Source organism: Chionomys nivalis, chromosome 17 (genome assembly GCF_950005125.1).
Source record: "Chionomys nivalis chromosome 17, mChiNiv1.1, whole genome shotgun sequence".
Taxonomy (NCBI): Eukaryota; Metazoa; Chordata; class Mammalia; order Rodentia; family Cricetidae; genus Chionomys; species Chionomys nivalis.
The window spans coordinates 4,260,267-4,404,139 of record NC_080102.1 but is presented as its reverse complement, the minus strand read 5'-3'; the positions used below and the strand labels follow the sequence as shown (position 1 = coordinate 4,404,139).

The following is a 143,873-nucleotide window of genomic DNA, read 5'->3' as shown; positions in this document are numbered from 1 at the left end:
ACCAGCCAGAGGCATCTGGGGGATACGGACTTGGAAGGGCCTTGACGGGAGAGGTGTGGGGAACAAAAGAGGAAAAGGAGAGGGAGGGAACAGAGAGAGAACCTGGGAACCCAGAGACTAAGGAGAGCAAGAGATCTGCTTGGCCAAAATGGCTGGGTTATATAGGCCTCTGAAGCTGGGGGAAGGGAAGGCTCGCACAGCCAACACCCGCTTTGACTTGTTAAATAGGCACCTCAGTCCTTCGTCCTGAATTTGGGACCTAACATCCAGGTCACCCAGGGCTACCTGGTGAGAGCCCTGTCTGGAAAAAAAAACACAAAGCGGAACAAAACAAAAAGCCGTGGCGTGGATCTACCACAGCTTATTCAATTGTTCTTTATTGGAGAACATCTGGCTTATTCCAAAATCCGGGTTATTATGAGCAAAGCGCCTATGAATATTCATGACAATTTTTCATTAACATAGCTTTTCATTTCTCTGGGGTAAAACCCCAGTCGTGAAGCTGCTCCGCTCCTGTGGTATTTGCATATGGCAGACTGTCTTCCTGAGTGGCTGTGCGCTCTCTCTCTCTCTCTCTCTCTCTCTCTCTCTCTCTCTCATCAGCACATGAGCATGACTCAGTTCCTTGCTAGCATTCGGTGTGGGCACAGTTTTGTACTGGTCATTTTGGAAGGTGTGTAGTAATGTTTTACTGGGATTTTAATTAATTTACATTGCCCAAATAGATAAAGATACTGAATGTATTATGTGTAGCTAATTGCCATTCACTTTTTTTTTAATTGGCAAAATGTTGCCTTATTGGTTTTTCTTTTTTTCCCATTATTTTTTAAAGATTTGTTTTATTTTTAATTCTGTGTATGTAGGGGGAGGAGTGAGTACCTGTGAGTGTAGGTGCCCATGGAGGCCTGAGGTTTCAGATCCCCTGGAGATCTGGAGTTAGCAGTAAAGGAAGTTATGCTGGGAACCAAACCTGAGTCCTTTGGAAGAGCGCTAAGCACTTTAACCACTGAACCATCTCTCCAGCCTCCTTTCTTCTTTATTTTAACATGTGTGTATGTGCATGCGTGTGTTGTGTATGTGCATGTGTGTGTGTGCATGTGTGTGTATGCACCTGTTATGATGGACTATACATGTGCATTTTCATGTGTGTGTGTGCATGTGTGTGTATGCACCTGTTATGATGGACTATACACGTGCATTTTCATGTGTGTGTGTGCATGTGTGTGTATGCACCTGTTATGATGGACTATACATGCGCGTTTTTCATGTGTGTGTGTGTGTGCATGTGTGTGTGTGTGCATGTGTGTATGCACCTGTTATGATGGACTATACATGTGCATTTTCATGTGTTGTGTGTGCATGTGTGTGTATGCACCTGTTCTGACGGAGTATAACTTCAGAGGATAAGCTCAAATGCACTATTCCTTAAGTTGCTCGCATCAGAAATTTGATCATGGAAAGAGAATACGAAGCAAGACCCCCACCAACAATCCATTAACTTTACATCTATCTCATATAGTTATATCATAGTTATCTCATATAGTTATATCATAGTTATCTCATATAGTTATATCATAGTTATCGATCTCATATAGTTATATCATAGTTATCTATCATATAGTTATATCATAGTTATCGATCTCATATAGTTATATCATAGTTATCTATCTCATATAGTTATATCATAGTTATCTATCATATAGTTATATCATAGTTATCGATCTCACAGTTATATCATAGTTATCGATCTCATAGTTATATCATAGTTATCTATCTTATATAGTTATATCATAGTTATAGATCTCACAGTTATATCATAGTTATCTATCATATAGCTATATCATAGTTATCTATCATATAGTTATATCATAGTTATCTCATATAGTTATAGTTATCGATCTCACAGTTATATCATAGTTATCGATCTCATAGTTATATCATAGTTATCTATCTTATATAGTTATATCATAGTTATAGATCTCACATAGTTCTCTCATATAGTCATCTTATCAACACTTGCTTTCTGGAGTCCTCTGACTTGGAGGCTCCCTGCTGGGCCTCTAGACCACATCCTCTTTTTTGGGGACGTCCTCGTCCCTCTGTTCTCCTGATGTGGTCCCCTCCTAAGAAACTTCTGTGTTGTTCCATGCTCTGTGCTACTGTGTCGTCTCCTTCATGTCCTCAACAGTTCTCAGGAGTGTGTTAACTTCACAAAATGAACTGAGAAATATTCTATTTTCCAGAAGAGGTCGCGTAGGTGCCAGTTCTAATTTGGAAAATCTTTTAATTATAATTCAATTATCTTAGTTATAAAAATTACTTAAATTATCTATTTCATACTAGGCGTGCTAGGGTTTTTGGTTTTGATTTTGTCGACTTGATATAAGGGCCATTTGAGAAAATGCCTCCACCTACCTGGCTGGCTTGAAAGCAAACCTGTGAGGCCTTTTTTCAGTTGGTGATTGACATGGGAGGGGCCAGCCCACTGTGGGTGGTGCCACACGGGCATGTGGCCCTGGGCTGTATAAGACAAGGCGGAGCATGCCAATAAGCAGCGTTCCTCTAAGGTCTGCTTGAGTTCCTGCCCTGCTTCCCTCATTGATGGACTGTGATGGGGATGTGTAAGCCAAATAAACCCCTTTCTTCTCAAGTTGCTTTTGGTCATGGCAACAGACCTAAAATACCTCAGTAATAGAAACCAATCTAGGACCAGGCAAGAGCTCTTGGTTTCTGATTTTATAAAGTACCCATGACCAGGCATGGTGGTGTACGCCTTTAATCTCAGGCAAAGACAGGCGCATCTCTGTAAGTTTAAGACCAGTCTGGTCTACATAGTGAGTTCCAGGACAATCAGGGCTATGTAGAGAGACCCTGTCTCAAAACTAACGAACAAATAGCAAAAGCAGTACCTCAATTCCTCTAAATGTCAATGCTGAGCGCAATGCAGTTTGCACGAGTCGTTTATGGCCTATTTCATGGTGGGGGGCTTGCATACACGTATGCTGTACGTCTGATCTCTATCTTACAGCCTTTGTATTGCGTGTTTGAATGTACAGCTATAACCCTTGCTTCATGCCTAATATCTAATTTTTCTTGACTTATCAGTCTTCTACTTATCTGCCCATTGTGATGATCTTTTTGTAGAGATTTCTCTGTCTCATTATGGCTTCATTCATTATTATTTTCTCATTTATTTTAGTTCTTAATCTTTATTACTTTCTTTCTGGCTTTTTCTAGGTTAAGTGAGAGTCTTCCATGTTTGCAGTGCTGAGAGCTAAACCCAGAATCTCACGCTTGCTAGGCAGGCCCTGTACTGCTGAGTTAGAATGCCAGGCCTTTCTAATTTTGTTGTTTTGACTGAGAGGGATAGAAACAGGCCATTCTGTACCCTGTGTGGCTTCCACTGACACCACAGGGTATGGAGTAGCCTGCTTGCTGCTGGGCATAGGTGAAGTCTGACTCTGACACCACCCCCGTGGGCAAAAGTGTCTCGTTATGGTGGAGAGGGGGAACACATAGGCTGCCTGTGTGGTCTCTGCTGACTCTGTGAAGCAGCTCGTGCCCTCTGGCAGGGATGAATTCTGAGGTCCCTATACACCCTCTTTCACACCAGCCTGGCAGTGTTTCAGATTCACATTGTACACTCAGCCATTTGCTTCACACCCCAGTAAGGGCTGACATCCCAGCTCCCATCACCCCAGTAAGGGCTAACATCCCAGCTCCCATTTGGCCTCTCCTAGCAGTGGTGGGATGGGAGCCACAGCTTCTCCGTGGTGTTTGGCTACAGCTAGAACCAATTTCATCTGAAAGTGTTCTGTTCTTGTTCGACTGCCTCTTTTCAGGTCCTTGGCTGGGGAGAGCAGGCTTTTGTGGGAGCCTTTTTTTCTTTTCTTGGCCTGTTTGGCATTTCCAAGTTGCTGGCTTGCTCCCTTCCAAATCCAAGATATATCAGGCAAAGAGAAAGCACCAGGAACTCGCTGCCTTGCTGTTCCTTGGCTCACCATGTCCGTAGGTGACCTGTCTCCTCTCTGTTGCTGAGAGTGTTTTATGTTTCTGGTTCTGTGGTTGTTGGTTTTTGCTGTGCTAGGGGGCCAGCGCTGGGGCCTCAAGCTACCCTCCTGTTCCATTTTGTGCATTCTTAGGTTTTATTTGTATTTAGTAGGGACAACACTGGCAGTTATTGATCACCTGGTCATTTGTTCCGTGCGCACACGTGTACATGTGCAGGAATGCCAGAAGATGGTTTTTCTGGAGTTAATTCTCTTTCCGCCCATTTGGCGGCACGGTCTCCTGTCGTTCCTACTGAGGCTCTGTGCATGCAAGCTTCCAGCTGGTTCTCCTGTCTCTGCCTCAAACTCCAATAGAAATGCTAAGATGTGAGATCTTTTCTTCTCTTTTTAAGTGGGTTCCAGAGTTTGAGCTTGGGCTATCTCATCAGGGCTGCATAGCAAGTTTGTTCACCCTCTGAGCCATCTCACCAACCCATCCTTCCTATTGCCTGCTCTTCCATCCTTGACATACGGTTTTCATGACACAGTTCAGAGATACAGCATGCCTGTCTTGTATAGTGACAATGCCTAAATAGAACGCCCCTTCCCAGTAGCCCAAACTAAGTCTCAGGGCCAGAGCATGTTACAAGGAAGGCCAAGAAAGCTAATGTTTATTTTGAGTGGCCATATGACCATGTAACAGTTTGTTCTACTGTTGCAGTAGAAGGGGACGGTAAAGGACGGCAGACAACCCCCGTGGTAGAGAAAATGTACATGTGCCGACCCTGGGCTTAGACCCTAGAGCTCTCCTCTGGATAACAGTAGCTCTTTCGCCAAGCCAGTCATGGTGGCACATACCCAGCACTCGGGAGGCTGAGTCAGGAGGAGCAGTTCAAGGCCAGCCTTGGTTACAGGGCTACATAGGGAGTTTGACGTCATCCACCAGACTGGCAATCCTTTAGATGCTCCAAATAAGCCGTGAGCACCTATTCAACTCAATTCAGATTTCAAAGCCATTCACTCTACCGTGGACTTTGGCGGGGTGGGGGATACAGAATAAATAACACGGCAAAGAGATTGCAAGTCCAGGCACATAGTGCACCCCGGCAGAGAAAAGGGAAAGGCAAAAACAGAGCTTTGAATGCAGGAACCAGGTTAAAACGAAATGAAACAAAAGCTTTTAACTGTTGACTGCTCAAATGTAGTTTGATTGTGGCCAAGGACGATGAGGTCCAGTGAAGCCCACGACACTGGCTGGCTCCAAGGACCACAGAACACTGGGTCCCTCATGTAGTAAGCTGGGTGGCACTGCCTTCCTGCCACGCACGCAGAAGCTGGGCTGGAGGCAAGAAGCCGGCAACTGCAAATGCTTCCGACTCCAGCTGAGGAGAGGCTCCTCTCCTTCTCTGGACCAGGACGCACAGGGAGTCACGACATCCCGAAGACGGCGTCACACTTGATGTTGTAGATCCTGCATTTAAGAGAAGCATTGACAGCTGGCACTTTGAGCCTGTGTCTATGCAAGGGGAATGACTGGCAAGCCCTTCCTGGGTACCTGTGTTCTCTCTTGCTTGTGAACCGGGAGGCTACATTTAATTGTCGTTTTACAGGTGAAGCCATGTGGGGGCTGTCTCCTGTTCACAGACTATATTGCTGTCCAAAAGGACAACGCGTGACTTTGGACCTCTCTAAACCCACCCACGGAATTGTGAGCAACCTGCTCATACGAGCTGCTCTCACTCAAATTGTGGTGTTCGACAGACACGAACAGCATGTGGCTGTCTCCTGCATTCCAGAAGATGCTAAGATCACAGAATAGAAGGAGTATTAAAGTTTAGGTCATTGGAAACAAGAAAAGACAGCGTCTGGGCTGGGCTGCGGGTACAGACAGCTAAGGGAGGAGGAGACATAAAACTAAATCTTACCATCCAGTCTCAGGGGCTAGAAGGTAAAGAGGCCATGGTCTCAGATGAAGTCTTCTGATAGGCGAGTTGGTTTTTCTGTGCCAAGCCATAGATGAATCCTACCGACGCAGCCCTTCACTGAAGAGTCCTCCCCACTGTAAGCATCGTACCTCAAAGTTCGGGTCCCGGAAGATATGTGGGTAGCAATACCTTAATACATGGAAGGCTGTTTTGCATAATAAATATTCTTTTCAGTAGATGAATCAAGGGAGTCACTTTCCATTGAACTTGCTTCAATGTATCCAAGTGGGAAGCCTTTAGCAGGTGCTTGTGTAACGCATATGCCTTACAAATACTTTCTGAACGTCTCTGAGCATCACGCTTTGCCAAACATACTCCGTGAATGAACAGAGTGGGACCTCTCAGATGTCTTAAGGTGTCATTTAAAAGGATCTTCAATGCTAACATGGAAAAGAGCAAAGGAACTGAAGATCATTAAAAAACAAAGCAAAACAATAAACAAGCAAATAAATTAAAAAAAAAACTAGGCTAAGGTTTTTCAGTCATTGATTGACTGTCATGAGCAAGGGTTCAAAACTCCAGATGCGGGTGAGGACTGGCAGTGGGAGAACGTGATGGTCAAGACTCGGTGAGTGCTGCCACCCAAAGATTTCAAAAGCTCCAGCTAGATGTTTGCTGAGAGCCCGAAAGCTGTACGGTTAATGTCTAGTCACATCAGAACCATTTCTTTAGCTGAGGACTAGGCCAAGAATCTAGCGAAGGCAGTGGGCTTCCCTTCCGGACGTGCACGCATGCACGCACGCACTCGCACACACACACCCCTTTCCATATTCCTCATTTTACTGCCTTGGAGATGGATTTTGTTATCTAAGAATTATAAAACATAATCAGTCTCTTTCTCCCTCGTCCCCCGGTCACATCTCTCCGACATAGCTTTGGTTTTGAGGCCCAAACTGGCCGCTAACTCATGGGTTCACACAGCTATCTCCATCTCTGGAAGATCTAGGATTCCAGACCCAAGCCACCATGCCTGGTAAACTCATGCTTTTCTAATTGATCTGATTTTTTTTCAAAGCAAGCAGAATTTAATGACCACTTCTTGAAGACTAAGTAAATAAAAATTTTAACTTAAAATAAATAAATGTTGTGCAGAAACACAATGGAACACAGAGTAAAGTTTAAGTCCACCCAGAAATAATTTCAATGGAACCAAGGCAAAATGGTACACACTTTATATATAATCTCAGCATTTGGGAGACAGGCAGGAGAATTCCGAGTTTGAGATTACCATCAATAGACAGTGAGATTCTGTCTTCAAATAAGTAAGTAAATAAGCAGGACAAAGAGTCTCATCGGTAGACAATTGATTCTGACTTGTGCGTCACTAAGGCTGTGTCAACACATGAAATCAGCGTTTCTTTGGCCAGCTGAGGATGGGCTTGGACCTTGACGGTTCTTCAAGTTGAGTTTGAGTTGCTTCACTGTTCCCAAGTCAGTGAGGTCATCCCTGGCAAGATCCCCCTTTGTCAAGGGAGAATCATTTCCTCTGCAGGCTGTGAAGCAGAAGTAATACATAAAAGGACTCTCGGGGTGGCTACAGTTTTGAACTGCAGAGACATCCAGAAAGTGGCACTCAGTCCCAGCCAGTCATGTTTGCTTCAGCAAGGGAGCCCTGGGGATCTCACACTTGTAGGAGGCTGCTTGTTCATTTCCCTGGCCGTCCAGACTCCTGAAATAACCACACAGAAACTGTATTAATTAAATTATTGCTTGACCCATTAGCTCTAGCTTCTTATTGGCTAAGTCTTAATCCTAAACTAGCCCATCTCTATTAATCTGTGTATCACCACGAGGCTGTGGCTTACCAGGTAAAGTTTGGGCATCTGTCTGGGGAGGGTTACATGGCTTCTCCTAGACTCTGCCTTTTTTCTCCCAGCATTCAGTTTAGTGCCCCCCCCAGCTATGTTCTTCCTTGCTAGAGGCCAAAGCAATTTCTTTATTCATTAACCAATAAAAGCAACACACAGACAGAAGGACCTCCCACACCACTCACCCCTCCACGTCAGTCCTCTAAGTAGGAAAATTTGGCTGGTAAGGAGTTCTGCCTCCTCCAGCAGAACCATGGTCGTGACTCGAAGACCTTGAACAAAGACGGACCCAAGCTACCTGTCTCAGCACTGAGCACGCTCCTCCTATGGGAACAGAGGTAACTTTTCTTTTTTAGTCCACAGCTTGTCTGTCTCAGTCGGCTAGGTTGACAGCATCCTGCTCCTGGGACCCAGGATGAAGCTCATGGGGACAGCATACACTGAGCACATGCTAAGAACATGCATGGGGTTAATCCTTAGCACTTCAACAGAGGAACGAATGCAACAGCAACAATAAACAGAAACAATCCTTGTTTCATGACGCCCCCTTGAAAAGACAGCTAGAATCCTTCCTCTGCCGTCCATACTGTCCTGCCTAAGCAAGTTTGCTTACAAAGGCTTTTCCACATTTTAATGAAGTTAGCCCATCTATATTCATTCATCTGTTTATTCATATTCTCTCTTTCTCTTTGTGCTGTCCATGAGTATATGTGGGGCCAATCCACCTGCTGTTCCCCACAGAGTCACTCGTCACTGTGAGCACCCTGGACAATGTGCCTGTCACCCTGGAGGGCCTTTCCTTTGGGGACACCCAGGGATTTCCATCTGTCACTCAGGGTTGCTGCCTATGAGAAGGGTTAGCTGGTTGCCTCAAACTGTCACGGAAATGGTTCGTAGGCTGATGGGATCTCAGTCTTCCCACTGCCTACAGTCCCTGGATCGTTGATCTGATCTGTTTCTATCTTTAGCATCTTAAGTTTTTACCGCTAAATCTGAACTGTTTGTTTCAGGAGTGATGTGGGTGACCTGACTGGACAATGTAGGGGAGAGGAAGTGGGCTGGCCCGTGCAGCAGGGCAATGACAGTTAGAACGCCTGCCATAAAATAACAGTGTCTGGAGTGATACTAATGTGTGCCTACTTCCAGGGCAGTTGGTGAGTGTGAGTGTGTGTGTGTAAATGTGTGTGTGTACATGCATACAGATAGAGGCCCGAAGTTGATGTTGGATATTTTTCTTAGTGCTTCTCCTTATTTTTTGAGATAGGGGCCCACCCACTGATCCTAGAGGTCACCCGCTCGGCTACTTTGGCTGGCCAGAGCCCCCCGAGACCTATCTTTCTCTGCCTCTCCAGCGCTGGGATTCTGTAGGCTGCACTGAGCTTTTAACATGGGTGCTGTGAGCCTGAGTTCAGGTCCCCATGCTTATACCACAAACTGAAACTCTATCTTCCTTTTTATTTGAAAGTTTAAATTTCTTCCCCAGCAAATACAAATATATAACATATTCACCATTGTCAATAGCTATAAGATTAGTTTTTGTAAGCCCGTGCTTGAAGAAAGAGATTTTTGTCATACAGTTGATGTTTTCTCCACATTTTAATGTATAACAGGAAGGTTATTTTCTTCTTGCCAATTATACAAAGGAGCCAAAAGATCTGGCATGACCAGAATACTCTTAACATTTCAAAAGAAAGCTGAGAAAAGAAAAGAGAAGTTGAAAATAATAGAAATGAAAAATAAGCAAGAAGGGCAAAATGGGAACTGGGAGAAAATCAAGACGATTTCACTCACAACTCCAGAGGTGGAGCTTTCAAGATAAGCACGCTGGCGCACACACCTGTAAGTCCATCTCAGGAGGCCGAGACAGCAGGATTGCCTGGAGTTTGAGCCAGCCTGGTCTACTCACATAAAGTAGAGGGAGAAAACTGGTGCCACAGAGTTGACCTCTGCCCTCCGTATGTGCACCACGATACCCTGCCCTCCGTATGTGCACCACGATACCCAACCCTCCATCCCATACACAGATCCTAATAATAATAATAAGTAGTTTATAATCCAAAAAAGAAAAAAGATAAAGAAAAACAGTTTTCTAGACTGAAGGTACATAGCTTGACTAAAAGTTAAATTCAAATATATGTTTATAAAAAAATTCCCATGTATTTTTTTTTTCCTTTTTTTCGAGACAGGGTTTCTCTGTGTAGCTCTGGCTGTCCTGAACTCCCTCTGTAGCCCAGGCTGGCCTCGAACTCAGAGATCCGCCTGCCTCTGCCTCCCGAGTGCAGGGATTAAAAGCGTGTGCCACCACCAGTTTTCCCATGTACTTTTAAGGAACCCTTGCCAAATTCTTCTCTGATTGGGAAATTGATTTTAAATAGCTTCTGAATCCCTTTGAAGAAAAAGAAAGCTGCGTATATTCTGTCCCATCGTGTAGCTGCGTTAGAACACTGGAGGGTTTGGGCATAGCAAAAGTTAGTACAGTTTGTTTGTTTTGACACAAGGTCTCATGTAACCCAGGCCGGCCTCAAACTCTCTATGTATCCAAAGATGACCTTTAGCTCTTGATCCTCCTGCCTCCAACCTCCCAAGTGCTGGTTTATGAGGTGTTGGGCTTCATGCCTGCTAAGGACTCCGCCCACTGAGCTACACTCTCTAGACCGACCAGGCTTTTGGACTATTTGAGTATTAAACGTTTTAGGGCAAGCTTTCATTTCGTTCCACAAAGTCTGCCAAATTCTGTCGAAAGTAAAGCGCACCATCTACACGTAAAACTAGACCCCGCTGACATAACTTCTTCCGTGACACCTATCACAAGTAGACAGCTGTGTACGGAAATTAAAGTTGCAGCCGTCATAGGAACTGAACACAAACTAGCCAAGGATTCTAATGCACCAGAAGCAAAAGCCCAGGGAAGCTCTGCTTTATGACTCATGCAAACGAAAACCCAAAAGTATAAGTGAATTCTCTGAGGGCAGATGATTTGGGGAGGTTACTGGAGTTGCTGAAGAACAGAAGCATCGGCAGTTTATTTCAGACGCCTTGTGATAGTCTGAAGTAGGGTGTGGTTGGGGGTCATTCTTCACTAATAGAAAACACAGGCAGGAACATCTTTGAAAAAACTTATTCTAACTATAAAATCAACTGAGTCAATTGGTCTATAGAGATGGAAATATTTGATAGCGCAGCCGCGGCAATTAGACAAGAATGAGATGTGGCGCATGAGGGGAGGAATTTGACTTTCAAAGCTTTACGACTACATGCGCATCAGCTGGAAAGTTTTTGGTAAGTATTGTGTTTTTGAGGAATTGTTCTAGGCAGTACGCCAGCACTCCGGCAGGGCATGGAAAGGCGGAGAGGAAGGTGGAACGTAGGAGAGGGGAGCAAGCTGCGAGGCTGGAGTCAGCTCGAGAGGATGGAGAGAATGGATCCTTCTAGAGTGGGCAGGTGGGGATGGGGTTTTCAAAACTTAAGTGGTTTAGACATTGAGATGTGGTGTGGTCCTGAAACTTTCATCAGATAGTTTAGCACAAAAAAAAATTTTTTTTTGACAGAAGTGATCTATGATCCAAATTCAGTTTGGAGTCTGCCTCTACAGTATCAGAATGGGGAGACGCAAATATTAGTTACTAAGCGCTACATAATCTGCATAAAGTCATTTATTTGCCTGTGCCTGAAGGAACCCAATACAGCAGGTACAGACGCCTCTGTGATGCAGTCAGGACATTGGGGCTACTGACAGTCACATCTGTGAGGAGCAAAATGTGTCTTGTGACAGATAAACACATCACTGGTGACAAACATGCCATAGATGATGTGGTAAGACCCATCGCTTCATTGTATAAGGGAGGGGACGCTCAGCAAGGCATGCTTTCAAAACCACATCAGTAAAGCAAGTTTTCTTGTCAAGCTTACCTTGTGTTCTTGGAACATAACAGCGCTGGTCATGTTGGTCAGTTCATCCCTAGGTCTAAACCCCAGGTTTCACTGTGATGCCCGAAGATCTTGTCACTGGCTATTTTGTTTTCTCTGTGTTGCTACTCACAGTAGCCGTGGGTTCTCTGAGTTCCCGGCCTTCAGATACATCAAAACGGCTGTGGAATTTCCCCACTATATATTTGGGCACTGAGTTCATGGAAAGTATGTCCAGGACCCCGGGGCACACAGGTGCTGCTCACAGCATCTGAAGTACAGATGATGGGGCTGGGGATGGGCCAAGGGGTGGAGCACTGCCCCAGCAAACCTGAGCACCCGCTTCAACTGATTCCCCAGGACAGAGCGACAAAAATCTCGCAGCACAGATGCTTCTGCCGTACAGTTGCCTTAAGAAGTCCAGTGTTTGCCTTATGAGTAGTTGAGATGGTCTACGTTTGGCATCCATTCTGTTAGAATCATCAGAAACACCATTCTGACGTGGAATGGACAGAGCGTAGTCTGTAGCTCACAGAACCCTGGCACTAAGTGTGCATGCAGCCAAGCAGCACAGGCAGCCTCAGCTGTGACAGACACTTACCCCGAGCGATCTGTGTCTCAGTGCCGGCTTCCTGCTGACCTGGAAGGCACAGGCAGCCTCAGCTGGGACAGACACTCACCCCGAGCGATCTGTGTTTCAGTGCCGGCTTCCTGCTGACCTGGAAGACCCTCTCCAGACACGTGGTCATCTGATGTTGAACGAGCTTTCCATTTTCACGGATGACGCCGCACACTGAATGGTGTGCTTGGGAAATTCCTTCTAGGTCTGCTCTGTTGGGCTTCCTTCTCTTCTGTCTGAGACCACCATCCATTAGCCTACTGCTTTAGGAGCAAGTTCAATTTCTAGTATTTTATTGATTGCCTTGAAGATATTTTTGGAGACAAGGTCTTGCTTAGCCCAGAATAACCTAGTATCCTCTATCTTCTTGCCTTGATCTCCCGAGTTCTGGATTAGGGGAGTACAACACAGATCTGTCCCATTTCCCTGTCTTAACACATCTCGGTGTTAGGACTGTTGAGTGACTTCTAGTTATTCTGCTTCTCAAGTCCGTACTTGCTCTGGGCTGTAACTTCATCTTCCAGACTTCCTGGGTGAATTATTACTGTTGTTGCCTTGTGTGCTCATTACTTGTTTGGAATCATCCAGGTGTTCATTGATTGGCTCATCATGTGTCTGCTCTTACCCAAGTCCTGTGTCTCCTGACAAGCCTCTCCCAGGAAGGGTCCCTGCTGGTGAGGTCCTGGCATGGCCTTGGGGACGCACCTCTACCACAGCAGGTTGGTTTCGTTGACAGCTGTTTTCTCTCGCACCTGGGGAAAAGCATCTCATCCGGTCCCGGCTTCTGTTGCTGCTTTCCCTGTCAGTCTAGGGTTTTGTAGCAAATCGTCCCTTTTTGCTCTTTGACACGTCAACACACGAACTTGATTTGATTTCTTCTGTTTGGTGCTCAGTGTGCATCCGGAATGGTCAACGGTAATCTCATTTTTTTTTTTTTTTTTGCAAGCTTTCCCCCAGGACAGCCCAGGGCTGAGAAATGTGAATATATGTTTACTTCTGTTGGGATCCTGTGACTGTCCTTGGTCAGGAAACACGCATTGTGTTAGCGTCTGAGTGTGAAGAGTTGCCAGTCACAGGCTAGACTAACACAGTGAGCTCCAAACTCGCGTGATGAGCTCATGGTGAGGAATTCCAGGTGCTAACAGTTTTAGGCAGCGCTGGGGATCCAGTCCAGGAGTTTGTGCTTGACAGGAAAGTTCTCTACCGCAGAGACACATCCCCAACCAGCCATGACAAAGGTTCTGTGAAGGAGGTGGGGCACTGGCAGATCAAACAAAAATCAAAGTGTCACACTAAAGTTCCAGATCACCAGACCAAGAAATAAATTGTTTTCTGACCTTCACAGAAATCAGGGAAAAGAAAGGTCACCAAATTTTCCACGCAGACACGTTTCAGTTGGCACGACAGTGAAGGTCCTTCTGCCCCCAAATGTAAACTCGTGTTATCTGGTTATTATTATGTTTTTAGATTATTGTCCTGTCTCCTTGCCCACACAAGCAATTAACTATGAAAAGACCAGTCTCCCCTTTGCTCTCTGTTCCTGATTCTTTTCCTTCTCTGTCTATAAAACCGAACCCCTTATTGCGTGTGGTGGCCCTTCCCACCTGCACTCAGAGATAGGCAGTCAAGTCTCTGTGAGTTCAAGGCCAGCCTGGTCTCCACAGGGAGTTCTAGGTCATCCAGGGCTACAAAGAGAAACCCTGTCTCAAATCAAAACAAAGCAAAACAAAAGAAAAAGAAAATGTTATACCCAGATCTCAGGGATCCCCAGAAGACCACCATGGAGACCAGAACGATTGGGGTGTCCCAGCCTAGAATGGAAGCAAACATGTACCAGGCCTTTGTGGGCTTTATTTGGCATTCTGGAATGGGGAACACACCTGTCTTGGTTACTGTTCAACTACTGTGAAGAGATACCAGTGGCCAAGGGAACTACTAAGTGAAAGCTTTTTCTTGGGGGCTTGCTTCTAGCTTCAGAGGTTAATCCATGGTCATTATGGTGGGGAGTGCGCCAGCAGGCAGGCCTGACACCGAAGCCCAACTGAGAGCTTCCGTCTGACCCATACGCTCAGGCGGCTAGCTAGCAAGACTAGGTCTTGTGTGGGTTTTGAAACCTCAAAGCCTATGTCTCAACCCCACCCCAATGACACATTTCCTTCAATAAAACCATGCCCTATTCTTTCCTAAACAGTCCACCAACTGGGAATCAAACCCTCAAATATATGAGCCTATGGGTGAGGGGCATTCTCATTCAAACTTCCTCAGCACCTTCCTACAGTAAGTGTTCCAGTGAGCTGAACGAGCAGGGGTCATTTGGGTTTTTTTTTATTATTATTATTGTTTTTTGAGAGAGGGTTTTTTGTGTGTGTGTGTGTGTAACAGTCCTGGCCATCCTGGAACTCACTTAGTAGGCCAGGCTGGTCTTGAACTCACAGAGACTTGACTGCCTATCTCTGAGTGCAGGTGGGAACTCAGAGATCTGCCTGCCTCTACCTCCTAAATGCTGGGATTAAAGGTGTGTACGCTACATCAGGCTTGTTTCTGTTCTTGACTGCAGAGGTGACTACTGGCTTCAAGTTCCTGCTACCATGACTTCCTCTAATTGTTGCGGGGAAGGCTGCTTGTTCATTCCGGCCACTGGGCAGCTCGGACCCGAAAAAAATCACACAGAAACCATATTATTTAAATCACTGCTTGGCCCATTAGCTCTAGCTTCTTATTTGCTAACTCTTACATCTTAATTTAACCCATATCCATTAATCTGTGCATCACCATGAGGTCGTGACCTACCAGCAAAGTTTCAGTGTGTCTGTTCCCAGCATCTGGTGGCAGTGTCACTCATGATGGCTGACATCTGTGTGCTCCAGGTTCACAGGCAAGACTAGGCAATGCTCCTTTCAGAGAGAGTATATGAAATCTACTTTCTAGTCTGTGGCAGCAGCACCAATTAAAGCAAATGGTGCTATTTGTGAACCTGTCGGTCTTGCTCTGAGGCAGCTCATTTCCCGTCCGTGACCCTTGTCACCCACTTCTGATCATAACGCATACGGTTAGCATATCTGCTCTTGTCATTTCCCAGCTAATTGTAAATACAATGTGCCCATTTTGGTATTTCCCGGAACCAGGAAAATCCTCAGTGGCTCTGGCCACAGTAATGAGTGTATAAAACATCTGTTGAATAAATTAATTACAAAGTGCACTGTGGCAGACTTTTCCTGGGGATGTGTGACATCACACACATCTATTCACCCCAGATCGGGAGCTCACCACAGAGCAAAGTACAGATACCACTGAAGTCCAACTTGGTGAACCAACCAGTTTTACTGGGGTTACTTACAGGAGTGTGGGCGACGGGGTTACTTACATGAGCAGAAATACTCAAAGACAGCTACATCAGCAAAGCCTATCCCTGCAAGGGTGACAGCTCACAAAAGCTGGGAACCTAAGGCAGATGGCACAGCTTACAGGCAGCCCAACCAGTCGCAAAGTGTCCTTTCCAAGTGATTTAGTTGGTCTAAACCTCTTCTAAGAAGCTCAACTGGTTTTTTGCTTCTTCTAGACAGCTGGTCTGATCTCAGAGTCTTCTTTGTAGCCTGGCTTATCTGAGGGGGACGCCCCCAGGATTGTTGTTTACTCTTGAGAGGGAAGAGCCTGGGGAATCTGGTCAGTTTCAGGGACTTCCAGAAGCTGTTTTGAGTTGGTAACCTGTTTTAAAGTCTTCCCAGAAGGATATCGTTATACCCAAATCCACAAAGTGTCGGCAAAAGCCAACAAGGAAACCGAGTCCCATATGTAAAAGCAAAGAGCCTTTATTTTAATCAAGTTTGCAAACTCGGTCTCTCCGCATGTCCAACGTATTGGAATAACCAGAGAGCCCCAAGCTCAATTACAATAGGGACTTATAGTAACAAAGGTGGGGGTGAGGGGATAGCTGAGGTTTTATGACCCCTGATTGGCTGACATTTGTCTAGGGTGTCCTGGTGAATGTGCATTGGCAGGTGATCCTATCTACAGCGCTGGGAATGCCAGGCATTTCCTTTGAATGGTCTGTTCTTGGGTCGGGGTCGGGTTATCTCAGGTACCGGGTCTCAGATACAATGTCTCAATCTTTACGAAACTGATACACAATACCAAGGTAAACAGTATGGCAATAACATGACGGAGAATTTTAAACGCTAAGATAATTAGCATTAACAATATCACCCGTAGGATCTGTTGAAAATCAAATAAACTGATACAGAAGATGTAATGTTACATGTTATTATTATACAGATATTATGTTTCTGGGATAAACATAAGGTTTGGAATCAGAAGATCCCTCTGACAGCTGGTGTGCTGTGTGCCCCTGAGAAGTTTCTCATCCACTCTCTGATATTGTTTCTTATCTGTAAAATGGAGGTATTGATTGTTATTTTTCTTACATGTATGGCTCTGGGAATGTTACAAAATGTCTTGCAGGTTTGTTGGTTGATTGGTCTCTTTTTTGTTTTTGTTTCTTTTCTTTCTTTCCTTATTTCTATCTTTCTTTCTTCTTGAGACAGGACCTCAAGTAACCCTTGCTGACCTCAAACACGCCATGTTGCCGAGGATGGCCTTGCACCCCTGTTCCTCTTGCCTCTACTTCCTGAGAACTGGGACTGTAGGCATGTGCCAACACACCTGACTTAAAATCTCTGATGCTGTGAAGTACAATTAAGGTGTTGATTTTTTCTTATTTGGGTGATGGACAGAAAAATCAATGGACAGGCCATTCACAAAGTACATACCATTCCAGGAGTGGTGATAACATGTTTTAAAATATACACCTTTCAGAAAGGGCATCAATACGCGGCCAGGTTATATAGTTCTTGAAGCTATAACCCATACAAAAATGCCAGGCTGGAATAGTCTAACCACAGAGGCCAGCAGAATAAAATCTATGGGAAACTGTATTGTAAATACCTGGAAACCACTCGCAGACAACTCTTCCCATGATTCCTAATGGGTAGTAAGCCCAGGAAATTTGCATTCTCCAGCAGATTTCATAGTAACTACGCAGGACTGGGAACTGGGAGCTAGCTTGAAGGCCCAATTGTTGTGTTTTCTGATTGTGTGGTCCCAGACAAGGCATTTATCATTGCTTAGCTGGAAAAGAGGACCGATCAGTCTTTCCGCAGGATGCTTAGGAGACAGAAACAAGTTTGTATATGTGATGTCGTTGTGTAGACTGCAGAGTACTGGACAAACACATGCGTTAGCTTTCTTCCCAGACACTGAGGGAGCTGTTAGCTCTTCCCAAGTAAACAGTAGAAGCAGAGAAAGAGGGAGAGCTCACACATTTACCTGGGATCCATGAACTAGAATAACTACCCTCTAGGTCATATAGGCATGGCTAGGCTGGGCGCAACCTACAACCCTCAAGGCCACGTCTGTGTCTAAAAAAACAGAGCTATGAGGTGTAATAATTTAAATAAAGTGGCACAGTTCCCTGAGGGGCGGCAGTGGGCCGTGAGGGGCAGCCGTGGCCTCTGTGGGTCCCAGGTAGGTAGGAGGTGGCTAGTAAGAGACCTTGGTGGGTCGGTGGAGCAGCTGGTCCTACAAGGTGCCACAGCAGGTGAGAGATGATAGACATCATACAGAGAAAGTGGGTATAGTTTATTTAGTGGGTTATGGAAGAAAAGGGAAGGGGGAGAGAAAGAGAAAGAGAGAGAGAAAGAAACAGAGAGGGAGAGAGAGAGGAGGAGGGGGATAAAAGAAGAGGCAGCAGCCACCTCTTCCAAAGAGAGACAGAGAGAGAGAGAGAGAGAGAGAGAGAGAGAGAGAGAGAGAGAGAGAGAGAGAGAGAGCTCTTAAAGGGACTGGGTACCCAGGTGACAGACCAGGCCAGCAGATCACATTCCCATCTCTTATAATAAAAGGTGGAAAGTTAGGTATAATGGGTTAAAGGAATATGGACGGCAGATTCTCAAGACTGCTTCCTGCTTATTTGTGGGTGTTGTCTTGGGGGGACCTGAGAAAGCTGGGTGCTGGTCACATCCTGGGATAGCTGTCCGGGTTTCTGGCGTGGAACTGTCCGGTGTCTCTTGGTCCTGGCAAGGTGTTGACAGAACAGAGGACAAAGTTAAGTTTAGGAAGAGAAAAAAAATTTCAGGACCAGGAAATTGAGAAGGGTGTATCTGACCTGTTTAAGGTGGATCCTTCAATTCGGCTTCTTGGAACTCACAAGAATTTTTTAGGTTTGTGAAAACATAAGTTTTAGACATATACATTGTATAAGCAATAGCATATTTACGTTAGAATGACAGTGAACAGATGGTTTTGCATGATGAAAAGTATCTTTAAGACTATGAAAGGTAGCCGGGCGGTGGTGGCGCACGCCTTTAATCCCAGCACTCGGGAGGCAGAGGCAGGCGGATCTCTGTGAGTTCGAGGCCAGCCTGGTCTACAAGAGCTAGTTCCAGGACAGGCACCAAAGCTACAGAGAAACCCTGTCTCGAAAAACCAAAAAAAAAAAAAAAAAAGACTATGAAAGGTAGCATGTGAGAGAAAGTTGATAATTTGTATTGGTCCTCATACTTTTATAACCTGCAGGTATACATTTTAATAACTTGAATTTGTATTTTACTGAAATTTGTTTGGTGAGGCTGTCCTTTTAAACCAACAAAACCTCTCAGCTATCAAACTGCACCAGAGATCTTTGAGGAGGATAAAATTTTACTTGAGTTACTGATTAAAAAACGACAGAGATCGGGAGGCAGAGGCAGGCGGATCTCTGTGAGTTCGAGACCAGCCTGGTCTACAAGAGCTAGTTCCAGGACAGGCTCCAAAACCACAGAGAAACCCTGTCTCGAAAAACCAAAAAACAAAAAAAAACAAAAAAAAAAAAACAAAAACAAAAACAAAAAAACCCAAAAAATGACAGAGAACTTACTTGGTTGGCACCTAGAGCCCCTCCTCAGGGTCCTCCTTGGTTGCTGAGGGTTGTATTTGCCTTTTGCTGTTTAGCACAGGGCCTGTCAGGTTTTAGAAGATCCTGTGGGTTAGAAATCTGTAGGAAGACAAGCTTCCTTGACCTCAGCAGCTAGGCTGTCGATTCCAACAATCCTGTCCACTGTCTGGAGATCTTCAGTTTAGATGAAAGGTGGTTTTGCCCAGTGGTCAGTGCTTGGCAGTTGAAGCAAATTGCAGATGGACATTGTTTTGTGCCCATTTGTCTTTTGTGTTCTTGGGAGGAAGTAGAGTGCTGTTGATAGGAGCCAACCTGTCTCTTTTTGTTATGAAAAGCTTTTAATAATTAAATGTTTAAATGACATATTCCCAGATCTCTGAGAAGTTGAGGGCTGTTTGTCAGGTATAACTACAGTATAGAATCTGCCTGGAAATCTGGGTTCAAGCTTGACTGTACTGACTCTCAACTTAACAGGTAAGATTTATAGTTGTTAAAGACAGAAAGAAGAAAAAAACCTGCTTCTAATAGAAGGTTAACAGTAGAACTGACAATAGTAGAGAACAGCTTAATATATTTTAAAGCTGGGTTGGATTACATATACAGTATTTTTTGTAAGAGACTTAAAAGTATATACCAGTTTAAAACATGAGAGTTATTGTTTTTGTAGTCTGAAATAAGATACAATGAACAGACAATTATAACATTTAACAGTAAATATACGTGCATTTACACCCAGTTGAATTTAAGTTTTATAACACATAGAGTTAAATGAAAAGTGAGCGAAAGGAAACTGGCTAGGGGCGGGACCTCATGTGGAGAGCCTACTGGCTCTCTTTGGCTAGGGACGGAACCTCTGGCTCTTCCCTTTGTTGAGCTCAAAGAAAATGGCAGCAGCCATGGTTGTCCATGTGGTGTGACTATTTAAATATAGCCATCTGCTGGTAAAAGTTAGAAATGTGGTTGGTTTTCATAGCTGAAAACGTGAGAATGGAGGAAGCAACTCAAACCCCAGAGCAACTAGCTGGACGTCTCCAGGCTAGTGTGAGGTTGACAATAAAGCAAAGCTGATTCCCGGCCTGTTTGCTCAGGAACCAGTCCTTACAACCCACGGACCACTTATGAGAGGTCCAAAAAGAAACAAAAACAACAAACAACACACACACACACACACAAATCCAAACAGTGCAAGGACCCCTCCGAGTAATCCATTCACATCTTTAGCTATGGGAAACAATGAGGCAGAAAAATATTTGAGGGGCCCTGGGCCCCAAAAAACGAATTCATGGCTCAGTGAGTGCAGAAAGGGCAGACATATGAGAGGCTCTAGGCCAAAAGGGGAGCAGTATCCGAGGGGTCTCAGGCCCTGAAAAGAAAGCACTGCTCAGTGAGTGCAGTGCTAAGGGAGAACAGAGGGAGCGCTGTGAGGGGAACGTCTCCTCCTGTCCGTCCATTCTTCCACTGGTTTTCCTTAGAGACATTGCTTCAGCTGAACCCTCCTCAAGACCATCTCTGTCTTTCTCAGGTTTGCTACAGCTCTCCTCTGAGACCACCTTTGATTTTTCATCTGGGGAGACAGAACCCAACCTTTGTCTAACCCTTCCGATAAAACCTAAGCACCTGAAACCCTTGTTTCTGTAGACTAAACCTGATCATATTATATGGCTCAATTACATATTCTGTATCCTACTACCTGGGACTCACTTGTTTGCACTTGATAGTGCTTTTCGTTATTAGAATTTCAATTACTGGGGCTGGAAAGGTGAGTCAGTGGTTAAGAACACCGACTGCTCTACCAGAGGACCCAGGTTCAATTCCCAGCGCCCACATGATAGCTCACAGCTGTCTCTAACTTCAGTTCCAGGAAACCAACACCCTTATCTTACCCAGACATACTTGCAGGCAAAACACCAATGATTATAAAATTAAAAAAAAAATTTAAAAAGGATTTAAATTACCAAACTTCCTTTCCTCCTCCTTCCTCCCTCTCCCCCTTCTTCTCTATCCGCACCAAACATTAAGTCCCTGAGAACAGGAGCGGTGTTGTTCCTTGTATCTCTAGCTTTTAGCACAGTGCCTGCTACATGGTGAGAGCTCAGCGTCTGTCTAAGCATTGGTCAGGCCTCTTCCGAGCTTGCTTTTTCGCCTCTAAAAGCCAGGTTGTGTATGGATGGCAACATGGCTCTGTGGGTTAAGTTGCTTGTTGTATACGCATGAGGTTCTGAGTTCAGAGCCCCAGTACCCAGGACAATACCAACTCTGGACCTGTGCTTCTGAAGCCTTCAAGTTGATCCTCTCCATTATTTTACTGACAGGAAGCTGGCTAACAGTAATCACTCCCTGGCGCACCAACACGGTCATTAACGGCCAGACTTCTTCACCTCGAAGCCATTGATCCACTTTCTAACACGAGGATCTGTTTTGCTGAACATCACAGAATCACGGGATCATGCAATATTTAACCTTTTGTGTCTGTTTCTTTCCATTATGTTTTCAAGGCTTACTTATGTTGTAGTAATTTCTAATGGCAGATAATATGTCACTGTGAGGATTGTCACTTTTATTTATTCAGTTCTCAGTTGACAGATATGTGGGTTACTTTTCTCTAATTGACCTTGGACACCCATGCTGAAGCTGTCTCCTGTCTCAGCCTCTTTGGGTAGCTGACACTGAAGGCATGAGCCCCTACGTCTGCTTTACTCTGTTCTGCACATTTATTAGGAGCCCTTGAGTGCGGTTTCCCACGTGGCTGTAGGTTTAGATACTCGGCTTTAGAACCTGAGGGATCCTATGGCAACTGCGCCTGTAGTTCTGAGCTGTCTAAGCTTTCAGATGGGAAACTAACCTCTCTTTCTCCCCGCCTCCCTCATTGCTTACCCCTCCCCTTTTTTTCTCCTCCCTCCACTCCACTCTTCTCTCTTTTCTTTGGTGTGAGATCTCAAACCAGGGCCTCCCACATGCCAGGCAGCTGCTCCACCACTGTGACTCAAACCCTGCCCTCTCGAGGTTAGTCATCCTGGGAGACAAAAATAGTATCTTGTTGGGGAGGTGGTTTGCATTAATTCATTGTCAATAGCATTGACCATCTTTCAGGAGCTTACTGGCCGTCTGAGAAGGGTCTACTCACACCCTCCGCCCATTTTCAAAGCCAGTGCATTATCCTTATTCTGTCCTGTACTGCACGGGTTTCAGCATGGGAGGTGTGGCTTCATTTGAGACGACTCGGTGCTCTCAGACTTTTATCCTAAAGTGAGTTTTAATTTTTCACCTTCAGAATATTTACACTGGGGGCCGGGGAGATGGTTCAGTTTGTAAACTACCTATCTGCCTCAGAAGCATGAGGATCTGAGTTCAACCCTCAGAATCCACACCAAAAGCTGAGCATGGCGGCATGCGTGTAATCCAAGTGTGGGGAGGCAGAGACGGGAGGGTCCCTGGGCCTCGCTGGCCAGCCACTTTTTTGTTTTTGTTTGTTTGTTTTCCGAGACAGGGTTTCTCTGTGGTTTTGGAGCCTGTCCTGGAACTAGCTCTTGTAGACCAGGCTGGTCTCAAACTCACAGAGATCCGCCTACCTCTGCCTCCCAAGTGCTGGGATTAAAGGCGTGCGCCACCACTGCCAGGCTGGCCAGCCACCTTAACCGGTGACCTCCAGGCTAGTGACTCGTCTCCAAGGAGATAGACGGCATTCCTGAGGATGACACTGGCATTGTCCTCTGCACCACACACAGATGGGTGTAAAAGGTATATTTATTTTTTCAGAGTTAGATATATAACTCGGTTGCTTGCCTGGCAGTGTGAGACTATAGATCTGAATCATTCCTGAAAGAATTTTATATATAACCTATATTTAATACTATAACTTTGTATAGATTTTGAGGCTTTAGACTTTAAAAAAGCTGTTAATGACACATCTTGCTTTTTTTCTCTGCCTCTTTTTTAATTGATCAAGTGTGCGTGCGTGTGTGCGTGTAGTGACTGTGAAGACCAGAAGGTGGTATTGGATCCTCCAGGAGCTGGAGTTACAGGTGGTCGGGAGCTGCCCCACGTGGGCGTTAGTAACAGATAATCTAATGAGCAATACAGGCTCCTGCCTGCCGAGCCATCTCTCCAGCCCTCTGGCTTCCTGTTATTTCACACTTTCTTACTCAACATTTTTCATAAACTTGAGCTCACTCTCAGGGTCTTTCTGCTTTGGGATTGTCTTTATTGTTGTGTTGAGGAAGCTCTTCGTATTTTCTGGGAAACAGGCCAGTAGTCTCTATCAGACGCATGGTTTGTAAATACTTTCTTCCATTCCAAGAGTTGCTGTTAGCTGGGCAGTGGGGGTGCACACCTTTAATCTCTGCAACGAGGCAGAGGCAGGAGGATCTCTGTGAGTTCAAGGTCAGCCTGGTCTACCAAGAGAGAGTGAGTTCCAAAACTGGAGAGAGAAACTGTCTCAAAAAAAAATAAAAACAAGTCATTGTTTGACTTTCTTTTCTTTTTTTTTTTTTTTTTTTTTGCTTTTTCGAGACAGGGTTTCTCTGTGGTTTTGGAGCCTGTCCTGGAACTAGCTCTTGTAGACCAGGCTGGCCTTGAACTCACAGGCCTGCCTCTGCCTCCCAAGTGCTGGGTTTAAAGGCGTGCGCCACCACCGCCCGGCATTGTTTGACTTTCTTGGTGGTATAACTCTCTGAAGCACAGTGTTAGGTTTGATGAAGTCAGCTTCACCTGTACAGCTAAGAAACCACTGTTTAATCCAAATCTATGAAGATTTATCCTTGTGATTCTCTTTGAAGAGTTTTAGCTGAAGTAGGGCACACACCTTCAACCCCAACACCCTGGGAGGCAGAGGCAGGCGGATCTCTACATTCAGGACAGCCGGTCTACAAAGGGAAACCCTGTCTCGAAAAACAAAACAACAGAATAAAAGCGTTTTAAAAGTCTAATTCTTACGCCGTGTCTCCAACCCACTCTGAGTTCATGTTTCCATACGCTGCGAGAAAGAGCAGAGCATGCCCAGTTCCTCATACTGGGTGCCAGGCGCTGAAGCCCCTGCCTGTTGGGGGTAGGGTATGGTGGGCCAAGTGAGGTCGGAGATTGCTGAATACTCTTTCCTTTGACTGTCCCATGTGCCATCTACTTTAGGGTCAGCTGAATCATTCCAGTTTGGGGCTTTTGCAAATAGGGGTACTGTGAATGTGCTTGTCTCTTTGGCATACACATCAGAGAGAAATTGTCAAATTAAGTCAAAACAAAACAGAACAAAAAACTGTTTTCCAAAGTTTTTATGTGACTTTAACTTTTGGTTTGTGAGTGCACACGTTTGTGTGTATGTGCAGGTGCTTGTGAATGTGCAGGTACACGCATGTGTGAATATGTCTGAGTGTGCAGGTGCACATGTGTATGCAGTTGCATGCGTGTGCACATGTTTGTGAGTGTGCGGGTACACACATGTGCATACGTGTATGTACATGTACACGTTTGTGAGTGTGCAGGTACACATGTATACATGTTTGTGCAGTTGCAAGTGTGTGTATGTGAGTTGCAGGTGCATACATGTGCGTACATGTACACGTTTGAGTGTGCAGGTGCACGCGTGTGTACATGTTTGTGCAGGTGCACAAGTGTCTTTTAACTTCTTCCCAAATGTGACTGGAGTCTGTCCACACGCTCACCGAGGCTTGGCATGGTCAGCGTCTTTGGCTCCAGCCGTCCTGGAGGAACTCCACTGTGCTTTCCTTTGCTTTTCCTTGAATGATGGGGTTCGGTTCCTCTGAAATGCTTGTATATTCGCCTATGTTTTGGAGACCTATGAGAGTCTATTAGGATCTTTTGCTCATCAAACTCCTTAGTTTCCCTCTGCTTTGTAATTTCTAGAAATTTAATAATATAACCCAGAGCATGAATCTTTGTGACAGTTATGTGCATTCTGAATTTCTTCTTTCATTCTCTGGGTTATTTTTAAAGGTCATAATGATATATTTTTGAATGGACAGAATGTCTTATTCATAAAGCTTTTATGTCCAATTAAAAACTTTTCCCATATTCTAAAGTCATGTAGATATCCATCTATTAATATATTATCAGTTTAGTAATTTTCTTACTTGCCTTTTACATTTAGATTTACAGTCTACCTATAATTTTGGTTTTTTTACATATGCAGGGGTTATCTATTAAAAATGATACCAAGAGGCAGGCATTACTGTGCATGCCTATAACCCCAGCATTTGGGAGCCTGAGGAAAGAGAAGCTCACGTTTGAGACCTGCCTGGGACTCCGAGTGAGAACCTGACTAAAACAAGAGAAAAGATAAAAACTCTCCTTGTAAGTGGTCTGAGGGGACTTGTGAAATGGCTTGCCACTTCCCTGCCCTAGAAAACACCACTGTTAGCAAACCAAGAGATGCATGTCTTCATGCTTACTTCAAAAACACCTTGAAAACCACTAGGGCCAGGGCAGATGCAGCGGCAGGTGGATCTCTGTGTGCCTGGGCCTAACAGCCTGGCCTACAGAGTGAGTTCCAGGCCAGACGAGACACATGGAAAGACCCTGTCTCAGAACAAACAAAGAGCACACTGGGCAGTGGTGCATGCCTTTAACTCTCACACTTAACACAGAAGCAGGCAGATCTCTGAGAGTTGAGTCTAGCCAGGGCTACATAGCAAAAACTCCATCACAAACAAGCAGAAAAACTGCCCAGGCCACCGAGAGCCTATGTGAAAGATGTCACTTTGAAAAAGCACTACGTGCCATCTGTGCAGTGACAGTCACCAGATATGCCCAGAACACCAGTAGCCCAAAGAGTGCTGACATTTTGCCGAACAAGACTTAAAAGGCAAAGTGTAATGCTGAATTTAAGAAGTTTAAACAGCCCGGTGGTGGTGGTGCACGGCTTTAATCCCGGCACTCGGAAGGCAGAGGCAGGTGGATCTCTGTGAGTTGGAGGCCAGCCTGGTCTATAAGAGAGTTCCAGGACAGGCCCCAAAGTTATAGAGAAACCCTGTCTTGAAAAACTAAAAAACAAAACAAAAAAACAAGAACAACAAAAAAAGAAGTTTAAACAGAGATTTTTCTAGGCATTGAAAGTATCCACATGAAGGACAGGCTCCAAAGCTACAGAGAAACCCTGTCTTGAAAAACAAACAAACAAAAAAACAAATAAAAACAAATTAAAAACCACCCACAACAAAAAAAAAAAGTATCCACATGAGCAAAGCAGAGAAGATGTGAGCTTTACTTTTGAACCTCCTAGCCAGAGGAGTCCAGACATGAGCTCATGGAGGTAGGAGTAAATCTTTCCTAAGCCGGAGGGTCACACAGAAAAAAAGATGTCCCGTAAGAAACAAAAACATATGGCACAAAAATTGCTGTGGAATAATCCTGTGTACACCGGGAAGATTTGTTGCTGTGATTGGTTTAATAAAGAAGCTAGCTGCATAGTCAGTAGCTGAACAGGATAAAGTTAGGTGCTGAAGCAAAATTGAGGATGCTGGGAAGGAGAAGGGTGGAATTGGGAGTCCCCAGCCAGACACAGAGGGAGCAGGAGATGAATGTGCCATGCTAATAAAGGTACTGCCACGTGGCAGTGTAAATAAGGAATGTGGGTTAACTGAAAATGTAAGTGCTAGTTAGTTAAAAGCCGGAGCTATTGGCTGAGCTTTTTAAATTAATATTAAGCAGCTGGGCGGTGGTGGCGCACGCCTTTAATCCCAGCACTTGGGAGGCAGAGGCAGGTGAATCTCTGTGAGTTCGAGACCAGCCTGGTCTACAGAGCTAGTTCCAGGACAGGCTCCAAAGCCACAGAGAAACCCTGTCTCGAAAAATCAAAAAAAAAAAAAAATTAATATTAAGCCTCTGAGTGATTATTTGAGAGTGGCTGCAGGACAGGAAAGCTCTGCCCACACAAGAATAGATTCATTGAGAAATAAACACAAAAATAAAGATAAAACTCAAGCATGCTAATATAACCTTGCTTTGCCTTGGAGTGCCTGTTCTGCCGTAATTAAGATTCTCTGTCTCACTAACATCTGATGCCTTTATCTTCCCCTGTAGCCACACCTTTTGGGGGTGGAGAGATGGCTGAGGGTTAAGAGCACTTGCTGTTCCTGTTGAGTACCATGTCAGTGGTTCACAAATGCTCTTCTCTGGCTCTAGAAGACCCTGTCTCAAAACAAAAATTTATTTGTGGAATTTGTGGCATTTATTCATAAACAATTGATTTTTTATTATTCTAACTTAAAAAATTTTTTTAATTTTTTTTTCTAGACAGGGTTTCTCTCTGTAGCTTTGGAACTTGATCTGGCACTCTGTAGACCGAGCTGGCCTTGAACTCACAGGGATCTGTCTACCTCTGCCTCCCAAGCGCTGGGATTAAGGGTGTGCGCCACCACCATTTGGGTTAACTAAGTTTATTTAATGTTTGTGTAGTCAGTTCTTTCTTTCCACCATTTGGGTTCTGGGATCGAACTCAGGTCATCAGATTTGGCAGCAAGGGTCTAAACATACTGAGCCATCTTGCTGACCCTTAGCTCTAATGTTTACACACTGTAAAACTCTAAAGCCATTTCTGACAACTCTAAGGCCAATTTTGAGGCCTCTCAGCAGTAGTGCTCCCCACCCCACCCCCCCGGAAACCAAGGACCTAACAGCTACATGTACATGTACTGAGATGTTGGGAATTTTCCATCTCCCTGAATAGGGGCAAGATAACCCTTAGGTGTTGATTCAGTGACTGATGTTTTGATTTAGTCCCTGGGAAAGGGGCAAAGTGACCCTCAGATGTTTTCCCTTACCTCATCTGATCTGGCAACGGCTCTCCAGCCAATTATTGGTAATAGCCCTTTTGAATAAGCTGATCATAATAGTTAAGGAACAACCCCCAGACACTCCCCTTCCTTTTGTGACTTTTTCCTTTAAAAATAGCCTGTACCAGCTATTTGGGGGCTTTCTGGCCTCTCTAATGCTGAAAGACCCTGTCATTACAGAATTAATAAAATCCTCATAATTTTACATCAGCTGTGGTGTGAGAGGGGGTCTCTTGGGGTGACTCCTCCTCAGTCCAACAACATTAAATTATTTTAGACAGGCATGATGATACCTGGAAAGCTAAGGCAGAAAGAGCGGCAGTAAACTCCATATCAGTGTGGACTCTGCAGTGAGACTACCTCTTCAGATCTTTGTTGGTGTTCTCTTTCCTTTGGTGTTGCCCTGACAGAAACAGTTTAGAGGAGGACTTACTTCTTCTGGATCACTGTCCCAGGATGCCCAGCCTATAGCTGCTCAGTTCCACGTATCAGAGCAGAACATTGTGGCAGTGTGAGTCTTTGGCAGAGGACAACTCTGTACATGGTGGTGGACAGGAAATAGTCCGGATGGTGTACTGCCAAATATCTGTCCCTAGTAATCCTTTCCTTCAGTTAGGCCCCACCCCCCAAAGTTTTCAGAAACTTTCAAAATACTGCCAGTACTGGAGACCAAGTAGGCAAAATACAAGCTTAAGGGGCATTTCAGACTCCTCAGTGTGCCAATATTTCCAACCAGTCCCATAAGCTAGGTGTCTCAGGTTGGCAGACTTGCATGATGGTTTCAGGTAACTGTTGCTGTTGTGGTTTGGTCTTGTGAGGCAGGCCTTATAATCCAGCCTAGCTTAAAACTTAAGAGGTTAAGAGCACTGACTGCTCTTCCAGAGGATCAAAGTTTAGTTCCCAGCATTCACATGGCAACTCATAACTGTAACTCCTGTTCCAGGGAATACAACGCCCTCATACAGACATACCTGCAGGCAAAAACAAAAACACCGATGCACACAAAATAAAAATAAATTAAAAAAAAAAAACTTGGGGGAAAAAAAACTGTGTAGGGTAGAATACCCTCAGTCATAGCCTCCCTGTCAGTCTTCCTATTGTTGGGACTACAGCCCGTGCCATCTCTCAGTTAGACACACAGTTTTGAACAAGTTATCTTTTTCAGCTGTTTTCTATTTGCATTTAGTCAGGCTCTTTAGGGTGGCCTGGGCAAGGTTGATCTTGAGGGACGGGCCTTGCAGGATCTTGCAGATGTGCCTCGGACACGGAATCCATAGGGCCGTAGGATAAGGGTGTACCTGTGTGTTTTTAAAGAAAGGCCAGAGCTTAGTACTTAAGCCTGATCCATGGAAATATGGATGTCCTTATGATGGACGCTCTCCGCCAGCCAAGCTATGCCTGTGTGGCCACTCCGGACCACGGGAAGCTTAGAATTAGCAGCCACCGACAGCATTATCTGCCCCTCTGCCTCAGATGAATCCTGTTTTAAGAATCCTTTTTTTATCCTCCTGTCCTAGAGAGACCCCTTAGAACAATGTTGAAAACAAATGGTAAGAACGGGTACTCTTGCCTCCAACTTGATGGAGAAGGTTTTTGCTTACCATCACACAGATGGTGCACAGTTCACCCTCTCTCTTGGCTTGGTTGTTAGGTGTGGGGTGCAGTGTCTTACTATGCAGTTCTGTCCCTTGCTTGGAACTTGTCCTAAAGAAAGACAGACCTCAAACTTGCAGGAGTCTTCCTTCCTCTTCCTCTCTAGTGCTGGGGTTAAAGGTGCTGCCACGAGTGGCTCACGGGCCGTGGTGCAGTGACCAAAGCACCTTTGAGACTTTCCTCCCTTTCGTGTTGTGATTCATATTTTCATGCTAGGAGGCTCGGCTGTTTGTTTGTATTTTTTATTCACAGCCTTATTTTACTTCCCCTTCCTCTTAATTTTTGAGTCAGGTCTTTCTATATAGCTCTGGCTGACCTTGAACTCACCAAGAGCCACCTGCCTCTGCCTCCAAAGTGCTGGGATTAAAGGTGTGTCCCACCACATCAAGTTTTTTTTTTTTTTTTCCTATTTCTTGAGACAAGATCTTACTTTGCCATCTGGTCTGTCCTGGACTCACTGTTTAGTGCAAATAGGCCTCGAGTTTATGGCAAATTCCATTTCCCACACCACACCCATCACATCTAGCTATAACCGTTAAAAAAAATAAATTTCTCTTCATTATTTCTCGCTCTAATCCTCATCCTCAAGAGTTGTGGTAGGTGAGGTCAACTCCAGCACCAATGACAGAGTCTGCCTCCAAAACAAGACCCACATCACCAGAGGAACGAGACATAAAGCTGGCGCCTGTACTCTGACACAGGGAACACACACGCTTTACACCGACACAGGGAACACACACGCTGGCTTCTGTACTCCGACGCAGGGAACACACACGCTGTACACCGACACAGGGAACACACACACTGGTGCCTGTACTCCGACACAGGGAACACACATGCTGGCGCCTGTACTCCGACACAGGGAACACACACCACCAGAGGAACAAGACATAAAGCTGGCTTCTGTACACTTACACAGGGAGTGCACACGCAGTCTCTTGCTCAAGCCGCTCTCAAACTCCTGGGCTCAAGAGACACTCCTGGCATAGCTCTGATGCTGGCACTAGTGGCGAGTGCCGCCACCACCCTGTCTCTTAAACGGTTTTCATAAATACCCTTGAGCAGTTAAGACAGCTCCCTTCTGTTCAGTTTGCTAGAATCCTTTTGGTGAATGAATGGTGCTGGGATTGTACAGCTGGCATTTGCTTCTTACCCTGAATGGTTTCTCTCCTTCTTGAATATTTAAGTCATATTGGTGAAGTTTTCATAGTGCAAATCATCCAATCCTGTATTTGTGGGCTGTGATCCTTGCTATTTATTGGTGAAATTCTTTTGTTCATATTTCTTGATTTTTGCGTGCATGTTCATGCAATTTTCTTTCTTCTAATGACTGCCAGATTTTTGTAACAAGGTCATGCGCTGGTCTCATGAAGTTAATTGGGTGGTGTTTAATTTTTTCCTTCTCTATTCACTTATCAGAAGAATTTATGTAATATTCACATTGACATGGTTTTTCCTTCCTTCCTTCTTTCTTTTTTGGTTTTAGAGACAGTTTCTCTGTGTAGCCCTGGCTGTCCTGAAACTCACTCTGTAGACCAGGCTGGTCTTGAACTCAGATATCTGCTTGCCTCTGCCTCCCAAGAGCTGGGATGAAAGGTTTGTGCCACCACTGAGACCCTGTTTTAAAAAATAAAACATAAACCTAGCTGGGCAGTGGTAGCGCACACCTTTAAACTTAGCTCTTGGGAGGCAGAGGTAGGGGGATCTCTGAGGGTTTGAGGTTAGCCTGATCTACAGAGTTCCAGGACAGCCAGGGTTATTATACAGAGAGACCCTGTCTCAAAAAACCAAATAAGTAACAAAATAAAAACACTGGTCCAGGCAACACATCAGCCTTGGCAGCTGCCGGGAGAGGGAGGAGGGAAAAATGACCCACGCTGTTTGAGTTAGCACCATGGAAACCCGACACACGGTGGAGCAGCGGCCACATCACTACCAAAACACCACAAGACAGGGAGGGAAGGTTAGAGAAAGAGGGTGGAAGTCCAAAGAATCAGAAAAAGCATACTTAGGTTCCAGCCAGCATCCGAGACTCAATAAACCTCACGGTGGCTTGTAGGGACTCTGCTAGGGGGTGGGGATTGGGGAAGAAGTACAACTGTCATTAAAGGGCTAATTATTCAGCCTATGTCTTTAGTATCTCAGAAGGTAAACCCACCCCAGGGGGTGGTTCCTTCGCCAGGTGACTGACTCCCCCAGCTGGAATGTTAGGTCTCTACAGGTCAGAGCTGACCAGTTTTCCCTTCCTGGGCTATTTTGCTGCTCTAACTGTACAAATGACATTTTCCAAATCATTTTCCAAACCAACTATTTATATCCAAATCCTTTTCTCAATGTCTGCTTTTAGGAAAACCAAATCTAAGATACGGTTCATTTCAGGGATCTAGTCCTTCAGGACACAACAAAGCTGAGGATGCATTAGCACTCCCTTTGTACTGGGGGGGGGGGTGGTCCTGGACATGCACCCCTGGACTCTTAGCTCTCTGCTGGAAAGACTTTCAGCAGGCAGCTAGCTTTCCAGCTGGTCTCTGTGGACCAGCGTCCCCGTGTCTGACCACCATCTTGTCAGTTTCTTGTGCTTTTAGAGAAGTATTCTGTAATCCTTCTAATTTGGAGAATTCTCTACGATAGAATCAGTTCTGATTACTACAGAGAACATTTCCTGATCCTTTGCTGTCCGTGAGTGACAGGCTGGAGCTCTGTTGTCGTACTATACACACACAACTCCCTTTAACAATAGACGTCTATGTGTAAGTGTGCAATTGCAGTCCATGGGACCAGACTGGCCCTGAACTGCTGTCTCAGCTTCCCAGGAAGCTGGGATTACAGGTGCACACCATGGCGTCTCAGCTCCCTTTCCAGGCTGGTATTACACTCTACTTTTCACAGGGCTTGTATCTGAACACTGCTTTGGCCACTCTTCTGCTTCTGTGACTGAGCATTCAAATATATGAGTCTATGGGGGCCATACCTATTCAAACCACCACAATCCACTCCCTGGCCCCCATAGGCTTATAGCCATAGCATAATGCAAAATGCAGTTAGTACGACTATCCCAGTCTATCAGCATTTCTACATTGTTTAAAAATTCAAAGTCTCAGGCGGGCGGTGGTGGTGCACACCTTTAATCCCAGCACTCGGGAGGCAAAGGCAGGTGGATCTTTTTGAGTTCAAGGCTGGCCTGGTCTACAAGAGCTGGTGTCAGGACAGGCTCTAAAAGCTACACTGAGAAATTCTATCTCGAAAAACAAAACAAAATTCAAAGTCTCTTCTGAGATTCAGGACAATCTCTTAAATAAAATCCTCTGTAAAGTCAGAACCTTAAAAAGCAGATCACATACTTCCAACATACAATGGCACAGGACATACATCACTATTCTAAAAGGAAGGAAAGGGAGCACACTGAGGAAATGCTGGACCAAAAACCAGTAGGCAAACTCTAGCCTCTGCATCTCCACATCTGATTCCTGCAGGCCTCCAACCCTTCCAGCTCTGTTGACTGCATCACACATCTGTCTCCCTTGGCAGCTCTCCTCGACAGGTATCCCACGACATCTTGGGGTCTCCAAGGCAATCCAGGCTCCACCTTCACAGCTTCATGCAGTCTGAGTAAGAATGGTCCTCACAGGCTCATGTATTTGAAAGTTTAGTCACCAGGGAGTGGAACTCTTTGAAATGGTCTCTGGGACTTCATGCAGGGACGCCCCAGATACACACCTGGCCACAGAGGGAGACTCCACAACCCCTTTCTTGAATTCTTGACTCTAAATCGAGAAGCACGTGGCCGAAACTGCCAAGTTCTGCAGCTTGAACTTGTTCCTTCCTTCAGTCCCGGTTGCCTCAGTTTCTGCTGCTGGTTTCCTGCACTGCCTAAAAGGCCTTTTAAGTCCTTTGCTCAAGTTGGAAACTGACTTGGGTGGGGTCTCGCCCTGAGGTCACCGCTCCCTACATCCCTTTAGTGCCAGGTTTACTTTAAACTTTATCTCCTTAGGATTGGACTTAGCTCCATTAGACTTCCTTTTCTCCTCAAACTGTGCACTTTGTATTTCTGTTGATCCTTTTCCCTATCATTATAGACATTCTTATGAGTGGTTACTAATAACCACGCGGCACAGTCCATGTTAGGCTGTCTTGAAATCTTCTCTGATAACGTCATTAACATAAAAACTCTTTAATTTAGCCTCATGCATATTTTTAGGACAAGAGCAAAAAGCAGCTGTATTCTTCCCCCAAATATCATCTAGCACGGTCTTACTAATGTTCCTCCCCTGCACACCTTCTCGAGCTGAGTGCCCACACTTCAGCTTGCCTTCTGCACGTCTTCCAGCACCAGGACCAAGGTAACGCTTATAAAAGAAAGCGTTTCATTGGGATAGCTTAGTTATAGAGGTTTAGTTCATTATCACCATGACAGAGTATGCAGCATGCGTACAGACATGGTGCTGGAGAAGGAGCTGAGAGTTCAGTATCCTGATGCACGGGGGGGGGGGGGGGGGGGGGCAGCAGTAGCAGAGAGACAGGGAGGGAGGGGGAGAGAGAGAGAGGGAGAAAGATGGTACTAATAAGATTTTTTTGAAACTGCAAAGCCCACTCCCACTGACACACTTCCTTTAATAAAGCCTCTCAAAGAGTTCCACTTCCTGGTGACTGAGCATACGGGGATCATTCTTACTCAAATCACTATTTCTTCATGTGATGTATGATCACAACCCCGTGTCTTTACTTGTTCCCTTCCCAGATGAGATGTGTCCTCTGGGGTTTGTATAGTTTTGCAGGAGGAGACTGAATTTCAGGTCTTAGGTACAGAAAACCAGGAGTGGATAAATCCATCTAGCAATGAAAAGTTGGAGAAGGGCAGGTTTGGAAGAAACGTGGCAAAGCGGGGGTGGGGGTGGGGGAGCATGTGAGCCCTCTCCAGGAGTAAATCTGAAACCCGTCACACTTGTATTTGCTCAGAGCATCATTGAAAGTTCTGCTTGCAGGACTTTTCGGAGTCTCCTGGCTGGAACCAGTTCCCCTTTTAACAGCGTTTTCCCTGCATTTTCATGCCCATCTTTTTGGGCTGGGTTTATACACGCTGTCCCTTCTAACTTATTAACTACCAGACGGCAGCTGCAACACAGTGTGAACGATGGAACTGTGAGAACAATGGAGTCGGGACCACTGGGCATTTACCCAAGAAGTTTGGGATCCGGGGTCCTCACATATGCCACAAGGACAGTCTTCCTCATGGTGTGATCTGCATATTATGAGACATCACGTATGAAGTAGTGCATAGTGAGGACATGACACATTAAAACCTTTCATTGAGTCTACAAACAGCTGTGTGATTGACACATCTTTCTGCTTGACATACGGTATTCATAAACCCAAATTCTGCTTTGTCTGGCTCTAGAACCAGTAGTGTCCACCGCATGAACTGGAGAAAAAAGTTACGGATTATTGGTCATAGGTGGCTTAGGCAGTGTCAGTGCCCTTCAAACCATTGAGACAGGGTTTTACTGTGTAGTTCTAGCTAGTCCACAACTCAAGAGGTTTGCCTGCCTGTCATCACCGCCCCGGGCTAGACCACGTTGGAGCTGATGATCTAGTGTTACTGATCTGTCTCACAGAGTACCCCGTCAATCTTGACTTATAATTCTTCACAGCATGCTCAAAAGAACTTCCTAATCTAAAAAGCACGAAGAGAGGAAAACTGCTCTGCTGTGCCACCATAAAGAACGTGGTTTACCCAACAACTGTTAGACTGGAAAAGAGGCTTCAAGTTTTCAGCTTTTCCCTCAAAAAGGGCAGTCGCTATTTTCAAAGGAACACAGAAAACTTTAAAAGGGCGGCTGTTCTGATTCCATGGGAAAACAACAACAAACCAATGGAGAGATTCCAGAGGTTGAAGTTCCGATACCTCCAGATCCTAAGAACGCTCTTCCTACAACAGGTGCGTATCATCTTTCATTAAAGTACACTAACGAAAAATAAGAAATCACGAATAACAGGAAATTGGTGGAAATTTCCACACTCTGTGCAGCTGCCCGATGGTAGTGGTGATGGTGAAACAGGGTTTAGTCTACAGCGACAGAAAGACAAAGTCACCTACAGGACCCCGCTCTCCAGTCTTGATACGGCGCTTACGTAACAGCCCGCCGCACGAGGCCGCGCATCTCTGCTTCCCGAGGCTCCCTGTCCCGTCCAGAGGACGGGAAGCACCGGCAGACCATCCGGGTCCGCGAGACCCGTGACGGATACGAGGCCGAAAAGCCTCCCCGGAGCTCGTGCCCTCCCGCCCCGGCGTCCGGAACGAGCACGTGCTCCCCGGAACGCGCTGCCCCGCCCCCCGAGGCGGGGGGGGGTGTGGAGGGCCGGGCTCGCGGCCCAGCACGCCAATAGGCGAGCGCCTTACAGCGCCGTGGCCCGGCGACGTTAAGCCGTCCAATCGCCGCGGCCCGGCCGCCCGTTTCCCGGAGCCCCGCCCCGCGCGCCGGGCCCCGCCTCCGATGCCCCGCCCTCCGCCCCCCCCCCCCCCCCGCCGGTCGGCGCCCAAGCCTGCGAGACGGAGAAACTGGGGCAGAAGTGAAGATGGCGGCGGCAGCGCTGGCGGCGGCGGTTCGTCGCCAGTGACGCGCGCTGCGGGCTGCTCACCCTCCCCGCTCGCCGCGTCCGCCCCGGCAGCCCCCCGGTCCACCCGCCGCGCTCCGGGCCTCCTTCGCCCGTGTCCGCCGTGGCCGGCCGAGCGGGCGGCGCGTTGATCCGCCCTCCTGCCCGCCGCCGCCAAGCCGGATCGCCGAGCCGGGGACACACGCTCGGCGGGGAGGCGGCGGGCCCTGCGCGCTCGCTGCCCTCCGTTTAGGGACCCGGAGGAGGAGGAGGAAGAGGAGGCGGTGGCGGCGGCCGTGGGCTCCCCGGACGGGAAGGGGCTCGGGGGGCCGGGCGAGTGCGGCTCGTCCCCGGGAGCGGTGCGCGCAGGCGGCACCATGACGTCCATCCATTTCGTGGTCCACCCGCTGCCGGGCACCGAGGACCAGCTCAATGACAGGTACTGGGGCGGCGGCGGGGGAGGGGCGCCTCCCTCCCTTCCTCCCCTCCCCTCCCCCCACAGCCGCGCCGGCGCCCCTACCGCCCCCTGTAGGCCCCGGGAGCGGTGCGAGCCAAACTTGGGAGCCCCGGGCCGCGGGGGCGGGGGCCGGCTGCGGTGTGGACGCGGCTGCGGTGTAGACGGCCTAGTGCGCACGCAGTTCCCCCCACCCCCCAACCCCGTTTTCCCCGCCTCTCCCGCGAGGAGCCTCGTTGAACCCGGCGGACGCCCGGGCCCAGGCCCGAGGAGGAATCCATATTAGTCAAAGTTGAATTGAGACAGACAATGCGGATGGGGGATGGTGGAAGTGGAGAAAGCGAGGGAAGGAGAAGGAGCGGCGGGTTCGGGGGGCTCCCGCGAGCCTCGTCCAGGGGGCTGGGCATCCTCCCCCCCCCCACGGGGAGGCGGGGAGGGGCGATTCCCGGCAGACCGTGGGTTGGGAGGGGTAGGAGGGAGAGAGCGCCATGATTATTGTTATTATTATTAGATTGGAGCCCCTGCAGTGAGGTTGCCTGCCCCGGGAGGGGCGGTGAAGTCAGGCTGGGGGTGGGGAAGTGGATTGAATTCCCTTTGCCCTCCTTCCTTGGAAATGGTACTGCCAAACTCTGGCACCCGGGCCCCTGTGGTGAGAGCCTTTTTTGTTTCCTTTTTTTTTTTTTTCTAATGATAGTGTTTTCTCGAGTTGTAATTTGACAGCTGAAAACTGCGTACAGTGTCAAAGGAAAACTCTTGGTGTTGCAGTTCGCATTAACGCGCTGTGAATTGGTTGGGTTCGCTTCCAGCAGAGGAGGAATTTTGATTTAAAAATTAAAAAAGAAGTCTCATAAGGCCGTTTTGATTTGGATTTTCTCCCTTGGCTCCGTCACTGTTCCTTGCCAGTTTAGGCTTGAGTTGCTTGGCCGCATGCTCTCTGGGACATAAGATAAAACAAAAGTTGCTGTACTGTTGCAAGACAGACTCGGAGGTTGAGGGAGGCCTCCATTAAAGCGTGTCTTGGGACCTGGAACTTAGATCTCATGATGGGCCAAGTGTTTACAGGTCAGAAAGTGGGGGCGTTTTAAGCTCCCTTCTCCCCGAATGCAGTCCTGCTGGCCAGTATTTATTTTGCTTGTGGAAGGCCATCATTTCCCAAGTTTAGAAGCGAGGTGTAATTTTTGCTAAGTGACCGGATGACTTAAGTTGCTTGACGCCCAGTTTGTCATGTGCTTCCCGGAGAGAGGAAGAGGCCTAAAGTGTTGCTAGTCTGTAATGTGTCAGTATGTCCTTCTCTCGGCCTGAGCCGGCTGCCTTCGATCCTGGGCGGGCAGTCTAGTTTCTGACATTGGGTGCGGGTTTGTCTAATCTTTAACCGTATTGTTTAAATACGTGTTTGCAGAACTCAAAATACTTTTTAAAAAGATTAACTACGTCGAGTTGTGTTATAGTTCTTTAAATATGGAAGCAACCTTTAAGCTATTTAAACATTTTGTTATAGGATTCTTTTTTTTTACAATTTATTTATTTTTTTAAAATATTTATTTATTTATTATGTATACAATATTCTGTCTGTGTGTATGCCTGAAGGCCAGAAGAGGGCACCAGACCCCATTACAGATGGTTGAGAGCCACCATGTGGTTGCTGGGAATTGAACTCAGGACCTTTGGAAGAGCAGGCAATGCTCTTAACCTCTGAGCCATCTCTCCAGCCCTGTTATAGGCTTATTCGATTTCGTTAAATGTATTTACAGCTTCAACGTCAGCTTTTTTTTTTCTATTTTGGTACATCTTAGAATCAGGTCAGTAGCCGGACGGTGGTGGCACACACCTTTAATCCCAGCACTTGGGAGGCAGAGGCAGGCAGATCTTGGTGAGTTCGACGCCAGCCTGGTCTACAAGAGCTAGTGCCAGGACAGGCACCAAAACCTACAGAGAAACCTTGTCTCGAAAAAAAAAAAAAAAAAAAATCAGGCCAGTAGTGAGGACAGCTCTGCTGCCATTAAGAGAAGTGTGTTGGTCATGTTTGAGTCATTTGTCTTGACTTGGAAGTAGCACCAGAGAAGGAAGGCTTGCTTTTGTGGTAGTACTGACTTTAGAGTCTGCGCGCATCAAAACCCTTGTCTTGTTGCCAACCTTGTATTTATTGTTTATTTATTTCGATGGGTTCTGGCTAGCCTGGAATTCACTGCTTTACCCGATGATGACCTTGTGGTGATTACAGGCCCGAGCCACCACGCCCAGTTTACGCTGGGCTACAGCCCAAAGCTTCCCTTTGCTAGATACTGCCAGCATGCTTCACCTCCTGTGTGCTGGGCGTTTTGATTCACTTTTTGCTTCAGCTGTTTGAGAAATTTCCTCACAGTTTTTTTTTTTTTTAAGTTGCTGTTTTCCACCCCTTTGTTTTTTACTCTTCTAGAGTCCTGTATTGAGAATATCTAGATATTTGTGACTTTTTGCTGTCTGTTGAGATAGCAGTCTGGGATAGGGTCTCTATGATGCCCAAGCTGGCGTGGATTCAGTCTTCCTGCCTTAGCCTCCTGGATGCTGAGATTGCAGGTGTGTGCAGCTACACCTGGGATGAGTTTTTACCTTGGTTTTTATTTTATGTGTATAAATGAGTACCTGCATGCATATCTCAGTACCACAGGTGTATGTGTATCTGGTGCAGGAGATGAGAACAAGATGTCAGATCTCCGGAACTGGAGATACTATAGGTGGTTGTGAGCTGCTGGGTGTGGGTGATGGCAACGGAGCCCACGTCCTCAGCAAGTGCAGCAGGTGATAGTAACTGGTAAACGTCTTTGTAGCCCTCTGGTGTGAGTTTCTATGAAGTCAGGGAAAAGACAAGTGACTGAGTTATAGCACATTGATTAATACTGCTCTGCTGCTTAGCTGTACTGTGCAAGTGCTTGGTGACAGAAAAGTCCATTTTGTTTGATGTTTGAATGTTCATTCTGGAGATGGAATTCTGATCCCCATGTGGCATAGCTGGCACTGTATTGACCAAACCACCGACCCAGCTCTCCAGTGAGTTTCTTGTTCTAGTTCCTGTTTACCAGTGTCTCAGTCGACAAGAACTAGACCCAACCATGCTTCTGAAGCCCGCGGGCTGAGGGGAGAGCTGGAAGTGCCCTGCCACCAATCCTTGGAAAATGTCTGGGAAGTGAGTTGTACTCCTCACAGAGGCAGTAGATTTATGGAATGATCCCAGACAAAGGCACAGTGAGCTACAGTGAAACATGCATGATGCTGCGTGCAACATCTAGACCTTTCCACTGTCCCAGGCACCCCAGCCTTAGTACAGAGGTGCTGGGTTTTCATCCACTGGTAGAAATTTAGTCTTCAATTTACATGTCTTGTGTAATATGTAAGAAACTAGTTTTACATGAGAAACAAGTTTTTATCTGACTTTTTTTTAACATTTTAAAATTTGTGTGTATGTGAGCGTGCCACACTATGTGTCTGAAGGTCAGAGAAAACTTGCTCCTACATAGCGTTTGGATCCTGGGGTTCAAGTTCAGGTTGTTAGGCTTGGCAGCAGGGGTATTTACTCAGTGAACCATCTTGCCGGCGTGTGTGTGTGTGTGTGTGTGTGTGTGTACACGTACGAGTGTGAGTGCCACAGCTGTGTGGGGAAGTCCAGAGGTCAGCTTTGAGGAGTGTTTTCTCTACTTATTCTGTGGGTTCCAGACATCAAACTGAGGCCATTAGGATTGCTCAGTGAAAGCCATGTCATAGCCCCCCCCCAAGATTTTATGTAGTCCATAATTATATTTGGCATGTAATTTCTTTGGTGGTGAGTTGATTTCAATTTTAACAGAATTATTGGAAGAATCAGCCAGATTTTGTTGTCCTAGAGTTCTAACAGCTTCTGCCCAATATATCTCTCCAGGTCTCCAGGTTATTATTATTTTTTTGTTTTGTATTGGTCAGAGAGCTGACTTTCTTAATCCTTTCCTTGTGCAAGGAAAGATCTTTTTTAAGTGCTGTGGGTATGACCTGCGTTCTCTTCAAATTACTCCTTAGGGTACAGGTCGGTTGTGATACGAGTCAGTTCTCACTGTTTGGGGGGTTCCTGTGAATGCTGCCCTTTTGCAGTATTATGTGTTGCATAATCAGTTGTAATCAGGGTTTCTCCCTCAGGGTGTTGGAAGGCTATAAGATAGATAGAATAGACAGGAATTTGAAACTGGTAGGCTGAGTGCCGACCTCAAGGTCAGGGAGGAACAGTTGAGATAGTGAATGGGAAGCACACAAGTATTAAGTGAGTCTGGAAAATAGGGAGAGATGGTTACTTGAGTTGTTTCTCTGTGTGCTTGTATTCACGTGGCAGTGCAGGAGTTCAGCTCATCCTAGAATACCCTCCCCCGCAATTCCCTCCCTTCCCTTCTCCAGGGTGCTGGAGCTTGGGAATGCTAGGTAAGTGTGGTGTCACAGAACACATCTCCAGGCCCCGGAAATACTGTTGCTATACATGAAAAGCAACATGGGCATGGTGGATCATGCCAGCAATCCTACTGGGACTTGGAGACCGACGCCCTAATTGCAGCAAGTTTGAGGCCAGCCTAGTCTAATTTTGAATTCCAGGCTACGTCACTGACAGTGAGACCCCGTCTTTAATAAACTAAACCTCAGACTCTTAATCCAAGTTTGCCATTTTCAGCTGACAGCAGTTTTACCTTTCAGGGCATTCTTGGCCATATCACGTGACTCTTAGCTAGGACATTGGTATTGGCCTGTAGTGGCTCTAGGCCAGAGACTTCTAGACTCTCCAGTAAGAACAGGACTGTTCCAGTCTGGAATTATTAAATCCACAATGTCAACTCTGTGAGGGGAGAAACCTGGGTCAAGATTATCTTTAGTACAGATGAAAAAATCAGGTTCTTAAATTGGTTTTAAAACATGATAATTGAAAGCTAATTAAAATTAAAGCCGAAGTCAGGCCTTTGGTAAATAGGCCCATTTCAAGTGCTGTGCAGGCACACGTAGCTCCGCTAGTCCATTTAAGGCAGTGGAGGGAGAGTGGTCCATCATAGCATGCATGTCGAGAGCTAGTGATTGGCTAAATGTAACAAGGCTGAAAATAAACATTTTTAGGACTGTTGGGTTTTATGCCTTTGCACTCTGAGCAGGAGCCAAAAGGTACAGAAGAGTGGTAACAAAGGTGGTGGTGTGTGGGGGTCATAATAATGAAACCGCCTGAAATCTCAGTGGTCCCTGCCCCAAGCCCCACCAGAAACAACACCCGAGTGTTGGGCCATGCGTGGTAGAGCATTGCACAGTTAGCAGGAAATCTCACTGATTACTGAGATTGTCATCTAAAACGATAGTAGAAACAGTGGGAAGGGGCAGCATGGAGAGGCCCTGGAGGTGGGGACCTCGGTTTTTCTTAGCAGTTACCTCATCTGGGGAACAGACTACAGGGAAATGCAGTTGGTCTCACTGTACAGCTCTGTCTGGCTTGCTGCTCATAGAGATCCCCCTGCCTTTGCTCTCTGAGTCTTTGGATTAAACCACTGGGGGTGAGGGGAGGTGTCTCTGAACACCATCTTTGTTTTGAGACAGAGTATCAGTATGTGTGTCTTTCCCTCTGGCCTTTAATGCTTTTATCCTTTTGCTTCTGAGTCCGGAGTGCTGGGATTACAAGTACATACCACCCCAGATGGACTCGTCCTCCCCTTCTTTTTTGAGACAGTCTCTTTATTCCAATCTCAAACTCACTAAGTAGTTCGGGATGACCTTGAATACGGTATCTTGCCTCTAGATTACTCTCAGGTTACAGGAGTAAAAGACGTAAGCTGCTGTACGTACCTAGTTTTCCTCTAGACAAGCACTGCCCCGGCTGAGCTGCCTCTCTAGCCTCTCCCATCTCTCGGGCATTCCCAGCTTCTTGACATTGCAGCATGGCACCTGAGACAGTCATCTATGAAGTTCACCCTTGAAAACTGCCATCAGGTTACCAAAAGTAGGAATAAAGAGATGGCTCAGTGGCTAAGAGCATGCACTGCTCTTGTAGAGAGGACTGGAGTTCTCAGCACATATGCAGGAGTCTTACTTGAGCGTCATAGGGATCATCTCCTGGCCTCTGAGGGCACTGCACTCAAGAGAACACATCCCCATAGACACATGGGTATTCAGAGTTTTTAACAATGACAAAATAAATCTTTAAACAGCCCCAATATTTTTAAAAGTTAAGTTTATAATTTTGTGTTGGACATCATTCATAACTAGGCTTAGTCATTGGGGGCCTACAATCAAAAGGCATGTATGTGTGTGTGTGTGTGTGTGTTTTATGTTGTGTGCAGTTTTATGTTGCAGCAGGATGTACTTGTTATCTTTTTCCTTGCCTGAGAGAAAACTGCAGTTACCACTTTTTGTTTGTTTGCTTTTATTTTGACTTGATGCCTTGCCATTCTGATCACATGAAAATAAATTTTTCCTTGGCTTGTTCTGATTATGAATCTTTGATTTTTTTTGTTGTTGTTGTTGTTACCAGGTTTTAAAAATTTCCCCTGAATATTAGAATTTAAAAGCCTTTCGGAGCCAGGCGGTGGTGGCACACACCTTTAATCCCAGCACTAGGGAGGCAGAGACAGGTGGATCTCTGAGTTTGAGTCCAGCCTGGTCTACAGAGCTAGAGCTAGTTTCAGGACAGACTCCAAAGCTACAGAGAAACCCTGTCTCAAAAATCAAAAAAAAGAAAAAGTTTTTTTTTTGGAAGATTTCAACATCTGCAGAAGTAGAGAAAAGAGTAAACTAAACAACAGGTACACTAGGTACTTATTCCCAGTCTCAGTAGTTATAACTCTGACCAGCTCATGCCAATCCTAGCCCCACTGGTCCTGTCCTGTCACAAAGATTTTTTTTTTAAATTAAAATAGTTATTTGGGTGTGCTTGAACTTGTGTGTGAGAGAGAGTGTGTGTGACAGAAGTGTGTAAATCAGCTGAATCATAAAGGCCCTAGGATTACATTGTGTGCTGTGTGTATGGCCCTGGTTGGCCTGGAATACACCAAGATCTGCTCACCTCAGCCTTCCTCATGCTGGGATTAAAGGTGTGTGCTAGCACAACTGCTTTTAACCTGACCTTCTCAAGAGAAAACGTCTTTGAACTGCACATGGGACACAGTGGGGGGTTTCTGTTTTGACTTAGTCTCTATGGGTGGTCCAGACCAACCTGGAATTTACCATGTAACCCTTAAACTGGGATCCTCCTCGGCCTCTCACCTACGCTGTTCCGTACTGGAACCTTCGTGTTCTGACAGTTTGGGATTATAGTTTGTCTGTGTCAGTGCTGAGGGTGGAACCTGGTGCTTCTAGGGTGCGGACTACCATTGAGCTCCACCCCCCAGCCTCTCAGCTCATTCAGGAGGGCATCTTCCCCGAGTTGTCTATAGTTGTCATGTGATGACGCTGTTGGATAAGAGGCTTGGAATGAAAGGATTTTTTCTGTGGGAATAAACTGTGAAAAGTTAATGACATTTTTCTAAGTTAGCATTTAGAGGTGAGAGTATTAAATAAGGTCTTAGAAAGTATTCTTTAATAAGGCATTTCATGGTTTATTCTTGCCAGTGTAATAGTAATACAACTCTAGCATGGTAAGTTCTCAGACCTTTTGTGGTGTTTGCATTCTTGCTAGGGTAGTAAAGCGATACCATCTGACGCTGTCTGGCTTATGTGTCATGTATTACATAGCAGAGATACCATGTTCACTTTCAGGTGGTGCAGTTCATGATACTGAAACATCATTTATTTACTGTGTTTTACTTTTGCTTTGAGACAGTCTCACTGTGTAGCCTTAGCTGGCCTGGTACTCTGTAGATCAGGCTGGTCTCAATTTTATAGGGCTCTACCTGCCTGCCTTTGTGTCCTCATCTTTTTGGAGTCCTATTTTACATACAGAGTAACTTACCTGTTTCACGTGTACACCTGGGATGTTGAGACTTCCTTCCCAGTTGAGACATAGAACATTCCATCACTCTGAAGTTTGCCTGGTGCACCTGTCTTCTCGGTCTCCTCACCTTTGACAGATCTTCTGTTGACTCATTTCTTAGCATAAAGATGGAGTCTTGAGGATCATACACCTTGTTTTTCTGATGCTCTGGGTTAATGCGTATAGTAGATTCTTCTTTATAGTAATCTGTAAGAGTAGTATTCCTTGTGTGGGTACACCACAATTTTAAGTCTGACTTGTTCTCTTGGTGTAAATTTTTGGCTTTTTTTTTTTCTGTTCCTGTGTTTTTAAGAATTTCCTCGCTATAAAAGAAAATTATTTAAAAAATCTGGAAAACAGAATAGAAAAAGTTACAGCTCTTATTTTGACTCCCTCCCTCCCTCCCTCCCTCCCTCCCTCCCTCCCTCCCTCCCTCCCTCCCTCCCTCCAGTTTAGTGTGTCCTGTTTTGTGGTGATGGGGATTAAACCGAGGCCTATGCACACTCTTTGTATATGAATGTTTGTTGTTATTTAGTTTTATCCTTGATTTTTTTCTTGACTTTAGTTTGTTGTAGTTTTGTAGAAAAACACTCTTAAAAATTACATTTTTGATAGCAAGTTTTCTTATTAAAGTTATGTGTTTGGGGCTGGCGAGGTGGCTCAGCTGTTACCAGCACGAGCTATTTTAGCAGAGCTATGGATTCCCAGCACCCACATGGTGGCTCACAGCCATCTTTACCTCCAGTAGTAGAGGATCAAATGCCCTCTTCTGGCCTCTTCAAGCCCTAGGCATGAACATGGTGCACAGACACACGTGCTGGGAAAACATAGCTAAAAAATTTAATTATACATTTTGTATAAAGATGTTAGATAGAATTCAATTGACTGTAATTATTGTATTCTAGATCATTGCTTACAAAACTGAGTGAATCAGCAAGTGTATTTTTCATCCATTAGTTTGGGCCGTATTTTTAGTATATGTGCTGCCGAAGCCAGCATAAGTTTGGTCCACATCTTTTCAGTACAGGATCAGAGGTATTGAGAGCCCACCCATTTTGAGAAATTGCCTCTGCTCCAGTATAAGCTGCACTCAGATTAGGTTGAGGAGTTGTACTGCGTCTTCACCTGGACTAATCCACCAATATTAAGGTAGACTTGGTAGCTCCAGTCTTTTGTCACAGCACTGGGGCAGCAAGATGGTCATGATTCCGGCCTAACCTGGGCTGTAGCGAGACTGTTGGCAATTCTGCCTGTACACCGTCCAGAAAACCCTGGCCAAACAAAGATTAACACCCCAAACCAAACCTGGAACTCCTGGGTGATCTGCATTGGCCTCTCCAGGATTCATTAAGAAGGAAGGAAGGTGGGATTCATCTGTGGTGGTGTTCATGACAGTCTACTTGCTGCGATTTGAGAAGTGGAGGTTGGAGTTTCTAAGTCCTAAGGAAAAAGTTAAGTTTGAGATTAGGAAGTTCATTTGATGGAGAATGCTGAGAAAGGAGACAGTACGGTAGGGTAGCTGAACGCCTTTTTTTTTTTATTGCAATACTGTTTGGCCAATAGTTTAAGCGTATTTCTAGCTAGCTCTTACATCTTAATTACATCTTAAATTAACTCATTTTTTAAATTTTTATTTTTTATACATTTATTTATTTATTTATTGAGCTCTATAGTTTTCTCTGCTCCCCTCCCTGCCTCTCCCCTCCCCTCTTCAACCTTCCCCCAAGGTCCCAATGCTCCCAATTTACTCAGGAGATCTTGTCTTTTTCTACTTTCTACTTCCCATGTAGATTAGATGTAGTTGAATGTCTTGAGTGGTGAAAGACTGGGAGAAGGAAGGTCAGGTTGTAGCTTGAACTCAGATATAAAGGAGATATAAAAGCCTGCGCCACCACTTTCCCACCATACCTTTTCTTTCTTTTCTTTTTTTTTTTTACTTTATTTTTATATTATTTGCATTTGAGTTTTGCTACATGTGTGTCCGCGTGAGGATGTCAGATCTTGGAGTTACAGACAGTTGTGAGCTGCCATGTGGGTGTTAGGACTTGAACCCAGGTCCTCTGGAAGAGCAGTTAATGCTCTTAACCACTGAGCCATCTCTCCAGGCTTCCTTCACCCCGTACTTTTTCTTTTTCTTTTTTTTTTAATATTTATTTATTATATGTACAATATTCTGTCTGTGTGTATGTCTGCAGGCCAGAAGAGGGCACCAGACCTCACTACAGATGGTTGTGAGCCACCATGTGGTTGCTGGGAATTGAACTCAGGACCTTTGGAAGAGCAGGCAATGCTCTTAACCTCTGAGCCATCTCTCCAGCCTCCCCCCCCCCCATACTTTTTCTTAATGTACTTTTGTTTCTAGTGGTGTTTAAAGGTAAATTTTCATCTTTTTTTAAAAAAAATTTTCATCTTTTTTTTTTTTTTTTTCCCTTCTTCCCTGAGATAAGGTATCTCTGTGTAGCTCTAGCTGTCCTGGAACTCACTCTTTAGACCAGGCTAGCTTTGAACTCACAGAGATCTGCCTCTGCCTCATAAGTGCTGGGATTAAAGGAATGTGACACCATCGTCCTGCTAAATTTGTATCGTTAAGAAACACATTGACTCCATTCATAAAATGATTGTATTCTTTTGCCAGGTGAGTGCATGGGAATTAGAGAGTCACTGAGAGGGGGAGGGGGAGTTTAGTGCTGTGGACAGGGTGACTTTTCTTGGGTTCTATAGGAACACTGTCTTCTGTATTCAGCAGCAGGGGATGAGCTCAGATTGCTGCAACAGGCTCTTCAGGTTCCTTCTTAGGAAGCGGTCACTGCCAAGGGATTGCGGACCCAGGGTAGAGGTGATGCCTGCTGACCCTGCTGCCAGCTGCTCCCTTCCTGTGACTTCTGAGAGCTGACACTTGTCTGCAGATGGGACACGCCGCACTCCAGAGTAGCTGTGCTTTGGCAAAGCTCTTGAGTGGCAGGGTGTTGTCTTTTTTGGGGTGGGTATCTCTGTGAGCTCTTTCTAGCCGCCATGAAGCCGCCGCCCTCCTTCGCAGATGGTAGTCGTTGTTTTAGTTCACTTTGGTCGTGGTTTTATATAGGATCTTGTTGTGTAGTCTAGGCTAGCCCTTGAACCCTCCATCCTCCTGCCGGCCGCAGCCTCCTTGTTGCTGGATTACAGGTGTGAGTGATCCTTATGCCAACTCTGATGTCTTGAGAGGGAGCAACATGGGCTCGTGGTGGGGGAGGCTTGGCTTGTATGTGTGTGCTGTGTCCCTAACACCTGATATAGAAAGATGCCTCCTCCACCAAGAATGCCCTGTAAGTAGCATAAGCTAGTCTAGTTGTAGTAAGTCGTTTCCTCTGGCATTTAGGTACAGAGTTGTTGATTACTGTGGTACTCTTTCTCACAGTACCTGCTGGTCATAAGGCTAGGTCAGCCAAAGCACGGAGACCACCACTGGAGGCTCTTAGCTACCCTTGTCTAACTTGCTTCAGGAGAGGGATGCACTTTCATGGTAGAGTTCTTGCCTGGGTCCCTTGCTTAGCTCTGGAAAGAAGATTAGTTGGCGACAACAAGCAGGAAGTACAGAAATTCCCCGGTCTTCATTGCTTGCTCCTAGCGTTCTTCCTCCTGCACTTCAGTTCTCAGCTGCCACGATGTTTGACGTGCATTGTCGTTGTCAACCACCCCCATAGGGTGTCTCTGTGTAGCCCTGACAGGCCTCAAACTCAGATCCACCTGCCTCTACCTTTTGAGTGCTGGAATTAAAGATGTGAGCCACCCCCGAGATTTTAATAGGAGAATATTTGTGTGTCTGTCTACACACTCCCTGGAAAAAACAGGATGCAAGAATCAGTACTTTGTTCGCTTTTTGTTTTTAACCATGAAATTAAAAAGAAGTCAGGTTAAATTATATAAATATTAGCCTCCCCCAGAACTAGAAGACACAGAAAGGGACACTTAAAGCTCTGGAAGCGCTTCAAAGGTCACAGTCCCAATCACAGTTTGTGTGCGGGGAATCTGGGTTGGGCCTGCTGCAGATGGTGAGGGGCTAGCTGCAGGCTTCTGGACAGGAGGATGACCTTTTCTTTGCCTCTTGTGCAAGCATGCGCGTCCAGGAGTGGCCGCAGACCAGCATGCTCTGCTCGCTCGTTGTGTTAAGTGTGGGAGGTTTTTCTGAGCCACCAAGAACTCCTGAAGAAGAGTAAGGGGCCTAGGCTAGATGCTTCAAGGAGCGGCTTCGGGGCTGTGCTGGGGGCCAGGGGGGCTGTGCAGGGAGTCATTTTTCTTATTTGAAACAATTACAGATTGGTAAGAAGTTGCAAGAGTGGTAAAAATGCTGTGTGGTTTGTTTGTTTTTGCATTTTGTCTAGGTACCAGCGGTAGAAAATAACATTTTCTTGAGCTGGTAACATGGTTCTGCAGGTAAAGGTGCTTGCTGCCAAGCCTGATGACCTGAGTTCTATCCCTGGAAACCATGTGGTGGAGGGAGAGAGCAGACTCTGCAAACTATCTGTCCTCTGACCTCCATGCTTGGGCTACAGCACACGTGTCTGCCCCCCAATAAATAAATGCAATTACATTTTTTTCCTCTTTTGTATTTTTGAGACTTGTTAATCCTGTGGAACAGGAAATTTTGTGTTTATTGTTGAATTGAGGTAGGGTCTTGCTGTATAATAACCTAGGTAAGCTTCCAGAGTACTGGCCTGATAATCAGAATTTTAATTGTAGCTCAGAACTCTTACTGTGTGAGAGAACACTTTACATATAGACAGTGTTTTTGTTTGTGAACACTATGAGGCTCATTGAGATTGGTTTTTGCTTTTTAGTGCTCAGACTCCATACTGGAAGAGTGGAGATGGGCGCTGGCCAGGGCGGTGGGGATGCTTGAGCTGTAGGCATTGACCTGATGGCATTAGCAGGTGCTGCAGGCAGAAATGACTGCCCAGAGAAACGTAAAGCGAGAGCGGGAGTCAGCTGACTTGTTATTAGTGTGTTGTGAGCAATACATCAGGGTTGTGGACATCCATGTGGCATCTTTTAAGGACTGTAGAATTGCCTGTTACACTGTTTCCTAAGACCGCAAGGAGAGGTGGGATGGTCAGGACTGCATCTCCTGATTCTTCTGCATCTATTTAATTTACCTTTCCCCATAAGCTCTGGCTGTCCTCAGACTCATTATGGAGGCCCGACTAGCCCAGTCTCACATAGATTGCCTGCCTCCACCGAAAGGTGTGCGCCTCTACACCTGGCGCCGTCCTCACTCTCAGTCCTCAAACTCCAGATCTTCCTTAGAGACAGAGGCCTGTGAATCTCTCAGTTCAAGGCCAACTCAGCCTGACAGCCCTGGCTACACAAAGAAACCTTTGTCTTGAAAGAAAAAAACCTGAGAAAGAGAGCTCCTCCTGCCTCTCTCTGGAGTGCTGGAGAGTTGAAGTTAGCTGACAATGACGACCAGGTGTTGACCCTGGCCTCCGGCTTCTTCCCTTTGGGTGCGTGCACACAGCAGTAGAGCTGCAGATGCTATTGTTCACTAGTATTTTCGCATGCCTCGTGTTGAGGGTGCATATATTGAAGTCTTTTCTTTAAAGGAGGAGCGTGTCTTTTAACTTAGCAGGATTGTGGGGCTCTGCTGCATGTCAGCACTAACCTGGATGTCATGGGAATGACAGCCATCAACAGGCTAAGTTGGCTGTAGGGTGTGTGCAGGATTCTTCAGCACAGTGCTAGCCTCATCTGGGAAGGCAGGAAGGTTCCCTGAGTTCTTGAGAATGAGACTGGGACAGTGAATAGGTGGTAGCCAAGGGGTTGATGGAGGAGCTGTGGGCTGCAGGGCAGGGCGGTGAAAACCCGAGAACTTTCTAGGCACTGTGAGAAAAAATAAAAAAGAGTATTAGCTGGACTAGGTGGCTCAGGCCTTTAATCCCAGCACTCTGAGGTAGAGGCAAGAGATCTCTATGAGTTCAACTTGGTCTACAAAAAGAGTTCCAGGACTTCCAGGGCTATGTAGAGAGATAGTCTTAAACCAAAACCAAGACCACAAAGAATAGGATTGAAGGCCAGTAATTGTGGACATGGAACTTTGAGCCTGTTCTGCAAGTTCTGAGACCCATAGCAGATCCTGATTTTCAGAAAAAAAGAACTCAGACTTTAGATTAAAAACTATGATTTCTGTGTGGTGGTGGAGGGTATATGCATGTGTATATGCGTGTGTATATGCGCCATAGACTGCATGTGGCGGTTCCAGGCACTGTGGAGTCAGCGCTCGCCTCCTCCCGCTTTGACATAGGTTGGGCTCTTTAAGTTCTTCTGATTGAATTCTGAAAAGAATGCAGCAAGTGTTGGGTTTTTTCTTTTTTTAACCTGCTGAACTATCTTGTTTTTTGGTTTTTTTCAAGACAGGGTTTCCCTGTAATTTTGGAGCCTGTCCTGGAACTAGTTCTTGTAGACCAGGCTGGCCTCGAACTCACAGAGATTTGCCTGCCTCTGCCTCCCGAGTGCTGGGATTAAAGACGTGCGCCACCACTGCCCGGCCTGCCAAGGCATCTTACTGTCGTTGTCTCCTCCTCTTTTAAAAAAGACAAACCTTTCTGTTCTTCTTTATGTGGAATGAAGAAGGAAGGTGCTTCCAACCCATGCCCCTTCTCTTTGTGGATCTGTCATTTCGGTGATAATGATTTCTGGTTTTGATGGTTTCTAGTCAGGTGTAGTTTGTAATCTCAGCCCTAAGGAGACTGAGACGCTGATGCAAGTTTAATGCCAGCTTGGACTGGGGTCAGACCTTCTATTTTATAAATGAATAAATGTTTCCAGCATTCAGCTATGAGCATTTCCAAAATAACATGAAGACAAATTCTAAACTAGCCAATAGATCGTGATACTCATCTTGTAGGCTGTTAAATGTCTGCCGTGTTTCAGTGTGTGCATCTATATTTCTTAGCACTTTACTGAGTTGTTTGAGACTTACAGTCACGATACTTGATCTCCTATATGTGGATCTTTTTTCTTTACAGCCATTTTGCCATTTTTATACCTTAGAATTGAAAATTGATAGTCATCCAGTAAATAGTGTATACTCACATTTCCCTACTTGCCTTATAATGTATGTCTATATAAAACAGTTTTCAAAAACAGTTTTCATTTGAATTTTTATCATGGAGACCTATTTGTTTATTTAGGAGGCGGAGTTTCTCCGTGTAGCTTTGGAGCCTGTCCTGGAACTCACTCTGTTGATCAGACTGAGCTTGAACTCAGATCCCTCTGCCTCTGCTTCTGAGTGCTGGGAGTAAAGACGTGCGCCACCATCATCTGGCTTCATGGAGACATTTTTACAAAAATATTTGGATATTTTTCTCTTTAGTTATTCTGTATTCAGGCCATTTACTTTTTTAGTCTTTTGAGACAGGGTTTGTGAAACCGGCTAGCCTCAAACTCACAATTCACCTGCACCTCCCACCCCATGCTGGGACTAAAGGGCTGACCATCCTATTCTGATGCCCCACATTTTCAGTTCTCATGAACTTGAACTTGTGTTTTAAGAGTCTGAGTCTCAGAACTGGAGATAGCTCAGGTGGTAAATTGCTTGCTGGATGTGCTAAATTCTGTCCCCGGCACCCAAGTATAAAGCTGAGTGTGTGTACTGAAAACCGAAAACCAAAAAAACTGAGCATGGGGACCATGGATGTAAAATCCCGGGACCCACGAGGTCAGTGAGGCCAAGGGGCGGGGGTGGGGGGAAGGAGATGACACCCAAGGTGTCCTCTGGTCTCCAAACACATGTTCATAAAGGTCGGTACTTTCTCATGGGGAAAATACACACACATGCATATGCTCACTCATGCACACAGAATCTTAGAAACATCTCCTTTAAAAATAATAAAGACGAGGCAGGTCTCATGCTTGTCTTGAGAATCCTGACGTATTGCCCCAGCCTTCCCACTTGGCATTACAGGGTGCCAGCGCACTGGCCTCGTTAACTTTGAACTGAGCTATATATTATAATAGTTTCTGTTTCCGTGGTGTGTTAGGATGCATTCCCAATATTTTCCTAGACCTGGTGGTGTGAAATATTGAACTTCGTGTGATTGACAGTTTTACTTTGTAAATATTTGCATTGGACTGTGTTACAGCGAGGTGACCTCTTACACTGACCTGAGTCTAGTTGGTACTTGTTGGACTGGAAGGTGTTTAGAGATGGTTTTCCAAGAGATGCTCAGTGGTCAAGGTTTTGGTCTTGTCAGCTTTGATGTCTTTGCAGCATCCCATTAGGGTGAGGAAATGAGACGGTTTGAGGAGTGTGTCACCACGTGTGCCTGCAGTTTGCTTGTCAGTGCTGTGTGTAGTTACCAGGGTGTGGCAGGGAGGCTTTCTGGTTGCTCTTGGTGCTCTTTAAGGAATGGTTTTATTTTGAGCAAAGATTTACTCTTCAGTTGAGTTTGTGGATGAAGGAATTTGAAAAGGTTTTTTTTTTTTTTTTTTTGGAGTAAATGTATAAGGAGGTCCACATGTATAGAAGGGAAAGGTTTCTTCTGGTTTGTCCTGGCAGTGCAGGGATGGTGCTGAGGGCCTACTGTGCCTCTGGCAAGTGCTGTGTGCTGGATACTGAACTCCACCCTCTCAGTCCCTGGTTTTGTTTTTAATATAGCTCAATTACAGGAAGGTGTCCAAAGCATAGCTGCAGCTTCATTCATAGGCAGTGGAAACAAGCCAGAGGAAATTCCCAGTTTCTTTGATCATCGTGCTTGGTTTCATTATTCACCCCACACTTAGGTAGAAACAACACAGATTTGTTAGCGCTGTCTGTGTCTGCGCTGGGTTCGCTGCCTCACTGTTTTGTCTCCTCCCATTGCAGCTGCCCTTGAGTACTGGCCTGAGGAAGTTTGTTGAAGAATCTCATTGGTGGCTCTGTAGAATGTGTGTCTTCAGCCTGGAGGCTTCAAGGGAACTAGACTTGTTATGTAGCAGCTCAAAGTTTGAAAGACTCAGCTGGGGGGGGGGGGTGGCTTTTGTGTCTGACTTAACCTTAGGGCCCTGCCACAGTCACTTAGGCCTCATTCTCCTTTGGAGAATCCTGTCCTGAGTCTAGCACATCTTCCTGAAGAGAGTAATTTAAATGCTGGTGACAACTACATCTAACTAAGAACTTATTGTTGTTGCTGTTGTTTTGAGACAGGGTTTCTCTGTAGCCTTGGCTCTCCTGGAACTAGCTCTGTAAACGAGGCTGGCCTCGAACTCAGAGATCTACCTGCCTCTGCCTCCTGAGCTGCTGGGAAGAATTTATTTCTTAAACCACCATTTAGAAAGATGGTAGATAATACTAGTAAAATTAATTATTCAGAAAGATTTGGATACCATGGAAGGGTTGATATCATGCATTTGAATATTGAAGCACTGACAGTTTGATATTTATTCCATTGTACATAGCACACCTAGTGAAATATCATTTATAGTAAGCATAATTTGAGATGGAAGTATTGGACTTGACAGTGGGCCATCACAGAGGCTCTCCATGGCATGGAGGTCAGAATGCAGGCGTGTTTCTTTGACATCACTGGTGTTAGAGTCAGGTGTCTCACTGAGGAAGTGTGGACCACTGCTCTGTTCCCGGATTCAGACAGATTGTGGGCCAGTGGTTAGTATTTATTTTGTGTGCAAATAGTATTTTTCTTTTTCAGATGAGAGGTACTTGACTTAATCTGTTTGATTGATCAGCTGTAGGACTGAATGCTTTTCTATTCAGAGACATCTGATCTGAGATGATGGCTTCACTGTGACTGTGTTCAGTTATTTGGTTATTTTTGTGCTATCTGTGCATCAGGCATTCTCCTAGGTATTGAGTATGAGATGGCGTTCAAAAGAAACTTGCATTCAGTAGGTTCCAAATGGAGAGCTCCAGGCATGTCTTTGGGTAGGTGTCCTAGTCAAGGTTTCTACTCCTGTGATGAAAAAAGCAGTTGTGGAGGAGAGGGTTTGTTCCCTCTCTTCTCTGTGTATAACAGTTCATCGTCAACAACAGTCGGGGCGGGGACCTGGAGCAGAAGCTGATGCAGAGGCCATGGATGGGTGCTGCTTACTGACTTGCTCCTATGGCTTGCTCAGCCGGCTTTCTTACAGAACCCAGGACCACCTGTCCAGGGTCTGCACCGCCCACAATGGGCTGAGTCCTTCCACATGAATCACTAATTAAGAAAATGCCTCACAGCCTGATCTTATGGAGCTGTCTTCTCAGTTGAGGGTCTCTTTTCTGATGACTACCTTGTGTCAAGTTGACATAAAACTGTCCAGTACAGTAGGTTGTTACTTTGTAACAAATGTAGCTCTCCAGTATGGGAAAGGAGGGCACCTGCTGGCCTTAGAGTTGATTAGAAAGCAGGGCTGGGGAATCCAGTGCTTAGAGAACTTGCCCATCATGTATGAGGTTCTATGATGTATCCCCCCTCCATAAAAAGATGAGAGTTTCCTAGAAACGGACAGCACCCGTAGCTTTGCCTAAAAGAGTGTTCTGATAGTTTAGTCAGTTTTTAAGTGGTATTGATCATATTCCGTTGTTTTTTTAAAATGTTTTTTGAGGTTTTAATTTAATAGAAGATGAATTGAACTTGCAGTAAGTTTTGTGTAGCTGTGGCATACACAGCACCACACACACACAGCACCCTTTGCTGTTTTGTATTTGATATGTTTGAAGTCGGAAGAAGCCCTGTCTTCCAGGCCTTGTTGGCATTGTAAGATGAGGACGCGGGCAGGTTCTCACGCTTCCCTGAGTTCACAATGGGCAACGATAGGAGTGTCCAATGAAGTAAACTCAGCCAAAATAAATGGTGGCTAAGAAATTACAGTGTTATATTGTGTATATATAAAAAAATTCTTTCCTTAGTTACTGTTTGAGACAGTTTTTTTTTTTTTTTTTTTTTTTTTCCCCTCTTAAACCTAGTGGGCGGTGGGAGTCTAGTCCAGAGAGGTTCCTCTTAGGTGACTGTTGTGCACTGACAGACCCTGAAGGGGGAAGACAGTCTTGCTTCATAGCGGTCTTTTCAAGTATGGATGAATACAGCTGAGCAGAGCTGTTCAGAGGAGTCTGATGTCTGATGCTGTATAGGTAGGTGGTGAGGTCTCCCTCCCCCCAACCAGTGCTGTGTAGCCCAGGCTGACCTTGAACTTGTGGTCCTCCTGCTTCTGCTTCCTGAGTAGTTGTGGGATTGCAGGGATGTTTGCTAGTTTAGAACAAATTCATTATGGCAGTTTCCTTAGACATTTGAACCAGTGGAGAATTGGGATGGATTAGCTTCTGTTGCTATTTCTACTTCACTACTGCTGATGAGAGAAAGGGAAATGCTAAGTGGGGACTGACTGGGGCAAAGAGGGGTGCTGGGCACAACCACTATACTATTGAATGAAGAGAGCAAAGATTAATCCAAATGCTTAGCCATTATATCCCATTAAAAAATAAGCACTGAGGAGGGCATGGTCGCACACCTTTAATCCTAGCTCTGGGGAATCTGTGAGTTCTATGCCAGCCTAGTCTACTCTGCAAATTCTACATAATCCAGAACTACGACGAGACCTTGTCTTAAGAAAAAGGACTTGAAGATACTGGAAACATGTGGCACACCAGAGGCAGCTGAAGACTAACTGCTTCCAGTTTCTAAGCACAAAGCGGGGTAGCAGCACTATAATAACCCAGTAGTCCCCAGTCCACACACACATGCCCTGTAGTTTAGGCTGGAGAAAACCATAACCGAGCAAAGCACACTGCATCAGAAGCGAACAGTGGTCCTGTTTTAATAATCTGATCGTAAGAGCTGTCACTGTGCAGGGCCCTGCATCCAGCCCCAGGCGGGGAGAAGATGGATGCTGGTAACCCTCTCCCACAGACCAGACTCACGGGCACTGAGAGTGGCTTTTCCAGAGGACCCCAGTTCAATTCCCAGCACCCACTTGGCAGCTCACAAGCATCCATAATTCCAGGTCCATGGGATCTGGTGCCTTCTGGCCTCTGTGGCACCAGACACACAAGTAGTGCACAGACATATACAGGCAGAATACCCATATACATAAAATAAAAATTTAAAAAATTATTTGAAAGTATATTTGTGTAGACACATGTAGATAACTATTAGCTTTTGGTATGTGAGGAAGGACTAAGCCATTCCTCTGAGTGTTTCAGATCAAAACTGATTTAGCTTAATGGCCAGGCTTTTAAGATTGTGATATTGTGGTTAGCATCTGTCTGTTGTCTACTTTATAGAGTCTTGCCAAGCTAATAATGAGTAGACGAGTAAGAGAAGTAAGGCCGAGGCAGCAGCGAGTCCTTTAGATTTGTTTCAAGTAGACTGCAAGGTCAGCAGGTCGAGGGCATTCTTTCTCTTGAGAAGTGAGTGCATGTCTGTGTGTGTGCTGACCTTTGCTTCCTCCCCATCCTTCCCTAACTCACAGCCATAAGCGAATTCTCATCTTCTCCATTCTGGGTGCTGTATTTGTGTGATGTCTGTCTGGAAGCCCTCCTTTCTCTGAAAGCATTTAGGACTTCTCATGGCTTCATGGACCCACTGCTCCTGGAATTGTGGACCTTCTGTGTCTATTGAGCTATATAATTTAGATTTAAAAGTGTTTTAATTTTCCATATGAATGTTTTACCTCTATGTTTATCTGCGTACCGCTTGTGTGCCTGGTGCCTATGGGAGGCCAGAAGTGTGCTGGGATCCCCTGGGACTGAAGGTAGAGGTGTGAGCACCATGCGGTCCTCTGGAAGAGCAGCCAGTGCTCTTAACTGCTCAGCCATCTCTGTCTCTACAGCTCCAATTCAGATTTTTTTTTTTAATTTAGAGGCTTTACTATTATTCTCTTTAGCTGAACAAAAATGCCCACTTTTCCCATCATTTAACCAATTGAACAGCATCCCATCCCCAGGATCTCACTCTGTAGACCAGGCTAGCCTCAAACTCACAGATTGGCCTGCCTCTCTCTGCCTCCCACCATGCCCGGCCTAAACAGATCTTTTTAAAGTAGTCAACATGAACAACAACACCCAACCTAAAGTTGTATTATTTTAGAATGTTAAATATTTATAAAGCAAGATAATTTTGTTTAAAGACAATGCCTCAGACATCAGTGATGTCTTTGAATTCCTGTTGCTGCTCCCTCCTCCCCCACATGCTGGGATTAGGGGTATGTGCCACAAATGCAGCTCTAGCTGCATTCTTTAAACCAAAATAATACTGCAGTAGACAGACCTTAGGCAGATCTTTTTCAGTTAAAATCAACCTGCCTTTATGAAGACAGTAAGGTATTTCCGTAAGTTTCCCTTCTCTAACATAAAGTGGTTCTTGTTGGGCATCTTTTCCCACTAAAAAGGGCTACTCAACTAGGCAACTGGTGGCGCACGCCTTTAACCCTCTGCCTCAGGAGACAGAGGCAGGCAGAGCTCTCGGGAGTGGGAGGACCAGCCTCGTCTACAAAGCAAGTTCTACTAGGACAGCCTGGGCTGCACAGAGAAACCAAGTCTTTCAAGAAAAGAAAAGAAAAGAAAAGGACCATTCAAGCAAGCTTATACTCAAACCTCCAGGAACCTTTTAACAACAAACCCCTAAAGCAGGAAGCCTTCCTTCCTCTAGTATATTCCAGCATACAGAGCACATCAAGAAAACTAGTGCAGCTGAACTGGACCAGAAATATCCCTCCAACTCTAACACTTAGAGAATTCTAAGATTTGATGTCGTTTATGTAAATTTTCTTAGATATCATCTAAACACCATCAGGGTAGAACACAGCTAGAAGAATAAACTTTAGAATCAATCAATCCACCCATCTTCCTGTAATCAAATCATTATTATCTTGGAATAAGAATCTCTCCTCAGAAGGCTAAGCAAATTTGAAAATAAAATACAAGCAGATGATTGACAAAAACTGTAAAAAGAAATATCAATGTATTTACTTCATAGATGTCAATCTCATTAACGGGAGGGTAGAGGGCAGCCGCAGGGCCACACTGTCTTCACTTTACTTCCTGAAGTAGACGTGAATCACAAAGCTCAAGGCTAAATATACCACAGAAGAAGTCCAGCACTCTCAACAGAGGAGAAAACATGACAACACCTGCCCACCCGACACAGAAGAAAACGAAGTACTTCAGTAAAGGGTGCTTAGACGAAATGTAAGCCCTGACTGCAATTCTTTTCAGCTTAAAGACTGGGGGCTCCCAAAATTCCATCTTGAGCACAAAGAGTGCATTTTTAAATGCTACCAAGCCTGTGCATACGAAGATGTTCCTTCCAGGAGGAAAATATAGGGTTACTGGGCTAAAGAAGCTCCAAATCTCTTTGAAGACAACACCATGGCCAAGACCAACATGTATGCATAGGCAGACATTACCAGCAAGGACAACAAAAAATCTGAAAGGGGTCACTTTATAAAAAAGAAAAAAATTAATCACAGTAGGTATGTGTATTTTGGGTGAAAAGAATAAATTCTATCTTCAAGACTATGCTAGTTTTATGTGTTTATCACCACTACCTCCAAAAAACTCACTAAAATAGTAACATAAATTGTAAAGCTGTGCCGGGCGGTGGTGGCGCACGCCTTTAATCCCAGCACTCGGGAGGCAGAGGCAGGCGGATCTCTGTGAGTTCGAGACCAGCCTGTTCTACAAGAGCTAGTTCCAGGACAGGCTCCAAAACCACAGAGAAACCCTGTCTCAAAAAAACAAAAAACAAAAAACAACAACAACAACAAAAAAAAATTGTAAAGCTGTAAGAGAAACCAAAGGAGTTAGAAAATTCAAGACATTTGAAACAGGACAGTAGGTGCTGTAACCCAGCTTTGGAAGAAAAACAATAATTCAGACTCACCAAGTTCCAAACAGTGATTATGGCCTTATCTACAAAGCAGTAGGAAAATTAAAGACAGTATTTGCATTCAAGATGTGTACCTTATTACCAGATGAACTGGAAAGGCTGAGGGAGAAAGATCAAGTTCAAGGCCAGCCTGAGTTACATAGAGTCTATCTCAAAAATCCTATGCAACTTCAAATACCTCTATTTTAAACATTACTGGAACAGGGCAAATGGCTCAGTTGTCTAAAAACACTTGATGGTCTTCCACAGGACCCAAGTTCAGTTCTCAGCATCTACTGTGGCTAGCTCAAGATTATTTCACCCTCTTCTGGCCTCCCCAGGCACCCACACACATGGGGCATACATTCAGAAACACACATAAACAAATTAAAACACTAATAAAAACAAAATGCTACTGAACATTAGGAATTCTCACGGAATTGTCTTAAAAGCCCGAATTGTGGCATGAATGAAATTCTCACAGGGTATTTTAATGTAAATTGTATTGGACTTACTAAATTAAAAAAGCCATTGTTCTTTCCGAGGAAGTCTGGTCTGTGTATTCCTCCATGGTTCTGGGGTGGAGATCTGGAGAAGACTTGGTCGCCGAGCTCTTAAATGAGTGTCTCCAGCTTCCTAAGACCTCACTAGACTGCGTCCTGTTCGGATTCAGAGTGGGGAACAAAGAATTGGGCAGGGTTAATCAGATTGCTGTTGTCAGTCTTGCAGAAGAAGCTTTAGTAAGGCTGTGGACTGAGTTTTTGAGGGTCGAGACTACACCAGTTTCCTGAGTTGAAGCATGTTCCTGTAATTGCTCTACATGGACTTTTATGCTCATGAATGTTTCAGAGAATTCTTTGTATGTTTATGATAGATCGGAGCAGCCAGTCCTAGACCTAGTTAATGTTAGAATCACTTTGGCTGCTTAAAGTTTTGAGCTGGCAGTGTGGTCCTGTGGGATGAAATCCAGTGTAAATGGGCAGGCGGTGGTCTCCGCAGTAAATGCTCTTAACTGCTGAGCATTTCTTGAGCCTCAAGAAACCAACAGAGCTTGATGTGTGTAATTTTTATTGCAAATGCTCGTAATTTCGTTCAGTGTAGAAGCTAGAATGTAATGTATTTATTGCCAACAGAAAGTGTCCGGTGACAGTGCATGCAGTTCACGGTGGAAAGCTCTTCAGATCAGGTCACAGAAGCAGACATCTGTATGCAGTAGTCTAGGTGTGTGTTTACTTGGGACTTGTGTCTGAATGAGCTCTCTTTCCCTTTTCCTGCTTTCACTTTGGTCCCTTTGGCTCATTTCCCTAAGAACAGTCCAGATTGTGGGAGGAGAGATTGACCCGAGTGGACGAGACTGAGAGTTTCTCATCCTGTGAAGCAGTACTGAGCGTTTTCCTGTGGGGGGCACTAACTGTCGTTATCTAGAAAAGGACTTGCTGTTGCAGCATCAGCTGAACTAGCTTGTATCCCTCAAAGTGTTACTTCGCAGGTTACCGTTCCTTTGGTTCTAAGATGTGTGTGGTAAGGTATAGCCTTCCACCTTACTTCTCTAAGACAAGGTCTCTCACTGAGCCTGAAGTGTGCTGGCTAAACTGTTGGTCAGCAGACTCCCAGCATCCACTTGTGTCTGTCTGTCCTACATGAATTAACAGGCATGTGTTGCTCTGCTTGGCTCTTTGTGACTGCTGAGGATTTAAACTCATGTTTGCCGAGTAAGTGTTGTTACCCATTGGGCTGTCTCTCTGTACCCCTAAGAAGTGTTTTAAATTATTATTGATGAGGGGATGGGTTGGGCTGGAGAGTTCAGTGGTTAAGGACTTATGCTGGTGTTTCAAAGGATTTTGGTGTGATTCTCAGTGTCTTCAGGATGACTCACAACCATCTGCTCTAGTTCTAGGGGATTTATTACCTGTCCTCTTCTGACCTCCCTAGGCACCAGGCGTGCATGTGGTACACTGACATACACTTAGACAAAACACTCATACATTAAATAAAATTAATAAACTTTAAAATTGTTTTTGAAAAAGAAATAAAGCAACAAGCTAGGTCTTCACTAATTTGAAATCATGTAGGGTGTAGAGCCGGGGCATGGATCAGCATGTGGCCAGTAAACATGTTCAGTGTGTCTGCTGTTGAGGACTTGGGAGTTAATGGTGTGGGGCTTTCCTTCTAGAGTACCAGTGAGGTGGGCTGTGGAGGAAACAGGCAGTAGGTACATAGGGCTTAGGACAGTGCTTGGCTTAGTGTGGAGTTGAGGTGGGTGGTTTCCAGTAGTCGAGTTACAGACGACTCTGGGGGTACAGTTGCTCTGCTAGGCTGGGAGAGTGTGCTGGAAAAAATAGTTCGTGAGTGTAATCGGAAGAACTGTGGCAAGCTAAGGCTGTTGGGTTATAGTCTGCTTCTGAAGAGCTAGGATTAGAAATATTATGTGGAGGGAACCAACCAACCAAACACAAACCCACTCTTCCTGAGAAGAGAGTCTAAGCGTAAGGACAGAGGGTTACTGAGTAGCGCAGCTTTCTGTCTCCAGGATCCTCATTCTGACCATTCCTTGGCTCCTCAGATTCCTGCCGACCAGACTATTAGCTTGGCACTGGTTCAGGTTAGACTGGGGCAGATTAGAAACTGCAACATAGCACACACTCCAAGGATGAAAAATAGGAGTTTACAGCATTGATAATAGCTGCTGTCTATTGAATGTTTAAGTGATTGGCTCTCCAATATATGTAAGAAAATCACTTCTAATCCTTCTGTAAGCACCTCTTTCAGACAGATGGTTAAATTTCCACTTAACAGACGAGAAGCTGTGAGGTTAAAGCAAGCCGTGTGTGTGTGGGGGGGGGGTAGTGGACAGGATTGTGTGCAGCGGAGCACTCTCTTTGCTGTCTTCCCTCGTAACATGGACAAAGCTTACCCAGGGCAGCAAGAAGCCAACCTGTGATTCTTCCTCAGCTCTTCAGCTCTGACTGTGGTCAGGTGTGCAGTCTCCTAGGTGTCTTAGTACTACTGAGTAGTTGGGTTTCATTACCATACTTTATTTCTGTTTATGTTTGTGTCAGGGGTCAGAGTATGTTGTGAAGTGTCAGTTGTGAGACTTCCCGTAAGAGTTGACACCAGACCTGGAAGGATTTGAGTACACAACCTGCAGTTGGCAGGGTCTTTTCCTGGGAATGAGGTTGTCGGTATCGGACTGGATGGGACTTGTGAGGAAAGCCAGTGTGCTCTGCGGGGCTGGGTGACTGAACTACCTTGTGCTGTTGACATGCTTTGGTTCCTGTGTAGGAATAAACAGTATACTTTACTGTTTAAAATGAGGTGAAGCTGAGAGCGGAGGCACACACCTTTAATGTCAGCACTCTGGAGGCACAGGTGCATGCATCTTGTGCGAATTCCAGGCCACTCTGGTTCACATAGTGAGAAGAACATCCAGAGCTGCTCTGACCCTGTCAGGGAGGGGAAAATAAAGAAGTGAGATGAACCAGGATTTACAAAGCTATCAAAAATTAGTGTGTAAAAAGGCCACATCTTTGTCCTTTTCTACCAAATCTCCTCTTGTCGTCTGGCATGAGTCTTCTTCCCTTTTCCTGTTTTGAGTGGAGCCAAAAATAGCAAGGTTGATTTTTTTGGTTTAAAAGAAAATGACTCATTTTTGTGTGTTTGGAGCTCACTCTTCCCAGAGGCGTCTGTCTTTCAAATGCACAGTTGTGCAGGATTTGTGTCTCGTTTTATATTATCTCTGACATTAAATCTGAACCATTGAATAGGAATATCTTACCATAGAAATTAGATTCCAGAAAGAACTGATTTCTCTATTGTAGGTTGTAGAAGGTGCCCCCCCCCCGCCCCCCCAAGACCAGGTTTCTCTAGCTATGGAGCCTGTCCTGGACCTAGCTCTTGTAGACCAGGCTGGACTCAAACTCCCAGAAATCCGCCTGCCTCTGCCTCCCAAGTGCTGGGATTAAAGGCGAGTGCTGGGATTAAAGGTGTGTCCCACCACTGCCCAGTTTGTAGAAGGTTTTTATAACCCAAATTTTGTCATTTTTATTTTGTAGAAATTTTTAAAGTTTCAGTTGGAAACCATTTTAGAGGACAAAGACTCAGCATTTAAAAAACATGCATCATATAGCATATTTACAGTACTAGAAGCTTCTTTTTCATCTTGAATGCATTTAGGATGAGTGTCTTATATCATTTGCTCTGTAAAGTGAAAGTCTTTGATAGGCTGGCACTTGCCATCTTCCTAAGTGTTAGAGCAAGTTTAAGTCCTAGTTGGGAGCAGTGATTCAAAGGGTGGCATGGAAGTTTCTCTAAAAACCCTCATTTGTGTGACTCGGTCGTTGGAGAGTAATGTCAGATGTTTGCTACTGAGCATGGTTCTCTTTGGGTAGGCAAGGAGGTAAAAGGGTTAGAATGATGTCAGATCAATTTAAAGAGAGAAAATGTGGACAGGCCTGTTACCGAGCAAAGAGATTAGAAGACTTTGATCAGCATACACACCACTGAGGAAATGGCCTTTCCTAGGCAGGGGTGGTCTTTCTGTGCGGACTGTCTCCAAACCGGAAGCAGTGAAGGGCACTCTGTTCACTGCTGTTGCTCGACATGCCCACCCTCTTTTCTTGACTGTCTGCCTTGGAAGTTGGTAATCTAGACCTGGCTGGCTTCAACTCTAAGATCTGCCTGCCTCTGTCTCCCCGGTGCTGGGATTAGGGATGTGTTCCCATGCCTGGTGCTGGGATTAAAGGATTGTGTCCCCATGCCTGGCCTTTGAAAAGCATTTTGAAAGTACATAGCCAGGAGGTTCTGGTTGATTTCTGTGATCATGAGAAGGATGGGCAGTTATTATTTTTTTGCATTTGTGTATGTATTTTTCAGTATTTATTTGCTTGATCTAATAAACTGTGAGCATGCATGCGTGGGTATGTTTGTCCGTGTGTCATGTACTGTATGGAGAGTAGAGATCAACATCACACCTCCACTTATTTTGTGTGTCATCGCCACCTCACAGGCTTACTGTTAAGTCTGCTACTAAGTTGAGGTTTAAGATATTTAGTTGTGAGTGAAATTTGGCTTTTTAAGAATGAAATGTTGCTATTGTTTTGTTGCTGTGAGAAGTCTAGCTTGTGACCTTAAGCATTGGAAGCTGATGCACTAGCAGTTTTAGTGGGTCTGCTGAGTGGGTGGGTGGTCCTGTGATCTGTGCTTGGCCGCAAAGAGAGGCAGATGCTCCTAAGCAGAGCCCACTCTGTGCTGAAGGTTTCTTTGTCATGTTATGTATGTTTTAGGATTGAGTTAATGAATTAAGTTGATAATTGGAGGAAGATTCTAGGTGATTATGTAAAATTTATTTGTATATGAAAATTTTCAGATCAGTATGATTTTGATATATTTGATGCTATTCCATTCGTTAAAAAACATTTATTGTGTGTGTGTGCACACATGTCATGGCATTCCTGTGGAGGCCAGAGGATTAGCTTGAAGAAACTGGCGTTCTTCCATTGTGTGAGCTTTGGGTATCCAATTCAGGTAATCAAACTTAGCATGTTCCTTTACCTGCTGAGTCGTTTCATGGCCCCCAGTAAATGCTGCTTTTCATTGACATTGTATATGTCTAATACACTGATACATTTGCTTTTTTTTGCATTTGTAAAAATTCCAAGCCTGAAAAGGCCCAGGACTGACTAATGGTCCTTCCTCACATAGATGAGAACCTGCGTGGATGAGCTGGGAGAAGCCCTCAGACTTGTGTGTGCACTCGGTGTTACTTCCACAAATTGGTGTGCATGTCAGGTGAACCTAGGACATTCATTATGGTTTCCCACCCCCCTTTTTCCTTTGAATTGGGATCTTTTTATGTATTCAGGCTGTCCTGGCACTCAGTCTGTATCTCAGGCTGACTTCCTGAGAGTGTTGAGAACATAGCCATACTTCACCTAGCTTTAATTATGGGTTAAAAAAAACACCAAGTGTTTCATTTGTTGTGTGACTATCCTGCTTTCGCACCTCTGACTGCACCAGAACTCACCATGCAGGTCAGTTTGGTCTCAAGTTGGTTTTGAGCCTCCTGTCTCTGCCTCCTGGGGGCTGGAATTGCCAGCATGTGCTACTATACTGGACTGTGGAGTTGGTGTTGTTCAGTTTTGTGTTGGTGCCAGGGATTGAACTCACGGCATCAAGCTTCTGTAGCAAGTACCCTCCTTTCCCTCTGAACGGCCTCACTGGCCATTTTTGTTTGTGTTTTGAGTTAAGGTCTCACAGTCTCTGGCTGTCCTGGCACTCACTGTAATCCAATCCAGTGAGTTTACAAAGATCCATTTGTCTGTCTCTAGCACCATGCCCCGGCTTCACTGGCCCTCTTTCTTTTTTCTTTCTTTCTTTTTTTTTTTTTTAATATTTATTTATTATGTATACAATATTCTGTCTGTGTGTATGCCTGCATGCCAGAAGAGGGCACCAGACCTCATTATGGATGGTTGTGAGCCACCATGTGGTTGCTGGGAATTGAACTCAGGACCTTTAGAAGAGCAGGCAATGCTCTTAACCCCTGAGCCATCTCTCCAGCCCCACTGGCCCTCTTTAAATGTGAATTTTAAGATTAAAAAATTTAAGTGATACCAGGAGCTAATTTTTTTTATGTCTTTGGAAGTCTGTAATTTGCTCTTGAGTTTATGTGTTAATAATTATTTTCTGGCATTTTGACATCCCCAAAGCTTAGTTTAGTCCCATAAGCATCTACCTGAAATACTGTTTAAAGTCACTGACACATTTAATTTTAAATTTTCGTTATTGTCCAATTTTTTTTTTTAAGATTTTATTTTTTATTATGTATACAACATTCTTCCTCCATGTATGCCTGCATGCCAGAAGAGGGCACCAGATCTCATTACAGATGGTTGTGAGCCACCATGTGGTTGCTGGGAATAGAACTCAGGTCCTCTGGAAGAACAGTCAATGCTCTTAACCACTGAGCCATCTCTCCAGCCCCTATTGTCCAATTTTGAAAGAAGTTTTGACCCACTCTGCTGGATTGTATATTTTGAACTAATGAAAAAGACATGGTAATGAAAAGAGTTGGTTTCCTATGCTAGTGAACAAATGTGTCTTTCTGTGTGTCGTGGCTGCAGTGTGGGGAAGTCAGTGTGAGGGTGGGTCTGGTACAATATGTCTTCTGAAGGCTGCTGCCACTCTGGAGCGCAGCTCTGTCTATTATTTGGCCTTCATCTTCTAGTTAGCCTGCTCTCAGAACTCTGAATTCCATTCTTGTATTTAATCTTGTTTGAAACAGAAATGTGCCTTCTAATTGAGCAAACTGGAATTGAGGGGGGAAAGCTCGATTAAAGGAACGTGTCACTTCCTGGCCTCTCCATATTTTTTGATACTGGTTTTTTATTGAACGTGGGCTCTTGGTTTCTCCTACATTTGGCTGATGAGTGAACCCCTGGGCTTCATCTGTCCCTGTACCCCTGTTCCCCACCCCCCAGCACTGGGATTAAAGGTGTACACTGCCAAGTCTGGCTTTTATGTGGGGTCTGGGGATCCAGACTCAGGTCCTGGTGATCGTATGGCAATCACTTTATCCACGGAGCCACCTACCTAGCCCAGAGTTTTTTCTAAGCATGTACAGCAACATTCCTTTAGACATGGAGATGTTATCCTGTACAGATACTGCGGTGTGCCATTCAGCCTCTTGTCACAGGCCATGAGGACTGAGACTAGGCTTTGGGAAGACACCATTGTGCTTCACTCGACAGGATTTTGTGCTTCCCAGTTATTTTCATTTTATGATGTCTGTGTGCTTTCTTAGACAGCGCTCATCCCCATGTCAGCAAGGTAGGGAGCTCTGGCTGCCTCACACTCATGGGGCTGGCCTCAAACCCACAGAAATCTGCCCGCTCCACCGAAAGGTGTGCTCCACTACACCTGGTTTATAAATGAGTTTTCCATTAGGCATTTGCTCAGGGACCAGCTTTGCTGCTGATGTCAGTTATGAAAACTCTAGGAGCCTCCTTGTCCCTGTCTGGAAACTGGGTTAGCATGGTAACACTGGAGCTGTGGATGGTTAGGGACGGGTTTGGCATGGTCATACTGGAGATGTGGATGGTTAGGGACAGGGTTGGCATGGTCATACTGGAGCTGTGGATGGTTAGGAATGGGGTTGGCGTGGTCATACTGCAGCTGTGGATGGTTAGGAAGGGGAAGGATTGCAGCACCCGCTTGTGATTGCTCTGTGTGTCCCGGGACTGGTGCAGGTTTGTCAGAGCCATCTTGTTTATGCAGGACCAGTACCAGACTTTATTAACACTTGGTGTTTGTTTTTCAAGGTTGCGGGAAGTTTCAGAGAAGCTGAACAAGTACAATTTGAACAGGTAAGAATTTTAAAATGTTTTAAATTGAGCAGTTTTCCGTGGTTGGATGTGCTAAGCAATTGTCCTTACCATGGAGCTGTAGCCTTTTATTAGGAAAAGGGTCCATTTTTTTATGCCATAGTCTAATGTGGTTATTATGGTTTTATTAGATTAAGATTTAGATTAGAGTACTGGGCTCACTGGCTGTTCTTCCAGAGGACACAGGTTCAATTCCCAGTACCCACGTGGCAGCTCACAACTGTCTAACCTCAGTTCCAGGGGATCTGACTCCCTCACACCAATGCACATAAAATAAATTTTAAAAAAGTAATTAGATTAGATTAAGAATCTTTGTTTGCGATGTAGCCCCGGCTGTCTGTCTTTGAATTTGATGTGTAGATCAGGCTGGCCTTGAACTCACAGCACAGAGAGGATAGGATTAAAGGTTTGTGCCACCGCATCTTAGGTTGCAGTTCCCGTTAACGCTGATTTGTAAACAGTTTGGCTTACTACCCAACTGCAGTGACTATGGTGGATGTTTAGGAATTAGTTCTTTTTGTTTTCAATTAAGAACAATTTCACTTGCAGGTTTTTTTTCCTTCTTCCTAGCCACCCACCTTTGAATGTCCTGGAGCAGGCTACCATTGAGCAGTGTGTTGTGGGACCGAATCACGCTGCCTTTCTTCTTGAGGTAAATTATTCCCCAGAAGGTGAGGAATGAAAGTGAAGCAGTGAAGTCACCTGTGCCTTCATTCTTCCCTTAGTCAAGGAAACAGTAGGTATGGAGGAGGACTGGGCAGTGCCAGCCCTGCAGCCCGTCAGGCTGTACTGTTCCCGGGCTTTTGTGCTGTTGTGGTCCTCAGCCCAGATGTGGGCTTCCTCTGGAGGGAGGGGCTTCCTTTCCTCTGAGCTGACAGTCATGGAAGGCAGAATCAGATTACTGAGTAAGTTGAAACTTTAATATCTTCTCTTTTAGAATTTTATGTTTTCTTTTCTTTTAGGATGGCAGAATTTGTAGGATTGGTTTTTCAGTCCAACCAGACAGACTGGAATTGGGTAAACCTGATAATAATGATGGGTAAGACTTTTTTTTTTGCATACATGCAAATGTGTGTGTTTATGGTGTTGAGGATCAAACCTAGAGCATAGTATATCGTAAATAAGCACTTTACTACAGAGGTACATCCCTGTCTTGTATTTTGTATTTAATACAATATTTCAGAAAACCCATTTCTGATCTTGATTATCCTCAACGATTTAAAAAAAAAAAAGGCATGACAGAAAAAATGATCTGCTGGGGTAGGAGATGGCCCAGGTCTTGCACCACATTCGAAGCTGGTCTTGAACTCATGCTCAAGATGGCCTATTGCCCTGGCTTCCCAAGTAGCAGGTAGTACAGGTGCGTGCGTGGATGCTGGTGTGCCTGGCTGACTGAAATGACATATGTCATGTTTACCGCTGGGTACAAATGAGGGAACTCACTTTGAAAGCTGCCAAGTTGTCTTTCCCTTCAGATTTCGGTCTTTAAAGATTATAGTGTAATAAAGGATGCTTCCCAAGATACGGCTCCTATTTGACCATTTCTAAGAAAAACATGGTTGATTTTAAAATGTAAAGAAAATTTACTGTTTATTCATTTCCATTTGAAAATTGACAACTGGTTCTACGAGGAAGGAACGTGAGTGTTGGGCAGCTGCCATCTGGCACACATTTTAGTAGGAGTAGCCAGGATACCTACCTGGCAGAGTTGGGTAGGAATACCTGTCGGGCAGGCAGATACTGGACAGGAGGTTCTTGCGGGGAAGCCTGGAGGTATCTTCCCAGCAGCCTGGGCTGTGTTATGAAGGTTCATCTCTTGATTTTTCCTAGGTCAAAACTGAATAGCAGCTCGGGAGCAGGGAGGACTTCTAGGCCTGGCAGGACAAGTGACTCCCCATGGTTTCTCTCAGGTTCTGAGACTCTGGGCAGGCTGGCAGGCAACACTCTGGGGTAAGTTGTGTCCAGTTGCTAGCCCTATTCACATAATGCATGCTGAAGAATTCAGAAAATAATACAAGAGCAAAATGATTTCATTTATTAACTCTGGAAGAATACAGTTATTTAGAAATTTAACTGTTATCTGTAGTACATGTCAGACAACAAACATTTCTTCGTTGAGTTGAGACTCTGCGTGGCAGGTCTGTTGGCTGAGCTTCCCACTGGTGGCTCCTTGTTGGTTACTACAGTGGGGTTGAGTAGTCCGCAGAGCCCGTCTGTGTTGACCCCCGAAGCCTAGCTAGTTAGGTGTGGCCCTCACAGAAACAGTTGGCTCATCTTGTTTTGTTTTCACTTTTATAGTGGCATTTATTCCTAATCTTAGGTTTTTAATTTATTTTTACTTCTGAAATAATTTGGTTTTAAAGCCCTCACAGCTCCAGAGCTTGAGAGGCCAAGGCAAGGAGAGTCTGGGGTTGGAGGCCAGTGTGGGCTGCAGAGCAAGCAGGACCCTCCCACCCAGCTTCCTCACAGCAGCTCTTCCTGGGCAGAGTTCTGAAGCAAGGACTTAAGATTGTTTAGTCCCCAGCTCATCCCCATTTTCTCAGCTGTGCTTTTAGGATCCTTTCTCTGGAGGAGGATTCAGTAGTGATCCCTGTAGGATTTGGGTGCCATGCTTCTTTAGTCTCTTGGTGAGGGCAGCTCCTTAGCCCTTCTGTTTTCGTAGCCCCGGATGTGGTTAAGGAGCTTGTTACAGTGCACGGTGTCTGGATCTGCTTCTTCTTTCACTCCAGTTGACTCGAGAGCAGGCAGTTGGGCGGGAACAGCCCAGTCCTTCCCTTCCCATGTCAGTGGCATGGGATATCAATAGGTCTCACAGGGCTGGGCTGGCTGATGTTACTTCTGGCTGCTGGGTGAAAGTGATGCCCCTGGACAAACACTCTCCCCTCTTAGTCATTCACATGGACTTTGTGGAAAAACCAAAACCAGAAAACATTTTTCAAGTATGTGACTATCTGATTTCTCCTCAAGCTTCTGCACATCAATTTTAATACCTTGATGATTGCATGTGTTAGTTGTTACTGTAGCATTGGCTAGCAGTTTAAAATTCCATCTTTTTTTTTATATATGTATTTAACTATAAGGAAGAACTCCCTCTGATCAGTTTCTTTCCCTCCTTTAAATTTTTGTTTTATGTCTTTCTGCCTGGTGGCTTATATTTCTTATTATATTTGGGGGTGTGTGTGTGTGTGCACGCGTGTGTGTATGTGTGTGTGTGTGTGTGTGCGCGCGCGCACACTTGCTCACCTGCTTGCTGATGTGTATTGATAACCTGTTAACTATGTTGCTCAGATTGTCTGCCTGATTTAAATGCTCTTAACTGTTGAAGGTAGTGATAATATCTGTGACAGAATGACAAATAGAGTGGTGGGATTTTATGAATTTACCGATGAAACAAGCCCCAGGTATGGTAATAGACTAGCACATTCGACTTTGAATAAAACCTCCAAAGAGGACTGTGATTAGTGTAAGACTTGAAATGCAGAGAGAATTGCTCATGTGTGAGCTGACCCTCAGTTGACCACTCTTCCCTTTTTGCACGTATGTGTGGGTGTTTGTGGTATGGATGTGGGTGTGTGTGCATCCCTGTGTGTGTATGTGTATTAATGGTCACTCTCCTGTAGTTCCTGCAGCAGGGCACTGAACTGGGACTCACCTACTAGCTAGGCTGGCTGGCTAAGAAGATCTGGGGACTCTGCTGTTTATTATGGGCTTAACTAAGTCCCCAGACATGCCCCTACCCTTTTTGTTTTGGGTAAGGTCACAGTATGTAACCCAGGCTGGACTTATCTATCTCCTGAGTCACAGGGAACACCACCATGCCTGCCTCTGTATGCAGGTCTATCTCCTGAATTACAGGGAAACACTACCATGCCTGCCTCTGTATGCAGGTCTATCTCCTGAGTTACAGGGAAACACTACCATGCCTGCCTCTGTATGCAGGTCTTGAACAAAGGTGGAAAGGATGTTGTATTTATTGTTTAAAAGTAAATTTATATTTACGTGTTACAAAATTAGACAGTTATTTTATAGTTTGTTCCCAAATTTTAACTGAATAGCTAACATACAACAATGTGACTCAGCTTTATATCTTAGAGTGAGTTGTTTGAAGATTGTAAGTTCACAAATCATCCCATGTGCAGGAGCCGCTGGAGTTCTGGAGTGGGCGGGAGTGGAGGAGGCTCCTCTGGGAGGTCATCTGCTGGAGCTCGCGATTCCCGGAGACAGACTCGAGTCATCCGCACAGGACGGGATCGGGGGTCTGGGCTCCTGGGCAGCCAGCCCCAGCCAGTTATCCCAGCATCCGTCATCCCCGAGGAGCTGATTTCACAGGTATGCTGGCAGAACCTTTCCTATAAAGGCAAGAGGGGGAGGTGAGGGCCTAACCCTGAAGAGTTGAAAAATGGGGCCTTTTCTTTATTGATTTAGAAAGCTGACTTTAGTAATAATAGAAAGCACAGCACGACATGTCCCTTGTTTATTTTAGGCCCAGGTTGTCTTACAAGGCAAATCCAGAAGTGTCATTATTCGAGAACTTCAGCGGACAAACCTTGATGTAAACCTTGCTGTAAATAATTTACTCAGCCGAGACGATGAAGATGGGGATGATGGGGACGACACCGCCAGTGAATCCTACCTTCCTGGAGGTCGGTGCCTCCTCTCACACTTCTCCTGCCCCGCTGCTGCTCTGCCTGACCACTAGAATTTTAAGGGCTAACTGGTGACTATGTCTGTCTTTTGGAAGGTGGTGGATAGCTCTTGCTGTGCACTTTGATTATAAAGTTTCTTTATAATCCTCCATTGGATTTGTGCTTGATCCTAATTAACAAATGTTTATATTGCATGGATTTATCCCTGCCTAACATGGGATGTTGTTGTTTTTAAATGTCATTACTGAACATTGGTACTTACTGAACTGCATTTATATTTTGTGTGTATTTTGTTTTTATTGCATCATTAAGTATCTTAACAGTGGTCTTTAATTTACTAAATAGAGCCTGCAGCAATTATGCTTGTTTTCTAGTTCTTAAGATCTGTGTTCATAATGTTAATTTTATTTTTTAGATCCTGCAGTGAAAACAGTCTCTGATTTTAATGTATTTTAATTTTTAGAGATCTTTAGTGGTCTACAGATGCATTATCTATACCGTCTTAACTTATATTTGTTTGTTTTTATTTGTAGAAGATCTTATGTCTCTTCTTGATGCTGACATTCACTCCGCCCACCCAAGTGTCATTATTGATGCGGATGCCATGTTTTCTGAGGACATTAGCTATTTTGGTTACCCTTCTTTTCGCCGTTCATCACTTTCTAGGCTAGGCTCATCTCGAGGTAATTTTGCATTTATTTATTGATTTGTGGGTTGGCTATATGGAAAGATAGTGGTAAATTCGCCTGTATCTGAGCTCAGATATGATAGGGTGAAGTCACTGCATTCAGTTTGCTTGAGAGCCTTGGCTTTAAAACTAGGTTTTGTATTTTGGAGTGTCATGATAGAATTTTAGAGAGGATTTTATTGTATAAAATAAACCAAAGGCTATGACTTGCCTAAGTATATTTTTACTTAGTAAGATAGATTTTGATCTAACTGAAAGCAGAATTCTAGTTTACAGTGACATGCAGCATTCAGAAAAAGAAAATCTCCTTAGTTTGTTGATTAAAAACAACACAGTAGTGTGCATTTTTTTTTCCTCCGAGACAGGGTTTCTCTGTGGCTTTGGAGCCTGTCCTGGAACTAGCTCTTGTAGACCAGGCTGGTCTCGAACTCACAGAGATTCACCTGCCTCTGCCTCCCAAGTGCTGGGATTAAAGGTGTGCGCCACCACTGCCCGGCAGTAGTGTTCATTTTAAATGCTAAGCAGACATACGAGTAAAAATGAAAACTGAGCAGGACTGACTGGCTCTAAATGGACAGACATATCTGCCTTCTTAGTGTGCTGTTTAAAATCTTTAGAAGGTGTAGTGCAGGTTTTGAGCTACTTTAGCTTACATTATTACTCAGTTCAATTTTTTTTTTTTTTTTGCTTTCCAGAGTTCAAAACTACTTGATTTAAATAATAGACAAAATAAGCCAAAATTACAATAATTAGTAAAGTAGAAAAGATGCCGTATTCTGTTAAGGATGGCCTTGCTCTGCAGATACTGGCTTCTGACTGTTTCGGCTGTGGCTGTCGCCTCTCACATGAACACGTGTCGCAACGCAGACTTTACCGCTTTAACAGAGCCGTGTGTTGAATTCCGAAACACATATTTTCTGACATTAGCAACTCCTAAATATCTGTTTGTTAAGTTCATTCTGTGTAGATATTTTTGTTTGAATCATGAAGTAGCTGTGCTAACCACTGTTGACTTGGGCAGTGTGGCAGTTTTTGTTGTTTTAGTGGTGTTGGGAAATTGAAGCCAAAGCCTGTCACATGCTGGGCAAGTGGTTTGCCTTGTGTGACATGCCTAGCCTCACTCAGCAGTTGATGTGGTTCAGCTATGTATTGTCTCTAATCTTTATTATTAAAATCCTGAAAAGGTTTCTTTTTACTATATTATTAATTTTTCGGGACAGGGTTTCTTTGTCTAGCCCTGGCTGTCATTGAAATCAATGATCCACCTTCCCCTACCTCTCCCAAGTGCTGGAAATGGAAATACAGGTGTTTGACACCATACCTGGCTCTTTGGAGGATTTTCAAACGTAGCCTACAAACATCCAAAAATGTAGCTGTAGCTTTAATTTGAGGCCAGTTTTAAGGGATAGTACAGAAAGATTTATCTAGAAAGGTTCTCCCCTTAAAAAACACCCAAACAAAAAACAAAACAAACATGCCTGTCTGTTTCTCAAAACATTTAAAATGATTTATCAAACATGATAAAATCCATCTTATAAATTTATCTTTAACAAAGACCTGAGTTTTTACTTTATCGAAATACAGTTCAGCCTATTAAAGCTTTTCTGTTTGTTTATTGAGAAAACAGACCTCGAGGATTTGGAGGATTTGTAACATTTGTTACATTTGATACTCTTGGTTTGTGCCTTAGCTAGGGTGGCTGTTGCTGAGATAGAAACACCATGACCAGAGCCCTTCAGGGAGGAGAAAGGTTATCTCAGTGCGGACTGCTGCTGCACCACAGTCTCCTCAGTGCCTCAGCCCCGTACTCGTGTGGCGGGAGAGCCATGGAGGATGTTGCGGCTGGTTTGTTTTTCATGGCTTGCTCAGTCTACTTTCTTAGAGCACCCAGAACCTGCCTTCTTACAGCCCCACAATGGACTGGGCCTTTCCACACCAGCCACTTTTCAGGAAAATCCCATGGACTAGTCTGGTAGGGGCATTTTCTGAATCCATGTTTTTTTTTCCTAGATAACTCGGCCTGTGTTGCGTTGATATAATAATTAGCCAGCCCAGTTGGCCTACTTGGATTTAATGTTTTGAAACTCTTATTTTATAAACCAAAGACTCTTACACTAAATTTTTCTAATGATATAATATGAATTTCATATGAATAATGAAGTAATAAAATAATTCTAGAATATTTAAATCCATTAAAAAAAGCCACCAAACCAAACTTGGAATAATTCTGTCCAAAAACATCAGACCGCCTTTACATAGTTTCAAAAACCACTAGTGTATAATTTTTATCTAGTCACTTGAAGGGTCCGTGTTTGAATGTTGCATGTCAGCCTAATCAGATATAGATCGTATGCTTTTGAGTAGATGAAGTGCTGTTAGCTGCATCCTGCGGGGTGTGTACTAGAGAGTGGCTTACTTTTATCCCACTGGTGTGACCGATTGCATACCAGTTCTCCTTCTTCCCTTAGAGAGAGACTCCGAGCTTTTGCGGGAACGAGAATCTGTTCTACGGTTGCGGGAGCGAAGATGGCTTGACGGAGCCTCATTCGATAATGAAAGGGGCTCTACCAGCAAGGAAGGGGAGCCAAACCCGGATAAGAAGAACACACCTGTCCAAAGTCCGGTGTCCCTGGGGGAAGATTTACAGTGGTGGCCTGATAAGGTATTGGGAAAAGTTTGTTCTTTCAAGTAGATTCCTAACAACCGCCCCTCCCGTAGAGAGTTTCCTTTTAGTCCTGTTGTTTACGGGGCTATGGATAGAGGCAGCACTTTTAAAGTGCTCATCTGTCTTTTGTTTTAGAAACATCTTCTGGAGCTTTGTCCAAGCCATGGACTGCTCATCCAGCGGTGCTGCTGCTGCTGCTGCTTGCTGAGTGAATCAGAGAAGTTAGGGGAGATAGTCCCAGCCACACATGAGCACTTATCCTCCAGGACATTTTTCCTGGGGATAATTAAAATAATCATTATATTCTTTGGTAGAGATGTATTTTGCTCAATTTGATATGCCAGGTGGACCCTAGTTTCTACAGGACAGTCTCTGGTCACCAAAGCAGTTTGCATGCCAGAACAGGATGAGGCTCTCCATTTCATGACAGTATGTTCTGACATACCCTTTGATCTATGAGACTGGGCCTAGGGAAACAGAACACTAAGTAAGCCCTCGAGTGTACCTAGGGCTTGTCTCTGCAGTCACCTCTGCCACAGTGGAGTCTGCTGTGGTGTGTGTTCCACTGTCTTGAGTGGTCAGTCCATTTTCAAAGGCCTTTACAGATGTTCTTAGCATCCATGTTCTTCACTCATAAAAAACCATGTCCTCCTTCCCCTAATTCCCCAGATAGTGAGTGGACTCAGTCCTAAGTGTAAATAAACTGAGTTTCTGGTTCACACCTCTGACCCTAGTGTTTGGGAAGGTGAGGAAGCAGAAATCGAAGGCCAGGCTGGACCACACGAGACCCTGTCTTATGCAGGGGGAAAGGGTGTGGGGGTATCTTGGAGGTTAGTCACCAGCAGATGGAGAGTTTGACCTGAGTTTTATCTTTTATTTCTTTGAACTCAGATTTGGGGAAATATTCAACCTTCTATATTTATGTTTTCCCATAGTTAGTATCAATCTTAATTCAGTCAATGTATTTTTTGCTACTTAGTTCACATGGGAAACTTGAATATAAGAGGGGCCATGTACTTTGCCTGTCTTTGGGCTGCTGTTGTTGGCAGCGAGCATGCTTTCCCTGAATTATATTTTCTTAGCCACCTCCCTTCTCCTCCCGTGGCAGTGTTTAAGCCATCAGTAGCTCCCTCCGTCTCCCTCCTTTTCTTCCTTTCTCCTATTCTCCCTCCCCGCTGTCCTCCCCCTCTTGCTTTCCTCTTGCCCTCCCCTTTTCCCCCTCTTTCTCTGACCCTTCCCTTCTCCTTCCTTTCTTCCAACTGTGGGGGCTCAGACATTGTTGTTCTCATTTCTCTTGCCTAGGTCCTTAGAGCTCTGTAATTTGTTTTGTTTTCACCAGATTGGTTAAGGGTTGTGATTCCCGAGGAGGGGAAGGCAGGAGAGGAGCTACAGGAAGTGTATAGGCCACAGAGACAAACAGGATTGGGATGCAGTTGTTAGCTGCAGCAACTGCCCTCTGCTGAGAACTCAGGGTCCCCAGCTCAGGAGAGTTGGGAATGTTCTGCTGGAGTTAACGCTTGAGAACCAGAGCAGGTGGAGAGCGTGTGTCGGGTGTGCGCTGACTGATTGCTGCTAGAGGCCTTTGCTTTGCTAGGTACGGGGACTGTATTGAAAACTGGAAATTTCGTGAAGCTTCAAATCTATTATAAGATACAGATTATAATCACTTAGACATTAATACTTGAAATGTGAATTTGATAGCTTTTGCATGTTTTAAAATTTGTCTGTCTGTGTGTCTGTATATCTATTTATCTGTGTCTGAAACAGGGTTTCTCTATGTAGCTCTGGTTGTCCTGAATCTCACTCTTTAGACCAGACTGGCCTTGAACTCATGGTGCTGGGATTAAAGGATAATGTATTTCTGCATTTCAGTATATGAAAAGGTAGTCTTAATTTTGTCTACTAGAGTCATCAGAATTTTATAGTTTGTGTTTGAACTATATTCATTTTTTATGTTATATATATATCAAATATTTTTATGCATGTATGTTTGTGTCTGTTGTGTTTGGTGGTCCTGGAAATCAGAAGAGGGTGTTGGAAGGTTGTTAGATGCCGTACTAGTGCTGGGTCCTCTGGAAGAGTAAGCAGAGCTCTTAACCACTGAGCCATCTCTTCAGCCCTGTCCTCTTAGTTGCTATAAACTTTGAGCACTCTAGCAGTGCTCACATGACTCGATAGTGGTACAGTTAGCAAGGAGGCCAGAGCCTGGGCAGGGTCCCTTAGATAGGAAATAGTCTCTTTTGAGGTAAAATATATATATATATATATATATATATATATATATATATATATATATATATATATATATAATTTTTTAATTTCAGGGAATTACCTAATTCACATTCTTTCATTTTTAGACTAATTTTCTTATTTATTGTGTTTATTCCTATGGATGTCACAGCGTCCATTTGTGTATAGAGGTCAGCGGACTACAGACTCTCTGAGGAGTGTGCCCAAAGGGGACAGACCCACCGTAGCTGATGCGTGCACGCACACATGCATGCACGGGGGTTGGGGTAGTCAGTAGAATCTCCTGGCTGTCTGGGGGTATTGAGAAGGGATCATCAGATCAGCACTTAACTAACACTTATGTCCTGGATATGTTTTCAGATAGTTTAGGGGAATTAAGTACATGTATTCCTACCAACTCTGTGCACATGAAGTTGTGTGTGTTATCTCTTGAAAGTGCTGAGAGAGGCTGACCTGCGGTACCTGGCTCTGACTAGAAGTTACCATTGGAACATGCTTATTGACTGTGCTGCCTCATCTTAATGGTTTTCATGTGGATGCATATGAGTTCTAGAAGTTTAAATGTTTTATTGATAATTTGACATTTCTAAAAAGCGTCCATTAAAAGTTAGCTCCATTTAGGCGTGACGGCACACACATACGATCCCTGCTCTCTGGAGGATTGCCGTGTGTTTAGGATTGGCTTGTGCTTCACAGCAAGTACCAGGCCAACAAGACAAAAACAAGGCTTACAAATGTGTAAACTGCAGTTTGATGAGGTGAGTAAGATGAGACAGGACGACACAGAGCACAGGAAAGAAAGAGGTGGAGCAGGGCAGGGCATCCGACTGCTGGTGCTGGCCCTTTTCTTCATGGTAATGTGCTGCGCTTAGTTTTAGCGACATGTGGTGAACAAGGGATTTTTTTTTTCCCCCGTTCCTTCCCTAGGCTGGTTGTTGTACCATTCATCAACATCACCCATAGCAGATTTCCAGGTTCTGTGACATCAGCCCAGGTGGTGAGCAGTGGGCTGCCATGCTTGGAAGCCATTTTATTGTTTTTTGAGTAATAATCAGTTCCGAGAGGGTCTTGTCACTGTCCCTCTGCAGTTCGGGTGTTTTGTCCGGGCTGTGCAGCCCTCAGGAGAACATGTCTGTAAGGTGTTGGAATCAGTTTTCCGTGGTCACTGCGCAGTTGATGTGCTTTTGCACCGTGCCGCGCGTGTGTCCACTGGCCTGAAGTCTATAGAACTCACACTAGGAGCTCACTGGGAAGCAATTGCTGGAGTGTGATGTGCCAGCACTATCGTCTGCACTGTACTGAGGTGTGGAGAGATTCCTGTGGGGACTGATGGGAGAGAGTCATCACTGATGCTGAAACAGTTTTGAGGTAGTAAGTGGGCATCGACCATGATGTTGCCCGAGAGCTCATGGTACGCTTGTAGAACAGTGAGCGCACAGAATTGCTGCTGTAGCCCAGGAAGTAGAAGTGGCGTGCTGGGCGGAGTATATTGTAGATGGCTATAGTCAACTTGCCAAGCAATTGAGACTTGATCTTCGGTGACTAATGGTCCAAAAGAGTCTCTAGGAAGTTATTGTGATGAAGTTGGTGAGGTTTTTGTCTGTGTTTAAGGAAGTGACACTATTGATATCATAAAGGAGCAGGAAAGGGGACATCTGGTCAGTTGTGATCATGGCAGGATTGTTGGGGCACTGTGAAGACCTTAACCAAAGTAGGAATAGTGGGGGCCAAGGAGGGAGACCCACTCTCGGACTGGTTGCTAGATGATGAGAGAAAAAGAAGAGTAGAGAAGGCTCCTAGATCCCAAGAGTACACAGTGGGTGATGGGCTCATTAGTGGAGGAAGGGACTACCTATGAGGGTGGGAGTATCTTCTTGTGGGAGATGATGCTTAAGGGAGCCATACCCACACTTGGGTATGTCTTAGTTTCTGCAACTCTTTGAGAAGCTCATACTTGTGCTTTTGGGTGTGACTTACTTTTTTCTGAGTCTCTCTCTCTTAAGATGTATGCATAAGCCTGTACTGAGATATGTTTATTATATCCTTGCTTCCTTTTAGAGAGTTCTGCAGGTAAACCAGGGATGGGATTTGTATTTGAAAGCTTAGTGTGCTAGTTGATAGAGCCACTGAGGCTGAAGGTGGAATGTAAGGGGACAGTGATGCAATCTGGGGGGACATACAGTGTGTGAGGGAGTTGGAGAAAGGACACAAAGCATCTGTGTAGCCCAGGCTATCCCTAGGCATTAGGATTTAAAGGGTGTGGCAGCATACGTGGCTGGCTTGTAGAGTTTGTAGGGTAGATGGATGAAACAGGTAGGTTATCCATTTGGCCCTTGGAAGGACTATTATATTTGTTTCAGAAAGCAGCTAAGTGAGAATTCAGTTTGCCACAAGGCGGACTAAAAGGCAGACTAGTTTTAACGCTTGTTGTGGGAAAGGGGCATACGAAGGGCTGTGTTCTGTGTACCTGTCTGTGTGTGTGGCCTTCAAAGAAGGTAGGAGGTCTTTCTCTGCACACAGGAGGTGGTAAGAGCTTTCATTCTGTAACACAGAGGTGGGGACGCAGGAAGCCTGTGTCTGGGAACTGTCGTTGTTTGGGTCCAGCAGCGTAGTCATGACTGAATCTGACCAAGCATTTGTTTTATAGTAGGCCCTGTGCCTACTATATTAGTTCACACCCCCTTCCAGATATTTATAAAATATTTATTTCAGATGTGAAAAATGGTTTTAGAGAAATAATGTAATTGAAATCAAGTCACTTTAGTAAGTGGACCTAGATTTTGGGCTCCCCTCTGCTGATGCCATTCCATTATATTTAAGTTTGTTGTGGTTTTGTTTGTTTGTTTTTTGAGTGGGTTTTTCTGTGTAGCTCTAGCTGTTCTGGACTCACTCACTCTGTAAACCAGGCTGGCAGCAAACAGAGAGCCACCTGCCCCTGCCTCCTAAGTACAGGGATTAAAGTTATGCGCCACTCTTGCCCAACTGTTAAATTAAATTTCAGCTAAAGGACTGAGAGGAGAGAATGAGATAGAGAAGGTAAGATGTGGTGCAGTTCCTGCCAGGAAGGCGGGGGTGGCCTTCCAGTGCCCGTGGCTTAGGGAACAGAGGATTGGGTGACTCGAAGAATATAAATTCTTTTGGGTGGTATCTTTTGACGCCATCTTTAAGGTGACTTGAAGTGGTTGGTTGCAGATGCAGAAAGTTGGGGATCAGTGCTCTCTTGTGTATTCTGAAGCCTAGCCTGTTTATAGCCCTTGACAAAGGAAGGTTCTTTACTGCAAGTTCTGCTTTGAGGTTTCTGGGTAACTTTATGGTTCAGTCATTGTTCTTATATTAAAATAATTACGTTATTTATATTCATTACTTGTTTTTATACATAATTGCATCCTAGTCGATTACATGTCTTTCCCCCTTAAAAGTTAATGAACTTTTACCTTAGTAAAGCACATGGGTGTCAGTGGTTTAGAAGTGTCTGCAGGGAAAGGTCTCTACCCCCCCATCTAGCACACTTGCCGAGTATTTTCTATGGACTGTTCCGAGGTGATGTTGGCAAAGGTCATCTGATAGTGTTCTGGGCTGTGCGATGTGTGAGCTGAGAGGAAGGCAGGGTGAGAGCAGCTAGAGCGTCAGAGCTGCTGAGTCTTCTTGCGTAGACTTGATGAGGACAGAGTATGGGTATTTGAAGGTGGAGGCAGAGACAACACTGAGGACAGTCCTGGTGAATATTGTCCTGGAGATAGGAAGCACGCCAGCATGGCTAAAGGAGAATGAGTTCCTAGGAGCCAGGGACTTGTGAGGGTCTTGAGATTGTGACTTATCTGCCTATGTAAGCGGTCTAGATCCGCAGTGGTTTTTTGTTTTTTTTTTTTTTGGTTTTTCGAGACAGGGTTTCTCTGTAGCTTTGGAGCCTGTCCTGGAACTAGCTCTTGTAGACCAGGCTGGCCTCGAACTCACAGAGATCCGCCTGCCTCTGCCTCCCGAGTGCTGGGATTAAAGGCGTGTGCCACCACCGCCCGGCTGATCCGCAGTGGTTAAAAGCCATGTCTGAACCAAGTGATTTGACCAATTTGTATTTTATTTCTACTTTATAGGATGGAACAAAATTTACCTGCATTGGGGCTCTGTATTCTGAGCTTCTGGCTGTCAGCAGTAAAGGAGAACTGTATCAGTGGAGATGGAGTGAACCTGAGCCTTACAGAAATGCCCAGGTAGTTTATTATGTTGACTCTTGGAATGAGTGACTACATATCAACATAAGAAATAGTAATCATTCAATAATCATTTTTCATATGCTTTTAAAGAATCCTTCATTGCATCATCCACGAGCAGCATTTTTGGGATTGACCAACGAGAAGATCGTCCTCCTGTCTGCAAACAGTATACGAGCGACTGTAGCGACCGAGAACAACAAGGTGGGAAGCATTGCGCGCTCAGGATGGTTTATTTTATGGGCAGTCGGGCGTTCTTCTTCTGCCTCTCCACCTTCCATTCTGATGCATGTCCGTACTAAAAGCCTGGTAACGTTTGCAATAGTCCTTCCATCTTTTCATTTTTTTGTTGGCAGTTCATACTATAATTTAACTTTGAAACTATTTATAATTTCTTAGTCTACTTGTGTGTGGGGGCACATGGCGCATTGGAGAGACAGTGTTCTCCTCACACGTTTGTGGGTTCTGGTGGTTGAACTTTTAGGCTTATCCTGCCAGCTTTGTGTATAAAGTCGCTTTCTCCTGTTAATGGAAGAAAAGAGAGAGTACCCAGGAAAAGCTAGGAAGGAAAGTGCTAGGAGACGGGAGGAAGGGCTTACGGAGCGATAAGAGATGGATGAACTGTGCAGATTGACGCTCCACTTTAGATGAGGTCAGGCTGTCAGGGTGGTGTGGCTGAAGACTGGCATTGCGCTTCACATGAGGTTAGGCATGAAGTTTTTCATGTGCATGATGAGTGTTTTGCTTCCTTGCACGTGTGTCAGAGCACTGTGTGCATGCCCGGTGGCCAGAGGAGGGTGCTGGATTTTCTGGAACGGGAGTTAGAGTTGATTGTGAGCCTTAGTGTGGATGGTGGGAACGAAACTGTGTCTCTGCAAGAACAGCAATTGTTCTTACTCCTGAGCCATCTCTCCAGGAGCCTTTTCTGGAGTGCTTGCTTTTATTTTGTTGCACTCTGAGCATTGCAGACTTGGGGTTGATAGACTGCATTATGCCTTTCTCCAATGCTGACCACACTATTATCTCCCGTAGGTTGCTACATGGGTAGATGAAACACTAAGTTCTGTGGCTTCTAAATTAGAGCACACGGCACAGACTTACTCTGAACTTCAAGGAGAACGGATAGTTTCTTTACATTGCTGTGCCCTTTATACCTGCGCCCAACTGGAGAATAATTTATATTGGTGGTAAGTGTCTTTGACAGAGGGTTCTCATTATATAGAAAGCAGTTTTGAAGAGAATACCACCTGGGGGTCATTGAAAAGGCAGTGCTCTGTAGAGACACCAATTTCCCTTTAAAGCAGTTGCATGAGAAACTAAGAATGAATTTATGCGAACGGCGTAGCTAGCAACTAAGTTATTAAATTTCATGAGCGCACAAAGTGGAATTAATTATACGGACTTGTACTGTGCGTGGGTAACTGTGACTATTTGCAGGTAGTTGTAACCCTTCTGTGCTCGTGCGCGCACACGCGCGCGCGCACACACATACACACACTTTGCTGTTACACAGTTTAAATTATGGGATATATGTTATTCTAAAATTTTATTGCATGAATTTTTCATCATTTATATTTAACTTTATTGTTTTGTTTTCAGAGACAAGATTTCTTTGTGTAGCTTTGGTGACTGTCCTGGAACTCACTCTGTAGACCAACCAGACTGGCCTCAAACTCACAGAGATCCACCTGCCTCTGCCTCCTGAGTACTGGGATTAAAGGCGTGCGCCACCACCGCCCGGCTATATATTTAACTTTATTGTTAATAAGACTCAATTTATTCTTTGTATTTTCAGGGGGTGCTAGTAAATTTATATCATCAAAAGTAATTATTTGTAGGAGAAAGTTACTTGTAAAAACAATATTGGTTTTATTTTCTGTAAAATTTAATTGCAGATTAATACTATGCTAAGATAAAAAAAATTGGAGAAGCAATGTACCAGCAATTCTTAAATGACTAAATAATTTGAGATTTTTTTAATGGGCTGCTTTACTGTTTTCTTGACTTGTCTGTGGTTTTCCTTTCAGGGGTGTTGTCCCTTTTAGTCAAAGGAAGAAAATGTTAGAGAAAGCTAGAGCAAAAAATAAAAAGCCCAAATCCAGTGCTGGTATTTCCTCCATGCCAAACATCACCGTCGGAACGCAGGTACGTGGTTAGAGTCAATAGCGTCCCTGTTGGGCGGCTCACAGCTCCCTGAAGCTCCAAGTCTAGGTGAGTGATTCTGGAGTCTACAAGTCCCTGCCCTCATGCACATGTAACCACACACGGACACACAAATACACACATGCTTTAAAAGAGAGAGATGATAAAATTCAATATTTATAAATTGTAGCAAGAGTTGGACTGAGAAAAAGCTTAGAAAGCTTCATGGTCTGTGAAACTCAGGACAAATGTGGATTTTTATTACGTATTGTGCTACCTACTTCCTCCATGTAGCGTTTTCATTTCAGGTTCTTTCTCGACACCAAAAGGTACTATCACCCTACTCCCTGTGTTTTAAGAAACAGTCACTTCTTGACCCCAGCTGTAATGTACTGGTTCTCTTCGTGTGGTTCTGTCTTCTCATCACCCCCAGTCCATGGCTGTCTTATTCCGAGTTTGTTTGCCTTCCAAATAAAAATGCCAACTATCTGGACTTAGTCAATGTTCATTATTTACCAAGGCATCTCTCCTGTTCGTTGAAATTTCAGTTTCAACCTTGATTATCGGCTGAATTCAACAAAATACAACAGCTATTTAAATAACAAGTGATGACATTAGTATAAGCAGGGATGATGGGAAATAAAGATATTCTAAGAAGGAAAAGGTTTATGACTTTTATATTTAGATTTATCTGTTTTTGACTCCTTTGCCTGCATGCGTGCATTGCATCACGTGTGTACTCTGCCTGGTGCTAGAGGCGGCCAGGAGAGGAGCTGAATTCCTGGACTCGAGTTACAGTTGGTCTGAGCTGTCTTGTGGGTGTTAGGACCCAAACACAAGTCCTCTGTAGGAGCAGTGAATGCTCTTAATTGTTTAGAGACATCTCTTTACTCAAAGGAAAATTTTTAAATAAAAAAGGCTGATAACTTATTGCTGAAGGATAAAACACATCAGAGTACCTTGAGGTACAACTGAGGTTTTGTTTAAAACTAGAGGTTCATGGAGCTACAGAAAAGAAAAACATTGATTTGCTGACATGAGAAAGAAATGTTGTTGGACAACTCCACTTGCTTCCACATGTCCCAACACTGACCAGATATGAATTGAATGTTATGCTCCTTGTCTGTAAGGTACATTTATTGTAATATGGTGCTAAGAAGTAATTTCAGTTAATAATCCATGCTTTGATTTCAATTAAAGTATTTTTATTGAACATTTTATTGGTCTCTCAGCTTTATTACTAGATTTTATTTTTGCTTTTTTGAGACAGGGTTTGTCTGTATAACAGCCCTGGCTGTCCTGGAACTCTGTAGACCAGACTGGCTTCAAACTCAACAGAGATCCTCTTGCCTTCTGAGTGCTGGGATTAAAGGCGTATATGCCACTGCCTGGCAAATTTTATTTTTTAAAGTGAAGCAAAGTTGGAGCCTATTAGGGAAAGTGTGTGGTGAGCTTTGTTTATGTTTGGGATGGGGCTTCACCTTGAAGCCCTGATGGCCTGGAGCTTGGCTTGCGATTTGCTGCACATGAACTGTGCTGGGCTCAAATGTACAGAGATGCTCCTGCCTGCCTCATAAGGCCACCACCATGTGTGGCAAGAAAAGTCTTTCGTATAAACTTAGGTAGGTACACTTATTAAATGTTGGGGTAGAGAGACATATGGCTAGTTTTGGCTGTGGTGGAAAGTGGCAGACAGTACTCCTTTTCCTGAAAGTTTCTGGCTAGAACATTCTTCCAAGTTTGCTTCCGAAACTACTTATGTATGTGTGTATGCCAAAAACTATAGTTTATGATATGTAATTTTTCTTGAGGAAAACTGTACCACTGTTGTGGTTTGTTTGACAGTGTCTCTTTAGAGGCCAGCTTTCAGCACGGAAGTGCCACAAAACCTCCTCCTCCTCTTCCTTCTCCTCCTCCTCCTCCTCCTCCTCCTCCTCCTCCTCTTCTTCTCCTTCTTCTTCCTTCTTCCTTCTTCCTTCTTTCTTCTTCTTCGTTTTTAAATCTTTAGAGTCTAACCTTAGTTCTACAAGGTCCTTTAATACGCACTGTCCTTTAGCTAACTGTGAGAAATTTATAGATTATTGACATGTAAATTTGTTTGTTTAGGAATCTTGCTCTTGTTTTGCTGAGGCATTTCTTTTACCTCAGCCTTCTGAGTGTGGGATTTTAGGACTGAGCTGCCACACCCTGTTCCTTTTAAAGTTAAAAGATTACAGTGGCCACTGAAGCCTCTGGGTGTAAAGATGTCGTCGTCCCCCCCCCCCAAGGAAACCTTCATAGAAATGTATCAGTGTCTCTGGGTGTAAACGCCCTGCTGAAGGAAAGCTTCACAGAAATGTCTTTGTCTTCCAGTTTGCGGCTTCCAGTTCCTCCTGCTTTTCTGTTTACTTTTTCCTCACTGACACTTTCTGCATTGTTTATAGAAGGGCAGCCAGTATTCTTAACCACTGAGCTATCTCTCGAGCGCTACTGCGTTGTTTATAGTGATGCATTGCTAGTGGACACACTGATGGCACTGTTGAGAGAGTCCGAGCAGTGAGGAGGTTACAGTAAGCCGTGTGAGTGTAAACCTGTGTTGGAAACACAGGAAGCCCACTTTGCGTACATTCACTGATGCATTGTTTGCAGTACCACCCTGATGCTGATTTTCTTGTTTGCCAGGTGTGCTTAAGAAATAATCCTCTTTATCATGCTGGAGCAGTCGCATTTTCAATTAGTGCTGGGATTCCTAAAGTTGGTGTCTTAATGGAGTCAGTTTGGAATATGAATGATAGCTGTAGATTTCAACTGCGGTCTCCAGAGAGCCTGAAAAGCTTGGAAAAGGCCAGCAAAACCCTTGAGACAAAGTGAGTACTGAGGCCTATGCTTAAATCTCAGCTCTGCTGTATGGATGAGCATGGCCATCAAAAGTCTGCATAATGAAATGGGGAAATTGCCAAGCTTTCATTGTATGTGACAATTTCTTTTTCAAAACATTTGGTTTTATGTATGAGTGCCTCTCTCTCTCTCTCTCTCTCTCTCTCTCTCTCTCTCTCTCTCTCACACACACACACACACACACACACACACACACACACACACACACAAGAGCAGTAAACGCTCTTGTACACCCAGTCCCCTCTCTACCCCTAAGTTGCATTCAGTTCTTGGTGGTGGTCAGATTGACAAGCGCTGCTCTCTCTCTCAGTGCTATTTTGTTCTTAGCATGTGCCCTTTGCAAGTGTTACACCTTACTATTCCGTGTTCCTGTTAGGCCAGAATTTGCTTTTCTCCTGTACAGTAGCCTTTAGTCATTATAACATGGAGGAGTGTTTTCTTTCTGCTAATTTTGGTACACTGGAAAATGACCACATACACAAATGTTTGAAATTCTGATGTAATGATTATAAGCTTATTATAATTTCTAACATTTCTTTTGATGTTAGAAGTGCAGGCTGAAACTCGGAAGCACAAGAGTTTGTTAGTAAGCTAAAATATAAACTTAAGAAATCACACCTAGCTGGGCAGTGATCCCGGCACTTGGGAGGCAGAGGCAGGCTGACCTCTGAGTTTGAGGCCAGCCTGGTCTACAAGAGCAAGTTCCAGGACAGACTCCCAAACAACAGAGAAGTCCTGTTTTGAAAAGCAAAAAAAAAGAAAGAAAAATCAAACCTAAGACAGTAATACTTAAGATTTATAATTTTAGGTTTTTTTTTTTTATATTTAAAAGAAATGGGTGGACCCAATTACCGTGATATTTCACCTAAAAATAAAAACAGATCCTACTTTCCTATTTTATGAACTCTATTTAAAAAAAAAGAATAGAAATTTATAGTGTTAGGGTAGAGCCAGCTTTTATGTACAAATATCGCTTATTTGGGTATGATAATCTGGGTACACGAATGTCAGTCATCTGGGCATGGTGATCTGGGAGTGCACATGAGTTCTAGCACTTAGGAAGCAGGGGCAGGAAGAGACCTCAAGTTCACAGTCAGCCTGGTCCCACATAGCTGGGAGTTCTCAGCTCGTCAGTGCTACACAGAGACACTCTGTCTCAAACCAAAACAACAAACAACCAGACATAACTTGTAAACAAGATGAACAGAATGTGGTATTTAAACTGTAACTTGGCAGTTTCTATCAGTAAACATCTATATTGAGAACACAGCCATTTCTCCTTCAGTAGAACTGTGTCGGCCATCAAAGTGCCTTCACTTGAGGTGTGAAATTCTCAGGGAGGGCACTAGGAAGCAAGAAGGTTAAGATGAGGACCCAAATTCTTTGTAATGTGTATCGCGTGTGTGCTTTGTCACCTATAAGACGTGGTGGCACTGTCGTCGTATGGCGCTCGGGTTTTTTCTAGAGAAGCCAGCATGGGAGACCTTGTCAGAGCAGCTCTCTCTCTTATGTGCACCATGTGCCCTTTACTGCACGGAGCTGCAGTTAGAAATAAGTGTGTGTTTAAAAATATAGCCATTGAATCAAGACGTCCCCCTCCCTCCTGAACTTGTTTAAATCAACTGGAAGTTTGTTTTATTCCGGTTATAAGGAGAGGACTTTCTCACCCTAGGCCCGAGAGTAAGCAGGAGCCGGTCAAGACAGAAATGGGTCCCCCACCGTCTCCAGCGTCAACCTGCAGCGATGCCTCCTCCATTGCCAGCAGTGCTTCAATGCCCTACAGTAAGCTTTATGTGCTCTGTATAGACGGTGCTGGTTGTCTGACTTGTCAACACAATTCCATTTAACAGTTCCTTCTATGGATGTTGTGTGTTCTCTTGGGTTTTTTTCCTTGTTTTACACCTTTAAGAAGAGAGATAATATAGTGTTAATTGTTTCAGTTGTTTTTGACAATTACAGTTAAAAATACGTAAAATTTTTTGTAGTCGTCAAAGGAAGTGACCCCACTACCCATTGTCTGTTGCAGTTCTCTTTGAGTCTCATTATTTTGTGTATTAGCTAAGACATGATTTCAGATTTTGCTTAGGACTTAAAGAATTTATAAAACCAGGCTTAGAATTGTCCTTGGATTTCAAGGTCCTTGAAAGTCACACTTTGAAGTTATGTGGTGGTTTTAAGGAGATCGTAGCTGATACTCCTTTTAAAATGTTGCCACACACACACACACACACACACACACACGGCTCATTTTAGTGTGTAGTAGTGTACACTTAAGTGGGAACCAGTTGTAGCCCTTCTTTATTTACTGTGAGTTTATCGGAGTATGAGTTTTATGTTGTAAACTCTAAATTCAGAAAGGGGGACTTAAGGATTCTGGGTTCCTATACAAACATCCACTACTGTGTGCTTAGATGGGACTGTCAGAGTTTTTATGGTTTCTTTTTGGTACTTAACGTTTTGCTGTTGTCTAAGAACGACGTCGGTCAACTCCAGCCCCGAAGGAGGAGGAGAAGGTGAATGAAGAACAGTGGTCTCTCCGGGACGTCGTTTTTGTTGAAGATGTCAAGAATGTTCCTGTCGGCAAGGTTTGTTCAATACTACTACTGCATTTTGCTTGCTTGAGGATTTCTATGGTTAGTGTCTGAGACCTCTTTCTTCCAGGTTGCCTTTAGTTAGTCTGCTTCAGTGGCTCCTTTAGACCTGCTGAAGGTGAAGAGATGAAGCTGTGCTGTGGTCAGGGCTCTCTAGGGGAACTGATAAAACGAACACACGCTCTCTGTCTCTGTCTCTCTCTCTGTCTCTGTCTCTCTCTCTCTCTCTCTCTTTCTCTCTCTGTCTCTCTGTCTCTGTCTCTCTCTCTCTCTGTCTCTCTCTCTCTCTAATGACTTACAGGTTGTAGCCTAGCTAGTCCAGCAGTGGTTGTCTACCAGTAGAAGATTCCAGAATTTAGTAACTGTGCAGTCCACAGGCTGGATGTCTCAGCAACTCTTCAGTATACACTGGAATCCTTTGAAGAAGTGGGCTTTAGCCAGTGAGAGTGAGGAAGTGAAGAGCTTTGTTCTCCCATGTCGTTTATATAGCTGCCAGCAGAAGCTGTTGCCCGGATTAGAGATGAATCTTCCTAGCTCAGAAGATTTGGATTAAAAGTGTAGCTTCCCACCTCAAAGATTAAAAGTGGGTCTTCCCCACAGGTATAACCAGCCCCCTGAATTTTAGTTAATTTCTCATGTTGTCAGATTTTGACAATCAAGAATCCATCACATGTGCATTGAGCATTTGAGATGTTGTTTTCTTTTCAGGTTAATTCAGGATAATTTTACATGTACAGAAAAGTTGGAGAGATACATTACTTTTTTTTTTAAGTAGGATTATTTGTGAGGTGTGTTTGTTTGCACACTGACATGAGTGTGTACAGATGTGTGTGTGCTGATGCCCTTAGAACTAGAGTTAGAGGCCCTTGCAGGATGCTTATTGTGTTGTATATACACTGGTCCTTAGGATTGCGAGCATGTGCTCTGGCTGCTGAGCCCTCTCTGCTACCGGGTACATTACTTTAGACGCGGTCAATGCTGGAACTCTGAAGCTGCAGAGGGAGATCATTTGTAGCCTTAAGCACTGCTCTGCATGAACCACCTTGTGCTTTCTCCTCCTTTCCTCCTGAAGATTTTCCTTCCAAGAAGCCAAGTAAATAGCAGTTTGCTTGGATGTTATTAATTGACCCTTTTGTCCCTCGGGCCATAGTTTAGAATTCCTATAGTAGAGAATATCCACAAAGTGGGTGCTTTTTAAATTGCTTTTTAGTTTTGTGAAATATGATGACATTTGAAATTATAATTTCGTTTGTACACAATGGAAATGAATGGTAAACCAAGATCTACGGTTTATACAGGCCTTTCTTATGAAGGCTTTTCATTAATGTAGTTTGATTTGAGTTCACACTGGCTTAAACTCATAAATTAGTAGAAGACGTGAGATTCAGATGTCCTGCTTCCAAGTCCTGGCTTGTCTGCATTGTTGACCCCATCTCCAGTTTGAAAACAGTGTGGTCACACAAGTACGGATCTGGTAATTTAAACTTACTTAATTAAAGCCGGGCGATGGTGGCGCACGCCTTTAATCCCAGCACTCGGGAGGCAGAGGCAGGCGGATCTCTGTGAGTTCGAGACCAGCCTGGTCTACAGAGCTAGTTCCAGGACAGGCTCCAAAGCCACAGAGAAACCCTGTCTCGAAAAACCAAAAAAAAAAAATTAAACTTACTTAATTAAAAAAAGAAAATAACAGCAACAATAGTATGTCATGTCCTCAGTCATACTAATATCATTTAAATAGCTTTGCAACTTTCTAGGCTGCTGACCTACATAAGTGCAGAAAGTGCCAGGTGGAGTATGGTGAGGTCTATTTGTTACCTCATCACTTGGGAGGTAGTAGCAGAAAGATCCAGAAATTATTTACGATCCCATTCAGCTTTATAGTGAAGATTAGCTTGGGATATAGCTATTGCTGCTTAGAGTAATAAAGAAGAAAGCTGAACGGTCTGGTCAGTAAGTGGCCAGCTCTCGTGATCATGGTACATGGCCAACACGCGTTGTAATCTTTGGCTCTGAGTTGGTTCTTTTAGCCTTGAATGTGGATCTGACAGGAAAGTTTTAATGGTTTTGTTCAGGTTGATGTAACAGTGTGGTACTCATTGAGGATACATACTTACAAGAACTTAAGTGTCTTTAGTATTAAATCACTTCGGCAAGCAGTATCTGCATGTCAATTTTACATAAACTTTTTAAAAATTACTCATTGTATTTGCCTCTCGTTTCCAGGTGCTAAAAGTGGATGGTGCCTATGTTGCTGTGAAGTTTCCGGGAACATCCACTAACACAAACTGTCCAAACAGCTCTGGCCCAGATGTCGACCCTTCTTCGCTCCTGCAGGACTGCAGGCTGCTCAGAATCGACGAGCTACAGGTCTGTACAGGGATTCTCAGTGAATTCTGGGATGGACCATTGAGTTTGTTAGAGCGAGAGCAAAATTCCCATTGTTGTTGGCAGGTTGTCAAAACTGGTGGGACACCAAAAGTTCCAGACTGTTTTCAGAGGGCCCCTAAAAAGCTTTGTATACCAGAGAAGACTGAGATCCTGGCTGTGAATGTGGATTCCAGAGGTGAGGGCTTTCGTCTCTCCAGTTCACGCATGTGCCCAAGGGAATAGGAGAAGTTGTTGGTGACTTGATGGTTTTTGTCCCTGGCATGTCGCACAGTCCAGTGAAATGTGGCTGAGTTTGCGCACAGCTGTTGAAGAGTGGTTGCCGATGTGTGAGTCTTCTACTTCTCTCTCTTTTTGTGCCTCTGAAAGGTGTCCACGCTGTTTTGAAGACAGGAAGCTGGGTGCGGTACTGTGTCTTTGATCTTGCTACAGGAAAAGCTGAACAAGAAAATAATTTTCCAACAAGCAGCATTGCTTTTCTTGGTCAGAATGAGAGGAATGTAGCTATTTTCACTGCTGGCCAGGTAAGAGCCGCATTTTCCTCTTTAAGAATAGATGAAAGACTGGCATCTTGTACCACGTAGGGGTTGCCTGTTAGGGTATTAAAGATTTTAGAATATTCAGCATATTTTCTTATGAGAGTTTTAAATTTGATTATTATTGCTAACATTTAGTAAAATAAATACACTTATAATAAGGTCAGTCTTTGTCTCCCACTCCTTTTTTTGTTGTTGTTGATAAGGGTCTCTAGTTTAGGTTGAACTTGAACTCTTGCTCTTCCCGTTTTATTTTAATCCTTCTAAGTGCTTAGGATTTGGGCATGCATGGTCACAGTAGGTTTGTATAATCAGTTTTGATGTGATCAAGCAGTATTTATTATTTTTCATCCATTGTAGGAATCTCCTATTATTCTTCGAGATGGAAATGGTACTATCTACCCCATGGCCAAAGATTGCATGGGAGGAATAAGGGACCCTGACTGGCTTGATCTTCCGCCAATTAGTAGTCTTGGGATGGGTGTACACTCTTTAATAAATCTTCCTGCTAATTCAACAATCAAAAAGAAAGCTGCTATTATCATCATGGCTGTAGAGGTAATTTAACTTTTGAAATTATTTGGCATTTTAATTAAGAAGAAATACTGACATTTTGAGAAAATTTTTGAAAATTCTTGTTCCTTCCTTCCCTATAAGAACTAAAAACTATAATAATAAAATAATAAACTAGATGAGAAGTCTGGTTATGGTATAATTTTGTTTAAAAAATGAAGGCATCTATACTGTTGGAATAGCACAGTGTGCTTAGATAAAAGTCAGACTGTTTAGAAAGCTTTTGAGGAAGTGTTGTCTGTGCTAAGGGGCAAGAGAAGATTGCTGTCTGTGGTACCAGGTGTTATCTTTAAGAATCTCAATAATGTTAGAAAAATATGTTTAGCCAAGAGGTGAAGGTGATATTGGTACCGGGGGAGCACAGGGTGACTTGGGTCTTTCCCCGAGGTGCCTAAGTTTGATCTGAATCCCAGTAGAAGAAGTTTGAGGTGGTGAATGGCATTTTCTATTTTAAAGATTAGTAATAAAGTATTGGGGTTTTAGGGAGGAATGGAGAGAAAAGAGATGTTTAGAGAATCAGATAAAAACTAGTGTATAATCCAAGTTAGATACAAGGCAGACTTGAACTTTTGAAAACGGGAAAGAGGGAGAGATTTGATGTACTTGAAGGAAGCAGAAGCTGCACAGCTTAGGACCTAGTGGATGGTAGTGGTCAGGGAGAGCTGTGTGTGAGATGGTGATGGGGGAAGGTGGAGGAGGGGCAGGCGGAGTAAAGTGGGATTTGGGATTGCTATGGCTGAGCTGCTGTCAGTTGAAGAAGTAGAGATGTTTCCACTCAGTTCTGCAGCTAGCTTTGAGCACTAAAAGGCAAATGGGAATAGTGAGATGGGAATGGTGGTGTTCAAAGTACTGTTGGGCCAGAAGACAGAATTATTTATAAAAAGGGATAAGATCCTGGGTAGACTTATATTTGCTTTTGCAAGTAGAATCAGGAAAATTGTTGATGCTAAATGCAAGAGATCAAATTCAAGAAAAAGTGCAAAAAGTCTTGTTTTATTAATTCAAAATTGCTTATTTATTTTTGTGTCTGTCTGCATGTGCCATGGAGCACATTTAGAGGTTAGCATCCAAAGCTGTGTGGAGTTGGGTCTCTTTCTAGATCAAAAGATGGACGTAGAGCTGTCCGCACCCCACCATACAGGGCCTTGAATTGCTCAAAGTTGAGCATCTAAAGACATTTAGGAGGTCAGGGTTAACATAGGTACTTTGTTTTTAGACATCCTTGAGGATGTCTGTCACACATCCATGAGGACAGTGGAGAATAAAAAAGAAAAACAAAACCTGAGAACAAAGACAGAACACAATCCAGTGATTTGAATGTGACATGAGTAGAGCCACAGACGTTTTAGTTTGCTTTGAGCTCCCTGTGCCTTTTCCCATAGGGCAGCACAGCACATGGTACTAGGTCTAGCAGGTTGGCAACGAACACTTCCTGTACAGTTGCTGATGCCAACCAGCTGACTGGTGGGCTGTGATCATAGGAGTGGGGGTTGGACAGACCGAATGAAAAGGCTTCTTCAACCCCAGAGAGACTTCATCTGTGAGCATATGGCAGAATGTCACCCATAGTAGTAGTTTATTCCACAGGGAAAGCAGCTTTTCTCACGTGTGCCAAGCACGCTGTTTGCAGTGACCTCTCTGTTCCGTCTTCTTCCCCATGAGGTTGGGGAGGGAGACGTTAAGGCAGTTTCTGACAAATTGTTCAGTGTCCTTTTCTTTGTCCCTCTCTATTTTCATACATACCTGCTTGTTTAAAGTTTTTTTTTTAAATAAAACTAGTGCTTTATGTTCTATGAAATGTTCCTTCTCTTTAGTTTTTCACTTCTGTACTGTTTTTGTGTTTGTTGTTTGAAAGAATTGTTTTTCTATGTGTAAAATAGCATGTGCGCTCCTGGTGCTGAGGCCAGAGCAGGATGTCAGATCCCCTGGAACTGGAATTACAGAGGGCTGTGGGTGCTGGGAACTGAATCTGGGTTCTCTGCAAGAGCGTCATGTGCTTTTAACTGCTGAGTGATTTCACCAGCCCCTGAACTACTTCTTTGTGCTACGAGACAAGTGACAATAGTATTTTCTGCGCATATCTTACAACACTGTTATGTCTTGATAGTTAGATCTGTTTCTGACTTTGGAAATTATACCTATGATAATTCCTAGAGAGTTAAAGGTTTTGTATTTATGTACCACAACATAATATAACCCTTTGCGCGCCTTGATTACTGAATATGTGCGTGATTGGGGATGTGCTGGGAGGCACATGTGGAAATCGGAGGACAGTTACGGGAGTTGGTTCTCTTCACCATTTGCCTTGGGGATTGGTCTCAGGTGGTCAAGCTTGGTGGTAAGTGCCTTTGCCCACTGAGCCTTCTCATAGGCCCAGAAATATAACTTCTATACAATGAAGTACTGGTGAGTCAGTCTTGAATAAAGAGTAACATCATTTGTAGCGGATAGTATTGCTAGTGTTCTAATTTGAGAGCCGAACTAAATACCAGGGTGTCCACCAGACATCGTCAATTTGTCATACCCCAGGCATTCCCGTTGAGTTATTCATTGTGTAACTGGTTTTCCGTCAGTTACAGAGTTGAGGTAGTTCTGACAATTGGAAACCTTTACTCAGACATGTTTCCCAGAAAGTACCTACTCTTTCTGCCCTCACTTAACAGAATACAGAAGAATTCAGCTACGTGCAGTCTGTTTCTGCTTGAAGACCTGGATCTGATTGCGTTGTAGTGGCCACAACACAATGTTTGATGTATGTAGTTTTGGATATGTTTGCTGTTCAGTTTCGTTGAAGATTTTTTTGCCCTCTTTTGCCTGAGTACAGAAACAAACCCTAATGCAGCATATTCTGCGCTGTGACTACGAGGCCTGCCGACAGTATCTCGTGAATCTGGAGCAAGCGGTTGTGTTAGAGCAGAACCTACAGATGCTGCAGACATTCATCAGCCACAGATGTGATGGCAATCGGAACATCCTGCATGCTTGCGTCTCAGTTTGCTTTCCAACTAGCAACAAGGAAACTAAGGAGGAAGAGGGTAAGACCAGCACCGTAGCACACCTTCAGTTCCTGTGGAGAACATGTGCACATTTTACTTTATGTTATATGATCTTGGAAGGTCTGACTTTGTAGGTGGTAAGGATATTTATAAGGGTTAGATACGGAAGCCTGCATTAAGTTTGATCTGTGGGGTTTTGTCTTTAATTCTTTGAATAATATACAAGCTGAATATGTTGATACTAAATGAACTTAGCAAATTGAAGTAAGTACAGTGACTTTTTGTTTGTTTTTTATTTGTTTGTGTTTTGAGACAGGTTTCTCTATCTAACAGCCCTAGCTGTCCTGGAACTAGCTCTTGTAGACCAGGCTGGCCTTGAACTCACAAAGACCCGCTGCCTGCTTTTGCCTCCCAAGTGCTGGAATTAAAGACACGTGCCACCACTGCCTGGCTACAATGACATTTTAAAAAGCATTTTAAATTATGTATGTGTGTGTGCCTGTGAATGCGTGCACAAGGGTGGGTGCACTTGCCTGAGAGGAACAGAGGCATCGGATCCTCTGGAGCTAGATTTCCAGCAGCCGTGAGTCATGGTGGTGGGACCTGAACTGTGCTCCTCTTAAGAGAGCAGCGAGTGTTTTCAATTGCTGGTCATCTCTCTACTCCCTAAATAATTACCTCAGTTTATATGTATGTATGTTCATCTGTCCACACACGTGCTGGTGCTGGGGTTACAGGTGGTGTGAGCTGCCCAACAGGAGTCCTGGGGAATTTTGGTCATCTGCAAGGTTAACAAGTGTTCCCAACTGCTGAGCCGCCTGTGTCTCCAGCCCCCATAAGCCACCAGAAGCAGCATTTGTCCTGTTGTTTGAAATGTAGAAGGGAAAAAATAAGTTACTGAGTTGTTACATGTTTCTGAAAGTCAGTGAGATGATTTGTTTTTTTGTTTTGCTTTGGTGGTGTGTGTGTGTGTATGTTGATTTTTGTCCTTGGATTTTTTTTTATTGGCTAAATGTGGAAGAATCTAAGTGAAACTTTGTGATTATTTTGAATTCTGCTGGTGATGTTGTGGTAAGTACATTTTGAGTGCTGACTTGCAAATCTCATTTTTATTTCATCAGAATTCTGGGGTCTGTGTATAAATGGCGTAGAACTAAGACGGGCAGACCGATAAGCGAGCCATCTTATTTATTTATTTACTTATTTATTTATTTATTTATTTATCTTGATAATAATAGTAACTTTAAGTCTAGTTGAGTTTACCTTTTGTTATTTATGTTGTTGAAATGAGGCAGAATAAAAAATAAAGGTAGTATTTCAACCTTTGTCGCGGAGAATAGTTACCTGCTATGCTAATTGAAGCACTAACATGGGTGAGTTAGTGTTTACTGGTCAGTCCATGCTATCTGTTGTTTTCAAAGTTTAAATCCTAATTTTTTCCCTTATGTTTCAGAAGCTGAGCGCTCAGAAAGAAATACATTTGCAGAAAGGCTTTCTGCTGTGGAAGCCATTGCAAATGCAATATCAGTTGTTTCGAGTAATGGCCCAGGTAATCGGGCTGGATCATCAAGTAGTCGAAGGTAATATGATTTTTACAAGGAAGTTTAATTGGAAGAAAAAAGTCCCAAGTACAGAAAGCAGTGTCTCTCATACTGTTGTGTGCATGGATTGGTGGGTCCTTTCTTGTTTGTTTTTGGCTTCTACCAATAGCAATGGGAAATGTCTGGTAACTAATTAGGGTTCAGGTCTGAACATTGGGATCTCTCACACTTGATAATGGAATCACAGCTCAGACTTCATCTTTTGAACATGATCTGAACTTATCATTCTTCTTAGGCAGTTGTTTCCTGAGATGGAGACCAAGGAACACAATATAGTCACACACACACCTTCCCCCGACCCACAAAAACAACAGCAAAAAAATAACCAAAAACCAACCCTCAGTCTTTAAATTTTCATATTGCTTATATAGGTTCATTCCTCAGATGTCTTAATGATCTGGGAAGAAGTAACAGGCGGATGTGTATTTTGAATGTTTGATTTTAAATTTTCAGGTTTTCTGAGTTGTTGAATGAATAATCCTTTGTAACCTATTAAAACTGTTAGGTGTTTCCTAGATAATAAAGAATTCAGTAGTTTTCTGTATGAAAAGGGCAAATTTTAGATATGCAAGCGTCCGAGTTCTTGGTCATGGACACAGGGTGTGTGAAGGCCCTGGTGGGTAGTTGAGCCCGAGGCGGCGCAGCGCAGCCTGCTTCACGGGAAGACCATTGCCCGAGTTTCTGCTGCATACTCATCTGTTCCCTTCACAATGGTTTTTCCTAAATTGGCATTAGGAAAGCTACCAAGTTGATAGTTTCCCTGAACTCAAAAAGATCCAAAAGTGAGACATAACAAAAAAAACCTCTGTGGGTGACCAAATTATAATTTTAAATAGTACAGAAACATGTGTACTATACATATGGAAATTATTATGAACTTACTTAACTAGAACTACATTAAGCAAAGCGTTGACTCTAAAATGGGAAGCAACTTAAATTCTTCACGAAGAAATTAGTTTCTGAATTATTTCAGGTATTTCATTTCCTCAGGGAAATTACAGGTGCCAGTCACTTTGGACTCTGATACGATTGGTCCAATGCCAATACTGCCATCTTTTTTCATATAAGGATTATTTTGAAGGCAAAGACTAAAAGGAGCTTCAAGAGTGGGCGATGAGTTGCTCACAGAAATAGCTTTGCAGAGTAAGCTCCTTTGAGGGATTTGCCGAAGATTCCACTGCAGTACTCTTAACCATGCAAGCTCAGGGCTGCCGGTGACCAGATGACAGCACAGGAGGCTTACTATCCACGCCGGCAGTAGGAAGTCCACAGACTGCTTCATTGAAGTGAAGTCCTCCTCTAGCCTACAGTGGATTTTGTAGGCGATGCCCCTTGATGAGTTTGCAGGCTGGGATTCCTGAGCTGTAAGCTCAGAACTGATGCGGTTTCACTGTTGAATGGAATACTGTAATGACTTCAGATGATGCTATGACTCGCTAGTTCCTGAGTACAGAGGGCAGACTTAGTGGAGAGCTTGATTGAGGCATCTGATTGCAGGTGTGTGCTCTAGCCTTGTTGACCTGGAAGACACATGACCTTCGCTTTTCTGTCACAGTGTTGTATTTGACCATGACTGGATTCTAAGGCTTCTGTAGCATGGATAGAACGTGCTTACAAAGAGGAGATTACACCATCCTTGAATTCTTCCATATTGTCAGAAAACACGATGACTCCAGGCAAGCCTATATGAAGAAATGTCAAAACGTCAAAACTCTGAATCTTAGCAGCCAAGTGGTTCCTCCTCAGTATTGTCCTCAGCCACTGAGGATCCAGGTGAATCTCCATGAATTGTGTACAGCATCTTGAAGAATAATTTTCTTTTTGGTTTTTGTTTTTTTATTTTTTAAGAATCTGTATGAGGAATTGGGCAATATACTTAAAAGTGTTCCCAAGACCCAATGAAGAAAAAGGTTAAGGACAATTTAAAAAATGACAAGGAATGACCCCTCATTTAATATTGACTTGACTACATCATAACAACAAAGTTGGGAAGTTTGCACGTTCAAGATGAGGCTATGATCTCAGTTTACCTTCATTTATTCTAATGTACACCAAGCTAGAAGTTGGAGAATACCCCACATGTGTTTTCTGATGCCTTTAGATGACCATGTGTACTTCTAGTTTGCCACTACTTCTGCTTCTTACGCCTGACTTCCCTTACAGTCGTAATTTTATATTTCTTATCCAGTAGGCATTTTCACTGTGACCCTGGAATGAGCACCTTTCCTTAATAAGCCCCAAACACACATTTATTTTCAGGTTATTTGCGGTGCCTCCCATTTCCTACATTTTCCCATCCATGCTCTGAGTAGAACATGTCAGCACCCCAGCGGCTGTCATCTCAGTGCACAGTCACTGGTGTGCTCTGCCCTGGGAAGAAACCTGCTCTTTCTCTCCTAGTGCTGACTGACTGAAATCGTCATGGTGCTCTGCCCTTCTGTCTTAGAAAAACTTGTGATCTTAGGTCTTCCAAATTGGGGAGGTGGGGAGGATGTTGAGTAGATGTGTGGCAGTTAATACATAGGTAATACATTATTCGAGACATTAAAACTTACTTTGTGGGATCTTCTAGTGTTTGTTCCAAAAAAGTACACCACAAATAAGTTTCTAAAAATACATTCCTGGAAATAGACTCTTGAAAGAAATTGTCATGTTCTTAATTTTTCTTATAAAAGCAAAACTATGTTGATATGGAAAAACACATTTACACTGAGATTAAATAGTTGCTACATTTGGAAACTCCAAACATTAACAAGATTATTTAAGATTTTTAATTTTGTTTCTCATAAATTACGAGGTCTTCCACAGTAGAAGTCATATCTTTGTGATTATGACTGCATGGGAAAATGAAATCCCCATCTATAATTGAGTTTTTACTCTTTATTTAGAAGCTTTAAAAATTGTGGTTCAGTGGAGGGATTTGTGCTCTCTTAACTGCTATCGTCTTAAGCGTGATTGTGTGGCTGGCGTAAGCTTTTATTCAGGTACAGTACAGGCTTGTATGTAGGAAGGTACCAGTTCCCCTGATGAAGGTTTGTGAGTAGTTATCTTTTTAGTGATGTAGACCTCCTGTACAGTGTTCTTTCTTTATATAGCAAGAGGAGAAAACAAATCAAGCCCTAGTAACATTTTTAGTTTAATTTTTTGAAGGTGTAAGTTGTATTGTTTGTTGAGGGTTTTTGTTTTGTTTCATTGACTTTTTTTTTTGGCTGGGGAGGGCTCTTAGGTATTAAAAAAAATCTAAATTGTTCTTTGTTTTAAAATTGCTCATGTGGATATTTGTTTAATTGCTTTTGAGTTCACAGAAAAGGAATTTAGTAGGCTAATATTCATTTTGTACTAATCAGTAGTTTTATTGATATTTGTTTTTCAATTTAATTTTTAGGAAATGGGACCAAAAAATTTTGTTCTAAAGTTTAGGTGTAAATTTATCCTAATTGTATGTATGAAAGATTATTTCTAATGTTACCTCACTAAAACTTTTGTACCCTTTCTAAAGTTTGTGGGGCCTTTAATGCTTTCAGTGTCCAGTACTGGACTCATTTCTGCCCTCTACTGACTCATCCTGTGCTCACAGAATTGGCGTTTGTACTTAAGTCCCTTGCCTGGAGTGTTTGCTTATAGAAGCTCTGAGCTTCTCAGATGAGAGCACCTGTGCACCTCCTGTTAGGTTAGACATGGTAATGAGTTCTGATTTTGTCCATATCCTTCTAGTTTGAGATTACGGGAAATGATGAGACGTTCATTGAGAGCAGCTGGTTTGGGTAGACATGAGGCTGGAGCTCCGTCCAGTGACCACCAGGATCCAGTTTCACCCCCCATAGCTCCCCCTAGTTGGGTTCCTGACCCTCCTTCAATGGATCCTGGTAAGAGCTCTTGTTTTATTTAGTGTTTAATAAAAAGGCAAGATTGTGAAAGGAGAAATGACATTTTAGTGAAATAGTTTTAAAATTGATGTGGGATTTCCCTCTGTATGCTGTGATTACCATTAATGAATAAAGGAACTGTTTTGGGCCTATAGCAGAGCTATAGGGAAACAGAGCTAGGCAGGGAAAACTAAATGGAATGCTGGGAGAAAGGAGGCAGAGTCAAAGAGAAGCCATGTAGCCCTGCTGGAAACAGACGCCGGAACTTTACCTGGTAAGCCACAGCCATGTGGCGATACAGAGATTAATAGAAATGGGTTAAATTAATGTGTAAGAGCCAATAAGAAACTAGAGCTCATGGGCCAAGCAGTGATTTAATTAATACAGTTTCTTTGTGATTATTTCGGGGCTGAGCAGCCGGGAACCAACCTACTACAGATTGTGACAGTAGAACGGTGACCGCTCCAACTTCATTAGCTGAAAAATTGGCCTAAGGGGTGTTTTTTTTTTTTTTTTTTTTTCTATGCTGGTAAGAGGCTTGATGGCCCCTTGATTATAATATATCAATATAAATGAATGGTTTGCCCAATGGGTTTTCCATAGTATGGAAAAGAAATTTCCTCTTAACCTTTTGTTGGATTTGACCTTTGGTTTGTGGAGAAAACCTTAAGGCCTGTTAGCAGAAAGGCTAGGGTTATGCTGCCCATAATGATATGCACCTGCTGTTCTGTTTGCTAAAGATGGTGACATTGATTTTATCCTGGCCCCCGCTGTGGGATCTCTTACCACAGCAGCGACTGGCAGTGGTCAAGGACCAAGCACCTCCACCATCCCAGGTAAGACCTCGCTGCTGTCTGCTTGGGCTGACACACCGGATCCAGGCTCTGAATAAAGTTCATACTTTGGTCTCAAAGATAATGTTTTCCTTTGCTTAAAAAAATAAAAGTATTGTACTATACATAATCTTCCTTCTATATAATATGGAATACAGTGTTTGCATACATGCATTAGGAAATCAATTAAAATGTATAAAATGTGTTAATATGCTTAAATTCTTTGTATGAAGTTAGTTTGCTCTTACAGATATTGTTCTAGTGACTTACTCCATATCCTGGTATGTTTTTCAGAACTCGGTCTTTCTTCTGTTTGATACTGAAATGATTCTGCTTAATTACAGGCCCTTCCACAGAGCCTTCTGTAGTGGAATCCAAGGATCGAAAGGCAAATGCTCATTTTATATTAAAGCTGCTGTGCGATAGTGCAGTTCTGCAGCCACACCTACGAGAGCTCCTTTCTGCCAAGTAAGAAGCTCGACAAACTTGAGATGACTCCCTGTGTGAATCGACCTGTGGGCACTGACATGGGGTCTGCCAGTGTATTTCTTCTGCCGCTACTGTCGTGTCTGTGCGGATTTGAGACGTCAGAATCCAACTCGAAATTATTCTTAGTAAAAGAGGAGTTCTCAGTGTCAGAGATTAGGTCCTGAATGATTGGAAACCATGCTCTTGTTAGTTGGGTCTGGGTGTGTGCTTCTCTTGGGGACAGCACAGAATGTGTTGACATGTATAGTGTATCATCCCTGCCGTTAGGAAGCTGAGACAGGAGAATCGTGATCAGGGCCATCATAGACACAACACAAAATTGTTTCTCTAATAGCATCACAGAGTAATCTTTCTGTAACCGAAACAAAAGTTGAGTTGTGTGTTTATAGTGAACACTTCTCCCTCCCTCCCTCCCTCCCTCCCTCCCTCCCTCCTTCTTTCCTTCCTTCCCCCTCCTCCTTCCTTCCTTTCCTAATAGATAGGAAGGCAGCATTGTGTATTTGTGTTTTTAAGACAGAGGTCTGCCTGCCTCTGCCTCCTGAGTGCTGGCTTTAAAACAATGAGCCGTCACCCCTGTCTGCTCTTCTCATTTTAGGGATGCGAGAGGGATGACCCCATTCATGTCTGCTGTAAGTGGCCGAGCTTATCCTGCTGCAATTACCATTTTAGAAACAGCCCAGAAAATTGCAAAAGGTAATTAGTGTGTAGTTCAAGGCCTAAATGAGCATAGATTGTCTTCGTGTATAGCATTGTAATTATCCAAACTATGTTTGTAAATATAATTGAAATTATCAAGATAATTTTTATATGTATAAAATTTTGTTAATACTTTTTTTCAAACTTCATATAAAAGCAACTGGTATGAATTTTTCACTGCATTTATAATTGGTAGTATAAAATCTGAAAGTAATAACAGTGTTGTCTATGCTTAATTGATGATATGACAAGCTTATAGCGATAATAGGCTGTCATATTGTAGCTGCATCTGACTTAAACAAGAATTGAGGAATATCAAATTTCTGTCATCTAATTCTTAAAGGATGAGTTATCTATTTTTCAAAGACTGATGTTAATAAATTGCAGTATGGTCTGTAATTTACTAAATAAAACATAGACTCAAGAGTCTTGTTTTTTTGAGACAGTGCCTCACTATGTAGTACAGGCTAACCTCATATGTGTTCTGCCTCTGCCTCCAGTGTGCTGGGATTATAGGTGTGCACTGTCAGACCTGGCTAAGACTTGAGGCTTAACTGTTGGATACAGGACCAAGGAAGGCTTCCAGTGGTGGGAGTGTGTGTTGTCATCACAGAGAGTTACAATGTAGTCAGTTTTGCCTTTTTTGCTCCAGAATTAGCTGGATTTTCTTATACATTGACTTAAGCAAATTATTTTCAAGTGTATAGGTATTTTGTGTTCATGTCTGTGTAGCATGTGTGTGCCTGATGCCTGCTAAGGCCAGTAGTGGTCATTAGATCTCTGGAGACTGAAGGGAAAACAGTGTTGAGCCTGGTGTGTGGTGCGGGGGCCCTGGTGAGAATCCAGTGCTCTTAACAGTTGAGTCATCTCCAGCTAGACTTTCCACATTTTGACTTATAAAGTTTTTTAACTAATAAGAGGTTACTAATTGGTACTAAATATATTGTACCTTGTGCTTGTGGTTAACTCCTTTCTGATATACGGATTTCCGTGTTCTTAATTCTTCAGCTGAAGTGTCTGCAGGTGAAAAAGAGGAGGATGTGTTCATGGAAATGGTTTGCCCGTCGGGCACCAACCCTGACGACTCTCCTTTGTATGTCCTGTGTTGCAACGACACCTGCAGTTTTACATGGACTGGAGCAGAGCACATCAACCAGGTGAGTCGTCCTAGCCCTTGTTCAGGCTCCCTTCCCCGCTTAACTGAGTCAAAAGTGTGTGAATGGCTCTGGTGTTTTCTTTCACTTTAAAAATTATCCAAAGAATTAATTTTGATTTGGTTCCTACATAAATATGGCAAAAAGGGTCATTCATTACTAATTAAATATGGTGAATTTTGAAAATTGAGTCTTTCCAGGTGGAGGACTCTGACCCATGGCTTTTGATACAGATTTTATAATTACTGTCTATTTTAGGATGTGGACTATTTTGATGTGCTTGGTTTTCGTCCTTTTACACTGCCCATTGCACATTCATCATGTTCTCCTTGTTCCCCAAGTGCCTTACTGTTACCCTGCCGTTACCTGGGACCCATTTTAATTTCAGGACATCTTTGAATGTCGAACCTGCGGATTGCTGGAGTCGCTCTGTTGCTGCACAGAATGTGCGAGGGTCTGTCATAAAGGACACGATTGCAAGTAAGTCCAGCTGCATTTTTTTGTTTGTTGTGTTTTGTTTTTCGAGACAGGGTTTCTCTGTAGCTTTGGAACCAGGCTGGCCTTGAACTCAACAGAGATCCGCCTGCCTCTGCCTCCCGAGTGCTGGGATTAAAGGAGTGAGCCACCACCGCCCAGCTCCATTTCTCATAAGCTATTTAGGCATTTGTTCATTTGTTGCCGTGTAAAACACTTACATTATGCTTCAATTGTTGGCATAGTTTAGAAAATTTAGAAAGTTGAGGTTTTTTCGCATTTCAGTTTATATATAAAGAAATATGCTCTTTTTTTTTTTTTTTGTATTGTCGAATAACTTGTTTTCTATTATTGGTAGTCCTCCTTAACCTGAAGCAGGACAGTAGGCTAAGGGATGTATAATTAGAATCAGATTAATATTATTCAGATTAGTGCTTCTAAACATGTTTACAGAAAAGTTATATGTGTATTCTGCAGCCAGTTTTAACTCCCTCTCTCCCCAGCATTGTTAAATGCTGAATAGTTGATCTATACCTTGTTTATGTTTTAAATGCTTTAATCTTTTATTCCACAGTAGAGTCCTTCTAGCTGGTTTGTTAGTTGTTAAAGACTGCAGTACAGCTTGTGTCCCAGGGTTACCAGCAGGAATCCCGCTATAGATGGCACAGGGAATAGAATGCCGCTATCAGAACCCTCCATTTGAGGTGCTGAGACAAATCAGCTGGCAAAGGCACTTGCTACAAAGGGAACCTGAGTTTGATCCCTAGGTTCACATAAGGTAAAGAGAGACTATACTCTTGCAGATTGTCCTCTAATGTTTGCACATGCTCTGTGGACAGGGTAGCCCCCTCGTCTGTCCTTCACTCACCCTGCCCCATAGACAGACGTAAAGCCCACTTCAGTTTCTGTGTCCATGGTGGCCGGTCAGTGTGTGTATTGCCCTGCTGACTTCCAGGGTGGGGGAACAGGAGTTCCTGTTCTGACAGCATTTGCAGTCCTGTCAGGTGAAAGACAAATGCAGGAAGGGTCTGCCCACAGTGGTCAGAGGGTTGCCCAGTTGCATGTGGGAGGTCACCTAGGGCTGGTGACTTGGGAGCTGGGAAAGAAAAGGGAATGACTATCCAGGACAACAGGATGCTGGGTTCTTAATAGGAATTTTAGTGTTGCTTTCTGGATTTCATACCTTAAGATAATTTTTCTTGTATATAGCTTGTAAAAGTTATACTTTGCCTTTTAACATAAACCAGAGTTCTCTAGTTTCATCATGTTGTAGGCCCTCATTTCGGTGCAGGTCTCTTTTTTTTTTTAAGTTTTCTTTTTTTTTTTTTTTTTTTTTTTGGTTTTTTTTCGAGACAGGGTTTCTCTGTAGCTTTGGAACCTGTCCTGGAACTCCCTTTGTAGACCAGGCTGGCCTCGAACTCACAGAGATCCACCTGCCTCTGCCTCCCGAGTGCTTTAAGTTTTCTATACATGAACTTTTCTGTGAATTCCTGTAGACTCAAGCGGACTTCACCAACAGCCTACTGTGATTGTTGGGAGAAATGCAAGTGTAAAACTCTGATTGCTGGGCAGAAGTCTGCTCGTCTCGACCTCCTCTACCGCCTGCTCACTGCTACAAATCTGGTCACCCTACCAAACAGCAGGCAAGTAGAGTTCTTGGGATGCAGAATAGACCAGTGGAAGGAGCTCGGCACATAGTGTACCTCGCTCACTCTCACGGCGTGCTGTCTTTCAGGGGGGAGCACCTCTTGCTGTTCTTGGTACAGACTGTCGCCAGGCAGACAGTGGAGCACTGTCAGTACAGGCCGCCCCGAATCAGGGAGGATCGTAACCGGAAAACAGCCAGTCCTGAAGGTGAGCGTCTTGAACATTTCTAACTTGTGTGCAAAGCCAAGGATTTTATGTTTGTCTGACCCACTCGTTCTTCTCAGATTCAGATATGCCTGACCACGACTTAGAGCCACCAAGGTTTGCCCAGCTTGCACTAGAGCGAGTCCTGCAGGACTGGAATGCTTTAAGATCTATGATTATGTTTGGATCACAGGAGAATAAAGACCCGTATGTATCTGTTCAAATACTTAAAAATGTCCTTGCTTCCTGTGTTAATGTTGCTATCACAGCGTGTTCTGTCTCTCTCTAGTCTAAGTGCCAGCAGTAGGATAGGCCATCTTTTGCCGGAAGAGCAGGTATACCTCAATCAGCAGAGCGGCACAATTCGGCTAGACTGTTTCACCCATTGCCTTATCGTCAAGTGCACAGCTGATATTTTGGTGAGTTCATTGATTCTCAGTAGACTTCATGCTGATAACTTCTGATTACAACCATCAACCCGGTTCCCTCCAAAGTAAAATTCTTCAGTGAATTTAATCATAGTAGACTTACATCACAGCCTAGCCATTTACTGAAATGAAATGCAAAATGTTTTGATATAAAAATTGTTATACATATCATTAAAAAGACAACCAACATGAAATTGGGTATTTGTAGTTGATAATCTGTTTGATAAACTATGCATAGGAAAGATTAGAAAGTAATTAGTAGTTCAGTAAGATATGGAATTACAAATTTTATCACCAGATATTTTAATCTACTTTGCACTTTGTTAAATGTGTTATATATGTGTGTGTATTCTTCTGATTTTACGCATTTTATATTCTCTTCTAAACAATCACGATGAGTATATGTAGGACTATATAACAAAAAACAAGACAGGATCCATTTGGGATCACTGTCTGCCATGCACATGGTGGGAGTTGTGTTGCTTAATTACTGACTCTGGAAGATGGTTTGGTTCAGTTTCAAGAGTTTGTTATGAGGGCTGGGAAGGTGGCTTAGCCAATTTATAGGTGTTGGCTACTAAAGTCTAACAACCTGAGCAGTCCCTGGACCCATGTGATAGAAGGAGAAGAGCAACTCCTACAAGTTGTGTCTTACCCACACACACACACACTAATACATACGCACAAGCATCATTTTTAACATTTTATTGGGGGACTATTAATATTTAGAAAGTATCAGAACAGTGTACTTAATATTTAACCATCTCTGAAACATCTCAGCATTAATAGAACGGTTACAACTTTTAAAGCTTTTAGATACTCTGCTGGGCACTTTAGTAAAAGAACTCCAGAACAAATACACACCTGGTCGCCGAGAAGAAGCAATCGCTGTGACAATGAGGTTTCTACGGTCAGTGGCAAGAGTGTTTGTCATTCTTAGTGTGGAAATGGCTTCATCCAAGAAGAAAAAGTAAGGCGTTTAAAATACTGTTGGGACACATTGTAAGTGTAGCAGTGTTAATATATGTATGAGAGGACTCACAGAGATTCGTATTTTTCTTTCTGCTATAGCAATTTTATTCCACAGCCAATTGGAAAATGCAAACGTGTGTTCCAAGCACTGCTCCCTTATGCTGTAGAAGAATTGTGCAATGTAGCAGAGTCTCTGATTGTACCTGTCAGAATGGGGATTGCCCGCCCCACAGCCCCGTTTACACTGGCCAGCACCAGCATAGACGCCATGCAAGGCAGCGAAGAACTGTTTTCAGTAGAACCATTGCCACCGCGCCCATCACCAGACCAGCCGAGCAGGTGCGCTAGTTCTTAGTATAGAAATGTTATGTTGGGCTCACCAAAGCTGTGCTTTTGAGTAACAGATGAAACAATTTTTCTCAAGTCTAATTTTCTTACCTTAATGGAAGTATAGTGATGTTTTAGTATGTATCTGACACCATCCATTAAAGCTGAATGTCAGCAACAGGACGTTTACAAACTCTTGGAAATGGAACAGCTCACTACTAAGTGAAAAATAGACGGAGACAGAAATTAAGAAAGAAAATAATAATAGCTGTGTGGTGGTGGTGGCACACGCCTTTATCCCCAGTACTCGGAGGCAGAGGCAGAAGGATCTCTTGAGTTCAAGGACAGCTACACAGAGAAACCCTGTCTTGAACAATAAAAGAAAAAGGGTCTTGAGCACCAAGCCCTTGACTTTTCTGAAAACTATCTGGCATTTTACCTAACAAAGCTCTTCTGTCACCATCCCACCATTGGCAAATTGTCATTTTCTGAAAGCTTTGTAAATTAAGTTCTACAATTTCTCAGCTGTGTCCCATTGTCAATGATTTTGCCAGCCAGGTCTCTCTGGATTCATGTAGTTCTGATCCCAATACCATGAAAAGAGCCTACCAATTGCTGGATTACTTTGTGTTGTTTTAAAAGAATATATTTAGTACATTACATATATTGACTTTTACTTACTTGTATTGCTGCTAAGCCCCCCAAGCTCCTGTTGCCCTACAACACCCCAAGACCTGGTCTTTGTAGCACAGGCTGGCCTCATTCATGGCAGTCTTTTGCCTCAGCTTCCCTAATGCTGGGATGACATGCATGAGCCACCATGCCTGTCAGAGTCATTTTTTAATATGGAAATTCTATAATTTTTCAGTGTTCAGAAATACCTTTTTGACGGGGCACAGTGGTGCACACCTGTAACCCCAGCACTTAGCAGGCAGAGGCGGGTGGGTCTCTTCATCTGTAGAGCTTTTTCTCTTGGCTTCTCCTGTACGTCTGTAATAATGCATCTTGTGCCAGAGTGATGGTGGCACGCGCCTTCAATCCTAGCAGAGGCAGGTGGATCTCTGTGAGTTCAAGGCCAGCCTGATCTACGGAGCGAGTTCCAGGACAGGCTCCAAAGCTTGCTTAGGCGGTTCTCAGATAATGCCTTAGATTCCCATTTCTCGCCAAAACTGAGATGAGGGAAGATGAAAGTTCCATCTTTTTTCTTTAATAAATCTTGATTATGTATATGGTGTACTTCCTGCATGTATGTTAAGGCACCATATCATTACAGGTGGCTGTGAGCTACCATATGTTTGCTGAGAATTGAACTCAGGACCTCTGGAAGAGCAGACAGTGCTCTTAACTTCTGAGACATCGTTCCAGCAAAGTTTTCCATCGTAACATCACTTAATTTTAATTTCCTTTATCTTATTCCTGAATCCAGTTGAAATTACCGAGTACTTCATAATATCATATCTTTAGTTTCTGGTCTCAGTAAAACTTAATGCAGTGGTTGTCACTGTGCATGGTATCTACCTTTTGTTATTTCAAGTCAGGTTTGAAGAGAAGCAAAACTGTGAGCACTCTGCTTCTGGCTGTTACTGTTCTAGGATATGGTTTATATATTGATTTTCCCCGTCCCCTACCACCCACTAGCAAGTCCATGGGTCACAAGCTGGTACAGAATAGAAACTGTGTCTGCTAATGGATGAGTGTTTGGCATCTGAGGGTGTTGGAGTAAAGGAAGAATATAAGGCTTGAGCTCCATAAAATATCCCAGGGAGAAGTGTGCCGTGTGTTGCCTTAGGTGTGGAAGTAGCGTTCTCACCAACCCTGCTCCTTCTAGCTCCAGCCAATCACAGTCATCTTACATCATCCGGAATCCACAGCAGAGACGCATCAGCCAGTCACAGCCTGTCAGAGGCCGGGATGAAGAACAGGATGATATTGTTTCAGCAGATGTGGAGGAGGTATTTTTAATTGTTTTAAATGCAGATGACCCACTTTAATTTTGTGGGAAGAACAGTCAATATTAATGATAGTAGCTTAAAACTGCCCCGTGTTCCATCCAACCTGTGGACTTTATTATACCCACTCGTGGCTCTGTGTATTACAGCAGTGTCAGTAATCTTTCATTTCTTTTGAGTACCAGGAAACTGGACACATAAACTTGTTTTTTTTACCTAACAATTAAGAGTAAAGATAGTTTTAATGTTGAAATAGTGTTTTAATATTTGAGAGGCAGGAAATTGAAATTTTATAATGGTTGAAGTACAGAGGAAATTCAACCCTTTCCCTGTGCTTCAGAACAGCTTCATACTTTTAATTGTAAGGTTCTGTTCATGTAGAGAAATTAAAATCTGTTAGCTATGTTGATAGATTTTTTTTTGCAGTGTTCTTGCTACATGTATGCCTGCTGGCCAGAAGAAAGCACCAGATTTCATTACAGACCCGTGTGAGCCACCATGTGGTTTCTGGAATTGAACTCAGGATATACGAGAGAGCAGCCAGTGCTCTTAACCTCTGAGACATCTCCTCAACCCTGATAGAGTTTTTGATAATAGATTTCCATTGGCAAGTTATTTTTAAAGCTACATAGTATAAATTTAGAATTCCTTATTTTAGAGTGTTTTGCACTTTCTTTCACTAATTCTGTGGATGAAACTGGTAGAGATGGGGGTCTGCTATGTGCTGTAATGGTCTACAATAAGATTCTGGGTTTAGGTTGAGGTGGTGGAAGGCGTGGCTGGAGAGGAGGACCACCACGATGAACAGGAAGAGCACGGGGAAGAGAACGCTGAGGCTGAGGGGCATCATGAGGAGCACGATGAAGATGGTATGCAGGCTTGGGGTTAGTAGGTGGAAGAGAGAAGCCTCATTTGCCCTACCCTAAACCAGTTTGCTTTCTGCCAAGGCACTCTGCAGTGTGCTTCAAAGTAAAGCATAACAAAATAATTTTACCACCCCCCCTCTTTGATTAAGAAACTCTTCTGTATCCTGGAGTCACCTCTGACTCAGTGTAGGTGGGATGACCTTGAACTTCTCATCTTCCTGCTTCACCTTCCCAAGTGCTAGGATTGTAAGATGTGTGTGACTGTGCCAAATTTATTGATGGTGGGGATCCAGCTGGGACTTCCAAGCATGCTAAGCAAGTGTGCTCTACTTAGCCTGCTACTTTGTCTGTCTGTCTGTCTATATATATTTAAATTTTCTGAGACAGGTTTTCTCTGTGTAACAGCCCTGACTGTCCTGGAAATCCCTTTGTAGACCAGGCTGGCATCAAACTCAGGGATATGCCTGCCTCTGCCTCCCAAGTGCTGGGATTAAAGGTGAGCGCCACCACTACCACCCGACTCTTTCATTCTTTCCTATTTGGGGCTGGTGGACAGCTCAGTAGGTAAGGCATTGTTGTCAAGCCTGTTTCCTGAGTTCAGTGCTAGGGACCCACATGGTGAAAGTAGAAAACACATTCCCACTAGTTATTATTATATCTCCATACAGAGGTCCATCTTATTGCCATGGCAAATAAATAAATATATTTCAAAAACGTATTCATTTAACCAAGCATGGTGGTGCATGCCTTTAATTTCAGTATTTGGAAGACATAAGCAGGCTCATCTCAGAGTTCGAGGCCAACCTGATCCACAGAGCGAGTTCCAGGACTGTTAACAAAGAGAAACCCTGTCTCCACTCATCCCCCTCAAAAAAAAAAAAAAAAACATAAAACAAAAAAATCCAGCCATTCAGTGTGTGTATGATCTGTGAGTACAAACGTGAGTGTGCCACAGCTTGCGTGTAGAGATTAGTGACAAGTCTGTGTTTTGTCTCTCTTGCCAAGTTGGGAGATCTGGTGACTGAACTTAGATTTCAGACCTTGTACTAACAACTATAACTTAGTACCTGTGCCTACTGAACCCACCCAGTCCTGTTTTCTCAAAAAAATACTTTAATGGTAAAATAATCAACACTCTGGAAGCTGCGGTAGGATTTTGAGTTTAAGGCCAGCCTGGGTTGTATATTAGCAAGATCCTGTCTTATTCACCTCACCTCTAAAATTAATTAATCATAATTTAACAAAGGAATTTGCAGTGGAGAGAAAGGAAAATAGTGCATCCTCTCCCCGAGATAGTAGCATTGTGTGCTTAGTTCTCTGTGCAGCTCTGTTCCGTGCGGTCTGTAACGACCGGGTATTAATCTCTGACTTTGTGTTTAAGGTAACTGAACTGCATTATTGTAATTAATTTTATAAATGTTTTAAGTTCCCTTTTGAGGTAAAATAGATGAAAGTAGGGCAGTGTGGGTAGGGGTCTTGCCCGAGCCCTGAGGCTCTGCAGGAGGTGCGCAGCTGCGGGAAGTCCACTCTTCACAGGAGGTGCGCAGCTGAGGGAAGTCCACTCTTTACAGGAGGTGCGCAGCTGCGGGAAGTCCACTCTTCACAGGGCTTGAGCCGTTCTTCCTGACCTCTGGGTTTTCTGTGCCTTACTCACCAGTGTGCCCTCTTAGTTCCTTCTTCTGGGACGATATACTGGCTTGTCAGATCTGTATTCATTATTTGGTGACTTTTTCTCCCTTATTATTTAATACTTTTCTAGGAAGTGACATGGAGCTAGATTTGTTAGCAGCTGCTGAAACAGAAAGTGACAGTGAAAGTAACCATAGTAACCAAGATAACGCCAGTGGTCGCCGAAGTGTGGTCACTGCAGCCACCGCTGGCTCAGAAGCAGGTATGTTTCCTCATGGGAGAAGCTGCCTCTAGCATTTGTAAATCCTGTGTGACATGCATGGGTAACTAGAGGCTCTTTGTACTTTTCTTTTTCTCTGACTGTTCTGGTCAGCTGCTTTTTTTTTTTTTTTCAGTAACGGATTAATTTTAAAGTTTTTTAAAAGAGTCTGTTCTCATTTCTCATTCAACTTTTTATGCTGTTTTCTCAGTACTTCATATCATTTAGCACTGTTAAATATTTTTTGAATGAGGTGGTACATGGTAAAGTTAATTATCAAAGGGCTTATGGTGGTTTTTCTTTTAAAATTTACAACTTAGGAGCGAGCAGTGTTCCTGCCTTCTTTTCTGAAGACGACTCTCAGTCTAACGACTCGAGTGACTCTGACAGCAGCAGCAGCCAGAGCGATGACATAGAGCAGGAGACCTTCATGCTTGATGAGCCGCTAGAAAGAACCACCAACAGCTCCCATGCGAACGGGGCTGCCCAGGCTCCTCGGTCCATGCAGTGGGCTGTTCGTAATACGCAACATCAGCGAGCCACTGGCACAGCTCCGTCCAGTACATCTACACCAGCAGGCAAGTCTGAAAACTCAGATATTACGCCTAGGAGCACTTCATTTATCTAGAAAATTAAGTTATATAAAAATTCCTTTTGTTGAGTTTCAAATATGAGAAGTACATGAATATGATTATATCATGTTTTCTTAATCTTTGCATTATTGCTTCTTTTGGACTGGATAGTTCTTTATTGTTGAGAACACTTTTGGACATTATAGGATGTTAAACTACGTCCATAGCCTTTTCCTGGTAGATGTCCCTAGTATCCCCAGATCCTCCTCCTTTCTTCTCCACTCGTCCAGTTGTAACAACACAGCGCCAAATGATTTCTCGTGTGGTGGTTTGAAAACATAATTACTCTTGAACACTTCCCTTCTCAGATTATACAGTTGCAGTACACTTTTTTGCTCGTGTACATATTATTAATTGATGACTTAGATTTGTACAAGCATATACAGTGACAGTAGTTAGCAACTACGTCAGCTCATTGTAATTGTCCTTTTTCCTTATAGCAAGTTCCGCGGGTTTGATTTATATTGATCCTTCAAATTTACGCCGGAGTGGCACCATCAGTACAAGTGCTGCAGCCGCAGCTGCTGCTTTGGAAGCTAGCAATGCCAGCAGCTACTTAACATCTGCAAGCAGTTTAGCCAGGGCTTACAGCATTGTCATCAGACAAATCTCGGACTTGATGGGCCTTATCCCTAAGTATAATCACCTAGTATACTCTCAGATTCCAGCAGCTGTGAAATTGACTTACCAAGATGCAGTCAACTTACAGGTATGAAACCATTGAAAAGTTGCTTACTAGAATACAATGTTTGCCCATCAATTAGGAGAATTTCAATATAATGGGAATATTACAAATGCTTAAATGTTAACATACTATTGCTGTATCAGATTTAGCTTTGTTTGGGTAGTTTTGACTATTTCAGTTTGATCTTCATAGAACTATGTAGAAGAAAAGCTTATTCCCACGTGGAACTGGATGGTCAGTATTATGGACTCTACTGAGGCTCAATTACGTTATGGTTCTGCATTAGCGTCTGCTGGAGACCCAGGACACCCAAACCACCCTCTTCATGCCTCTCAGAATTCAGCTAGAAGAGAGAGGATGACTGCACGAGAAGAGGCCAGTTTAAGAACGCTTGAAGGCAGACGGTATGAGATTCTCTACATGCGTCTCTGTTGAGTCAGCCCCTGAATCCTAGGTTAGAGCTTTTGGGTTGCTGTTACATTTTGGTGAAGGAGAACTGCCTCATGTTACTTGTTTTTGAGAGGCAGTTGAAGCAAAATAGTTTAGTTACCTAAGTTACTGTTCTTTTTAAATCCATTCATGTCATCATAGGAATTTCTTGTTAAAACTACTGTTAGCCTAGGTCCTTGTTTCCCTTTATAAGGCGTCTGTTTCTGGAAAGACTTGGTTTCGACCAGGACTAAGCTCAAAGCAGTTTGTACTTAGGAGGGAAAGTGTGTGAGTGTCAGTATTGCGCTTTGGTTTCACAGCACACATTTCTCCCCTCTCTCCCTTATCCTGTTCAATTATAAGTTAGCACTTTTCAGGACTAGCAGTTACCTCAGCATTGAAGTCATCAGTGAAGAGGATGGATCTGGGGATTTGGCTCTTGTTGTTGCTGGCAGTTAAAATAGTGAGAGAGAACAAAGATGTGGGGGGCACGAGAGAGCGGAAACGCTGGGATACAAATAATTATTGAGGCAGGCCGGGCCAGGCTCTATATTTTATACTTGATTCTAAAATAAGGAAATAGGCCGGGCGGTGGTGGCGCACGCCTTTAATCCCAGCACTTGGGAGGCAGAGGCAGGCGGATCTCTGTGAGTTCGAGACCAGCCTGGTCTACAAGAGCTAGTTCCAGGACAGGCTCCAAAACTACAGAGAAACTCTGTCTCGAAAAAAACCAATAAAATAAATAAATAAAATAAAATAAGGAAATAGGAAGTAATTTCTTCATAGGGAAATCAGAAATAGTTAGAAATAGAATTCACATACTTGCCTTTGAGCATTTGGGAGTTGAGAACAAATTTATTTGATGGGCTGGTTAGTAGAGTACTAGAGAGATATTTGATTGGCAGCAGATCTTCTGTTCTACGAGCTCTGCTCCACAGAAGGACAAGTTCTTGTCTTTTGGGGGCTGTAGTCAGTTGCTCTAAAAGAACACAGTATTCTGTGGCTGGGGAGTGGGCTCAGTGGTTAAAAACACTGGTTTGCAGAGGACCTGGATTCAGTTTCTAGATCACACGTGGCAGCTCATAATCACTGTAACTATAGTTCCCAGAGATCAGACACCCTCTTCAGGCCTCCTTGGGCAGTATACCAACCCACATGGTGCAGTCCTATTGGCATGCAAAACAGTCACATACATAAAATACTTTTAAAAGACAACACCCTGGATTCTGATGTGGGATCTTGATCAGTGTCAGCATTGTGTGCACCTCTCCCTAATCTCAACCATTGTTACATCATCAATACGTGGTCTTTTAGAACTGGCTTCTGTCACTGAACATGATGGTGTTTTGGCTCAACCATGTATCAATAACTTAAAAATATTCTGACATTTTGTTAACCATCCATCAGTTGACATTTGGAGTATTTCTTCTGCCTTTTCATTGTTGTGCGTGATGCTTCATCTCTCCATAGACGCTTGTGTGGGCGTGTGGTGTTTTATCTAGTTGTAAAATCGCTAGGTAATATGGTAATATACTACATGTTTAACATTCTGAGACACCAGACTGTTTCCTGAGAGGAAAATACTGAACCAGCAGTGTTAGAGAAAGCGTTAGTTTCTCTGTGTCTCTTTCTATCCCCAAACTTTTGTTCTTCCTGCATCTGCCTTGAATGTGCTAGGGTTATAGGTCTAGATCACCTAGCTCATGCCTATAGTTTTCTCTGTGTCTCTTTGATTGTAGCCACCCTAGTGGGTGTAATATACAGTCCTCACACCTGAGGGCTGGGGACATCTCAATTACCCATCTGAGTTCTTTGAGGTTTTGATTTATTTGCTAAAGATGTTGTAATATATTTTTCATGTGCGATTTGGCAGTTGGCCCTGTGTCTGCTTGACTCTTTTCCACAGCTGAAAATAGGTTTTTTTAAAGTTTTTATTTAGTTAAGAGTTTATATATTTTGGATAAGAATTCCTTATCAAGCAATGTTTTCGAAGGTTTAATCCCTCTTCACTTTTTTTTCTTCTCTTTTTAATGTGTGAGGGAACATCTTTAATTGAGAGGTGAGCATCAGATCCTTTGGAGCTGGGCTGAATGGCAGTTATGTGTTCCTTAGTTGGGTGCTGGGATCCAAATTTGGGTCACCTGGAAGAGCAGCAAGTGCTCTTCTGAGCCATCTCTCCAGCGTCCCTTCGCACTTTCTTGGTGTCCCTTGAGAAGTTTCTAATTTTGATAAAAGTCCAGTTTGCCTAACTTTTTTATTTGCTGCTTGTGGTTTTGGGTATCATTTGTTTATTTGTCTCTTCATTCATTGAAAGATAGTTTTGCAATGTAGCAGCCTGGTATCCACTTTGCTCTGTAGCCCTGACCTGTTCTACGCTCCATCTGTCAGCCTCCCACATCCCAAAGCATGGGATAGCACGAGTCACCAGTCCCAACAGTTGATGTTAGTTTTAGGCTATATTTTAGTTTGCTTTTCTATTGCTGGAGTAAAACACACTGGCCATGCCTTAGAGAGGAGAGGGTTTATTTTATCTTACACCTATAGTCCATTATCAAGGGAAGTCAGGGTCGGCACTCAGCGAGGGAACTGATGCAGAAGCCTTGGAGAGTGCTGTCTACCGGCTGCTTATGGTTTGCGCAGTCTGCTCTCTTACAACACCTCAGGTCGACACAGCCCTTAGACCCTCCCACGTCAACATCGATGAGAGACTGCTCCTTCAGCTTGCACGGAGGCTAATCTGATGGGGCCCTTTTGATGGTTCCTCCTTCCTGCATGACTCTAGCGTACATCAAGTGGACAAAAACTCACAGGTCGTGCTTCTCAGAGTGGTTTCTAGAACTCCACCATCGGCCTTAGCTGACACTTGTTAGAAATGGCAAATTCAGGCCTCTTTAGACTGGTAGGGACTCTGATGTGTAGAGCTATAACTCATAAGCAGTGGTATTTCTAAAGAGTTCTATTTTCTCCCTTAATAATATATTTCATGTTTATGAAGTGTTTTGCACATGTACGGTAGCTGAGGAAGCAATAAGACGGTGTCAGATCTCTTGGGATGGAGTTCTGGGTGGTTGTGTATCCCTGTGTGGATGCTGGGAACTGAACCCAAGTCTTCTACAACAGTAGCAAGTGCTCTTAACTGATGAGCTATTACTTCAGCCCAGTGTTTTCATTTTTTTTTTCATATTTATGAGATTTCATATTTGTGGGTTTTGCAAACTTCTTTTTTGTTGTTGTTTCTATAGACGTGCTACATTGCTTAGCGCCCGTCAGGGAATGATGTCTGCTCGAGGAGATTTTCTCAATTATGCTCTTTCTTTAATGAGATCTCATAATGATGAACATTCGGATGTTCTTCCGGTATTGGATGTGTGCTCATTAAAACATGTGGCATATGTTTTCCAAGCCCTTATATATTGGATTAAAGCAATGAATCAACAGACAACATTGGACACCCCTCAACTGGAACGGAAAAGGTACATCCATACTTTCCTTGAGTTTTGTTTGAGAACTACTTACTTGGTGTGGTCTCTAAATAGTCAATGTGGACGAGGAAGATCAGTACTACAAAAGGGGACAAAGGTATTTCATGTAGGAAAGTGGACTTGACTTCTATCTTCCTGTTCTGCCATTATTTCTCTCAAAACGAAAACCCAGGAATCAAGTGAAACTTAATGATGAGGACCTTGCTGGAGTTTGTTGTGTTTTGGAGGAGAGTTTGTAGACACTCAGTATTTCTGTAGTGGAATTCATTCATTCAGGCTCCTGGTGAGCCTGTTTTGTTATTGTAGTGAATTAGGCAGATGATTTTACCATTTCTCATCATCTGAAACTATATAGTTGTGTTAGACGGCAGGAGTTAGATTCCAGCGTGAGGTGTCAGATGCTAAAGAACTGAGTTCAGTTCTTGGGTGCTGTGTGGTAGAAGAGAGAATAAATCTTGCAGATTGTTTTCTGACTTCATGTGTGCTATGACAAACATCCGCACACGAGTTAGATACCCAAGTGACAGTTTTAATGTTGTCTTCTTGCCATCCCCCTCGCCATTGTTCTTTTTCATGTCATGTGAATACTTAGTTTAAATGAGCAGCTTTGTTCTCTTATAGGACGCGAGAACTTCTGGAACTGGGCATTGACAATGAAGATTCAGAGCATGAGAATGATGACGACACCAGTCAAAGTTAGTGCTCGAAAGTCACTGCTCACTTAAGAATGGCCGCCTCGGTAGTTCCTCCAGGCTTTAAACCACATTATTTTCTGTCTGGGTGGGAAATCTCTTTTCTTCTCTGTGTCGCATTTATCTTCTCTGTCCTTTTTCTCACACATCCTTGTGTATATAGTTTATAATGAGGACCAAATTCATGTGAATTTTTCAATAGTCCGTACTTCTTTAGATTTTCCCCCTTTTCTTTTCTCTTAGTTAATATTTATCATTACTTTAAGTCTTAGGAAATATTAATTTTTTTCTATTAATATTGTTGTAAAATAGATTTAGTTAAGAAAATGTAAATTATTCTTGAACAGAAACTAAGAGAAGTTTTGCTTTTGGGTTATTTTGGTTTTTTGAGACAGGGATTCTCTGTAGCTTTGGAGCTTTTCCTGGAACTAGCTCTTGTAGGCCAGGCTACCCTTGAGCTCACAGAGATCTGAGTGCTGGGATTAAAGGCATGCACCACCACCATTCTGCAAGAAGTTTAAGTTTTAGTGCCACAAAATTGGAGGATCTTGTAGAACAGTGGTTCTCAGCCTATCTGGGGTGATGGCCCCTTTGGGGATGAGTGATCTTTTCACATGAGTCGCCTAAGATCATTGGGGAAAACACAGATATTAAAGGGTGCAGCATTAGGAAGATCAACACCACTGTTACAGAGCCAACTTGTAGTTTTCTGTCATTTTAGTTGGGAGTTAAAGGTTTTAAGTGAACAGTCCAGTTTTCTGTTTATTGTTCCCAGCTAATACTTTATTAGCTTAGGGAAAGATAACTGGCCTCAGTTGGATTGGGGGTAGAGGTTGTTGTTTGTTGTTTGTGGTGATTGGTTGGGTTTTTTTTTCCTCTGTCCTTTTGAAAGTCCAGCCATAATCCACCATTTGCAGCCTTAGTAGGCACTGTCAGAGTTTGGTTCTGTCAGGAGAGCTCCTGCAAGTGTGCTGACTTGTGTTGGCTGGGCACAGAGACTGCTCAGCAGCTCCTACTTGGTTTCACCGTGGTAGGTGAATAGTCAGACTTCAGCTTCTGTTCATCGCCTCCTGCTCTCTTCAGGTTGAGTCCTGACTGTGGTCAGGAAACTAGCTGATTTTGGCTTCATTCTCTAGATCTAAGGAGAGGGTGTAAGAAGCCTGTTCGCAGAGTGGAACATTTATTCTTGCATTTTTATTGTTGTGTGAAATAATGCTTTCAGTTATTTTGGATTGTCACTGTAAAAAAATACCGGAAAAGCTAGGTGTGATCTCACAGGTCTTTAATGTCAATACCGAGGTAAACAGAGGCAGCTCAGCCTGGTCTACATAGTGAGTTCTAGGACAGCCAAGGCTGCCACACAAGAAGATTCTGTTTTCAATCCAGCCCTTAACTTGCTTTCTGGTATACTAATATTTTAAAAGAGATATACCAAGCATTTTGGATCGGACAAATTAATTTTCTGTTACCTTTTGTAATCACTTTTTTTAAAATGTTTAGGTGCTACTTTGAATGATAAGGATGATGAGTCTCTTCCTGCAGAAACTGGCCAAACCCACCCTTTCTTCCGCCGTTCTGACTCTATGACGTTCCTTGGATGTATACCCCCAAACCCATTTGAAGTGCCTTTGGCTGAAGCCATACCCTTGGCCGATCAGCCACATTTGTTGCAGGTGAGCTAAACAGGTCTAAAGCTGGCTCATAGCTGATTTTGAAGTTTTCAGTCTAACTATTATATGTCTTATTAAAATTCCAGCCAAATGCTAGAAAGGAAGATTTGTTTGGCCGCCCAAGTCAGGGTCTTTATTCGTCATCTACCGGGAGTGGGAAGTGCTTAGTGGAAGTTACAATGGACAGAAATTGCCTCGAGGTAAGACAGTAAAAGTTTACAGTGTGTTTGTTGGTTAGCACTTTGCCCCAGTTTCCAGATGTGAAGAGGTGCCTTAGTTGAGAGTATTTTATTTCACCACTCAGTTCACACATCGTATAGCTCTGTTATGTCTGTATCGGATAGTCTGGTCCAGAGCATTACTGGTGTATGCTGTTAAAAACTGAGGTTTCCACATGAGTATATTTAATACAGATGAGCATATGTAATTTTAGCTTCAGATTCCTCTTGATGTGCTGAACTGCTTGAATCAAGAAAAAAAAATGAGGCAGCAGTAGTAATGATTAGTAATGACACCTCAGTAAGTCTGTCTCTCAGGTACTGTCTCAGTCTCTATAACCAAGGAAACTTCATTTAGGTGAGAAATGAGGCTGGAGGAGATTTTAATTTTCAAGGGGGAATGTCAGTTATCACAACACTAATTACACAACAGATTTAGTTTTCAGAGATATATATGTCTGACTTGAGGTAAAATTTATATTCTGCTTTTCTATGAAAAAATGGTATATTTAAAGACAACATAGATGAAATATAGCTGAATAGATTTTTATAACCAAGTGGTAAAGGCAAATGTAATATTAAATTATTAAAAATATATAGGAGACATAGGTGCCAGATACTACAAAACATTGCTCTGAGAATTCTCTAGGCTGCACTGGGGTAGTGCACTGAACTTGCAGTTGTCCAGGGGCTAGGTTGACGAGAACAGACCGGTGGAGGAAGCTCTAGACGGGCACGGTTTAACTTCCCTTGGGATTTCTGTGGGACTCTGTGATGTTGAAAACATATGTAACTTTTAACCCTAAAATTTCATAGGTTCTTCCAACTAAAATGTCTTATGCTGCCAATCTTAAAAATGTAATGAACATGCAAAACCGGCAAAAGAAAGAAGGGGAGGAGCAGGGCGTGCTGACTGCGGAGGCTGAGAGCACAAAGCCTGGGCCGTCTGCTCATGATGTAGCCGCGCAATTGAAAAGCAGTTTGCTAGCAGAGATTGGACTCACTGAGAGCGAGGGGCCGCCCCTTACATCATTCAGGTGAGGTGAGATGAAGTAGCGCCCTTGACTGCTGCTCTGTTATTTTATTAGAGTTTCCTCCTTTATAAGTTTGTATATGTAAGTTTATGAATATTGTTACTCTTTTGCGATTTCTTAATTTACTATCAGATAAATACTATTGAGTTTTCTGGACTTTATTTAGAATTGATCTTCTTTTTCATTTATTGAATTTCCAAGATGCCAGTTTTCTTAATGTTTAATCAGCAGTTCAGATAAGGGAACCATGTAAATACTACAAAGAATAGAATTTTCAGGATTTATGACTTACATTTAATTTGGACTCACAAATGGTATCTTTGACAGAGGTAGGTGTTCGTTTACTAAATAAGTTGGTAGCATATACTGTTGCTTATGCTAGAAGTATAAGATAATGTTTTTGCTTACAAGTTAGTGAACTAGTTAATAAAATAAGGCATGCTTAGTCAGTGAACAAGACACACTGCATGGTCATTTCCTACCAACCATAAAGGGTATTGGGTGATCTCTGTACTAAGTAGTTGTGGTATGAGGGAAGAGGGAGTTAGGCTAGCAGGTTAGCTTTAGGGATGAAAGAAAACCACATCAAAGAAAGGTCTCAGAGGGACAGATGTTAAAAATGTGGTTTACGTCTGTGCAGTGTGGAGTAGATGGTGCTGAGGGATAAAAATTACTAGGAAATATTGTCGTGAGGCCATATTAAATTTTGTCCGTGTTGGGTTAAGCATCACTAAAACAAATGGAAGTTGTAGAGGTGGACTGAGGAGAGGAAGTAAATGAAATGTTGCAGGCAGAGGATGCCCTGATGGGGTGACGTGTGTACACATCAGGAGCGCGCATCTCTGGGGAAGGCTCCTTCATTCACTAAGTAGAATATGGTTTGAATTATTTAAGACAGCAGAATATTAAAAGACCAAGAAAGATACTGCTATTGACCAAAAGTCTGAATTTGGGGAATTGATGTAATGGCTTTCTCTGTCTCTTTAACTTCTCACAGGCCACAGTGTAGTTTCATGGGGATGGTCATTTCTCATGACATGCTGCTGGGACGTTGGCGCCTTTCTTTAGAACTCTTTGGCAGAGTATTCATGGAAGATGTTGGAGCAGAACCTGGATCGGTGTGTAGTTTGTGTACTTGATTTCTTTTCTGCATGATATGAACATGTTTCAGTGAATAATTGTTACTGTTTATTTTATTTTAAGATCTTAACTGAATTGGGTGGTTTTGAGGTGAAGGAATCAAAGTTCCGTAGAGAAATGGAAAAACTGAGAAACCAGCAATCAAGAGATTTATCACTAGAGGTAAAGGTATTTAGATTTTCTGATGTTCATAGTATACTACTGCAGAAGTCTTAAAACATGTAGATAATAAATATTGCTCAGTGATTGATACACACTTATAATTAAAAATTTAAAGAAATGACGATTACAAGATTCTGAGTACTAATTTTTGTTTGTCTTGTCATTGGGGATTTGTTTCCTAACTTCTTCCTAGCATGAGAGCCTGAGTTCCAATCTCTAGTACCCTCTTAAGCCAAGTGTGAGCGGGGTGGTCATGAAGCACACCTTTAATCGGGAGGCAGAGGAAGGCGGATCTCTGTGAGTTCGAGGCCAGCCTGATCTACAAGAGCTAGTTCCAGGACAGGCTCCAAAACTACAAAAGGGGGGGAAATAAAACCAACAAAACAAAAAACATGTCTTGAAAAACCACACACACACACACACACAAAAGCCAAGTGTGGTGGTGTCCCATTCCTTTGATCCTAGGACTGGGGAGACAGAGACAGGATTCTTGGTGCTCATTGGTCAAATAGTCTTGTTGAAATCAGTGAGAGCCTCGTCTCAGAAAATAAAGTAGAAGATGATAGAGGAGTAAACCCGATGTCGGCCTCTGGCTTTCACGTGTTTGTCTGGGCAAGTATACCTGTACATGTGAACATGTGTACACACACTTCATTACAGAAACATGAACAAGAACTCTTGGTGTTCTGAATTCCATTCAGACTATTCTTATTGATGCTTAATTTGTTTGTTTGATGGCTAGGGTGTTTGTTGTTGTTGTTTTGTTTTGTTTTTTTTATTATTTGTTCATTTATTTTTTTCAAGACAGGGTTTCTCTGGCTAACGGCCATCTCTGTCCTGGAACTTGCTCTGTAGGCTAAGCTGGCCTCAAACTCACAGAGATCCACCTGCCTCTGCCTCCCAAGTGCTGAGATTAAAGGCGTGCCCCACCACCGCCCTGCTCGATGGCTAGTTTTATGTCATTTTTAGTGCCTCAGCCCTTTCTAATATTATCTGTAATAAATGACCTTCCTTGTTACTTTCCAGTGTGTGCCGTGTACATTTCCTGCCACAGGCCCTACCTTGGCCATTTCTTAAGAAATCTTATTATAAGGTTGGAAATGGGCTCTGGTCTGAGGTTCTGTACACTGCTAGCGTGGTTGTTATTTCTAGGCCTTTAAGAAACTACTGTGAAATTCATACTGAGACTTTGCATTCAAACTGAAGATGTCCTTTTTTCCAGACTGAATAGACAGCTTCTCACCTTTGGTGGACTGTTTTTATCCACATTTTAGACGTCTTAAAACTACGACATTACTACCACTACCACCAATAAGATGTTTCCTTTTTAGGTTTTTCGAGACAGGGTTTCTCTAGCTTTGGAGCCTGTCCTGGAACTCACTCTGTAGACCAGGCTGGCCTCAGACTTAGAGAGATCCACTGCCTCTGCCTTCCAAGTGCTGGATTAAAGGTGTGTGCCACCCTTGCCTGACAACTTTTAAAATAAAATTTTTTATTTCAGCTGGGCATTCCCCAGCATGTCATTTTTAAACTTACATTTTCTGTTACTGAGGGAGTTACATGTGTTTGGGAATCAGTAGTGTAGGAGGTTCATTAGTTTAAGGTCCTCCTGGACTATAGAATAAAATTCTGGGCTAGCCTGGGTTACATACTAGGATATCTCAAAAGAGAAAAGGTTCCTATCTGATCCACCTGGGACTTACTCTTATGTACCAAATGATAGTATTGATGGTCTCCAGTATTTGATGTTGTTCGTTTTTTTCATTTATTTGTTTTGTTTTTCTGATGCAGGTTTTTTTTGGTGTGTGTGTGTGTGGTCCTGGCTATCCTAGCACTGTAGACCAGGCTGGCCTTGAATTCACAGAGATCTGCCTTCCTGAGTGCTAGAATTAAAAGTGTGCACCACCACGTCTGGCTTCTGGTGCCAAAGAGTGGATTTGGATGGAATTAAATTTCATTAGCCTGACTTAATAATGTAGGACAGTCTTTGCTTTACAAAGTGATATATTTAGGGTGTAAAAGCTTCTAAGACCTCAGATTTCTTTGTAGTCGCATTTAAAAGACTGAGGGAAAGGTGAGATTCTGTTTTTAGGTAGAAACCCTGTGGTTCTAGCACTGCTTTATGATTTGGTGTATTTTACTAGGTGGACCGAGATCGGGATCTTCTCATCCAGCAGACCATGAGGCAGCTCAACAACCATTTTGGCCGCAGATGCGCCACCACGCCAATGGCTGTCCACAGAGTTAAAGTCACCTTTAAGGATGAGCCAGGAGAGGGCAGTGGCGTAGCCCGAAGTTTCTACACAGCCATTGCTCAAGCGTTTTTATCAAATGAAAAGTTGCCAAATCTAGATTGTATCCAGAATGCCAACAAAGGTACTCATACAAGTAAGTACTCTACAGATGTCAGGCACCATAATTACTACTCTTGTTTGTCATAACAGTGGCAATCATGATGATTCTAGAGTGTGAACTGCTTGAGTTGACAGTTTGCTTTTTATGGCAGTGTGCTCTTGCTTCTGGTCACACTAGCTTCTCGCCTCTGTTGTTACCTGTTTTGGAGGTGACAGGCTGTGAACTCTTAAGTGGCACTATACAAATCCTGGGAGGGAGTGGGAATATTTCTTTCACCCTTGTGTTAATAGCTATTTGAAGAGAAACGGAATTCTCCAAGTAGGCTATTCTAAGATTGATTCACAGGCATGCTCCAATTTCAGTGAGGTAAAGAGCTTGAGGCCACATGTAGACCAACTATGTCACTATGCTTTTAATTTTAGTGTTTTAATTTTAGTGGGATATTTTTTTCCTTTTTAAAAATAGGGCTTCATTTATTAACATTTTTGAGCATTGCAAGCTCATTATGAACATACCACTTGGGTTAGAACTCTTGGCTAACCTTCAGTTGGTACATTTAAAGCTTTGTAAAATTGACAAATCTGTAGGAAATGGGAATTGGTAATGTGTGCCAAGTGTGGTCAGAAGATTGCCAGTCTTCTAAGTGGGCGGATGGTAATGAGGTCAGAGGGGGTCATAGAAATGACTGAGGCTGCATCTGTATCTCATTGTAATCTACCCCCTTGGAGACCACTTGGGCCGCAGAAACAATAAAGGGTAAACGGAAGGGGCTCTTCAGCCTTTGATCATCACGTTTGCCGTTTAACTTCTGATATGAGGAGACTTGGATAATCGTAACATTTTAGAAATAGCTTTATCAAACATCATTAAGAAGCCATACTGAAGGGCTGGTGAGATATAGTGTAAAGGTGCCCACTGCCCAGCCTGCTGACCACAGTTTGATCCCCGGGGTCCACGTAATGGAAGGACAGAGCCCAGTGCTATGGGTTGTCCTCTGGCCTCCACACACGAGCTATTCCATGTGCATGCCATTTGCTGGGGTACAGCAAGTATACAAATATGATTTTTAAAAAGAATAAAAGAAAAAAAACATGGTCAGGATTAGAATTTTCTACTAGCTCATGTCCTTGCTGTCTTCAGTGCGCCCAGCCCTTACGGAGCAGATCGACTGTCAGAAGTCTCAGCACTGTGTACGGTGGGGCCAGTCCAGCTCGAGATGTTGCCCAGTTGGACGTGACAAGGGAAAGCAGTTTGCAGATAGTAAAGTGGACTGTGTTCTACGCAGCTCTCAGTAACCTCACACACCAAGGAGCTGGAGAGGCAGTCTAGTAATAGTTCTTACTCTGAGAGCGGGAGGGCCTGAGTTCAAATCCCTAGCACATTCAAGGTTGGGCGTGACTTGCTTGGGCTTATGTTGTGGAATGGCAGGTTCCAGTGAGAGCCTGTATCAAAAATGTGCAGCAGTGGGCATCTCTGATGCATGTGCCTAGGCATGTGGATGGACATGCAGCACACCGCACACGCCCAAGAGAGAGGTACTGGCAGTGAAGTGATCTCCATGCTTTCTTGTCGTCTTCCCATTTCAGCATTGACTGGAACGTAAAGATTGTCACCTTTTGTGCTTATTTCAGTGTGCTGTCTTTCCTCTTTTTTTCTAGGTTTAATGCAGAGATTGAGGAACCGCGGAGAGAGAGATCGGGAAAGGGAAAGGGAAAGGGAAATGAGGAGGAGTAGTGGCTTGCGAGCAGGATCTCGGAGAGACCGGGATAGGTATGATGGGTTTAATGTTTACTCAATACTAGCATCTTAGACAAGTAGGATAAAGGTGTGTAAATGAGTGTGGGCTTGGCAGCAGTGATCAGTGGCTGTGAAGGGTCTGCCTTAGCACCCAGGACATTTAATATTAGTCACCAAAGTTTGGCATTCCATTGACATTCCATCACAGTTTTTACTTTCCTAGTTTAATTAACTCTTTTTTTTTAATTTTATGATTTATTTATCTATATTTTATGTGCATTGGTGTGAAAGTGTCAGATCCCCCGGAACTCGATTTTCAGACAGTTGTGAGCTGCCATGTGGGTGCTGGGAATTGAACCCGGGTCCTCTAGAAGAGCAGTCAGTGCTCTTAATCGCTGAGCCATTTCTCCAGCCCTTAATTAACTCTTAATGTGACAAACTGTATTACTTTTAATTTTCTCTTATTGCAATGGGTTACATTTTACTTTTGTTTAAAATATCCAGGAATTATGGATAGTTTCTTAGAGTCTGGTCCTGCTCCATTAAAATCAAATTATATGTTACATGTAGATTTTTAGTGACAAACCGAGATAGATCGTCTTTATTTCTCAAATATGTTATCTTTAGACGTTGTACCATCCTGTTATCCTGGTTGGCACTGTCCATGTTCTCTGGTTTTCTATTGCTATTTTGATTTGATCATCAAAGGAAATGGACTCAGAAGCTTGCTTTCCTTACAGAGACTTCCGGAGACAGCTTTCCATTGACACTAGGCCTTTCAGACCTGCCTCTGAGGGGAACCCGAGTGATGATCCGGACCCTCTGCCCGCTCATCGGCAGGCACTGGGAGAGAGGCTCTATCCACGAGTCCAAGCCATGCAGCCTGTGAGTTCTGGGCACTGTCCTCCTGTTGACTAGGTGTAGGCTTTTCCCTTTGCTCTGCAGTGACTGTTGTCGAATTGTCAGCGTCTAAGCAGCCGCACAGCTGAGCACTGCTCAGTGATGCACTGAGCACGCGAGCACTGCTGCACGGTGATGGGGATTTAGGAGTGGAAGTACAACTTGTGCAGCCCTTCTGCTGGGGTCTTCTCTCCCACAAAACTTAGTTCAAGACTAGTTCATTCGGCCCGATTGGAGTTCTTTATGTGTTAAAGAATTTACATTTTTACTTACATAAATTGTTACTTTTTGAAATAGATATGATCTGTAAGCAAGCTGTAACTAAAACAAATGGCAGTCCTTTACTGATAAAACAGCTTAAGATTTCAATTTGAATGTTTTATTAAAATTCTGTACTTGTACATTAGTGTTGATTTTTTTTTCTTTTTTGCTCTTTATGTATTATGTGAATACATGTCGCCAAACTAATAAGACAAAATCAAATCTATTTCTTGCAGTAAGTCAGCCTTCAAAAATAGACACCTTTCTCCTCCCTTTCCTTCTTCTTTTCTGTATTAAATGAAGGTGTTTTGGGCTCTCTGAAGAAGACAAAAGTTACAGAAATTGCATGTATGTTTACTTGAAATTCAAAAATACAGGGAGACTGTCATACAAATATTCCAGCCCCAACAAAACTATGTTAGTTTGTGGGCTGTGTGGTCCCTGTCTGAGGTGTCTGATTAACCTTGCAGTTCATAAAAAGCCTTACTAGTTCACAAGGAAATTTTATTTGAGCTTATTTCTTTTCCTTCTCTTGAGTGTAACTGTTAATAGGCAGATGGTTATTAAAGTAACATTTGTTCATCTTTTATAGGCATTTGCAAGTAAAATCACGGGCATGCTTTTGGAATTATCGCCAGCGCAGCTGCTTCTCCTTCTAGCAAGTGAAGACTCTCTGAGGGCAAGAGTCGACGAGGCCATGGAGCTCATTATCGCACATGGACGGTAATGTGTGCTCTAGGAACAGTGTTTCAGTTTAAACAGTGGCGTTGTGTATTTTCACCACATGCTAAAAAGCATGACAAACTAGAGGATAAAGCACCTGTTGTTCTTCCAGAGGATCCAGGTTTGGGTTCCAGGACTCATGGGGACTAACAACTGCCTGCTACACTCGTTCCAGAGTCTAAGATTACTTCTTCTAGCTCGGTGCACAGATACACGTGCAGACAAAACACCCATACCTAAAAAAATCAAAATGAAAAAACAAAGTAGAATATTGTTTATTTTTTGAAGCAGTATCTTATAATTCCTAAGTGCAATAGCTGAGTTTTTTATGTTTTATTTGGTCATAGACGGTATTTGACGTTTAGAATTGTTTTGTTCTGTTCCTGAGACAAAGCTAACCTCCTGCCTCAGACTTGTGAGTGCTGGGACTTAGAAACCGTGTCTGGCTTAGAAACCGTTTTGTTTAGAAGTTTATCTGTAAGTTCCCTGAAGTCCATTCCCCATTGGGAGTACCCATGTAAGAGACCACATTATACTCAATCTCCTACATTCTTGTGTTATGTATAATACTTCTGTTATGGCTCCACATTCACCTTAAAATTTTGTGCAAGTTTTTTCTTTCCCTTCTGCAAAGTATATTAGTTTGAATATAAAATCTAAAAATAGCAAATAGTCCATCTACTCAAGATGACAAATATCAGAAAGATGCCATATTAGATGGACTTGCTCTTGTCAGCCGGTTTGAAGCAAGGGTTACTTTAATGAAATTTATATGATGCTATGAACCTCAGACATCCATTCACTGTTCTGTTGCTGTGAAGAGACACCGTGACTGTGACAACTCTTTATAAAGGAAAACATTTATTTGGGGCTGGCTTACAGTTTCAGAGGTTTAGTTTAATCCATTAGCATCATGGCAGGGTGCAAGATAGCATTCGGGCAGACATGGTAGTGGAGAAGGAACTGAGAGTTCTAAATCCTGATCCACAGGAGAGAGCGAGAGCTACTGGGCCTGGTATGGACTTTTGAAACCTCAAGGTCCACCCCCAGTGATCCGCTTCTTCCAACAAGGCCACACCTCCTAATCCTTCTCGAATAGTGCTACCCCCTGATGACTAAGATTCAAATATCTGAGCCTGTGGGGGCCATTCTTACTCAACCCACACCACTGTGGGACCATCCCGGACCTTAGGTTGTAGAAGTGTAGACAAGTAGCTGAGCTCTAGAGCTCAACGGCCACCTCTCAAGGTATTTATTTATCTATTATGTGTGCAGTGTTTTGCCTACATAAATGCCTTTAGGTCAGAAGAGGACACCAGATTTCATTATAGATGGTTGTGAGCTGAGAATTGCACTCAGACCTCTGGAAGAGCAGCCAGTTCTCTTATCCTCTGATCCATCTCTCTGGACTTTTATGTATTATGGTTTGTTTGTTTGTTTGTTTGTTGTTTTTGTTTTTTAAAATTCTTTGCCCTATCTCTGGCGCTGTGAGCAGGCCGAGAATAGCTTAGCCCACAAGAAAGTTGCATTTTTTAATAAGATTATATAAATATATGTAAGCATTGCTAATTTAGTATTTTCTGTTGATCAAAACTAACATCTGGTTTTATGTCCTGAATAGTGAATTTACTAGTGGTAAATAAGACTTATGCTAGAGAATTTGATTGCTGGTGCAATTGTGCTCTGAGTGTTTTTCTGTATTTCTTGCTTTGTGCTAAAGTTTTAGCATCCCAATGAAGACTGTATATGTTGTCTTACATCAGGAAGCCTTAGCCATGTCTTGAACTGTATGTGTAGCAGCTAGTGGAGTTTTTTGGTTTTGTTTGTTTGTTTGTTTGGTTGGTTGGTTGGTTGGTTGGTTGGTGTGGTTTGGTTGTTCTGTTTTTGAAGCCTGTCTTGGCAGCAGCATGAGAACTAGCCTTGAGTTTGCTCTGTAGTGCATGCTCCCGAGCTCTATTCCATGGTTTTTAAATGTGTAATAAATATGAATAGATACTTTCATACTAAATTTCAGACATTTCACCTCCATGGAATGTAAAAGGGTTTCATTTATTTTTAGGGAAAATGGCGCTGATAGTATCTTGGATCTTGGATTATTAGATTCCTCGGAAAAGGTACAGGTAAGGGATTTTGTTTGTTTGTTTGTTTGTTTGTTTAGTACCTGTGTTAATGAGCAATTAGAACAACAAAAAAAGAATAGAAAAATAAAGCAGGATTTAGGAGAAGTCTTTGTAAATAAAATGAATGATTTATAGTACAGACAGAAAGGTATGTGGTTGCAATATACAGAATCGAATCATGAAATTGAATTAAATATTAACACAATACTGGTCACTTGGCTGTTTATGTTTAACACAGACTGAGTTAAGCTTTAGTGTTGAGATCCAGGGGACCGAATAGCAGAAGAAAGAGGAGGCAGTGTAGAATCTTAGGAGCCACTCCTCCCAGAAGCTGTTGGTTGCCAAAGGTGCAAAGAAAACCTAACACTTTGTAGGTATGGTGTGGTTTTTTTTTTTCTTCTTGTATTTTGTAATTAATCTTCTGTTAATAATATTAGTCTGCTCGCTGAGAGGAGCACACTCACTATAGACTCTCTTTCATTGGTCACGTTAAAGAAAATTAGTACAAAATGTAAAAAAGGAGCTACCTGTGAATTCTGAACAAATAAATAGTAGCACACAGATTGGAAGGAGAAATCAAGACTTAACAAGTAGCTGTCTTTTTCAGCAGGAGGGTAAAGCTGAACCTTGTTCTGTCTTACCTGAAAGACAGCAAAAGCTTTTGGGGGGAGTTTGGGAACCCCTCCTGCACATGCAGGACCCACTGACACAGCATCGTGAGCAGTTGGGAAATAGAATTGGTCAAAACCCCTCGTCCCTCTAATGCAACTTTTAATACAACTTAGAGTCACAGTCTCATGCTCAGAAAAAAAAAAAGCACAAAAAGCTACTCACTATATAGAGAACAAGACAGGACTGACCAGTTCTCCTCAGAAGGGAACCTGTAGATGGTAATAAAGTTCTCAATAGGAAAAATAAACTTTAAAAAAGAGATCCAAACAAGTTTTTGGAGTAGAAATACAATCTCCCAAATTTAAAAAAACCCATAACAATATGGCAGGTAGAAACAACTTTCAGGTATCGTCTCGGAGCATGTGGCCATGTGAGAAAGATCCGATGACATGGAGGCGGAGGCGAAAGGTTGGATAGAAAAGTGCTGGGGAAATGACGTTTTTCTGAGATAGAGACTCACAAATTCAAGGTCAGCAGATTTGGAGCAAACTGTTCTATAACTGTCCCGACACATTGAAGTAATCAAAGAAAAGGAACAGTGATTTGAAAACAGTGGACTTCTTATCTGAAACTCATAGGCCATGGTATCGAACTGTCAATCCAGAATTCTCTAGCTACTGCAAGTACCTTCATGGCATTAAGGTGAAACAGTGGTTTTTGTTTTGAAGGTAGGGTTTAACTGTAACCCAAATTGATCCGGAGCTTACACAGGAGATCCTCCTGTCTTAGCCTTCCAGTGCTGGGATTACAGGCATGTGCTACCATGAAGGTGAACCCAGGGCTTTGTGCTTGCCAGGCACACATTGTCCCAATCGATTTGAGACCCCAGTCCCAACTGATTTTATTTTTTAGGAGATATTAAGACTTAGCATATATAAGGTTTGTGTGTTATAGCTCAGAGTTACCTTTAATATTATTATACAGGTATTTAAATATGAATGCTGTTCTGCTTTTCTTTTACTTTGAATGATTTCAGAGAACCATTTCATATACATACTTTGTTATTAGGAAAACCGAAAGCGCCATGGCTCTAGTCGAAGTGTGGTAGATATGGATTTGGACGACACAGACGATGGCGATGACAATGCTCCTTTGTTCTACCAACCTGGGAAGAGGGGATTTTATACTCCACGACCTGGCAAAAACACAGAAGCAAGATTGAATTGTTTCAGAAACATTGGCAGGTAAACTAACTTTCCTTACTGTTGGGATCGGGACTGGACCCAGGGCTCTGTCCGATGCTGAGCATGCTCTCTACCACTGAGCTACTCCTCCAGCCCCACGCTTTCTGTGCAGCCCAGGCTGGGGTCAAACTCATGTTCTTCCTGCTGGCCTCCCAGGGCTGTGGAATTAGAGGTGTGTCACCACATGGCCTGACTAAAATTAGCTTTAAAATTGAATATGTACTCTATTTTATACTAGGTAGAAATGAGGCTTAGGGAACTTTTTAAAATATTATCTATCTATCTATATATATATATATTTATGTATGTGTGAGACTAATTCTCTGATTAGTTTTGAATTTAAATTATATTTCTGTTCTTATTTTTAGGATTCTTGGACTATGTCTGTTGCAAAATGAACTATGTCCTATCACATTGAATAGGCATGTAATTAAAGTGTTGCTTGGTAGAAAAGTAAGTTTGATGCATATAACTGCTTTTATAATTGTAAACATTTCTTTGAAAAATAAATGATGGTATACTGTATAGTATTCAGTTTGTTTTAAATCATTATAATCATAATTGTCAAGTATTTAATGATATAGCTAAAGTCCTTGTATATGAGGAGATGGCACAGTAGAGTTGGTAACAGTTACGGTTGGTTCCTGACAGACTTGGATCCTACTGAAGACAAATCCTCTTGACAACTTTATAAAGACACAAGCACTGTGCTTGACACACAGTGCTCAGGAAGCCAAAGCCACTGTAATTGGTCCCAAGTGGGTGGCAGTAGAGTATAAAATAAATAGTCTTAAACACAGCCCACTTGAAAATGCGTGCAGCTGCCACAGAGGGGCCAGTGAGCATGAATAAATAAAGTAGACATGCTTGGCATTGGTCTGGCTTATAGACTTATTGTCTTTATGTGTTGGTAGTCTGATACCCTGACTAGAATAACATGTGCTGCTGATCACTCAGCTGCATCACAGTTCCTAAAGCTATCATAAAGAGGTCAAGACTCTAGGTTGTACCGTGAATCTACTGTAAATTGAATTGTGAAAGCTAGTCTACTAATTACCCCCACTAATGGTTTTTATTAGCACATATTAATTATGCACAATAATGAGTATTATGACATTTTCACCTATTTGGTCGTATCCCCATTCTTCTCACTTTGTTTTGTCTCCTTCCTGTTCTCTTTAGTCCCCTTCTGCTTTCATGTCTTGTCTGTGATCGAGTGGTACTGTGTGTGAGAGAGACCGAGAGAGAAAGACCGAGACCTAGTGGGTGTCATTAAGGTTGTTCACAGGAACATGGGCACTTGTCCAGTGGTTAAATCAATGAAGAAAATGGTCTGTCCTCCCCCGTCAACCATTAGTTGTATGAATTGCTAGGAAGATATGGGCACTGTCTCATGCCCATGACTTGGTATTGATGGTCACAGCTGTTCAAGAACGTTGCTGAACTCCACAGTCAGTTTCTACACTGCCGCTTTTCTCTGGCACAAATGTGCATAGACACACGCACGCTCGCATGGCGCACGTGTGGCGTGGGTAGAGTGATACAGATCTCCCATTTATTGCTGGACAATCAACACTCGTTCTTAGTACTTTGACCAGTTGAGTCTACAGTCAAACTGACCGCTGCCAAAAGAAACTAACAGAAGTGGACAGCAACACTAAGTGTATGGGCATAAACAGTTATTTAGAAGACAGTTCGATAGGTGTACCATATCCATTCAACACTAAGTGTATGGGCATAAACAGTTATTTAGAAGACAGTTTGATAGGTGTACCGTATCCATTCAACAAAGCTACAGAACTTTCTACTAGGGCCTATGACTTCCTCATCCATGGGTGTTTAGTCATATTTTAGTACTAAATTCATTGTCTTTAGCCAAATCACTGAATATCATTTTCTGTTTAATTGAGCCTATTATAGTAAGGCATTTTTTAGGCTGGGACCACATTTAACTCTTGACATGTCCAACTAAAATGCTCTGTGCATGGAACGTGAGTAGAAACCAAAGCTCTTACATATAAAAATGGTTACTGTGTTAACTCCTTTTTTGGTTGTTTGGTTGATTTTTTTCAAGATAGGGTTTCTCTGTAGCTTTGGAGCCTGTCCTGGAACTAGCTCTTGTAGGCCAGGCTGGCCTTGAACTCACAAAGATTCTCCTGCCTCTAGTGTGTTAACCCTTTAGCTCATGAAAGCTGATAGACTTCAGTCTAAGTCAGTGATGTGATCTTTGTAAGTTATCGATTTCGAGTGGACTTAGTAATCTCTGTTGTGTGGAGACCATGAGGAACACAGTGAGGCCGTCGGGAGCCTGCTTATGCACATACGCAGTGTTCAAGAAATAATGCTGACTTTCCAAATTATTTTTGAAACTTATTTTTAAAGCATGCTGTTGGCTCCCTCATAGCAATTTTAACTTTTTTATTCCTGTTATGAAAAATTAAATGAATTGTGAAAGCCAAAGATTTGTTAATTTTTATTTCCTCTTTAAAGCAGTTTTATGTATTTTGCAGGACATTCTTCATCATTGTACCTTTAAGTTAAAGAAAATTAGGGCTGGGATATAGCTCAGTGGTAGAGCACTTACTTAGCGCGCACACAGTCCTGGGTTCACTCTCTGTCACTTCCCTTCCCCCAGAGTCATCACAGATTGTAATTTACTATTGGGTCAAGAAAAGAGGCTTCTTTTCAGATTTCTTGTGTGGTTATTTCCTTAGGTCAACTGGCATGACTTTGCTTTTTTTGACCCGGTAATGTATGAGAGTTTGCGACAGCTGATCCTGGCGTCCCAGAGTTCAGATGCTGATGCTGTGTTCTCAGCAATGGATTTGGCATTTGCCATTGACCTGTGTAAAGAAGAGGGTGGAGGACAGGTAAAGTAAATCCAGTTTCTGATTTTGCAAGAGAATTGGGGAATTTGTTAGGCCATTTTATAAAGAACAATTTGGGTAAGGCCCAAGAGAGAAAGACTGAGTCGGGGTGTATGCATATGTACCAGAACTAGCACTGTAGGAGAGGAACAGAGAAATGAGTCGGGAATTGGCGAAACAGACTGAGGCAGAGCAGTTTTGTACTTACTTAGGCTGGCAAGGTTTGTGCCTCTCAGATATTTGTCAGGTAAAGACTCATCTTTAAATTCTAAAATTTTAGAAAATAAAGTTCTTACGAGCTGTTATTGTTTGTCAGAATTGCTTTTAAATGTCACTGCTGAATTTCTCATAGGTTGAACTCATTCCAAATGGTGTAAATATACCAGTCACTCCTCAGAATGTCTATGAATACGTGAGGAAATACGCAGAGCACAGAATGTTGGTAGTTGCAGAGCAGCCATTGCATGTAAGTATTTTCCAGAAAAGGATTATGTCATGGGAAGCTATTTTTATTTTACCATTGTTCTGAATTAGCCCAGTAATCTATCTATAAAAGGCCCAAGTTTTCCAATGGAAAATGGACTCGCAACTAAAAGTCTGAAGTCCCCAGCTACAGGCCAAGCACTTGTTTTCTTTTGGAGATAGCTGTTAGGAACTGTAAGGGTCAGAGATAGCTGGTGAGCAGCTAAGGGCTTGTAAAGCTGAAATGTCGTTCTTGAAGCATCCTGTCGTAACCTAACTTAGAAGGATTCACCCCAGCAACATCCACAGAGGAGGCTTGTTAAGCAAAGCCTGAAGGGTTCCAAGTACAAGCTTCGCCAACATTTGTTTAGGGAAGCCTAAGATCTCATGACAACCCAGAGTTTTTATTGGTGGCTAGTCCCAAAGAGTTCCTTGGCTGCACACCCAGCCATGACTGCTGAAATTTTAGAGGGAGGCATGTTTCTACTATCATATTGTTACAGTCAATAGTTTAGGCTAGCACCCTAAGCACAGCGATGGAGGGGTGTTCCAAAAGTGAGATTCTCAAGACAGCAACCAGCTCTACACTCAGGCCTGTCTTATTAATGCTGCCCCTTTCCAGGATAAAGTTTCTATAGATTGAAGAGTGGTGACGACTCTTGTGCTGGGAATTAGACTGCGTTCAAGTTAGTGCTCCACTCGTTAGCTTCTGGCCGCACATTAGCAGGCTAATCCTTTAGTGCACTGGTTTCCTTCTGCAGATGAGCGTAAGATTGAACACTTTTTAAGTCGATATCTAGATTTTGGGTTTGAGTCTGGGAGGCTGGCTGTTACTGTGCTTTTTCTAGGATGCACTTTTGCCAAATTGAAGTAATGCTGCTTATAAAATGTGCTGCCTGTACATTATTTATCTGATTTAAGAAGCAATTTCAGTTTTCTACTGGGATATAAAACACTAGGTGACTTCTGAACTAGCCTGTTCTCTGTGCTCAATTCTTCCCCTTCTTTCTTGAATCTGTTAAGAGAAAACTCGAAAACAAGCCCCCTTTTTCCTCTTTGCTTAGGGATCTAGCATTTTTTTAGAGAGTGCTGCTATAACTTGATGTTGAGCTTTAATAATATAAACAGACACTATGGAAAACAAAGTACTGATCATAATAAAAGGAAAAATTTCCAATTCTCTAGGCCATGAGGAAAGGTCTATTGGATGTGCTTCCAAAAAATTCCTTAGAAGACTTAACAGCAGAAGACTTTCGGCTTTTGGTGAACGGCTGTGGCGAAGTCAATGTGCAGATGTTGATCAGTTTCACCTCTTTCAATGACGAGTCAGGTAGGAAACGGCAAGTCTTTGTGAAGAGCTGGGCTGGAGCGTTTGCTGAGTGTGTCCTCTGAGGTTCTGGGTTACAGAGTCTATTCCCAAGCCCTGTAGAATGTCAGGTTTGGGTTTTTCATTATTATTACAATTAAAGGTATGATTAGATGAAGATTAATATTTTGATAGCTTAGAATTAGGTTATTCTTCTGTTCTTTATGGGAAGCCAAGGCAGGAGAATATGAAGTTTGAGGCCAGCCTCAGATACATAGTGAGATCCTGCCTAAAAAACAAAATATGTGCACATGCACATATGTGATTGAGAAGATTGTAACTGTGCTGTAGTTACTACATACAGTTTCCCTTTTGTTTTCTATTTTGTCCATCATATTGCATATCTTATTCTATTTTTGGTTTTATTGAGACAGGGTCTATGTAGCACTCCTGTTGTCGGAGGCTGCTTGTTCGTTCCTGGCCGCCCAGAACTGAAATAATCGCATAGAAACTATAGTATTTGCAATACTGCACTGGCTAAAACAGCTTTATTCATTAACCAATAAAAGCAACACATACACACAACTTCCACCACCACATTCCTGCAGCTTACTTCATAGGGCAGGCTAGTCTTGCGCTTAGAGATCCTTCTTGCCTCCGCCTCCAAGTGCTGGGATTAAAGGTGTGCTGCAGCCCAAATTACAGAAACATTTAAAATTCCTTCGTGCTTGGTAATTTATAGGTTGTTGTGTAATGGGTTTTGTGACACATTTTAGTGTAAGTAGTTAGAACTTAGTTCATTTAAAAACCAAAACTATAGAAGGGAAAGAAAAACTGTCAGCTCAGCAGCATTGCATCCTTTGAAAGTTTTAGAGAGAGAATGCTGGTGTCCTTTCCTCTCCCTGTGGACAGAGTGGGTGGGTGTCCGCCTCTTAGAGAGACCTCACGTGACTTGTAAACCCAGTAGTTTTAGAAGCACTAGTTCACTGTCACATGAGAAGACTCCAGTTTACAGATGAGTTTTATGTCATGGACTGTTGGTTTGAGTGATGATAGTTCACTTTTCTTTACTCAAGTCAGGATTACTTAATTACAAAGGTTTGTTTTTAAATGTGCAAATAGCTTTAATTTCCTGATAGGTATTAGATATCTTAAATTTTAAAGTTTGTCTCTTTGTTTATGTATGAAGTTTACCAGTGTTCAAAAGAAACAACATCTAATACAACACATTGACTTTATATTCTTAGGAGAGAATGCTGAGAAGCTTCTACAGTTCAAGCGTTGGTTCTGGTCCATAGTGGAGAAAATGAGCATGACAGAACGGCAGGATCTTGTAAGTTAAATATTACAGTTTGTAGGGTGAAACACGAAGGGTTTGGTTGAGTTTGCTTTGGTGTTTTAGGAGGTGATTTTCTTCTGAAGAACATAGTTTACCAATAACGGTTCTATGAGGTCGGGCACTGTTTCTCTTAGTGATCCTTGGGTTGATCCATTTTTTTCTTTTTTTAATTTCTCATTAGTGTATATGAGTATTTTACACGCATGCATGTCTGTGCACCATGTGCATGAAGTCTCGAGAGCATCAGCGCCCCCCCACGGGGGGGGGGGCTAGAGTTAAAGATGGTTTTGAGTCATTGTTTAGGTGCTGGGAATCAAACCCAGGTCTTTTTGGAAGAGCATCTGGTTAGTGCTCTTACCTGCTGAGCCACCTCTCCAGCCCCAACTCATTCATTCTTGAAGAAACTTTACATGAAGCCTTTTCTTATCTCTTAAATGAGTAAATAAGTGGATGGAGCACAGCTTTGCTTGCTCTGGCACTGGGGAGAGGACTTTGTCTCATGTTCCCTTCGTAGCATTCTGAGACGAAGTTTCTCATATTTTAGGGAATATTATAGTTTAGGAAATAACCATGATTAGTGTACGCTTTTGAGCTTTTCTGGGAAGTTAGATTGACTTTAGTGCTTCGTTGTGCAAAGTCAATGCTACAGATTAAATTTTATCACAGAAAATTGATACATGAATATAGAGGACAGATCATTGCAGAATGTTTAATAATCATAAAAATAAATATTTCTGCGAAGAAGCCTATGTTTGGCATATTTAGTAGCAGAAATAGAGGAACAGTTACCACTTACTGGGCATCATTTGTTTATCCTGTGTGTCATACAAAATAAATTGGTAATGGATTCCATATGACTTTATTGTGTGAATTTTGATGTATTGTGTATATTAGCCACTATTTTGCTAGTAGATAAAATAACATTTAGGTAGCCCATGAGAGTGTTAGTTTTTCTTTAGAAATGTGTTTTTTCCAAGAAGTACTTAGAGAAGTTAGCTGTAGTAAAGGCCCTTAGAGATCACTGATACAATAGCTTCACGTCAGATGAGGAAACTTGGACCTTGAGACAATTACTTTGAACTCAAACAAACATAACACCTTTTTCTCCTTTAATCTGAACTTTTTTTTTTTTTTTTTTTTTTTTTTTTTTTGGTTTTTCGAGACAGGGTTTCTCTGTGGTTTTGGAGCCTGTCCTGGAACTAGCTCTTGTAGACCAGGCTGGCCTCGAACTCACAGAGATCCGCCTGCCTCTGCCTCCCAAGTGCTGGGATTAAAGGCGTGCGCCACCACCGCCTGGCTAATCTGAACATTTTTTAACATGTAGTTTATTGAGGTAGAATTGATTCTGCTTTTTAGTACAATAAAATAATTTTAAAACTGAGTTTTATATTTTCAGATCATATTATTTCTCCCTTTCCTCTCTCCAAACCCGGGTTCCTTGCTCTTTTTCAAATTCATGATCGCTCCCCCTCCAGTGTGTTTTTGTGTTCGTTCGTGTTGCTAAATACATAGTAAAACCTGCTCAGACTGAATAATGTCGTGTAGATGTGTGTTTTCAGGGCTGACCACTTGGTACTGAATAACCAGTTAGTGTGCTTTCTCTAGGGAAGACTGTTTCTTCTGCTCTCAGCCTTACTTAGTTGTCTGTAGTGATTTGTTTATGGTTGAAACTTCGTGGAGTTCTCTCCCTTCCCCCTCATTCCCACCCATAGCATGTCTATTGTTCTTGGGCAGTTAGGAAACTTCAGAATTGACGTTGTTTATATTGCCAAGAATTAAGGTTGACTACGAAGGCCAAAATTGTAACTATATGTTCTTACTTAGGTTTACTTTTGGACATCAAGCCCATCATTGCCAGCCAGTGAAGAAGGTTTTCAGCCTATGCCCTCAATTACAATAAGGCCGCCAGATGACCAGCATCTTCCTACTGCAAACACCTGTATTTCTCGGCTGTATGTCCCACTCTATTCCTCGAAACAGATTCTCAAACAAAAGTTACTGCTCGCCATTAAGACCAAGAATTTTGGTTTTGTGTAGAGTATAAAATGTGTGTATTGCTGTGTAATATTACTAGCTAATTTTGTAGATTTTTTTTTTCCCCATTTGTCTATAAAAGTTTATGGAAGTTAATGCTGTCATAACCCCTGGTGGTACCATAAAGAGATTAAATGCAGACATTCCTTGCTGAGTTTGTAGCTTAAAGGCCTGAGAAGCACTGGCACCTTTTGTCTATGATGGTTTGTTAGTTGCCAACTTCCAGGTCCGACCCCAGCCAAAGCTGACAGCAGAACAACATAATCTACACTGTGACTTTCTTTTCTGTGAGGGGAAATGTAAGATGTTCTGAACATGCAATGCTGCCTTTGTGGGAAGCGTTTCGACAAAGGCTCTTGTATAGAGGGAATAGGGAATTTCAAAATAAAAAATTAAGTATGTTCTGTGTTTTTCTTTTAACTTTTTTATGGTGTTTAATTTGTGGTTGGCTGCAATTGTGTATCATGTATATGGAACTTATAAAAAGTTCTTGACATCCAGATTTTAGAGACAAAAATCACTTTTACCTATAAAACCCACTTTTACTGCGGGTTATTTCCGCTGCATTGAGCTCCAGGATATTAAACGATACCACTAATGTTTGCATGTGATTTGTTGAGTTGAGAGAGGGCACTTTTTCTGTACATATGGTGGGGCCAATGCACAATCCTTATTAGAGTCACCTTCTCTTCTTTGTACCTGTTCCGAGGCAGTTAGACAAGCTCCTGCCCTTCAGTCCTAGCCAGACGTTTGTGCTAAGGGCATTCAGTTATGTGTGCCCAACTGGGCACTTCCTGGTAACTGTAAAATGCGTTCTAAGGTCATGATTACTGAAAATACATTTTGGAAAATTTTAAATGTTCGTGAGCAGCTTAAATACTTTTGTATCTAGCCTTTTTAAAATATCTTGTTACATTTTACTTTTTTAAATAAATTACAGAAGGAATGTCAAGTAATATTGAAGAAACAGTTTTTATTTATATACTTATACAACTGACATGGTTATATTCATACTTTTTTTTAAGTTTATATACGTATGTATGGACTATAAGAAAGTTAAGAAAACCAGTCCACATTTTACAGTTAGCAGAGAATCATGAATGGCACGCAGCCAGGCTTTTTCTTTTCTTTTTTTTTTTTGTTTTTTTTTGTTTGTTTGTTTTTGTTTTTGGAGACAGGGTTTCTCTGTGGCTTTGGAGCCTGTCCTGGAACTAGCTCTGTAGACCAGGCTGGCCTTGAACTCCCAGAGATTCACCTGCCTCTGCCTCCCGAGTGCTGGGATTAAAGGCGTGCGCCACCATCGCCTGGCCAGGCTTTTTCTTTTTATAAGCAGAAGTGATGTCTAACCATCAATTGGCACAGAAAGTTTGAGTTAACTAACTGAAAACTAAGTGACAGGTTCTTTTGTTTTTTAAATGGCTCTAGGTGGTCTTTGAACAATGCCCTTACACTTTGTGGACTTAGCAGTTTTATTCAGTGGGATAACAAGGAACAGAAAGTCCCTCTAGGACTTAAGTTGTCACTTTGAATATGAAAAATGAGAGAAGTTCTGTCATCTCTCACCTATCTTCTCAATTCCTGCTAGGACTTCTGGCCTTGGATAATTGTCATGTTTAAAGAAAGGGACTGCACTTTTACTATATAACTTCTTTTAAAGACTGAAGCACATGGCATTCTCAACCCTGCTAACACTAAAATATTTGAAATTGAATCATAGTAGTGAAGGTTACTTAAAACTTATACAACACCATGCTGTATTATGTGTGTAAATTAGCCAAAGTGATACATTGGTTGTTATGTCCAAATATTATTCTGAATTAAGAGCTAACAAGCATTTGAAAGGTATAAAACATCAACGTAAGTCCTGTGTGCACACAACAGACTTGATCAGTAGTAAATGAACAAATTAGACTAGGACACTTGAAACCCCAATTGCAAACTTATTTTTAATAGTTACTGAAAGAATAAAAATATT

At 43.2% G+C, this 143,873-nt stretch overlaps 1 protein-coding gene across 4 annotated transcripts; it reads left to right on the top strand.

Moving 5' to 3' along the window:
• Positions 1 to 36,227: 36,227 nt before the first annotated feature.
• Positions 36,228 to 142,299, top strand: Ubr5 (ubiquitin protein ligase E3 component n-recognin 5). Of its 4 annotated transcripts, none has more exons than XM_057792178.1 (59): positions 36,228 to 36,701; positions 67,781 to 67,825; positions 68,414 to 68,495; positions 68,806 to 68,882; positions 69,674 to 69,793; positions 71,983 to 72,172; positions 72,327 to 72,486; positions 73,023 to 73,172; positions 75,646 to 75,839; positions 82,184 to 82,300; positions 82,394 to 82,504; positions 83,333 to 83,487; positions 84,328 to 84,445; positions 87,104 to 87,288; positions 88,992 to 89,101; positions 89,792 to 89,904; positions 92,134 to 92,277; positions 92,362 to 92,473; positions 92,665 to 92,819; positions 93,192 to 93,389; positions 96,229 to 96,439; positions 97,854 to 97,980; positions 101,716 to 101,867; positions 102,608 to 102,703; positions 103,045 to 103,168; positions 103,785 to 103,882; positions 104,894 to 105,042; positions 105,428 to 105,519; positions 107,010 to 107,156; positions 107,249 to 107,367; positions 107,445 to 107,571; positions 107,654 to 107,783; positions 108,602 to 108,762; positions 108,864 to 109,103; positions 110,920 to 111,043; positions 111,798 to 111,909; positions 113,666 to 113,797; positions 114,115 to 114,372; positions 114,867 to 115,135; positions 115,304 to 115,515; positions 118,783 to 119,013; positions 119,644 to 119,717; positions 121,215 to 121,387; positions 121,471 to 121,584; positions 122,419 to 122,639; positions 123,634 to 123,754; positions 123,840 to 123,938; positions 126,083 to 126,326; positions 127,952 to 128,063; positions 128,771 to 128,915; positions 129,784 to 129,914; positions 131,974 to 132,034; positions 133,715 to 133,890; positions 134,259 to 134,343; positions 136,605 to 136,760; positions 137,110 to 137,223; positions 138,405 to 138,549; positions 139,773 to 139,858; positions 141,689 to 142,299. In XM_057792178.1, exons 1-59 carry the CDS (start codon positions 36,640 to 36,642, stop codon positions 141,899 to 141,901), a joined length of 8,379 nt encoding a protein of 2,792 aa, XP_057648161.1. In that variant the 5' UTR covers positions 36,228 to 36,639; the 3' UTR covers positions 141,902 to 142,299. The 4 variants fall into 4 exon arrangements, 3 of the variants coding, with proteins under 3 accessions (XP_057648161.1, XP_057648160.1, XP_057648159.1); XM_057792177.1 differs by having other exon boundaries at positions 75,628 to 75,839; positions 97,857 to 97,980; XM_057792176.1 differs by having other exon boundaries at positions 75,628 to 75,839.
• Positions 142,300 to 143,873: the final 1,574 nt, after the last annotated feature.

Excerpts from the sequence above, each read along its gene's own strand:
- Ubr5 (XM_057792176.1), top strand. The coding sequence starts at position 36,640 with ATGACGTCCATCCATTTCGTGGTCCACCCGCTGCCGGGCACCGAGGAC. Across the intron at positions 102,704-103,044 it reads AAGCACCTCCACCATCCCAG|GCCCTTCCACAGAGCCTTCT; the intron begins GTAAGACCTCGC and ends GCTTAATTACAG. Across the intron at positions 107,784-108,601 it reads AGTGCACAGCTGATATTTTG|CTTTTAGATACTCTGCTGGG; the intron begins GTGAGTTCATTG and ends CAACTTTTAAAG.